The following is a 135,315-nucleotide window of genomic DNA, read 5'->3' as shown; positions in this document are numbered from 1 at the left end:
ACTGGAGAAAGGTTTGAGATCTCCCCACGGAAGGAAGACACGGGAGCAGAGGACCACGAGGATGCCGTGGAATCTGTTGGTAGCTATTCCCCCACCCCCTCTTTCTCTCTCTCTCTTGACTTTGTTTCCGGTGTCTCTCTCTCCCCTCTATTGCATAATTGTGTTGTTAGCATTCAATAAAAGTGCACTGCTGTGAGTAAACTGACTGTAGTCCCCGCTGCGTCTTTTGCACTCCGAGATCAAACGAGCCATCCCGAGCCCGCCGGTACTGACGGATGGTGAGAGATGGCCAGGGGGAGGAGAGGCCCTTGCTAAGATCCCGGCCCTGCCTCTGTCCCCGGCAGCTCGGCACATCCCGGCCCTGCCGCCGGCTCGGAGCAGCCGTGAGGTGGCCGGGGCTGCCCAGCCGCCCAAGCGGCCTGGCTGGAGGGGAGACAGCGGAGCCCTGTTCCAGCAAAGCCCTTCCACACGCCTGCTGGGCAAGGTGGAGGGAGGCAGAAGGCAGAAGCCAGTCCTCACCCAGCTTCCTGCTGCGGCTCCAGTGTCCTGAGATCCTGCCACAGCTCCAAAGTGGCACATGTGCCCACAGCTCCACAGCCCGCTGCATCCTCCCTGGGAGATTTTAACCCTCCCAACGCTCAGATAAGACTTGCAGACCTTCAGTCCTCTCTTGAGTGAGAGGAAAAAGAACAAAGGAAATACACCAAAGCGGTAAAGCAAGAGCCAAGTTCCAGATGGAAGGAGAATAAGGAGATGCCGTAAATTTAGGCTAAAAATCCTTTTGTAAGCTATAGAGATGGACTGTACTACACTAAAAAGTCCTATAAACCGCAGAAAAAAACATGAGGGGTTGGAGTGTTCGACTTAATAGATTTGTTGAGCAAAAGCATGTGTGTTGAAAATCCTTTACCCCGAAGGAGAAAGGGGATCTCTGTCCTGGGGATGAAGTATGAAGAGAAAAAAAGAGAGATGAAGAGGACTTTTGCTTGTGAACACTTCATTCTTACAAGTAAATAGCCCATGAGTTTAACATGGCCCATAAACACAGTTTAGGAGAACCGTTAAGATAGGAGGGATTCGTAGAAAGTGAAGTCACAAGAAAACTGTATTTTCTTCTTGTGAAAAAATCTCTATAGTCAAACAAAGAGAAAATTTCTCTCTAAAGTAAACTGAAAAAATTATTTAAGTTGGTAACTGACTGAAGTGTTTCTGTATGTTGTTGTTAAGAAGCAAAAAAAGTGTGGAGGAAGGGAGGATCATAAAAATTTAAACAAAAGATTACTCTATTTTTGAGAATAGAGGATTGTTTTTTCTTCTTCTTCCCTGGGGAACAGTAGGGGTTTTCTTACTATTTAAACTTAGTGGATTATAGCAATTTTAATATCTGCTTACTTTAACCCTAATGCCTTTGCTTATATTTACAGTTAGAACAGTTATATTCACTCCATAATATTTTAATGTGCTATAGGGAAACAAGGCTTTTTTTTTCTATAGCATAAAAAAAGAGAAATTTCAGTTTCTGACTTTCCTACTTTCATTATTTGGGACTTGTTATTTTTTTAATATGACCTTCGTGTTTTTATACTCTTTTTGTACATATCATTATGTTCGTTTTCTTTTTTTACTTAGGAGAGAGAAAAAAAGAATCTGAAAAGTTTTCTTCTGGGCATTGAAAGAATGAATACTTTGGTTTGGCAGTGAATGGTTCTGTGATCTCTTCCAGGGCGAGGCTGGGAGTTATTATATGAGTCAGTTATTTTTTATTTTATGATTTATGATTTTAAGGCCACGCTGGGCTAGGATTGTAAGAATTCATCCACAGAGCCGTGCTGAGTCCCTTGGCCGCATTCCATCCATGAGGAAAGCTCGGCTCAGCCTCCCCGGCCCCCCTGCCCGGGCCCAGCCAGGCCCGTTCTATTTGGAGAGGCTGGAAAGGAAAGAGAACATTTCCGGGGAATTTTGTTTTCACATGTGTGTTTCCCAAAGATGCATAAAATTCTTCTCGGTATAACAGTGTGTCAGTCTTAAAAATCGGACACTGATTGCTCCTTGTCAGATACAAGGGAGACTGCCCAGGTGTCGACAGGTGAAAATTTCAGGAAATCTTTACAAACCACCACAATTCCGTCTTTCCCATGCTCCGTGCCGGGTCTCCCTCCCCTTAGCCCTCTGTCTGTACCCCAGGTGGGCAGTTCGGGACCCCCTGGGGACCCCTCTGTTCTCCCCGTCTCAGCTCTGGCCTCCCCCGCCTCTGCAATCCTTCCTCAGCCTGTTCCAAACTCCTTTGTTCTCCCGAGTCTCAGAATGCTTTCCCCGGCTCTGTCCCCGCTGCTCGGCCCCGGCCGGTCCCCCCGAACCCTCCGTGTCTGCTTCCCCGAGGAACTGCATTGTCACCTATCCCTGCGTGTCTGCTTCCCCGAGGAGCTGCATTGTCACAGATCCCTCCGTGTCTGCTTCCCCGAGGAACTGCATTGTCACAGATCCCTCCGTGCCTATTGTGATCGGAATCCACAATAGGAGGCCCTCTCTCATCATGACATCAAGGAACTCAGACAAGCTATAAAGAAGAATGGCTTCTCCTTATTTTGAGAACACGACTAAAAGTATTTTTAATTCCTACGATCTCACTCCCACAGATTGTCATAATGTGCCTTCCCTGATTTTAACCAATTCTCAATATCTCTTGTGGGATTTGGAGTGGAGAAAGCATCTGAACAGACGAGGTGAAAGTTGTGCTGGCAGTCCCAGTGCTCAGCTCACAATTGCTCATTTAGCTGGGGATTCACCGTATGACAAGCGCCAGGCTCAGGCTGTGCTGCCCAGAGCTGCCTCAGGAGATGTCAGGAACGCTGTGAGAAAGGCTTTACGTGCTGCAGAGCCAGCTGGGAGCCGTGCTTTTTCTACAGTAATGCAAGGCGAGACTGAAGCTTAGAGTGCTGTCCTGGGGTGACTTTGGGATGTTGAATTGTATCCCCATTTGTCTGTTCACTCTAGAAATAAGTTTTCTACCTTTAATGCTGTTTTGAGAGTGAAGGGGGGCAAAGAAGAAGCAGTGGAATGTCTGCGGGGGTTGTTTTCAAAACATAGAGATCAGTTTCATCCCTTTGTCCTCTTGTGAAAAACACGCTTCACTGTCCCGGTAAAATTTAAAAGGTTTAATAAAAAGACAATAGGAGACAAAAATAAAGGAAAGGGTTAAAACGGCCGGGTGCTCGGCATGCTGCCAAGAGCACACGGCTGCTTCGGAAGTGCCCCTTTAAATACGTTTTACAATACATCAATCCATTGCATCTTTATAGTCTTGCTTGCATAGTCAAACTTTTTCTGGGAGCCGTTTAGCATGGCCACTGCTTGGGTCCGCCTTTTTAGAGCATGCGTCTTTCTTGGCTTGTGGTTTTAATTTTCTTCTTATCACCTTTTAATTTGGGTGGTGGTCTCGGCCTTTTGCAGCCGGTGAGTGTTGATAATTGTTGTGTCAGCTGCAGGGTTGCCATCACACGTTCACGGGCTGTTATTTTAACTAAGCGGGTAGTTTAAGCATACTGTCTCAAAAAACTTATGTCTAACTTTTGCTATTAGAAGAGAAAGAAGAAAAAAACCCCTATATTCGTATAGTAAAGCTATTTCAATATTATACATATAGCATTTATCTCAATATTTGCAAAAAGCCAACAAGATGTCGTGTACTTCTAACACTCTGGACTGTGTCACCGTGGTGCACAGTGCAAGAGAGCTCTCCTTTGCTTTTAGTTAGTTTTTGACTAACTGAAGCAGAGAAGTTCCCTGGAAAGTTTTGCTTTGTTTTGGTTTTTTTTTTCTCCTGCAATTAGTTAAACATGCTCTGGACTGGGAACCCAGGGGGAAGCACCAGGAGCTTGGACCTGTGGCCACCAGGCCTGGGCAGCGACATTTTCCAGCGCTGGAGGAACTGAGAACAGACTGAGCCGAGTTGCCACCACAGGAGAGAGACTTCCTGAATTTGTCATCTCTTCAGAGCGCCGAGAGGTTTTGCTGTTCGGTATTGCTCGTTTGTTTCCTGTTTTTTTTTTTTTTGTTTTTTTTTTTTTTTTTTTTTTTTTTTTGGGCTGGGCACTTCTCTTTGCCGAATTTTCTTTCCAATCCAACTGGGGGAGAGGCCGCTCAAGCTTGCTTCCTGGGGGGGGCTCTTTGGAAGTTTTCTTTCAAAAGTTGTCATAAACCAGGACATTAATATAGAAGTATTAACTCTCTTAAGAAATTGAGATAATGTTTTCTTAGGCATTTATCCATAGATGACATTAAAGCAAAAACAAGTAAAAAGAAAGTACAAAAGAGCTGAACTAATTGCTCCCGTCTTATCTCTACAATAAAATAACTGCATCTTGTAGTTTAAAGGAACGGATTTTAACAGGACCGTGCAAACTTCACATTCCTCATCTCTATATCAAAAGATTTGCATTTTATAATTCTTATAATTCCAGTTTAAGCGACTTTTTGACATAATTACTTTGTGGTTTCCTCCGGACGGAACACGGCCCTTCCCCCACTCCGAGCACCGCAGGCACCCTGTGAAGATGGCAAAATGTTGCGAAGGTTCAAAACACGGTCAGCCCCCAGCTCGGATTGAAATAGCAGCGGCAGCCACAACTGCACATATTCCATTTCAGGGACCGGAGCGGCGGTGTCGAGCGGCGATCCCCGGAGCTGGGAGCGGCTCCAGCACAGGTACGAGCCGCGCTCGGCTGTGCCCCAGCCCGGGGCTCGCTGCGGCCGGAGGGGCCGCGCTGAGGGGAACGGGGCGGTTCTGGCGAGTTCCTTGGGCCGGCTTCCCCCGTGTGCCCCGTGCCCTGAGACGGCGGAGGGAGCGGCTGCCCGCGGTCTCGTCCTTGTCGCCGATCCCTGGGGACGAGCCGGTACCGCAGCAGCGATGGCTCATGCCGGTTCCCTTTCTGAGCCTCGGTGTCCCACAGGGCCGAGACCAGCTGTGACCTGTCATCATGTCCCTTTCAATGGACCATCCCCATGGGTGTACAGCTGTTCCCGAGGCCGATCTCCGAAAGGCTTTTTTACCACTCCCGATATGTCAGAAGGAAGGGGATGATATTTCCGAGGAGAGAGATTCCGGCTGTGAGCTGGAGCAGAGAGAATTCTACTCCGGTCATGGGCCTGTGAAGGAGCTCCTGCATCTCCAGGAGGGACCAGGAGCCGGGCTGACACACTTGCCAGGGGCACAAGAAGCCACTTGTCATAAGCAGGGGGGCGCCACTTGTGAGCGTGCAGTGAGGAAAGATGTGGAGAATGGAATCTGCAGCAGGGATGGCAGTGGGAGGGAGCCCCTGGAGACCAAGGGCACATCAGCACCCGGCCATGTAGACAAACGCATCCTCAGAAGATTGCCGGGTGAGTGCAGGGTGTCCCTGGCTGTCCCCACAGCTGTGTCCCTGCCCGTGTCCAGGCTCTTGGCTCTCTGGCTGCCAGCTGAGGGAGGGAGGGAGGAGCAAACAGGCTGAGAGGTCCCTCCTGTGCTCGCCGGGCATTGGGGAGCAGCTTGGAGGGCGGGCTGTGGTTGTGGCAGCCAGCAGCTCTTTCCTGCTGCAGGCGAGTGGTTCAGCTGCCATCCCGTGCTCACCTCGGCGCTGATTGTGCTCCTGGTGCTGGTGCTGGCGTTGTCGGTGGCCTTGGCTGTGCAGTCAGGTAAGGGAGGGGCAGCAGCCTGGGCCCAGCCCCTCGGGGCAGAGCGGGGTCCCTGCTCCCTGCACAGGGCAATCCTCACACCTTCTCCTCTTCCCCTGCAGCACCACAGCTTCCCGTTCCACCTGCGTGTCCTCCGTTGATTCTGGGCTGTCCCCGTGGCTGGGTTGGATACAATGGAGTGTGCTACTACTTGTCAAGGGATTCCAGAAGCTGGGAGCAGAGTCAAGAGCGGTGCTCCGAGCTCGGGGCGTCTCTGGCCATTCTGAAGGATGAGGAAATGGTGAGTGAGGGTCTGCGGGCGCTGTGGGGTGTCTGAGGGGAGCCTGGCGGTGCTCGTGGTCCGGGCTGGGTGCTGGTGGGGCTGGGGCTGCAGCCCTGTGCCGGGGCCTTGCAGGGAAGGGGCCCCGGGGCCGTGTCCCCCCGAGGGGCCGGGGCAGCTCCCACTGCTCTCTCCTTGGCAGGATTTGTTCTTCCGCCTCCGCGGGAACGGCGATTACTGGCTCGGGCTGCGCAGACGGGGCGAGCAGCTGCAGTGGGAGGACGGCAGCAGCTTCAGCTCCTCGTGAGTGCCGGGGAGCCGGGCAGGGCATGGGGGGACAGGGGCACAACGTGTTCCCCTGGCATCCAGCGCTGTCTCTGCTCCTCCTTGCAGGGTTCCTGTCCTTGGCCATTCCGAGTGTCTGTGTCTGTACCTGGCTGACGATAAATTCAGGAGTGTGATGTGCTCCAATCCGCAGCCGTATCTGTGCAGCAAGGCCCGAGCTCCCCTGTAACAGGGGGTGGGGAAAGGACCTTCTCCCCGCTGGGCAGTCCCAGCTTCCCCTCTTAGCCCGGCACAGGGCTGTCCTTTCTCAGCTGCACCCTGTGCCTTGCACTTGCTCTCAGGGTCACCTCGGTACCTGTTCATCGTCTCTGCCAGCGCTGGGCTGGCTGTTCCAAGGAAAAGTCTCTGCAATCCATCCTGCCAGCCATGCTAGCTGGAGTGAGGGGATTTTCCTCATTGCACAACAAATTTGAATGGGAAATCCAAATCACCCTGGGCTCTTGGAAATGATCACCAAGTGGCCTGAAGGTGAGACTTTGGAGTGTCCTTGGAAATATAGAACAGCTGACACATGCTGAGGAGGAATCCCACTTGTGCAATCTGCCACCTGACTGTGAAGAACGGTCTCTCTGTCTCTGTGTCTGTCTATCTGTACGTTTGTTTGCAAGGATCTGACTGCTCTGCTGTGGGAGGAATCCCAGGCTGGAGCAGGACAAGGATTTGTCTCCTTGAGGGAGAAGCTGTGACACGATGTGTCTGTAACCCCCATCCCTCTGTGTTGGAGTGTGTGAAACAAAGGCCTCTGAATTCTTCAGAGAGAGAGATCAGAATGTAGGGATTGAATGAAAACCTTTTGATGCATTAAAGTATATTAAGCCACTCATATATGAAATAGTGATAATAGCTTAAGTTTCAAGTAAGCAAGTAAGTTTAAGGATGTAAGAATATATTTTAAGTGCCTTAAGAAGTAAAAGCCTTCGAATTTAGTATGGAAAACAATTTTAAGTGAGAGCTCAAAAACACGTTTCAAAAAGAAGTGTCAGTGAGAGCTCAAAAAACATAGTTTTAGACATTATAAATGTATAGTAAGAATAATGCTTAAATTTTCAGATAGAACAGTTAGGTTATATGTGCAGATTATATATAAACTCTTGTATAAATATAGTGGAATTCTAATAGCTCTAGAAGAAGTGCTTCAGATTGCTGTTTTTAGCTCACTGGGCAATATGTTGTCTTTGCAGATTATATATAATCTCTTGTATAAATAAAGTGGAATTTTAATAGTTTTAGAAGAAGTGCTTCAGATTGCTGTTTTTAGCTCACTGGGCAACATGTTGTCTTGGGGTGACAGTATGATGCCTATATCCCCAAATCGTCTGTTCTATTGGTGTTGGATATTAAATTCTGCAACTTTAAGACTGGTTCCAGGAGTGAAGAGGGGGGAAGAAGAAGTGCAGAGTTTGTTATCAGAGACTGCACTGGCCCCCCCGCATTGCTGCTCTCGGACTGTGTTGTCTGTGGTGGACAGGGAGAGAGAGCTCTCCTTTGCTCTTGGTTAGTTTTCTGGCTAGCTGAGATAGAGAAGCCCCCTGGATTGTTTCTCTTTCCCTTTTTCTGTTTTCCTGGAACTGTTTGACCCTGCTCTGGACTGAAAACCCAGAAGAGCACCGGGAGCTGACACCTGTGGCCCACCAGGCCTGGCCTGGGCTGTGACATTCCCCAGCACAGGAGGGACTGAGAGCAGACTGAGTGAGCCGGGCAGCCCAGGGAGAGAACTCTTCTAAATCTGCCATCTCCTCGGAACGGCGACAGGTTTTGCTGTTTGATATTGTTAATTTTTGTGCTGGGAGGTGTGTTGCCTGTTGAATAAACAGTTTTCATTTTTTTTCCACTTCTCTCCAATTTCTTTTCCTTTTTTCCTAGAGGGACCTCATTCAGAGGTTTCCTCCCAAATTTGTCCTAAACCAGGACAATAAGAATCCGTGCACTGGGGAGAGACTCTCTGTCCCTCTTCTTTCTCCTCCCTGCCATCATCATTGCCCAGAAGAAGACAGGAGCTGCGGCTGCAACTTCGGCCCTCCCGGGGCCTTGCACGGCAGAGCTGCTTCTGCTCCTGATCGGGACTGTGCTGCTATTTGGGACTCTGTGCTGAAAGCTTTTAGCACGGACTGGAACACTTGGGCCTCTTTGCCTTTTGGGACTGCTGTGCCTTTACAATAAACAATTTTATAGCAACTAACAACTGCTGAGCTCTTTTGAGGATTCAAACCCACAAAAATCCTGACACCTCGAGCCTTTCCTGATGTGTTCTGTACCTGCTCAGGGTGAGGAGGAGAGGGACAGAGCGGTTTTGCTGGCACCAGGCACCTGGTGTATTTCTGTTTTAATTTTTCCTAGTAAAGAACTCTTATTCCTATTCGCATATCTTTGCCTGAGAGCCTTTTGTCACGATGCGCTATTAATGCAGAGCGGGGGTCGTGATGGTTCTTTTGATTTTAAAGGTGCAAACAGGCAAAATGCAGGGGACAAAATCAGTTTATTCAACATAGCAATGCATTTCATCAGATGCCAACAATTCAGTTACGATAGAGGGGAGAGGTATAGGAAACAAAGTATAGGGAGAGAGGAAGGAAAAAAGGGGATGGGAGAATAGCTACCAACAGACGAGATGGGTGTCCTCACGGGCCAGCCAATGGACGAGTCTCCATCCGTGGGGAGATCTCAGGGGTCTTCTCCAGGGGGTAGATGGGTCTTCATCAGTGGAGAGATCTCAAAGGGTCTTTTCCAGAGGGTCGCTCTTTTATAGTCCTTCTCTAAAGCAAGTGGCCTCTGGCCAAGAGGTGATAAGTTTTATGGACCATTGTGTGGTGCTGCAGGGGACAGGTACGGTACAACACAATCTCTGGTTGGTGCCATGACAGCACAGTCCAGTGAACACAATACACCAGCACACAGTCACAAGCATCCACCTTGTCCAGGCCAGGAAACCATTGCTGGCAGTCAGCCTGGGTGGGGGTCCTCAAGGTCTCCTTGTGACGGTTGGGAGGCAAAATCGAGGGGAACTTCGGACTGACCCTTACACCCCTTAATTTCAAAATTATGATAATTTGGAGGGAGGGGGTTTACATTTTCCTGCCTTTCTTAGAAGACACCTGTCTTTCAAACCAAGACAACTCCTTTGAAGTAACACACGAGGCATATCTGCTTTTAATTTTGGGAGTATTTGTAGTGAAGGAAGGCTGATGGAATTATTAGGGAAGCCAGCTGTGGTGTGCTTCCCTTTCAAGAGATTTCTATTGAAGTATATTCTGAAGTTAACTGGTTAATTTTCCCTTATTGTCGGTGTTCAAACTGGGGCAATTCCCATTCAATACCTTGCAATATTAAGGTTATGAAATGAAAGAAACCTGCCTTGGCCATTTTTCCAGGGATATCAATTGATTGGGAATTCCCATTTTCTTGTTTAAATAGAACAGGGAACACCCTGTATGATGCGATTTATCAGTTTGAAATGAGAGGAAAACCTCCATGTTCATCATCTTTCAGTTTAAATTGACAGAGTATCTCTGTTGTGCCTTCTTTTTTAGGGTTTAAATTGATAGAAACCCCCACGAATTCCATCATGTGAGGGATTTACATTGAGGGGCATAAAAATGGCTGGGATAAAAAAAGGTAGCTAAAAAGGGTGGGTGAAAAAAGCATGGAAAATGACAGCAAAAAAACCAGGAATAAATGGAAAAAAAAAAAAGATGGGAAAAAAAAGGCTGGAAAAAAATGGAGCAAAAAAATGGAGGGAAAAAAGGCAGTGGGAAAAGGTAGGGAAGAGTGAAAAAATGGAGATGGCATAATGGTGAAAAGGTGGTGTTGAAGAAGCAGGAAAGCACGAGAAAGGTGAGGAGAAAAGGGTGAGAGACATGAGCAGAAAAGGATAGGAAAGATGAGGAAAAAAACGGGAATCCCAGAGAAAACCTCACACACCTCAGGCCTCCCACCCAAATCCCACAGACCCCCCCCCCACACCCCCAAGAGAGCCCCTCCAAATCCCACACACACCTGGGTGTGGATTCTTACAGGAACACACGGGAACAGCTTCTTGAAAGGGGATGGAAACAACGGGCAGGGGTAGGAATGTGTGCCCGCTGTGCTTCCAGCCTAGGAATCAGTATCCTGGGGTACAATGCAAAAATGTGTATTCTATCACCATCTGTTAAAATGTGGGAGGGGTGGTGATCCTTATCTCTGTGGGAGATATCCTCTGCTGATGTGCCATCTGATAAGATCGGGGGATGATCATCGTTATCTTTTCACAACCCATCCCTCCTCCAGAAGATATATTCTGTTAATGGGCCATTAAGTCCTATTGTGTGACTGATAAGATTACATCATCCCATTGGGAGATGCCCCAACCAGGGGCAGGAGCCAAGCCTTTCCTACCTAGATAAAAAACTGGGGTTTGGGACCCGAGGGCAGACCTTTCTACTGGATCCCAGAGGAAAGTCGGACCTTTTCCACATCATCGCTGGATCTTCGGAGGAAAACTGCACCTTCTACAGGAGCACTGCTTCAACAGAACCACATCCGTCATCCAGGAGGACTGCAGCCACCATTTATAGGGACTGCTACCAACACCCTGACTGACAGGGTGTCAGGTTGTATTTCTGACTGTGTTGGTGGTTGTTTCTTTTATATTATTGCATGTATTTTATTTTTTCTCTTTTCTCCTATTAAATTGTATTACTGACTTGGAGTCTCGCACTGGTTTTACTTTCAAACCAACACATGGGGTTACGGGGGGATCTCAGGAATTGACTTTGCTGGAGGCTGAGGTGAGCCTGACTGGGAAAGAGTGGCAGAAACATCCAATTGTGACTGGCCCAGAGGCACCATGTATCCTAGGTATAGACTTCCTCAGGAACGACTATTACAAAGACCCAAAGGGACTCAGGTGGGCTTTTGGAACAGCTACTGTAGAGGCAGAGGGCATTAAGCAGTTGAACACGCTGCCTGGGCTATCAGAAAACCCATCTGCAGTGGGACTCCTCAGAGAGAAAGAGCAACAGGTGCCAATTGCTACCTCAACAGTGCACCGCCGGCAGTACCGGACGAATCGAGATGCTGTGATCCCCATCCACAAGATGATCCGTGAGCTGGAGAGCCAAGGGGTGGTCAGCAAAACCCACTCACCCTTCAACAGCCCCATCTGGCCTGTGTGTAAATCTGAAGGAGAATGGAGATTGACTGTGGACTATCATGCATTGAATGAGGTGACTCCACCACTGAGCGCTGCCGTGCCGGACAAGCTGGAACTCCAGTATGAGCTGGAGTCCAAGGCAGCAAAGTGGTACGACACCATTGACATTGCCAGTGCATTTTTCTCCATTCCTCTGGCAGCAGAGTGCAGGCCTCAGTTCGCTTTCACCTGGAGGGGTGTGCAATACATGTGGAACCGACTGCCCCAGGGGTGGAAACACAGCCCCACCATCTGTCATGGATTGATCCAGGCTACACTGGAGAAGGGTGGAGCTCCAGAACATCTGCAGTACATTGATGACATCATTGTGTGGGGGGATACGGCAATGGAAGTATTTCAGAAAGGAGAAAAGATCATTGAGATTCTGCTGGGAGCCGGTTTCGCCATTAAAAAGAGCAAAGTCAAAGGGCCTGCCCAAGAGATCCAGTTCCTGGGAGTAAGGTGCCAAGATGGACGGTGCCAGATCCCCAGTGAGGTCATCAATAAGATCACTGCGATGTCTCCACCAACCAGCAAGAAGGAAACACAAGCCTTCCTAGGTGCCATAGGCTTTTGGAGAATGCACATTCCTGAGTACAGCCAGATTGTGAGCCCTCTTTACCTGGTCACCCGCAAGAAGAACGATTTCCACTGGGGCCCTGAGCAGCCCCAAGCCTTTGCCCAGATCAAGCAGGAGATTGCTCATGCAGTAGCCCTTGGCCCAGTCAGGACGGGACCAGATGTGAAGAACGTGCTCTACTCTGCAGCCGGGAACCATGGTCTGCCCTGGAGCCTGTGGCAGAAGGTGCCTGGTGAGACGCGAGGCCGACCACTGGGGTTCTGGAGTCGAAGCTACAGAGGGTCCGAGGCCAACTACACTCCGACGGAGAGGGAGATCTTGGCTGCCTTTGAAGGGGTCCAAGCTGCCTCAGAGGTGGTTGGCACGGAAACACAACTCCTCCTGGCACCCCGACTGCCAGTGCTGGGGTGGATGTTTAAAGGAAAGGTTCCCTCAACCCACCATGCCACTGACGCCACATGGAGTAAATGGATTGCCCTCATCACACAACGCGCCCGTATTGGAAACCCGAATTGCCCTGGGATTTTGGAGATAATTACCAACTGGCCAGAAGGGGAAGACTTTGGTCTTGCCGACGAAGAGGAACAGGAACAGGTGACCCGGGCCGAAGAAGCCCCACCATATAACCAACTGCCAGCAGATGAAACATGCTATGCTCTTTTCACTGATGGTTCCTGCCGCATCGTGGGGATGAACCGGAAGTGGAAAGCAGCCATATGGAGCCCCACACGACAGGTTGCACAAGCTACCAAAGGAGAAGGTGGATCGAGTCAAGTTGCTGAACTCAAAGCTGTTCAGCTGGCCCTGGACATTGCTGAAAGAGAGAAGTGGCCAAAACTCTACCTTTACACTGATTCATGGATGGTAGCCAATGCTCTGTGGGGATGGCTGGAATGGTGGAAAAAGGCTGACTGGCAATGTCTGGGAAATCCAATCTGGGCTGCCAATGAATGGAAAGACATTGCCACCCGGATAGAGAAGCTACGTGAAAGTCCGTCACGTAGATGCCCATGTCCCCAAGAGTGGGGCTAATGAGGAACACCGACACAATGAGCAGGTAGATCAGGCTGCACAGATAGAGGCGTCGAAGATAGATTTAGACTGGCAGCACAAGGGAGAGTTGTTCCTGGCTCGATGGGCCCATGATGCCTCAGGTCATCAGGGCAGAGATGCCACCTATAAGTGGGCACGAGACCGAGGGGTGGATCTAACCATGGACAGTATTTCTCAGGTTATCCATGACTGTGAGACATGCGCTGCCATCAAGCAAGCCAAGCGGGTGAAGCCCCTCTGGTATGGGGGGGTGATGGTCCATATATAAGTATGGAGAGGCCTGGCACATTGACTACATCACACTGCCTCAAACCCGCCAGGGCAAGCGCTATGTACTGACCATGGTGGAAGCCACCACTGGATGGTTGGAGACCTACCCTGTGCCTCATGCCACTGCTCGGAACACCATCCTGGGCCTGGAAAAACAAGTTCTTTGGAGGCATGGTACCCCTGAGAGGATTGAGTCAGACAATGGGACTCATTTCAAGAACAGCCTTATAAACACCTGGGCTAGAGAACACGGCATTGAGTGGGTGTACCATATCCCCTACCATGCACCAGCTGCAGGGAAAGTTGAACGGTGCAATGGCCTGCTTAAAACCACCTTGAAGGCACTGGGTGGGGGAACTTTCAAGAATTGGGAGATTAATCTACCAAAGGCCACATGGTTAGTGAACACCTGAGGTTCCACTAACCGAGCAGGCCCTGCCCAATCTGAGCCCTTGGGAATATGAGATGGAGATAAGGTTCCAGTGGTACACATGAGAGATATGCTAGGAAAAACTGTTTGGGTGAATCCTGCCTCCAGCAAAGACAATCCCATCCATGGAGTTGTATTCGCTCAAGGACCAGGTTGCACCTGGTGGGTGATGCAAAAGAATGGAGAGACCCGATGCATACCCCAAGGAGACCTTGTTTTAGGGTGAAATACCTATAGTACTGTGCCTATGTCTCTAACTGCATGTATGTATATATAATGTAACAGTTTAATTTGATATAGCATATTAGTATGGGAGAAATTCAGGGGTGGATAATGTTGGAGGTTGAATTATTCCCTTTTCTTTCAGAGGAATTTTCTCCTATTGTTATGCTAAGTAATTGTGGCTACACCTTAAAACGACAGATAATGTTCTCTCGTAGGGGGGTGGCTGGAGGGGGAGGGGGGGGTAACCGGAAAAGGAAAGGTGGGACGGGGGGTCTGGAGCTGGGCTCTCTCTCTCTCGCTTGGCTCGTGGAGTGGGAGGACAGCCTGGGCTCTGCTCTGGCATCTTCCCCTGCCATCCCAGCACTGAGATCCACGCTCCCTGCCTTTGGACATCGCTCTGCTGCTCTCCCATCTCACCCTACTATCTCCGGACACTCTGCTGAGCACCACGACCGACACCGTGAGGGGGGGAGTCACTTTCCCATCCCCTCTCACCCCTGGGCTGCTGCTGCCATCACTCCAGCCCCTCTTCAACTGCACGGGACCTGCCCTGTCCCCACAGCACCGGTAACAGCACAGGGAGACGGCCTGCGGCCAGAAGGGACTGGAGCGGAGCTAGACTGTTCTGTTGCCAATTTTTATACCTGTTGTTGTTTTATGTTCTCTGCCTTGTTGGATATCAGTAAAGAACTGTTACCCTTATCCCCAAACCTCCTGCCTGAAGGCTTCTGATTTGGACCTAAAATCATTAACAGGGAGGGGGTTGCATTCCGCATCTCAGGAAAGGGGCTCTTGCCTTTCCTTAGACCATACCTGTCTTTCAAACTAAGACAATTGGGAATTCCCATTTTCTTGTTTAAATAGAACAGGGAACATCCTGTATGATGCGATTTTATCAGTTTGAAATGAGAGGAAAACCTCCATGTTCATCATCTTTCAGTTTAAATTGACAGAGTATCTCTGTTGTGCCTTCATTTTAGGGTTTAAATTGATAGAAACCCCCACAAATTCCATCATGTGAGGGATTTACATTGAAGGGTAAAAAATGGCTGGGATAAAAAAAGGTAGCTAAAAAGGGTGGGGGGAAAAAAGCATGGAAAAATGGCAGCCAAAAAAAACAGGAATAAATGGGAAAAAAAAAGATGGGAAAAAAAAAGGCTGGAAAAAATGGAGCAAAAAATGGAGGGGAAAAAAGGCAGTGGGAAAAGGTAGGGAAGAGTGAAAAAATGGAGATGGCATAATGGTGAAAAGGTGGTGTTGAAGAAGCAGGAAAGCACGAGAAAGGTGAGGAGAAAAGGGTGAGAGACATGAGCAGAAAAGGATAGGAAAGATGAGGAAAAAACCGGGAATCCCAGAGAAAACCTCACACACCTCAGGCCTCCCACCCAAATCCCACATACCCCCCCCCCCCCACACCCCCAAGAGAGCCCCTCCAAATCCCACACACACCTGGGTGTGGATTCTTACAGGAACACACGGGAACAGCTTCTTGAAAGGGGATGGAAACAACGGGCAGGGGTAGGAATGTGTGCCCGCTGTGCTTCCAGCCTAGGAATCAGCCTGGCTGGGGCCATGGCATGGCAAAGGGTGTCCTTAACACCTGCCAGGCCTCTGGGCTCGAGCTGGAGCTGAGGCGCAAAGGGATGAGTCCAGGCAGGAGAACATGCCATGCTGTGTTACTCCTGGCAAGTGTGGATCTCTGTTGGCCATGGAGCCTCTCCTTCAGCAGGCCAACGCTCCCAGATGGGAATTCACAAGGCTACGAGGCTGGGAAGTGAAGAGCAAAGCTGCTGTGAAGGTAAAGCTCAGATCCTTCAGAGAAATCACCCAGGTCACTGGAGCACTGGTACAGGTAGGAAGCAGAAAAGGAGAGATTTCCAGGCAAGTCTTTGTAGTTGGGTGGGGAAAAGGAGTGCTGATAGCCAATGGCTGCAGGGATGGTCATCTAAATTAGTTCAGACCAGATTTCCTTTTTTTCAATTGGTGAGGGTTATTAACCTCACCTGCAGTTATAAAACCAAATAGTTACAGTTTTGGAATCTATTCTAGTTTAATCTGGCTGTCCTCCATGCTGCATGCACTCACAGCAGCCATATTGAACTCTCTTGGGATGTGTGAATTTGCTTCTGTCCCTATCCCAAACCTCATCCTTCATGGTTTTTCATCTTCTTTTCAATATGCTAGTAAATCTTCCATGTCCCTCTGCAATATTTCCATGGATAAAAACACAGAAGAACACTTCCTAAAGGTGAGCACGGGCACCAGTGGGAAAGGATGTTTTATATCAGCATTTTCTGTCCCTGTGGTGATACTGCTGTCCCTGCGAGGGAGCTGGGAAATCTGTATTTCTGCTCCTGTGATCTTTCTCATCTTTGCCACAGCTGATTCCAACCCCAGGTTTTTCCCTCTGTAATGATGATTCTGGACATCTCAGAATGTATCCACAGGCCTTGAAAATACGACTCATGGTTATGAAGAAAGGAAAAGGCAAGTCACACCATTTCCAGGTTGGTAACCTGGCTGTCCCTCGGTGCACCTCTTTCAGTGACAGCACTCGGTGGCCATTCCTGGTGCGGTTCTTTGATTATTTTATTTTATACCCTTCTGTCTCGTTTATTCCCTTCACCCTTCCCAGCCTTTCCCGTGCCTCTCATTTTAACCAGCACGGCCACCCCATGGTCTCTCGGTGCAGCTCTTTCAGTCGTGGGGCAGCGACCACTGCTGGTGCAGCACTTGGAGAACATTTCACACCAGTCTCTCTCTATTCTATTCCCGTCACTCCTCCCAGCCTTTCCCGCTGCTCTTTCAGCACCTCCGCAGCCCTGACGCTCCCTTGGTGCAGCTCTTTTTGGTGACACTTGGGCAGCAGCCACTGCTGGTGCAGTATTTTTAGACTATTTTATATCATTCTCTGAATTTTAGTCCCTTACATTTCCCAGCCTTTCCCGTGGCTCTTTTTTACCAGCACGGCCGCTCCGACGGTGGCTCGGCACTGCTCCATTAGTGATAGCGGGCAGAGGAGAGCCGGCAGTGCAGCTTTTTATTCTGATGGTTTTCTTCTCTGGATCCCATTGCAGCAGCAGCCCAGCTGTCCCTCGGGGCAGCTCTTTCAGTGCCCAGGGGCCGTCTGGACAGGCGGCTGCAGCCAGGCCAGGGCAGGGCAAGACACAGCACAGCGCTGGCGGGGGCGGGCGTGCGGCGGGGCTCGGAGTCTGCCGGCCTGGGCACTTCAGGCACAGAAACGAATCCCAATTCTCGGCCATATCCAGCACCTGCAATTCCTCCCCCCTTTTCCTGCATGGATTTGACAGTTTTCCGTTTCCTGCCACAGAGCTGGAAAGCCAAATGCCCGCCTACCCCAGCCTCTCCCCACTGCTTTCCTCTGCTCCAGCCTTGTCCCTCTTTCTCTCCCCTTTACTTTGCACCACTTTCTCCTCTTCCTCTACCTGCCAGCTCGCAGCAAAGACATTTCACCCACTGGCACCAGCTGTCCCCTCTCACTCGCTCCCATTTTGCCCACTTTGAGCTACTGGAGCTGCCTACATGTGGAACCAGACCCGCTGTGGGGCCTGGTAATTGTGGGATAGGAGTGAATCATCACAGGGCTGATTGGAGTGGACTGGGTCTGGCCAAGTACCAGGAAAACTCCTCTGTCCCTCTCCTCCTCACACTGGGTGGGCAACAGAACACATCAGGAAAGGCTCGAGGATCTCAATAAAGGCAGCAAGAGATCTCTCACCCATCATGGGATTGGGACAGGGAAATTTAATTCAATTTATTACCCAGCAAATCAGAGTAAGGGAGTGAGCATGTGTGAGCTGTTCTTCAAAATCGAAGCACAGTCCAGAAGTCTCCTGGTCAAGCCACTTGGTGATGATTTCCAAGAGCCAAGAGAAACCTGGATTTCCCTTTCAAGCTTGTTGTGCACTGAGGGCAATGCCCTCACTCCAGCTAGCATGGCTGACAGGATGGATTGCAGAGACTTCTCCTTGGAACAGCCAGCCCAGCGCTGGTAGAGGGGATGAACAGGCACTGAGGTGACCGTGAGAGCAAGTGCAAGGCACAGGGTGCAGCTGAGAAAGGACAGCCCTGTGCCGGGCTAAGAGGGGAAGCTGGGACTGCCCAGCGGGGAGAAGGTCCTTTCTCCACCCCCTGTTACAGGGGAGCTCGGGCCTTGCTGCACAGATACGGCTGCGGATTGGAGCACATCACACTCCTGAATTTATCGTCAGCCAGGCACACACACTCGGAATTGCCAAGGACAGGAACCCTGCAGGGAGGAGCAGAGACAGCACTGGATGCCAGGGGAACACGTTGTGCCCCTGTCCCCCCATGCCCTGCTCGGAGCACCGCTCTTCACTCTGCTCCCAGCTTCTGGAATCGTTTGACAAGTAGTAGCACACTCCATTGTATCCAACCCAGCCGGAGGGACAGCCCAGAACCAACGACTGTGGTGCTGCAGGGGGAAGAGGAGAAGGTGTGAGGATTGCCCTGTGCAGGGAGCAGGGACCCCGCTCTGCCCCGAGGGGCTGGGCCCAGGCTGCTGCCCCTCCCTTACCTGACTGCACAGCCAAGGCCACCGACAACGCCAGCACCAGCCCCAGGAGCACAATCAGCGCCGAGGTGAGCACGGGATGGCAGCTGAACCACTCGCCTGCAGCAGGAAAGAGCTGCTGGCTGCCACAACCACAGCCGGCCCTCCAAGCTGCTCCCCCAATGCCCGGCGAGCACAGGAGGGACCTCTCAGCCTGTTTGCTCCTCCCTCCCTCCCTCAGCTGGCAGCCAGAGAGCCAAGAGCCTGGACACGGGCAGGGACACAGCTGTGGGGACAGCCAGGGACACCGCGCTGGGGACAGGCTGCAGCAGGAGAGCTGCACACGCTTGGGGGCAGCTGCGGCTGCCGCTTCCAGCCACTGCTGGCGCCGAGCGGAGCACGAGGCCTCTTCCACACATCGGGAAACAGCCACACACCTGCCAGCCCTGGCCTTGACAGATGACACTGTCCCCTCCCTAGAGGCTACAGGAGTGGCCCTGCACTCACCTGGCAATCTTTTGAGGATGTTTCTGTGTACATGGCCGGGTGCTGATGTGCCCTGGGGATCCAGGGGCTCCCTCACACTGCCATCACTGGTGCAGATTCCATTCTGAACTAATCGAGTGCAGACCTTAACTCTGTCTTCACATTCTCTTTATGGGATGTTGTCCACTGGAAACTTTGTAATCTATACCCTTTTGAACGGGATCAGAGCGTGATTAAATTATTGCTGCTTGTCGTATGATCACGAACATTTTTCAACAGCCGACCCCACCCGTGCTTTCCCCTGGAACGCAAAACAAAACCCTAAAACCCTCAGTAACTTTTTTGAAGAGGGGAGAAGACTCCTTCACCTGCGATTTGAAGGATGACAAAGAAAACAGAGCTTTTTCATGATTTTTGGTGTCTCAATAGGCGGGAAATCACGGTTTTCCATTAATTTCATGTCGAAATTTGAGGATAATACATTTATGGTGCTGTTCTATTGATTTGAATTAAGGGAATGTGCTCCATTTTACCGATCTTAAGGGTAAAAGGCGGGCAGACCCCGATCACCGCCGGCCGCCCGCCAGTGTCCCGCTGTGTCTTGCCCGTCCCGCACCACTGGCTGCAGCCGGCACTGCGAAAGGCCGAGAAGCGCCTTCCCCCGGGCATTGGTCATTAATGACTCATTAAACTGCTCGGAATTAACGCAGCTGGAGTCAAAGCAGTGCTAGAAGCGATCGAGGCGGCACCAAGCGACAATTTTCCATCGCCTCGGGAATTGGCGATCCAAGGAAAACCCATCCCCCCTCCCAATCTTCTTTGCGAGCAGCAGCACCGGGCAGCGGCACCGTCCGCGGCCTCGGTCACGGCAAGGCTGGAGCGCTTCTCGCTCCCGGAGCCACCGGGCTGCTCCGGGCAGGCGGCGGCCCCGGAGCTCGGAGCGGCTCCAGCACAGGTACGAGCCGCGCTCGGCTGTGCCCCAGCCCGGGGCTCGCTGCGGCCGGAGGGGCCGCGCTGAGGGGAACGGGGCGGTTCTGGCGAGTTCTTTGGGCCGGCTTCCCCCGTGTGCCCCGTGCCCTGAGACGGCGGAGGGAGCGGCTGCCCGCGGTCTCGTTCTTGTCGCCGATCCCTGGGGACGAGCCGGTGCCGCAGCAGCGATGGCTCATCCCGGTTCCCTTCCTGAGCCTCGGTGTCCCGCAGGATCGGGACCAGCCGTGATCTGTCATCATGTCCCTTTCAATGGGCCATCCCCGTGGGTGTACAGCCGTTCCCGAAGCCGATCTCCGAAAGGCTTTTTCAGCACTCCTGATGTGTCTGGAGGAAGGAGCTGTTTGTGGTTACTGCGCTGCAGAGAGAGAAAAGACAGCAACACACACAGACCTCTTTTGGGGTAAAAAGGCCAACTTTATTTTACGGACAACCCGTATTTAAAGTGTGTTAGGTGCGGCTAGGACAGGAGAGTAGTTCATTGGACAATTGGGAAAAACATCCCCTGGGACAGCATGGCCGGATGTCCCATCGGAAAGACACCAGGTGTTAATCTTTATTATTAATTCCCTTTTGTTTTTCACCAAGTTATCACTCGGAGAGACTACCTTTCTTAACTGAAGCTGTAGTCAGCTTGTCAGCCTGGGAATGAACCTGAGAGACAGGAGAAAATCCAGGTCTGAAAGGAATTGCCAGGCTGCAATTTCCTAGCTCTCTAAATGTGTGTGTCCACACCTGTTTGTTCAGAGCAGAGAGATGGCGGCTGTGAGCTGGAGCAGAGTGAATTCTGCTCCATTCATGGGCCTGTGAAGTAGCTCCTGCATCTCCAGGAGGGACCAGGAGCCGGGCTGACACACTTGCCAGGGGCACAAGAAGCCACTTGTCATAAGCAGGGGGGCGCCACTTGTGAGCGTGCAGTGATGTAGTTTGTGAAGAATGGAATCTGCAGCAGGGATGGCAGTGTGAGGGAGCCCCTGGATCCCCAGGACACATCAGCAATCGGCCATGTACACAGAAACATCCTCAGAAGATTACTGGATGAGTGCAGGGCCAGGCGTGTGATGTGCTCCAATCCGCAGCCGTATCTGTGCAGCAAGGCCCGAGCTCCCCTGTAACAGGGGTGGAGAAAGGACCTTCTCCCCGCTGGGCAGTCCCAGCTTCCCCTCTTAGCCCGGCACAGGGCTGTGCTTTCTCAGCTGCACCCTGTGCCTTGCACTTGCTCTCAGGGTCACCTCGGTGCCTGTTCATCCCCTCTGCCAGCGCTGGGCTGGCTGTTCCAAGGAGAAGTCTCTGCAATCCATCCTGCCAGCCATGCTAGCTGGAGTGAGGGGATTGCCCTCATTGCACAACAAATTTGAATGGGAAATCCAAATCACCCTGGGCTCTTGGAAATCATCACCAAGTGGCCTGAAGGTGAGACTTTGGAGTGACCTTGGAGAGATAGAACAGCTGACACGTGCTGAGGAGGAATCCCACTTGTGCAATCTGCCACCTGACTGTGAAGAACGGTCTGTCTGTCTCTGTGTCTGTCTATCTGTACGTTTGTTGCCAAGGATCTGACTGCTCTGCTGTGGGAGGAATCCCAGGCTGGAGCAGGACAAGGATTTGTCTCCCTGAGGGAGAAGCTGTGACACGATGTGTCTGTAACCCCCATCCCTCTGTGTTGGAGTGTGTGAAACAGAGGCCTCTGAATTCTTCAGAGAGAGAGATCAGAATGTAGGGATTGAATTAAAACCTTTGGATGCATTAAAGTATATTAAGCCACTCATATATGAAATAGTGATAATAGCTTAAGTTTCAAGTAAGCAAGTACGTTTAAGTATGTAAGAATATATTTTAAGTGCCTTAAGAAGTAAAAGCCTTCGAATTTAGTATGAAAAACAATTTTAAGTGAGAGCTAAAAAAACATAGTTTTAGACATTATAAATATATAGTAAGAATAATGCTTAAATTTTCAGATAGAACAGTTATGTTATATGTGCAGATTATATATAATCTCTTGTATAAATAAAGTGGAATTCTAATAGTTCTAGAAGAAGTGCTTCAGATTGCTGTTTTTAGCTCACTGGGCAATATGTTGTCTTGGGGTGACAGTATGATGCCTATATCCCCAAATCGTCTGTTCTATTGGTGTTGGATATTAAATTCTGCAACTTTAAGACTGGTTCGAGGAGTGAAGAGGGGGGAAGAAGAATTGCAGAGTTTGTTATCAGAGACTGCACTGGCCCCCCCGCATTCCTGCTCTCGGACTGTGTGGTCTGTGGTGGACAGGGATGTTACCGTATGGACTAGAAATCCTGAATATTGGAATATAAAGTGTATAAACCATAATAGTAGTAGTAATGCTAAGGCTTGGAGACTGCAGTTCCCAGAGTAGGCCCAGGGAAACTAACTTAGGAATGTGCTGTGCTGAGGAAACAATGTTCAAAAGATTTAGCAGAGCATGCAGAACTGTTAATGATGAGGTTAGAGTATAATCATAAATAAAGTACTGGTGGTGGGCAGTGGCGTAAGAGGGAGATTAAGGGGGAGGACACTATAGTCCTAGGGTAAGCAACCATGTAGGATCTATGATGTAAAATGTTATCTACAAGGTGAATGTATCTATATTATTTAGAAGAATGTGTACTTCTGCAGGTAAACCATTTGTAAAAAAGGGTATAAAAACCCTCTGAAAAAGGGAACCAGTGGGATTCTGACTTTGGACGTGAGTCCGCAGGTCCCCGGGCCCCGAATAATGCACCGCATAAACTGACACTCTGTTAGTTTGTGTTTTAATTTGGGGTATCGCGCAACAGTTTTCTGGCGACTGTGGCAGGACTCCGGAGGCAGCAGGGGCAGTTCGCGAGCTGATCTACTCCCCGCCGGCACCAGGTGTTTTCTGGGGAGACATCAACCCGTGCCCGACCCCGCTCCTGACGGACGACTGTGTGAGGTAAGCCCGAAAAGGTGCTTTATTCTTTGATTAAAAGACGTCTTAGAGGTTGTGGAAAGGGAAGCCTAGGCGCTGGTCGTCAGACGCAACAGTGATTGCGCAGATCCAGCACTTGCCACTCGCAGTGACGAGAAAGGCAAGAACTGTGGTAAAGGGTGTGTGAGTGTGGAAATAATAATAAAGTGTGTGAGTGTGAGTGTTATGATGCCTTTTAAAACCTTTAAAGTTTTGGCTAGTTCGGGGATGGAAATTCCGAATGATTCACCCTTGGGCTGTTTGTTGCAACATTGGAAGGTGGGGAATTTTGGTCAAGAACTGAGTAAAAAGAAATTGATTGATTTTTGTAATCATGTGTGGCCTCAATACGAACCTGAGGGTATGCAATGGCCCCGAAATGGTGATCTAAATCCTGATATTATAACTCCTCTTATGCACTTCTTACAAAATAATGAGAAATGGGAAGAAATTCCGTATCTTGATTTGTTTTATTATTTGAAAAATAAGCCAGAATTGCAGGAGGAGTGTGGCATTATGGTCTTAAAAACAGCAACAGATGGTTGTGCAGGCTGCAAAGGGTGGCAAAAAGAGAAGGAGTATTCTGTTAAATTTTCAGACCCTGAGGAAGATGTTTCTCTGTTGGTAGCACCTAATGCCCCTCCCCTGGAGGAGAGTGAATCGAGTGAGTCGGACGAAGAGGTGAATGGGGAAGAAAAGGGAAGGGATTTAGAGAAAGGAAAAGTCGTTGATAAGCCGCGTACTCCTCTATGTGAAAGGACCCGTAGTGGGCAGGAGAAGAAGGGAAAAAGGGGTGCACAATTGATGGCTCCGTTGTGGGAAGCGGTTGGACCCCACGGGGAGCGAGTAATAGTGAAAGTTCCTTTTTCTCCTAATGACTTGTTAATTTGGAAGCAGTCTGCCGGGGCTTATCGGGAGGATCCTGAACGGGCGGCAAGGGTAGTGAAAATGGTGATTAAAACACAGAATCCAGACTGGAATGATTTACAGGTCTTATTGGATACAATAATGGACTCTACTGAGAAAGAGATGGTGTTTAAAGCCATGATGGAAAAGGCACGAGAAATGATTAGGTTGCAAATAGCGGACGGTACATTAAATGATTTAGTGCCGCGGGAGGATCCAGAGTGGAATGTTAATTCAACAGGGGGTTACCGTAGACTTAAGGCTTATCAAGAATTGTTGGTAGAAGGAATACGGAGCGGGATACCTAAGACGTTAAACTGGTCCAAGTTGTATTCAGTAAGGCAGGAGAAAAATGAGTCCCCGTCAGCTTTCTTAGAAAGGCTTAAGGAAACTGCTCGAAAATATACCAGTTTAGAAATTGAAGGGGAATCAGGGAAATTGCAGCTAGCTTTAATTTTTATGGGACAATCCCAAGAGGATATTCGGGAAAAATTGCAGAAATTAGAAGGGGAAGATACACGGAATTTAGATACATTTTTAGAAGTTGCGTGGAAGGTGTATAATAATAGGGAAAAAGAGACTGCTAAGAAACAACAAGCTAGTATGTTGGCAGTACTACAGCAGATAACGGGGAATGGTATGCGGGGAGGTGGCCGAGGGCACGGACGGGGACGAGGAATGGTTAGGGGAGGAATTTCGATGGGTGGAAGGGGATTCCCAAACCAATTACAAATGGGGCAAGGAAAAATGAGACTGGAATTGGATCAGTGTGCCTTGTGCAAGAACAGAGGACACTGGAAAAACGAATGTCCACTTAATCAAGGTATGGGATTCGGGCTGAATAGCGGGGAAGGATTGATAAATAATTCAAGTGCAGTTCAGGGAGGGCCACAGGGTGCCGCCCAAGCCTTTATGATGGGAAGCTACCAGACTCAAAGCTGACTAGATCGGGATCTGAAGGTAGTTTTAGAAGTAGACGGGGAACCATTGGAATTTAGAGTAGATACGGGGGCTACGTATTCTGCAATTAACACCAAATTAGAACCTCTAAGTGATTCTACCATTCAGGTGGTAGGGGTTACAGGACAGGTTGAAGAAAGGGCATTTTTACGTCCGTTGGATATGAAGTTTGGGGGGAAAGAATTTGATCATCAATTTTTATACATGCCAAATAGCCCGGAATCATTAATGGGGAGGGATTTGTTATCAATGTTAGAGGCAAAAATAATTTTTGAAAAAGGAAGAGTAAAATTAGAAATTCCAGAAGATAATATAGCCAAATTATTTACAGTGAAAGAAGTAGAGGCAACAGAAATCCCCACAGAAATAGAACAGGCTGTGGTACCATGGGTATGGGAAACAGGGATTCCTGGAAAATCAAAAGCAGCACAACCGGTAGTTGTGGAATTGAAGGAAGGAGCACAACCCGTACGGATAAGGCAGTATCCTCTGAAACTAGAGGCTCGGAAAGGAGTAGCACCCTTAATAGATCAGTTTGTTAGTTTAGGGGTATTACAGGAATGTGAATCAGAATTCAATACCCCCATATTTCCGGTAAAGAAGTCCAATGATAAGTAGTACAGGTTAGTTCAAGATCTGAGGGCAATCAATAGTATAACAAAGGATATTCATCCAGTAGTAGCAAATCCATATACATTGCTAACAGCTGTTTCGGAGAAATTTAAATGGTTCACAGTAATTGACTTGAAAGATGCATTCTTCTGTATCCCTTTGGCATTTGAAAGTAGGAAAATTTTTGCTTTCGAATGGGAAAACCCTGCTACAGGACGGAAAAGACAGCTCACCTGGACACGTTTACCACAAGGATTCAAGAATTCTCCAACCATCTTTGGAAACCAACTAGCCCGGGAACTGGAAGAATGGAAACTAACCCAGGTAAAGGAGTCACCTTTCTCATTTACTCTTCTACAGTACGTAGATGATATTTTTCTAGCCTCAACAGAAGAAGACATCTGTCGAAGACTCAGCATTGAACTCCTCAACATGCTCGGACAAGCTGGATACCGAGTGTCAAAAGAAAAGGCCCAGCTGGTAAGAACACAAGTCATTTATTTGGGATGCGAGATATCACAAGGAGTTCAGAAATTAGGGGTGAACCAGATTCAGGCAATATGTGCTATACCGACACCTTGAAATCCACAAGAGTTAAGGTCCTTTTTAGGAATGGCAGGGTGGTGTAGGTTGTGGATTCCAGAATTTGGACTAAAAGCAAAACCTCTGTATGAGGCAGTCAAAAATCCTGAATTTAAATGGAATAAAATACAAGAAAAGGCATTTCAGAACTTGAAGCAAGCTCTAAAAGAGGCACCTGCATTAGGGTTGCCAGATCTCACAAAACCCTTTCAACTATATGTAAATGAGAGGCAAAGACTGGGGATTGGGGTGTTGACACAAAAATTGGAAACATGGAAGCGCCCGGTGGGATACCTCTCGAAACAACTGGATTCAGTAAGCGCTGGATGGCCTGGCTGCCTTAGAGCTGTTGCTGCAACAGTGCTTCTGATACAAGAAGCTAGAAAACTAACTATGGGGCAGAAAATGGAAGTGTTTGTCCCACATATGGTAATAGCAGTTTTGGAACAAAAAGGGGGGCATTGGCTCTCCTCCAGCCGTATGCTGCAATACCAGGCAATCCTTAGGGAACATGATGATGTTGAAATGAAGGTAACTAACCATCTCAATCCAGCCGAATTTCTTAGAGCCACCCAAGAAGGCAACCTGGTACACGACTGTGTGGAGACCATCGAACAGGTATACGCTACCCGCAAGGATCTAAAGGATGAGCCCTTAGACGAACCCGAATGGGAGCTGTATACCGATGGATCTAGTTTCGTGGAAAATGGAACCAGGTACGCCGGGTATGCAGTGGTAACTCTAAGACAGGTTATAGAAGCCAGAGCCCTGGCTCCCGGAACATCAGCACAAAAAGCTGAAATCCAAGCCCTCATCCGAGCCTTGGAATTGAGTCAAGGGAAAAGAGTAAATATTTGGACTGATTCTAAATATGCATTTGGGGTAATACATGTACATGGGGCATTATGGAAGGAGAGAGGACTATGAAATTCACAGGGTTTGTCAATTAAACACCGAGAACAAATTGTGCAACTACTGGAAGCAGTACATAAGCCCCAGGCGGTGGCAGTAATGCATGTAAAAGGACACCAGCAGGGAGAAGAAAGAGCATTCCAGGGAAATCGTCTGGCTGACAGAGCAGCCAGACAGGCTGCTCGCGAGGTATGGACCCAAATGGCGTTGCTACCAGCACGTACCAACCCTGCAGGAGCTTTTATGGACAAAGTACCAGTATACCTACCAGAAGACGAAAAATTAGCATGGCTAGTACAAGCTAAGAAGAATGCGGTCGGATGGTATGTAACTGCCGTAGGACAAGTGATATTGCCAACAAAAATAATGAAAATGATATTAGAAACTGAACATAACAAATGCCATTGGGGAGCAGAAGCTTTAGTGCAATTTCTAAAACGAGAAATAATCTCCAATCAGATGTTAACAATGGCCAAAAAGATCAATGCAATGTGTCCAGTTTGTATTAAGAACAACCCAGTGACATGTAGGCAAGTGCAAAGGGGAAAATTGCAAATAGGCCCACAACCAGGAGATTATTGGCAGATAGATTTTTCAGAATTACCAAAGGCACAGGGGTATAAGTATGTTTTAGTCTATGTATGTACCTTCTCAGGCTGGCCAGAGGCATTCCCATGTAGAAGAAACCAAGCAAAAGAAGTGATTAAAACTTTACTTTGAGAGATCATCCCTAGGTTTGGAATCCCACTAGGGATGTCCTCAGATAGGGGACCTCATTTTGTGGCAGGAATAGTGCAAGAAGTGGCTAAGGTACTTAGGATAACATGGAATCTCCATACACCTTGGAGACCTCAGTCTAGTGGACAAGTAGAAAAGATGAATCAAATACTAAAAGGCCAAATTAAGAAAATCTGCCAAGAAGCAAAGATACAATGGCCTCAAGCATTACCTTTAGCTCTGTTAAGGGTCAGGATCAAACCTAGAGACAAGGTAGGAGTAAGTCCGTATGAAATTTTATACGGCAAACCCTATCATGCTGCAACTTACAAAGGGGACCCTAATGTGGTGGGAGATCAGGTACTGTTAAATTACATTTTGTCTCTTAATAAGACTCTTACAGCACTACGGGGGGCGTTGCAGTGGAATCGACCTTTGCCTCTGCAGAATCCCGTCCACGATATACAGCCTGGAGACCAAGTCTACATAAAGAACTGGAATGTGGAACCGCTAAAAGAAACATGGGATGGTCCCCAACAAGTGATTATGACTACATACACAGCCGTAAAGGTCCAGGGGATCGACAACTGGATACACTACACCCGAATCAAGAAAGTCCCGTCACGATGGGAAGTCCAACCTTTAACCAACACAAAACTGGTGTTCAGGGCAAGGCCTTGATTGCGATGTTAATGTTGAGCATTGCTCGCATCGGAGATGCCTTTGTTAAAGTTACTGTTCCTGAACCAACTGTGATTGTACCACAAGGGGCAAAAGTAAATCTAACCTGTTTGTTTTCTGATGACCAGGGAGCTGGATTCGATGAAGTAAAGGCAAAATGGAAATTGATCACTACAAATAAGGTATTTTCAGAAGGGATTGTGACAATTTGGGATATGAAACAACAGAAAGGTAATACTACCCTAATGATCTCACACCTGCAAAAAGCTCAGGTTGGTCAATTTTCATGCATAGTATGGATCAAGGAAAGCTTCGATTATGGGAACTTAGATGTAAAAATTTTGGCGGAGGGTTTTAAGACAAAAGGGCATTCTTATCCAATACAAGTAACACCCACAAGTATGAGAATTGACATGTGGGATGGTCCTTCATTGAGAATCAATTGCACTCTCAAATTAGGGAATCTTTGCAGGATGAGAGAAACTAGAACGGTCCAACAAGCAAAAGAAACGGAAAATGTGCAACAGGAATTGGGGCAAGAGAATTTGGTAGTGGGATTAGTTAGGGATTTTGGGAAGATGCAAAATGTAACAGCGATAACAGCGTGTTTGCCCTTGCCAAAGGCAGCAGGTGACCCTATACCGTGGGGAATCATCCCATTAGGAGAAATGCCCCCAAAAATGGCAAATGGAACGAGGAAATGCAACAAAGAGCTACGAAATCGCACTAGAATAGTAGAAGAGGTTCATACCTATGGAAGACGGTGGTCAACCCCGGGGCAAAGATCGGAATGTTTAAAATTACCAAATTCTGTATTCACTAAAATAGGTCGATACAAAAATGTTGGGTGGTGCACATTTGAAGTAAATCAGAAAAGGAGAAAACCTGTAGTAGATTATTATTATGAAATAGTGTGTCAAGAAGGAAAAGAAGAGTGGGAACAATGGAAAACAATTTGGGGTCCTAGCCTACTGGAACCCTATAGTTATATCGGATCAATACACTAGTGTATCGAATGGATTAGGTCAAGAAAACAGGAACATCCAGGGGTCCTCGGAGCTGAAACAGTGCACCACAACAAACTAGCCCAAACATCAGGTTGGAACTGTAGTAAAGTCATAACCTGTGATACCCCAGAATCCCAAATTGGATTAGTACCCGTCCGGGTGTTGTTAAAATGGGGATGTGAATGTCAGAGATACAACCATACAATAACAGGAGAATTAAAAGGAGCTCGGAAAGATTGTCAATCAACCACAGTACGAAGCCCCGGAAATTCAGTCTGGGTAATGGGACATGGCCAATGGACTACACATTTACCGATAGGTGGTCCGATTACTCAAATAACATTAGGGATACCAACCTTATGTCCATTTTGGAAACAGTCCAAATTAACCAAGGAAGACCAAGAGAAAAGGACGAAAAGGGGATTAAGCCCTGAGACAGTCGAAGCAGTAAATCTGGAGAATGAATGGCACGAGCCAGGGGGAAGTGTAAAATTCGGTTGGATGCTTGAATCTTTATTTGCACCTGTATCTACATATAGGAACCGGGAAATGTTATATAAATTGCTAGGGCAGACGGAAAGATTGGCGGCAGTGACAAAAAAGGGATTTAGAGATCTTAATCTACAATTACAAGCTACAACCAGGATGACAATCCAGAATAGAATGGCATTAGATCTGCTCTTATTAAAGGAACACGGAGTTTGTGGATATTTACAAGGAAGGGATGATCACTGTTGTGTACATATCCCAAATGTCACGAAGGAAGTAGAAAAGGATATAGGTCAATTGGAACGAATTGAATCAAAAATACGTAAAGTACAAAAGGATGCAGAACATAATTAGGTTGGAGCTTTATTCAGTTCTTTGGGAATCCAGGTCTCTGGTTGGTTATCCTCAATTATTCAATATGGAATAATGATTGTAATAATCATTGTAGTAATCGTGATTATGTATAGATGTCTTTTAGGAATAATTGCTAAAGAAGGAACACACACACGGCAAATCATGAAGGCCCTGACTCGAAAAGAAGTGATTCAACCAACTTCCTGAAACAACCCTCCTCCATCATATCTAGAGACTATCACTTAGAAGAATTGAGCATCCTTGCAGAAGACTCTGAAGAATGCTCAAAAGGGGGGAGTTGTTACCGTATGGACTAGAAATCCTGAATATTAGAATATAAAGTGTATAAACCATAATAGTAGTAGTAATGCTAAGGCTTGGAGACTGAAGTTCCCAGAGTAGGCCCTGGGAAACTAACTTAGGAATGTGCTGTGCTGAAAAAACAATGTTCAAAAGATTTAGCAGAGCATGCAGAACTGTTAGTGATAAGGTTAGAGTATAATCATAAATAAAGTACTGGTGGTGGGCAGTGGCGTAAGAGAGAGATTAAGGGGGAGAGCACTATAGTCCTAGGATAAGCAACCATGTAAGATTTATGGCGTAAAATGCTATCTACAAGGTGAATGTATCTATATTATTTAGAAGAATGTGTACTTCTGCACATAAACCATTTCTAAAAAGGGTATAAAAACCCTCTAGAAAAGGGAACCGGTGGGATCCTGACTTTGGACGCGAGTCCGCAGGTCCCCGGGCCCCAAATAAAGCACCGCATAAACAGATAATCTGTTAGTTTGTGTTTTACTTGGGGTTTCCGGCAGCAGGCGGATCCCTCTCCGGGATCTACGAGCGGCCGGGACGGCTGCGTGGGGGTCGGTGCCTCTCCGGGGGCCCCGCGGAGCCCAGCGGGGAGCAGTGATCTGCCCGCTCGTCCCCCGCCTTCCCCAAACCAAGGAGGGAGCGGCGGCGGCGACCGCTGCTCTCCTCCAGCCGCGCTCCGTGCCCGGGTCCCCTGCGCAGCGCCGGCTCCCCGCTCAGGTCACTGTGACATCTGTGTCCCCCTCGCCCACTGAGGCCGAGTTTTTTCGGGTGACATGTTCGATCAGCTCATGGCCGTGATCACAGAACAAGTTATGCAAGCTGTAAATAAGAAACTAGAAATTTTAACAGCCACTCAACTTGTGGTTACTGCGCTGAAAAGAGAGAGAAAAGACAGCAACACACACGGATCTCTTTGGGGAAAAAAGGCCAATTTTATTGTACGGACAGCCCGTATTTAAAGTGTGTTACGTGCAGCTAGGACAGGACAGCAGTTCATTGGACAATTGGGAAAACGTGGCTGCGAGGGGCGCTCCATGGCCGGAAAGTGGCGCAGAAAGCCTCTCCTCGCAGGCACACGCGTGCCACATCGACATCCCCTTTCAAGAAGCTGTTCCCGTGTGTTCCTGTAAGAATCCAGGCCCAGGTGTGTGTGGGATTTGGAGGGGCTCTCTTGGGGGTGTGTGGCGGTGATGTGTGGGATTTGGGTGGGGGGCCTGAGGTGTGTGTGGGTGTCTCTGGGATTCCCGTTTTTCCCCTCATATTTCCTATCGTTTTTCCACTCATGTTTCACACCCTTTTCTCCTCACCTTTCTAGTGCTTCTCTACTTCTTCAACTCCACCTTTTCACCATTATGCCATCTCCATTTTTTCACGCTTCCCCGCCTTTTTTCCCCCATTTTTCTGTGCTTTTTTCTCCCAGCGCTTTTTTCACTCCTATTTTCTTCTCCCTTTTTTGCTGCCTTTCCCCTCCTTCTTTCTCCAATTTTTTCCACTGCCTTTTTTTTGCCACCCTTTTTTGCTCCCCTTTTTGCCACCCTTTTCTCCCTACCTTTTTTTTATTTTCTGCCCTTTTCCCTTGTTTCTTTCTACTTTTTTGCCACCTGTTTTTTCCCAGTCCTTTTCTTGACCCTCAATGGAAATCCCTCAAATGATGGAATTATTCGGGGTTTCTACCAACTTAAACCCTAAAAAAGAAGGCACAAAAGAGATTCCCAGTCAACCTAAACTTACCGATGATGAAAACTGAGGGTTTACTCTCATTTAAAACTGATAAAATCGTATCATACAGGGTGTTCCCTGTTCTATTTAAAATAGAACATCGAGGTTCTCAATCACTTGATATCGCTGGAAAAATGGCCAAGGCAGGTTTCTTTCAATTGATACCCTTAATATTGCAGGGTATTGAATGGGAATTGCCCCAGTTTGAACACCGACAATAAGGGAAAATTAACCAGTTAACTTCAGAATATACTTCAATAGAAATCTCTTGAAAGGGAGCACACCACACTTGTCTTCCCTAATTAATTCCATCAGCCTTCCTTCTCTACAAATACTCTCAAAATCAAAAGCAGAGATGCCTCGTCTGTTACTTCAAAGGAGTTGTCTTGGTTTGAAAGACAGGTGTCTGCTAAGAAAGCCAGGAGCCTCTCTTGAAACGGAAAATGTAAACTCCCTCCCTCCAAATTATTATAATTTTGAAATTTAGGGGATCTCAGGCAAAGGTATGCGAATAGGAATAAGAGTTCTTTACTAGGAAAAATTAAAACAGAAATACACCAGGTGCCCGGTGCCAGCAAAACCGCTCTGTTCCTCTCCTCCTCACCCTGGGCAGGAACAGAACACATCAGGAAAGGCTCGAGGTGTCAGGATTTTTGTGGGTTTGAATCCTCAAAAGAGCTCAGCAGTTGTTAGTTGCTATAAAGTTGTTTATTGTAAAGGCACAGCAGTCCCAAAAGGCAAAGAGGCCCAAGTGTTCCAGTCCGTGCTAAAAGCTTTCAGCACAGAGTCCCAAATAGCAGCACAGTCCCGATCAGGAGCAGAAGCAGCTCTGCCGTGCAAGGCCCCGGGAGGGCCGAAGTTGCAGCCGCAGCTCCTGTCTTCTTCTGGGCAATGATGATGGCAGGGAGGAGAAAGAAGAGGGACAGAGAGTCTCTCCCCAGTGCACGGATTCTTATTGTCCTGGTTTAGGACAAATTTGGGAGGAAACCTCTGAATGAGGTCCCTCTAGGAAAAAAGGAAAAGAAATTGGAGAGAAGTGGAAAAAAAAGAAAACTGTTTATTCAACAGGCAACACACCTCCCAGCACAAAAATTAACAATATCAAACAGCAAAACCTCTCGCCGTTCCGAGGAGATGGCAGATTTAGAAGAGTTCTCTCCCTGGGCTGCCCGGCTCACTCAGTCTGCTCTCAGTCCCTCCTGTGCTGGGGAATGTCACAGCCCAGGCCAGGCCTGGTGGGCCACAGGTGTCAGCTCCCGGTGCTCTTCTGGGTTTTCAGTCCAGAGCAGGTTCGAACAGTTCCAGGAAAACAGAAAAAGGGAAAGAGAAACAATCCAGGGGGCTTCTCTGCCTCAGCTAGCCAGAAAACTAACCAAGAGCAAAGGAGAGCTCTCTCTCCCTGTCCACCACAGACAACACAGTCCGAGAGCAGGAATGCGGGGGGGCCAGTGCAGTCTCTGATAACAAACTCTGCACTTCTTCTTCCCCCCTCTTCACTCCTCGAACCAGTCTTAAAGTTGCAGAATTTAATATCCAACACCAATAGAACAGACGCTTTGGGGATATAGGCATCATACTGTCACCCCAAGACAACAAATTGCCCAGTGAGCTAAAAACAGCAATCTGAAGCACTTCTTCTAGAACTATTAGAATTCCACTTTATTTATACAAGAGATTATATATAATCTGCACATATAAGCTAACTGTCCTATCTGAAAATTTAAGCATTATTCTTACTATATATTTTTAATGTCTAAAACTATGTTTTTTGAGCTCACACTGAGACTTCCTTTTGAAACGTGTTTTTGAGCTCTCACTTAAAATTGTTTTTCATACTAAATTCGAAGGCTTTTACTTCTTAAGGCACTTAAAATATATTCCTACATACTTAAACTTACTTGCTTACTTGAAACTTAAGCTATTATCACTATTTCATATATGAGTGGCTTAATATACTTTAATGCATCCAAAGGTTTTCATTCAATCCCTACATTCTGATCTCTCTCTCTGAAGAATTCAGAGGCCTTTGTTCCACACACACCAACACAGAGGGATGGGGGTTACAGACACATCGTGTCACAGCTTCTCCCTCAGGGAGTCAAATCCTTCTCCTGCTCCAGCCTGGGATTCCTCCCACAGCAGAGCAGTCAGATCCTTGGCAACAAACGTACAGATAGACAGACAGACAGACAGACAGACCGTTCTTCACAGTCAGGTGGCAGATTGCACAAGTGGGATTCCTCCTCAGCACGTGTCAGCTCTTCTATCTCTCCAAGGACACTCCAAAGTCTCACCTTCAGGCCATTTGGTGATCATTTCCAAGAGCCCATGGCGATTTGGATTTCCCATTCCAGCTTGTTGTGCAATGAGGGTAATCCCCTCACTCCAGCTAGCATGGATGACAGGATGGATTGCAGAGACTTCTCCCTGGAACTGCCAGCCCAGCGCTGGCAGAGGGGATGAACAGGCACTGAGGTGACCCTGAGAGCAAGTGCAAGGCACAGGGTGCAGCTGAGAAAGGACAGCCCTGTGCCGGGCTAAGAGGGGAAGCTGGGACTGCCCAGCGGGGAGAAGGTCCTTTCTCCACCCCCTGTTACAGGGCACCTAGGGCCTTGCTGCACAGATAGGGCTGCGGATTGGAGCACATCACACTCCTGAATTTATCGTCAGCCAGGTACACACACTCGGAATTCCCAAGGAGAGGAACCCTGCAGGGAGGAGCAGAGACAGCGCTGGATGCCAGGGGAACACGTTGTGCCCCTGTCCCCCATGCCATGCTGGGGGCACCGCTCTTAATTCTGCTCCCAGCTTCTGGAATCCCATGAGAAGTAGTAGCACACTCCATTGTATCCAACCCAGCCACGGGGACAGCCAAGAACCAACGACTGTGGTGCTGCAGGGGAAGAGGAGAAGGTGTGAGGATTGCCCTGTGCAGGGAGAAGGGACCCCGCTCTGCCCCGAGGGGCTGGGCCCAGGCTGCTGCCCCTCCCTTACCTGACTGCACAGCCAAGGCCACCGACAACGCCAGCACCAGCACCAGGAGCACAATCAGCGCCGAGGTGAGCACGGGATGGCAGCTGAACCACTCGCCTGCAGCAGGAAAGAGCTGCTGGCTGCCACAACCACAGCCCGCCCTCCAAGCTGCTCCCCCAATGCCCGGCGAGCACAGGAGGGACCTCTCAGCCTGTTTGCTCCTCCCTCCCTCCCTCCCTCAGCTGGCAGCCAGAGAGCCAAGAGCCCGGACACGGGCAGGGACACCCTGCACTCACCCGGCAATCTCCTGAGGATGCGTTTGTGTACATGGCCGATTGCTGATGTGCCCTGGGGATCTAGGGGCTCCCTCACACTGCCATCCCTGCTGCAGATGCCATTCTGAACATCTTCACTCACTGCGCACTCAGAAGTGGCGCCCCCCTGCTTATGACAAGTGGCTTCCTGTGGCCCTGGCAAGTGTGTCAGCCCGGCTCCTGGTCCCTCCTGGAGATGCAGGAGCTCCTTCACAGGCCCATGAATGGAGCAGAATTCACTCTGCTCCAGCTCACAGCCGGAATCTCTCTCCTCGGAAAAAACATCCCCTTCCTTTTGACATATCGGGAGTGGTAAAAAAGCCTTTCGGAGATCCACCTCGGGAACAGCTGTACACCCACGGGATGTTCCATTGAAAGGGCTGGTCCCGGCCCTGCGGGACACCGAGGCTCAGGAAGGGAACCGGGAGGAGCCATCGCTGCTGCGGCACCGGCTCGTCCCCAGGGATCGGCGGCAAGGACGAGACCGCGGGCAGCCGCTCCCTCCGCCGTCTCAGGGCACGGGGCACACGGGGGAAGCCGGCCCAAGGAACTCGCCAGAACCGCCCCGTTCCCCTCAGCGCGGCCCCTCCGGCCGCAGCGAGCCCCAGGCTGGGGCACAGCCGAGCGCGGCTCGTACCTGTGCTGGAGCCGCTCCGAGCTCCGGGGCCGCCCCTCGACATCGCAGTTTCGGTCCGGAAATGGAATAGGCGGAGTTTTCGCTGCCGCTGCCTTTTTCAAGCCGAGCTGGGTGGCGGGGCGCGTTTTGGGCCCTTTCGTAACATTCAGCGTGCTTGGCAGGAGGGGAGGGGGAGCTCGGAGTGTGGGAAGGGCGATGTTCCGGCCGCAGAAAAACACGTGGAAATAATGTGTACATGTCGCTTAAGGTGGAATTATAAGAATTATAAAATGCAAATCTTTTGATATAGAGATGAGGAATGTGAAGTTTGCATGTTGTTAACTCCTGTTAAAATCCGTTCCTTTAAACTATAAGATGCCGGTTTTTTATTGTAGAGATAAGACGGGAGCAATTAGTTCAGCTCTTTTCTACTTTCTTTTTACTTGTTTTTGCTTTAATGTCATCTATGGATAAATGCCTAAGAAAAGATTATCTCAATTTCTTAAGAGAGTTAATACTTCTATATTAATGTCCTGGTTTAGGACAACTTTGAAAGAAAACTTCCAAAGAGCCCCCCCAAGGAAACAAGCTTGAGCGGCCTCTCCCCCTGCTGGATCGGAAAGAAATTTCCTCGGAGAGAAGTGGGAAGAAACCTGATGATTCAACACTGCCCAGCATAAAAAACCCCCAAACAGTACCGAACAGCAAAACCTCTCGGTGCTCGGAAGAGATGACAAATTCAGAAAATCTCTCTCGCGCGGGTGGTAGCTCAGCTCAGTCTGTTCTCAGTCCCTCTGGCGCAGTCCAGAGCACGTTCGAATAACTCCAGGAAAAAAAAGGAAAAAAGTGTCCGTGGAAGTGCTGTGCTTCAGTTAGTCAAAAACTAACTAAAAGCAAAGGAGAGCTCTCTCGCACTGTGCACCACGGTGACACAGTCCAGAGTGTTAGAAGTACACGACATCTTGTTGGCTTTTTGCAAATATTGAGATAAATCCTATATGTATAATATTGAAATAGCTTTACTATACGAATATAGTTTTTTTTTCTTTTCTTCTTTCTCTTCTAATAGCAAAAGTTAGACATAAGTTTTTTGAGACAGTATGCTTAAACTACCCGCTTAGTTAAAATAACAGCCCGTGAACGTGTGATGGGAACCCTGCAGCTGACACAGCAATTATCAACACTCACCGGCTGCAAAAGGCCGAGACCACCACCCAAATTAAAAGGTGATAAGAAGAAAATTAAAACCACAAGCCAAGAAACACGCATGCTCTAAAAAGGCGGACCCAAGCAGTGGCCATGCTAAACGGCTCCCAGAAAAAGTTTGACTATGCAAGCAAGACTATAAAGATGCAATGGATTGATGTATTGTAAAACGTATTTAAAGGGGCATTTCCGAAGCAGCCGTGTGCTCTTGGCAGCATGCCAAGCACCCGGCCGTTTTAACCACTTGCTTTATTTTTGTCACCTATTGTCTTTTTATTAAACCTTTTAAATTTTACCGGGACAGTGAAGCGTGTTTTTCACAAGAGGACAAAGGGATGAAACTCTGATCTCTATGTTTTGAAAACAACTCCCACAGACATTCCACTGCTTCTTCTTCGCCCCCTTCACTCTCAAATCCAGCCATAAAAGTACAAACCGTATTTCAGGGCTAAACAGACAAATGGGGATACAGTTTAACATCCCAAAGTCACCCCAGGACAGCACTCTAAGCTTCAGTCTCGCCTTGCATTACTGTAGAAAAAGCACGGCTCCCAGCTGGCTCTGCAGCACGTAAAGCCTTTCTCACAGCGTTCCTGACATCTCCTGAGGCAGCTCTGGGCAGCACAGCCTGAGCCTGGCGCTTGTCATACGGTGAATCCCCAGCTAAATGAGCAATTGTGAGCTGAGCACTGGGACTGCCAGCACAACTTTCACCTCGTCTGTTCAGGTGCTTTCTCCTCTCCAAATCCCACAAGAGATATTGAGAATTGGTTAAAATCAGGGAAGGCACATTATGACAATCTGTGGGAGTGAGATCATAGGAATTAAAAATACTTTATATCGTATTATCAAAATAAGGAGAAGCCAGGAGATTCTCCTTTATAGCTCGTCTGAATTCCTTGATGTCATGATGAGAGAGGGCCTCCTATTGTGGATTCCGATCACAATAGGCACGCAGGGATCTGTGACAATGCAGTTCCTCGGGGAAGCAGACACGCAGGGATAGGTGACAATGCGGTTCCTCGGGGAAGCAGACACGCAGGGATAGGTGACAATGCAGCTCCTCGGGGAAGCAGACACGGAGGGTTCGGGGGGACCGGCCGGGGCCGAGCAGGGGGGACAGAGCCGGGGAAAGCATTCTGAGACTCGGGAGAACAAAGGAGTTTGGAACAGGCTGAGGAAGGATTGGAGAGGCGGGGGAGGCCAGAGCTGAGACGGGGAGAACAGAGGGGTCCCCAGGGGGTCCCGAACTGCCCACCTGGGGTACAGACAGAGGGCTAAGGGGAGGGAGACCCGGCACGGAGCATGGGGAGACCGAATTGTGGTGGTTTGTAAAGATTTCCTGAAATTTTCACCTGCCGACACCTGGGCAGTCTCCCTTGTATCTGACAAGGAGCAATCAGTGTCCGATTTTTAAGACTGACACACTGTTATACCGAGAAGAATTTTATGCATCTTTGGGAAACACACATGTGAAAACAAAATTCCCCGGAAAAGCTCTCTTTCCTTTCCAGCCTCTCCAAATAGAACGGGCCTGGCTGGGCCGGGGCAGGGGGGCCGGGGAGGCTGAGCCGAGCTTTCCTCATGGATGGAATGCGGCCAAGGAACTCAGCACGGCTCTGTGGATGACTTCTTACAATCCTAGCCCAGCGTGGCCTTAAAATCATAAATCATAAAATAAAAAATAACTGACTCATATAATAACTCCCAGCCTCGCCCTGGAAGAGATCACAGAACCATTCACTGCCAAACCAAAGTATTCATTCTTTCAATGCCCAGAAGAAAACTTTTCAGATTCTTTTTTTCTCTCTCCTAAGTAAAAAAAGAAAACTAACATAATGATATGTACAAAAAGAGTATAAAAACACGAAGGTCAAATTAAAAAAATAACAAGTCCCAAATAATGAAAGTAGGAAAGTCAGAAACTGAAATTTCTCTTTTTTTATGCTATAGAAAAAAAAAAGCCTTGTTTCCCTATAGCACATTAAAATATTATGGAGTGAATATAACTGTTCTAACTGTAAATATAAGCAAAAGCATTCGGGTTAAAGTAAGCAGATATTAAAATTGCTATAATCCACTAAGTTTAAATAGTAAGAAAACCCCTACTGTTCCCCAGGGAAGAAGAAGAAAAAACAATCCTCTATTCTCAAAAACAGAGTAATCTTTTGTTTAAATTGTTATGATCCTCCCTTCTCCCACACTTTTTTTGCTTCTTAACAACAACATACAGAAACGCTTCAGTCAGTTACCAACTTAAATAATTTTTTCAGTTTACTTTAGAGAGAAATTTTCTCTTTGTTTGACTATAGAGTTTTTTTCACAAGAAGAAAATACAGTTTTCTTGTGACTTCACTTTCTACGAATCCCTCCTATCTTAACGGTTCTCCTAAACTGTGTTTATGGGCCATGTTAAACTCATGGGCAATTTACTTGTAAGAATGAACTGTTCACAAGCAAAAGTCCTCTTCATCTCTCTTTTTTTCTCTTCATACTTCATCCCCAGGACAGAGATCCCCTTTCTCCTTCGGGGTAAAGGATTTTCAACACACATGCTTTTGCTCAACAAATCTATTAAGTCGAACACTCCAACCCCTCATGTTTTTTTCTGCGGTTTATAGGACTTTTTAGTGTAGTACAGTCCATCTCTATAGCTTACAAAAGGATTTTTAGCCTAAATTTACGGCATCTCCTTATTCTCCTTCCATCTGGAACTTGGCTCTTGCTTTACCGCTTTGGTGTATTTCCTTTGTTCTTTTTCCTCTCACTCAAGAGAGGACTGAAGGTCTGCAAGTCTTATCTGAGCGTTGGGAGGGTTAAAATCTCCCAGGGAGGATGCAGCGGGCTGTGGAGCTGTGGGCACATGTGCCACTTTGGAGCTGTGGCAGGATCTCAGGACACTGGAGCCGCAGCAGGAAGCTGGGTGAGGACTGGCTTCTGCCTTCTGCCTCCCTCCACCTTGCCCAGCAGGCGTGTGGAAGGGCTTTGCTGGAACAGGGCTCCGCTGTCTCCCCTCCAGCCAGGCCGCTTGGGCGGCTGGGCAGCCCCGGCCACCTCACGGCTGCTCCGAGCCGGCGGCAGGGCCGGGATGTGCCGAGCTGCCGGGGACAGAGGCAGGGCCGGGATCTTAGCAAGGGCCTCTCCTCCCCCTGGCCATCTCTCACCATCCGTCAGTACCGGCGGGCTCGGGATGGCTCGTTTGATCTCGGAGTGCAAAAGACACAGCGGGGACTACAGTCAGTTTACTCACAGCAGTGCACTTTTATTGAATGCTAACAACACAATTATGCAATAGAGGGGAGAGAGAGACACCGGAAACAAAGTCAAGAGAGAGAGAGAAAGAGGGGGTGGGGGAATAGCTACCAACAGATTCCACGGCATCCTCGTGGTCCTCTGCTCCCGTGTCTTCCTTCCGTGGGGAGATCTCAAACCTTTCTCCAGTCACTTTTTTACAGTCCTTTTCCAAAGCGAGTGGCATCTGGCCAAAAGGTGGGGAGATTTATGGACTACTGTGAGGAGAGAGCCCTGTTGCTAAGAGAAGCAGGTACACAGAACTCGTGAGCAGTTTACGATGACACCACAGCAAGCACCTGCATGATTACTTGGCAAGCATCGACCAGAACTCCTGTTCAAAACCAACCGGTCCTGAACTCCTGTCCAAAACTGAACAGTCCAGAATTCCTGTCCAAACTGACCAGGCCAGAAACTCCTGTCCAAACTGACCAGGCCAGAACTCCTGTTCAAAACCAACCTGGCCTGAACTCCTGTTCAAACTGACCAGGCCAGAAACTCCTGTCCAAACTGACCAGGCCAGAAACTCCTGTTCAAACTGACCAGGCCAGAACTCTTGTCAAAACTGACCAGGCCAGAAACTCCTGTCTGAAGCGAGTGAGGGGTCCTTGGGCTCTCAGTCTCTGTCCTTGTGACAGTCGTGAGGCAAATGAGGGAAATCTGGACCGTCTCTTACACCATCGCAGCCCCTGGTTGGAAACAGGGTCCGGTCTGGGCCGCACGGGAAGGGGCCCGGGCTGGTTTTACCGTGTGAGAAAGAAACGAAAAGAGAAACAAATGAGAGCTTTCCCAGTGTTTATTTGCAGTGAGGAGAAAGAAAAGAGAGAGAGAGAGAGAGATTCTCTCACCAGTGCACAGATTCTTATTTACAAATTACCCAGTGAGCTAAAAACAGCAATCTGCAGCATTTCTTCTAAAACTATTAGAATTCCATTTTGTAAATACAAAAGTTTAAGTATAATCTGCATCTATGCCCTACCTGTTCGATGTGAAAAATGTAAGCAATATTCTTACTATATTTTTATTACAATAACAAATAGTCTAAATAATAAAATTATTATAATGTAATTGTAGTTGTGCTTTAGGGATTTAACCCTCTGGAGCGGCGAAAATAAAGACACACAGCTACATGGTCATCCCTCAGGATAGGAAGGAGACAACTTTATTCTGACACACCTTGCTTAACTAGAGTGACTCGCTACTTCAGGGACAGAATACAGCTGAATGGTCCAGAGAAAGTGACACCTCTTTCACAGGCCTCCTCATGTATCCAGCAGGCGTTTATCTTTGTTATTAATTCTTATGTTTACATTAGAGACTAGCTTCGGGAAAGAACCCTGGCTAAGGCTGAGAAAATTGGACTGGAAAAAATATCAGAGGAGGTTCTTCTGGGCCTAAGGCGACATATAATTAATATAATTATTAATCAGATATTGATATAACATTATAATAATAATAATCGAAAATAGCAAAAAAAACCTTATGTTTTTGGAGCCCTCACTGAGACATCTTTTTGCGACTTGTTTTTTAGCGCTCACTAAAACTTGTTTTTCACAATAAATTCTAAGGTTTTATTTCTTAAGGAAATTAAAATATATATGTACTTATTTCAACGTACCTAATGACTTAAAACTTCAGCTTACAGCTCTATTTCATGTATGAGTGGCTTAATATATTCTAATCCATCCAAAGGTTTTAATTCAATCTCTGCACTCTGATCTCTCAGAATACTTGAGAGAGGCCTCTGTTTCACACACTCCAACACAGAGGGATGGGGGTTACAGACACATCGTATCACTGCTTCTCCCTCAGGGAGACAAATCCTTGTCCTGCTCCAACCTGGGATTCCTCCCACAGCAGAGCAGTCAGATCCTTGGCAACATACACACAGATGACAGATAGACAGACAGGCAGAGATAGATTTCTTCGAACTGAAATGCCTGATGCCAAAAGAGGGATTCCTCCTCAGCACATGTCAGCTGTTCTTCTTCTTCTTCTTCCAAGTACACTCCAAGAGTCTCACCTCCAGGCCAGATGGTGATGATTTCCAAGAGCCCAGGGACATTTGGATTTCCCATTCCAGCTTGTTGTGAAATGAGAAAGATCCCCTCACTCCAGCTAGCATGGCTGGCAGGATGGATTGCAGAGACTTTTCCTTGGAACAGCCAGCACAGCGCTGGCAGTGGGGATGAACAGGCACTGAGGTGACCCTGAGAGCAAGTGCAAGGCACAGGGTGCAGCTGAGAAAGGACAGCCCTGAGCCGGGCTAAGAGGGGAAGCTGGGACTGCCCAGCGGGGAGAAGGTCCTTTCTCCACCCCCTGTTACAGGGGAGCTCGGGCCTTGCTGCACAGATACGGCTGCGGATTGGAGCACATCACACTCCTGAATTTATCGTCAGCCAGGCAAAAACACTCCGAATTGCCAAGGAGAGGAACCCTGAAGGGAGGAGCAGAGACAGCGCTGGATGCCAGGGGAACACGTTGTGCCCCTGTCCCCCCATGCCCTGCCCTGCTCCCCGGCACTCACGAGGAGCTGAAGCTGCTGCCGTCCTCCCACTGCAGCTGCTCGCCCCGTCTGCGCAGCCCGAGCCAGTAATCGCCGTTCCCGCGGAGGCGGAAGAACAAATCCTGCCAAGGAGAGAGCAGTGGGAGCTGCCCCGGCCCCTCGGGGGGACACGGCCCCGGGGCTCCTTCCCTGCAAGGCCCCGGCACAGGGCTGCAGCCCCAGCCCCACCAGCACCCAGCCCGGACCACGAGCACCCCCAGGCTCCCCTCAGACACCCCACAGCGCCCGCAGCCCCTCACTCACCATTTCCTCATCCTTCAGAATGGCCAGCGAGGCCCCGAGCTCGGAGCACCGCTCTTGACTCTGCTCCCAGCTTCTGGAATCCCTTGACAAGTAGTAGCACACTCCATTGTATCCAGCCTAGCCTGGGGGACAGCTCAGAACCGATGGCGGAGTCGCAGGTGGAACTGGAAGCTGTGGTGCTGCAGGGCAAGAAGAGAAGGTGTGAGGATTGCCCTGTGCAGGGAGCAGGGACCCCGCTCTGCCCCGACGGGCTGGGCCCAGGCTGCTGCCCCTCCCTTACCTGACTGCACAGCCAAGGCCACCGACAACGCCAGCACCAGCACCAGGAGCACAATCAGCGCCGAGGTGAGCACGGGATGGCAGCTGAACCACTCGCCTGCAGCAGGAAAGAGCTGCTGGCTGCCACAACCACAGCCCGCCCTCCAAGCTGCTCCCCCAATACCCGGCGAGCACAGGAGGGACCTCGCAGCCTGTTTGCTCCTCCCTTCCTCCCTCAGCTGGCAGCCAGAGAGCCAAGAGCCTGGACACGGGCAGGGACACAGCTGTGGGGACAGCCAGGGACATCGCGCTGGGGACAGGCTGCAGCAGGAGAGCTGCACACGCTTGGGGGCAGCTGCGGCTGCCGCTTCCAGCCACTGCTGGCGCCGAGCGGAGCACGAGGCCTCTTCCACACATCGGGAAACAGCCACACACCTGCCAGCCCTGGCCTTGACAGATGACACTCTCCCCTCCCTAGAGACCACAGTCGTGGCCCTGCACTCACCCGGCAATCTTCTGAGGATGTTTCTGTGTACATGGCCGGGTGCTGATGTGCCCTGGGGATCCAGGGGCTCCCTCACACTGCCATCCCTGGTGCAGATTCCATTCTGAACATCTTCACGCACTGCACGCTCACAGGTGGCGCCCCCCTGCTCATAACAAGTGGCTTCTTGTGGCCTTGGCAAATGTGTCAGCCCGGCTGCAGGTCCCTCCTGGAGATGCAGCAGCTCCTTCACAGGCCCATGAATGGAGCAGAATTCACTCTGCTCCAGCTCACAACCGGCATCTCTATCCTCTGGAGAAACAGCTCCTTGCTCCCGACACATCAGGAGTGCTAAAAAAGCCTTTCGGAGATCCGCCTCGGGAACAGCTGTACACCCAGGCGGATGACCCATTGAAAGGGACATGATGACAGGTCACGGCTGGTCCTGGCCCTGCGTCACACCGAGGCTCACGAAGGCGCTGCCAGCTCAGTCCCGCGCTGTCCCCGCTGCCCGGACCTGCGGAGACAAGCGCAGCCTGCTGAGCGCTCCAGGTCCATCCAGCCGCTCCAGCAGGATGCGGCGCTTTCTGCCTCCACTCGGCGCCTGCAGTGCTTTGGGCTCTGAGGCTCGTTCAAGTTCATCCCGTGCCACCCCTGAGCCGGGCAGGGACACCTCCCGCCTGAGCAGCGGCGCCGAGCCCGGGGCGCCACGGCCGGAAACTCTGCCGGGCACGGAGCAGCCACCTCCGAGCTACCGAGAGACACCGGCATGAGCCATCGCTGCTGCGGCACCGGCTCGTCCCCAGGGATCGGCGACAAGGACGAGACCGCGGGCAGCCGCTCCCTCCGCCGTCTCAGGGCACGGGGCACACGGGGGAAGCCGGCCCAAGGAACTCGCCAGAACCGCCCCGTTCCCCTCAGCGCGGCCCCTCCGACCGCAGCGAGCCCCGGGCTGGGGCACAGCCGAGCGCGGCTCGTACCTGTGCTGGAGCCGCTCCGAGCTCCGGGGATCGCCTCCTGCCCGGAGCAGCCCGGAGGCACCGGGAGCGAGAAGCGCTCCGGCCCTGCCGGCGGAATCAGCGCGCACGCTGCACAGCGCCGGCATCAAAAGTGGCGCTGGGTCGGCTTCGGTATTTTTGAGCAATCAGCGAGGCGGATCGCGCGGGAAGTGCGGGGCGATGTCGCTGCAAACAAAACTTTCCCCGTGTGACTCAGACTGCCCACGAGCCGATTTCCATGCCCACATTTCGAGACATTTCGCCGTCCCGGCTGCAGCCAGGCGTGGGAGAAGAGCCAGACGCAGCGCAACGCTGCTGGGAGTTCGGCCGTGCTCGGAGTCTGTCCGGCTTTGTCCCTTAAGTTGACTAAAAAGGAGCGCTTTCCCTCAATTCAAACCCATAGAACAGCACCATAAATGTATTCTCCATCAATTTAAACAGGAAATTTATGGAAAACCGTGATTTCCCGCCTGGCGAGACACCAAAAATCACGACAAAGGTGTGTTTTTCTTCGATAGAGTCCCTTGAAATCGTAGGTGAAGGGGGATTCTCCCCCGTTCAAACATAGTTGCCGAAAAGAAGTTTTTCTCCTTCATTTGAAATCCCTTTTCTTCTCGTAATCCCCATTTTGTGTGGGGGGAAGGGGCTATTGGAGATGGAGGTCCCTGAGCAGTGTCTGCGGGCACTTCTCCCTCCTCACTGCTCACACCTGGGGCTGCTGCACCTTGCCGAGTGCTGCGGAGTTTCCTCCCAGTTCCCCCGCACTATCCCTCTTCCTGGCAAGCACCGGCAGCTATGGGGAGAGCACTGGGAAGGAACTGGGAGCACTGCACCTTCCCAGTGCTCCTAATCCCCCTCCCAGTGCTCCTTCTTCTTCACTCCCGCTGCTTCCAATAGCCCTCCCACTTCCCTCCTAGCATTCCCAGTATCTCTTCCAGCGCTCCCGCCACTGGCAAAACACTGTGGGACGCTGTGGGAAATAGAAAAGGTATAGAACTCTCAGAAAGCTGTGTGAAAGCAAATTTCAAGATGGAGAAATGCAAGAATGCTGAAGATGCAAGGACAAGAAACAATAGGGCTGTGAGCTGTGTAGGGACAGGCCTCGGGAAAATATGTTAAGCAAGAGAGTAGAAATATGTAAGCTTAATAATGAAGGTTTATATATTCTTTTAAGCTATTAAGGTAAGCAGTTTTCAAGGCAAGATGCACGTGCAGATTTAATAATTGGCCTGAGCAATGCTATCCTTAAAATAGATTTTTTACTAATTTATTAGAAAGAGGAGATTTTTTTTTCGTTTTTTATTTTATGGGGATTTTTTTACAAGAACGAATTTTCTTATGGCTTTGATGTCACCGTGGTTAGCTGCTTGGAGAATGGAAATCTGATCACTATGCAAAAACCTTCTTGTCAGATTAACAGTGTTTTCTGTAATTATTATTGAGGACTATATAACTTATGAGGCACACTCTAAGAATTATTAACAGTTTACACAAGAGCTTAGTCTATTTTTGAGAATAGAGGGTTTTTTTTTCTTCTTCTTCTTCTTCTTCTTCTTCTTCTTCTTCTTCTTCTTCTTCTTCTTCTTCTTCTTCTTCTTCTTCTTCTTCTTCCCTGGGGAACAGTAGGGGTTTTCAGTTTATGACTTTCCTCCTTTCCTTATTTGAGACTTGACTTTTGTTCTTTTTTTTTTTTTTTTACCTTGTTGTTTTGTACATATCATTATGTTAGTTTTCATTTTTTACTTAGGAGAGAGAAAAAAAGAATCTGAAAATTTGTATTCTGGGCATTGAAAGAATGAATACTGTGGTTTGGCAGTGGATGGTTCTGTGATCTCTTCCAGGGCGAGGCTGGGAGTTATTTTATCATTCAGGGTCTTTTAAGGCCACACTGAGCTAGGAATGTAAGAATTCAGCCGGAGAGTGGCTCTGAGTTCCTTGGCTGCATTCCATCCATGAGGAAAGCTCGGCTCAGCCTCCCCAGCCGCCCCTGCCCCGGCCCAGCCAGGCCCGTTCTATTTTAACTCAGAGGAGTGGAAATGAAAGAGAGCTTTTCTGGGTTTTTGGTTTTGCGTGTGGGTTTCTCTAAGATGCATAAACTTTCTCATTGGTATAACAAAGTGTCCATCTTAAAAATCGGACACTGATTGCTCCTTGTCAGGTACAAAGGAGACTGCCCAGGTGTCGGCAGGTGAAAATTTCAGGAAATCTTTACAAAGATTTGTCTGTTCAGCCCAGAAATAAGTTTTGTACCTTGAAGGCTGGATTTGATAGTGAAGGTGGGGAAGGAGAAGCAGTGGAATGTCTGAGGGGGTTGTTTTCAAAACACAGAGATCAGAGTTTCCTCCCTTCGTCCTCTGGGCTGTGTTACCGTGGTGGACAGCAGGAGAGAGCTCTCCTTTGCTTTTAGTTAGTTTTTGACTGACTGAAGCAGAGAAGTTCCCTGGAAAGTTTTTCTTTTTTCTTTCTCCTGGAATTGTTAAAAGTGCTCTGGACTGGGAACCCAGGGGGAAGCACCAGGAGCTTGGACCTGTGGCCACCGGGCCTGGGCAGCGACATTTTCCAGCGCTGGAGGAACTGAGAACAGACTGAGCCGAGCTGCCACCACAGGAGAGAGACTTCCTGAATTTGTCATCACTTCAGAGCGCCGAGAGGTTTTGCTGTTCGGTATTGTTCATATTTTTGTGCTGGGCAATGCTTTGCCTGTTGAATAAACAGGTTTTTCCACTTCCCTCTTAGAAAATTTCTTCCCAAAGCAGCAGGGGGAGGGGCCGCTCAAGTTTGATTACTGGGGGGGCCCTTTGGAAATTTTTTCCCAAATTTGGCCTAAACCAGGACAACGTCCCATTTCTCAACAAACAAATCTTGTCCCGTGATTTCTTTAACCCAGAGCTCACCTTGATTCTCCACAGGGCTTCTTCCTCGGCTCCATCCTGGGATGTCCAGCAGCCAGGAGCAGACGAGAATAGTATCCATTTCTAATCCCAAAGGATTCTTCGACAGATGTCCCTTTGAACTCTCTGGGGATTCCAGCAGTTGTTTAATAAAACGAAACAGGGCAGGACAAGGGACAGCATCACTGTTGGGTTTTTCTGGGATATTTTTTCTCTTATATTTACATATATTTATGTACACAAAGAGCAGGACGGGAATGCTGGAGCAGCTGTCTCGAAGCTTTATTCCATCCCAATCATCAGCCTCATTTTACAGAACCAAGCAAGGGAGATGGAATATCTTCAGCTGGTGGCACAGCAGACGAAGTTCTCTTTGTCACAAAGTCTTTTAACAACTTCTTAGCCAATAGGAGAATATTAAATACAGACAAGGGTTGGCTCAGGCCAATTAATAAAGTGACAAGTACGTCTTTCTTTGAACAATACTTGCTTGTAAACAATGGATAGACCTCCATATATGAGCTAACATATTTCTACTCTCTTGCTTCACATATTTTCCTGAGGCCTGTCTCTACACAGCTGACAGCCCTATTATTTATTGTCCTTGCATCTCCAGCAATCCTGCATTTCTCCAACTTGAAATTTGCTTTCACACATCTTGCTAAGAGTTCTACACCTTTTCTATTTCCCACATTGCCCCGCAGTGTTTTCGAAGTGGTGGGAGTGCTGGAAGAGATACTGGGAACACTGGGAGGGAAGTGGGAGGGCTATTGGAAGCAGCGGGAGTGAAGAAGAAGGAGCACTGGGAGGGGGATTAGGAGCACTAGGAAGGTGCTGCACTGGCAGGTCCTTGCCAGTTTTCTCCCCATCACTGCAAGTGCTTGCCAGGAAGGTCCTTTCTCCACCCCCTGTTACAGGGGAGCTCGGGCCTTGCTGCACAGATACGGCTGCGGATTGGAGCAGGTCACACTCCTGAATTTATGATCAGCCAGACACAAACACTCGAAATGGCCAAGGACAGGAAACCTGCAGGGAGGAGCAGAGACAGCGCTGGATGCCAGGGGAACACGTTGTGCCCCTGTCCCCCCATGCCCTGCCCGGCTCCCCGGCACTCACGAGGAGCTGAAGCTGCTGCCGTCCTCCCACTGCAGCTGCTCGCCCCATCTGCGCAGCCCGAGCCAGTAATCGCCGTTCCCGCGGAGGCGGAAGAACAAATCCTGCCAAGGAGAGAGCAGTGGGAGCTGCCCCGGCCCCTCGGGGGGACACGGCCCCGGGGCTCCTTCCCTGCAAGGCCCCGGCACAGGGCTGCAGCCCCAGCCCCACCAGCACCCAGCCCGGACCACGAGCACCCCCAGGCTCCCCTCAGACACCCCACAGCGCCCGCAGCCCCTCACTCACCATTTCCTCATCCTTCAGAATGGCCAGCGACGCCCCGAGCTCGGAGCACCGCTCTTGACTCTGCTCCCAGCTTCTGGAATCCCTTGACAAGTAGTAGCACACTCCATTGTATCCAACCCAGTCTGAGGGACAGCCCAGAACTAAGAGAGGACACGCAGTTGGAACTGGAAGCTGTGGTGCTGCAGGGCAAGAGGAGAAGGTGTGAGGATTGCCCTGTGCAGGGAGCAGGGACCCCGCTCTGCCCCGAGGGGCTGGGCCCAGGCTGCTGCCCCTCCCTTACCTGACTGCACAGCCAAGGCCACCGACAACGCCAGCACCAGCACCAGGAGCACAATCAGCGCCGAGGTGAGCACGGGATGGCAGCTGAACCACTCGCCTGCAGCAGGAAAGAGCTGCTGGCTGCCACAACCACAGCCCGCCCTCCAAGCTGCTCCCCCAGTGCCCGGCGAGCACAGGAGGGACCTCTCAGCCTGTTTGCTCCTCCCTTCCTCCCTCAGCTGGCAGCCAGAGAGCCAAGAGCCTGGACACGGGCAGGGACACAGCTGTGGGGACAGCCAGGGACACCGCGCTGGGGACAGGCTGCAGCAGGAGAGCTGCACACGCTTGGGGGCAGCTGCGGCTGCCGCTTCCAGCCACTGCTGGCGCCGAGCGGAGCACGAGGCCTCTTCCACACATCGGGAAACAGCCACACACCTGCCAGCCCTGGCCTTGACAGATGACACTGTCCCCTCCCTAGAGACCACAGGCGTGGCCCTGCACCCACCTGGCAATCTTCCGAGGATGTTTCTGTGTACATGGCCGGGTGCTGATGTGCCCTGGGGATCCAGGGGCTCCCTCACGCTGCAATCCGTGGTGCCAGTTTCATTCTCCACATCTTCACTCACTGCAGGCTCAGAAGTGGCCTCCCCCTGCTCATGACAAGTGGCTTCTTGTGCCCCTGGCAAGTGTGTCAGCCCGGCTGCTGGGCCCTCCTGGAGATGCAGGAGCTGTTTCACAGGCCCATGGATGGAGCAGAATTCACTCTGCTCCAGCTCACAGCCGCCATCTCTCTTCTCTGAACAAACAGCTCCTTTCTCATGACACACCAGGAGTGCTAAAAAAGCCTTTCGGAGATCCGCCTCGGGAACAGCTGTACACCCACGGAGAGGACCCATTGAAAGGGACATGATGACAGGTCACGGCTGGTCCCGACCCTACGGGACACCGAGGCTCAGGAAGGAACCGGGTTTAGCCTTCGCTGCTGCGGCACCGGCTCGTCCCCAGGGATCGGCGGCAAGGACGAGACCGCGGGCAGCCGCTCCCTCCGCCGTCTCAGGGCACGGGGCACACGGGGGAAGCCGGCCCAAGGAACTCGCCAGAACCGCCCCGTTCCCCTCAGCGCGGCCCCTCCGGCCGCAGCGAGCCCCGGGCTGGGGCACAGCCGAGCGCGGCTTTTGCTGTGCTGGAGCCGCTCCGAGCTCGGGGGATCGCCGCCTGCCCGGAACAGCCCGGGGGCACCGGGACCGAGAAGCGCTGGTTTAACGGCCTTTGTTGCTAAACGATGTAAAGAAGGCGGAGCCAACAGCGTGGCGGCGGAGGGTCGTCTGGAAAACAAGCATGGCGGTACGAGCCAGGGGTCGATATAATGTCTAAATTTTAGGGACCCTATAAATAAAGGCGCCCCACGCCGGAGAGCTGGCAGACGGGCTGCAGCCAGGGCAGGGCCAGGGCGAGGCAGAGCGCACCGGTGGTCGGCATGCTGCTCGGAGTCTGCCGGACTTTGACCCTTAGCAGCAGCAAAAAGGAGCGCTTTCCCTCAATTCAAACCCATAAAAAAGCACCACAAAGATATTCTTTTTCCATTTAACCACGATAATAATGGAAAACCGTTATTTCCCGCCTAGTGAGACATCAAAAATCATGCAAAGGGTGTGTTTTTGTTCAATGGAGACCCTTCGAATCATAGGTGTAGGGAGGTCTTCTCCGGGTCAAACACAATTACCGAAAAGAAGTTTTTCTCCTTCATTTTCAATCGCTTTGCCTCTGGTAACCCCCCATGTCTTTTGTTTGTATTTGTTTGTTTATTTTGTTTATTTGTTTGGTTTTTTTTATTTCTTGGGGGAATTTTGTTTGGTTTTGGGTGGTTTTTCTTGTTTTGTTGTTTTTTGTTTTGTTTTTGTTTTCCTTTTTTTTTTTTTTTTGTGGAGTGTCACTGAGGAGTGTCTGGGGGCACTTCTCCCTCCTCGCTGCTCACACCTGGGGCTGCTGCACCTTGCCGAGTGCTGGGGAGTTTCCTCCCAGTCCCCTCGCACTATCCCTCTTCCTGGCAAGCACCGGCAGGGATGGGGAGAGCACTGGGAAGGAACTGGGAGCACTGCACCTTCCCAGTGCTCCTAATCCCCCTCCCAGTGCTCCTTCTACTTCACTCCCGCTGCTTCCAATAGCCCTCCCACTTCCCTCCCAGTGTTCCCAGTATCTCTTCCTGCGCTCCTGCCACTGCCAACTCTGGTGCCGCAGCAGCGATGGCTCATCCCGGTTCCTTTCCTGAGCCACGGTGTCCCGCAGGATCGGGACCAGCCGTGATCTGTCATCATGTCCCTTTTAATGGACCATCCACATGAGTGTACAGCTGTTCCCGAGGCCGATTTCCGAAAGGCTTTTCCCACACTCCTGATGTGTCAGAAGGAATGGGCTGATTGTTCCAAGCAGAGAGACGGCGGCTGGAGCTGGGGCAGAGTGAATTCTGCTCCATCCATGGGCCTGTGAAGGAGCTGCTGCATCTCCAGGAGGGACCAGCAGCCGGGCTGACACACTTGCCAGGGGCACAAGAAGCCACTTGTCATAAGCAGGGGGTTGCCACTTGTGAGCGTGCAGTGAGTGAAGATGTGGAGAATAAAATTGGCACCAGTGATGGCAGTGTGAGGGAGCCCCTGGATCCCCAAGGCACATCAGCACCCGGCCATGTACACACAGACATCCTCAGGAGATTACTGGGTGAGTGCAGGGCCAGGCGTGTGGTCACTAGGGAGGGGACAGTGTCACTGTCAAGGCCAGGGCTGGCAGGTGTGTGGCTGTTTCCCGATGTGTGGAAGAGGCCTCGTGCTCCGCTCGACGCCAGCAGTGGCTGGAAGCGGCAGCCGCAGCTGCCCCCAAGCGTGTGCAGCTCTCCTGCTGCAGCCTGTCCCCAGCGCGGTGTCCCTGGCTGTCCCCACAGCTGTGTCCCTGCCCGTGTCCAGGCTCTTGGCTCTCTGGCTGCCAGCTGAGGGAGGGAGGGAGGGAGGGAGGAGCAAACAGGCTGCGAGGTCCCTCCTGTGCTCGCCGGGCATTGGGGGAGCAGCTTGGAGGGCGGGCTGTGGTTGTGGCAGCCAGCAGCTCTTTCCTGCTGCAGGCGAGTGGTTCAGCTGCCATCCCGTGCTCACCTCGGCGCTGATTGTGCTCCTGGTGCTGGTGCTGGCGTTGTCGGTGGCCTTGGCTGTGCAGTCAGGTAAGGGAGGGGCAGCAGCCTGGGCCCAGCCCCTCGGGGCAGAGCGGGGTCCCTGCTCCCTGCACAGGGCAATCCTCACACCTTCTCCTCTTCCCCTGCAGCACCACAGCTTCCAGTTCCCTCTGCGTGTCCTCTGTTAGTTCTGGGCTGTCCCTCCGGCTGGGTTGGATACAATGGAGTGTGCTACTACTTCTCAAGGGATTCCAGAAGCTGGGAGCAGAGTTAAGAGCGGTGCTCCGAGCAGGACATGGGGGGTCAGGGGCACAACGTGTTCCCCTGGCATCCAGCGTTGTCTCTGCTCCTCCCTACATGATCCAGGTCCTTGGCAATTCCGAGTGTGTCTACCTGGCTGACGATAAATTCAGGAGTGTGATGTGCTCCAATCCGCAGCCGTATCTGTGCAGCAAGGCCCGAGCTCCCCTGTAACAGGGGTGGAGAAAGGACCTTCTCCCCGCTGGGCAGTCCCAGCTTCCCCTCTTAGCCCGGCACAGGACTGTCCTTTCTCAGCTGCACCCTGTGCCTTGCACTTGCTCTCACGGTCACCTCCGTGCCTGTTCATCCCCTCTGTCCGCGCTGGGCTGGCTGTTCCAAGGAAAAGTCTCTGCAATCCATCCTGTCAGCCATGCTAGCTGGAGTGAGGGCATTGCCCTTAGTGCACAACAAGCTTAAAGGGAAATCCAAATTTCTCTTGGCTCTTGGAAATCATCACCAAGTGGCTTGACCGAGAGACTTTTGGGTGTCCTTGCAGAGGAAGAAGAACAGCTGACACGTGCTGAGGAGGAATCCCACTTTTGGCATCAGGCATCTGAGTGTAAAGAATGGTCTCTCTGTCTGTCTGTCTATCTCGCTGTGTGTCTGTTGCAAAGGATCTGATTGCTCTGCTGTGGGAGGAAAGGCAGGCTGGTTCAGGACAAGGATTTGTCACCCTTAGGGAGAAGCAGTGACGTGATGAGGCTGTAACTCCCGTCCCTCTGTGTTGGAGTGTGTGAAACAGAAGCCTCTGTGTATTCTTCAGAGAGAGAGATCAGAGTGCAGATGATACCTCTATGTTTAATTTTTCTGTTCTGTTCTGCTTGGATGTGCTTTTCCGTTGTTCTTGGGTGATGAAGACAAAACAGTCGGATTCCACCTAGGGAGCCAAGGACAGTATCTTTAAACTTCAAGCCCTAAGCATAAACAACGTGAGAAGAGGAGAGCAGACACACAAGCAAGCAAGGAGGATGAAACCTCCCTATTTGAGACTATTAATTGGATAGCTGACTCCTGCATGCAAATGGACTGAAACCTATAAAGGTGTGAGCACTCGTGAGCAATTCCTCCTTTTCCTTCCATCTTGGAGCCATCCGGGCAGGGGCCACGACTGTGGCACTTGTATTGCTGGGGTGTGGCTTTTGTAGGCCTTTCGTGGGCCTCACAATAAATACCCATTTGTTCCCTTAACTCTGTGTGCGACCTCTGTTCCAGCTCCTCAAGGCATCACAGAGATTGAATTAAAACTTTTGGATGGATTAAAGTATATTAAGCCACTCATACATGAAATAGAGGCGTAAGCTTAAGTTTTAATAAAGTAAGTAAGTAAGACAAAATTTTAAGTGCCTTAAGAATGAAAAAGCTTAGAATTTAGTGTGAAAAACAATTCTAGTTAGAGGTCAAAAAGAAGTCGCAAAAAGAAGTCTCAGTGGGAGCTCAAGAAACCACAATTTTAGTCATAATAAAAATATAGTAAGAATATTCCTTACATTTTTCAGATAGAACATGTTTATATATATATATGTGCAGATTATATGTAAACTTTTGTATTAAAAACCTGGAATTCTAATAGTTTTAGAAGGAATGCTTCAGATTGCTGTTTTTAGCTCATTGGGTAATTTGTAAATAAGAATCCGTGCACTGGGGAGAGACTCTCTGTCCCTCTTCTTTCTCCTCCCTGCCATCATCATTGCCCAGAAGAAGACAGGAGCTGCGGCTGCAACTTCGGCCCTCCCGGGGCCTTGCACGGCAGAGCTGCTTCTGCTCCTGATCGGGACTGTGCTGCTATTTGGGACTCTGTGCTGAAAGCTTTTAGCACGGACTGGAACACTTGGGCCTCTTTGCCTTTTGGGAACTGCCGTGCCTTTACAATAAACAACTTTATAGCAATTTACAACTGCTGAGCTCTTTTGAGGATTCAAACCCACAAAAATCCTGACACCTCGAGCCTTTCCTGATGTGTTCTGTACCTGCCCAGGGTGAGGAGGAGAGGAACAGAGCGGTTTTGCTGGCATCAGGCACCTGGTGTATTTCTGTTTTAATTTTTCCTAGTAAAGAACTCTTATTCCTATTCGCATATCTTTGCTTGAGAGCCCCTTAATTTTAAAACTATAATAATTTGGAGGCAGGTGGTTTACATTTTCCGTTTCAAGAGAGGCTCCTGGCTCTCTTAGCAGACACCTGTCTTTCAAACCAAGACAACTCCTTTGAAGTAACACACGAGGCATCTCTGCTTTTGATTTTGGGAGAATTTGTAGTGAAGGAAGTCTGATGGAATTAATTAGGGAAGACAAGTGTGGTGTGCTCCCTTTCAACAGATTTCTATTGAAGTATATTCTGAAGTTAACTGGTTAATTTTCCCTTATTGTCGGTGTTCAAACTGGGGCAATTCCCATTCAATACCCTGCAATATTAAGGGTATCAATTGAAAGAAACCTGCCTTGGCCATTTTTCCAGCGATATCAATTGATTGGGAATCTCCATGTTCTATTTTAAATAGAACAAGGAGCACCCTGTATGATGCGATTATATGAGTTTCAAATGAGAGTAAACCCTCAGTTTTCATCATCGGTAAGTTTAGGTTGACTGGGAATCTCTTTTGTGCCTTCTTTTTTAGGGTTTAAGTTGGTAGAAACCCCGAATAATTCCATCATTTGAGGGATTTCCATTGAGGGTCAAGAAAAGGACTGGGAAAAAACAGGTGGCAAAAAAGTAGAAAAAAACAAGGGAAATGGGCAGAAAATTAAAAAAAGGTAGGGAGAAAAGGGTGGCCAAAAGGGGAGCAAAAAAGGGTGGCAAAAAAAAGGCAGTGGAAAAAAATGGAGAAAGAAGGAGGGAAAAGGCAGCAAAAAAGGGAGAAGAAAATACGGGTGAAAAAAGCGCTGGGAGAAAAAAGCACAGAAAAATGGGGGAAAAAAGGCGGGGAAGCGTGAAAAAATGGAGATGGCATAATGGTGAAAAGGTGGAGTTGAAGAAGTAGAGAAGCACTAGAAAGGTGAGGAGAAAAGGATGTGAAACATGAGTGGAAAAACGATAGGAAATATGAGGGGGAAAACGGGAATCCCAGAGACACCCACACACACCTCAGGCCCCCCACCCAAATCCCACACATCACCCCCACACACCCCCAAGAGAGCCCCTCCAAATCCCACACACACCTGGGCCTGGATTCTTACAGGAACACACGGGAACAGCTTCTTGAAAGGGGATGTCGATGTGGCACGCGTGTGCCTGCGAGGAGAGGCTTTCTGCGCCACTTTCCGGCCATGGAGCGCCCCTCGCAGCCACGTTTTCCCAACTGTCCAATGAACTACTGTCCTGTCCTAGCTGCACGTAACACACTTTAAATACGGGCTGTCCGTACAATAAAGTTGGCCTTTTTCCCCCAAAGAGATCCGTGTGTGTTGCTGTCTTTTCTCTCTCTTGTCAGCGCAGTAACCACAAGTTGAGTGGCTGTTAAAATTTCTGGTTTCTTATTTACAGCTTGCATAACTTGTTCTGTGATCACGGCCACGAGCTGGTCGAACATGTCACCCGAAAAAACTGCCTCAGTGGGCGAGGGGGACACAGATGTCACAGTGACCTGAGCGGGGAGCCGGCGCTGCGCAGGGGACCCGGGCACGGAGCGCGGCTGGAGGAGAGCAGCGGTCGCCGCCGCCGCTCCCTCCTTGGTTTGGGGAAGGCGGGGGACGAGCGGGCAGATCACTGCTCCCCGCTGGGCTCCGCGGGGCCCCCGGAGAGGCACCGACCCCCACGCAGCCGTCCCGGCCGCTCGTAGATCCCGGAGAGGGATCCGCCTGCATTTCCGCTCGCCCACACTCTGCGATCTTGCTCGCAGCGAGAGCTCGGGCTTGTGCCAGCACAGCCCGCATGGGCAGCCTTGGGCTCCCAGCAGGTAGAGGGGCCCGCGCTTCCCGCGGTGGAAAACCATCTCTCCCCGGGGCGCAGATGGCGAGACTGGGAGAGCTAAAAGTTCCCGTGCAGTCTAAATCAATTAAAATGTCTCTCAGTGTTGAGAGCACGGTGTCCTTCTTTTCAGAAGGTTGCGTTCCCATATTTAAAGAGAAATCCGGTGCCCCCAGCACTGAGCCTGGTGTTTCGGCCGCCTAAAGCGAGCTAAACAGTAGCTCTGGGGCAAAAGTGCTCCCGTTACCTCTATGATGGAGGCACAGCCGATGAATTCCGTGGGATGTCCCGCCCCGCTGCAGTCGGGTAAGGGTCCACGATCTTCCCAGATGGCTCTCTCGGTCCCGGCCGTCGTCACGGGTCCGGTCCTGCCCCCAGGGTGCCGGGTCCTGGTTTTTCTGGGTGTTCCAGCCTGCTCCTGGCACGGCTCTGGCTCAGCTCTGAGCGCAGCCCCGGCTATCGACAGCCTCGCTGGGTCTGCCCCGGTTCGGCAGGCTTCGGGCCACGAATTCTTCGGTGCCCTTGTCGGAAAAGGTCTCCGACATCAAGCACTCGGCGAAGCTCCAAATGCAGCCGTGGAAAGGGATATTAACCCTTGAGATGCGGCGGAAATAAAACACACTCCTACATGGTCATCTTTCATGATAGGAAAGAAACAGACGAGTTTATTCAGAAACACACTCGTTTTTATAGCATGACTCGCAACTCCAAGAGCAGCAAAAGGTGATTGGTTCCGAGAGAAGACACCCCATTCCCAGGGCCTGGTCACGAACCACAACAGGTGTTCTATCTTTATTATTAAATAACTCTCTATTTTGACCAAGTTATCATCCTGGGCGAAATTGTCCCGAGCCTTCATCTGGACCAGCTCATCAGACTGGGAACAGAGCTCAGAAGCTCTGGCCTGGAATATTTTTCAGGCTGTAATTTCCTTGCTGTCTCAACATGTGTACCCGTAGAAATTCACAAGGCTACGAGGCCGGGAAGTGAAGAGCAAAGCTGCTGTGAAGGTAAAGCTCAGATCCTTCAGAGAAATCACCCAGGTCACTGGAACACTGGTACATGTAGGAAGCAGAAAAGGAGAGATTTCCAGTCAAGTCTTTGTAGTTGGGTGGGGAAAAGGAGTGCTGATAGCCAATGGCTGCAGGGATGGTCATCTAAATTAGTTCAGACCAGATTTCCTTTTTTTTTGAATTGCTGAGGGTTATTAACCTCACCTGCAGTTATGAAGCCAAATAGTTACAGTTTTGGAATCTATTCCAGTTTAATCTAACTGTCCTCCATGCTGCATGCACTCAAAACAGCCATATTGAACTCTCTTGGGATGTGTGAATTTGCTTCTGTCCTTTCCCAAACCTCATCTCTCATGGTTTTTCATCTTCTTTTCAATATGCTAGTAAATCTTCCATGTCCCTCTGCAACATTTCCATGGATAAAAACACTGAAGAACACTACCTAAAGGTGAGCACGGGGACCAGTGGGAAAGGATGTTTTATATCAGCATTTTCTGTCCCTGTGGTGATACTGCTGTCCCTGCGAGGGAGCTGGGAAATCTGTATTTCTGCTCCTGTGATCTTTCTCATATTTGCCACAGCTGATTCCAACCCCAGGTTTTCCCACTGTAACGATAATTCTGGACATCTCAGAATGTATCCACAGCCCTTGGAAATACCATTATGAAGAAAGGAAAAGTCAAGTCACACAATTTCCAGGTTGGCATCCTGGCTGTCCCTCGGTGCACCTCTTTCAGTGACAGCAGTCGGTGGCCATTCCTGGTGCGGTTCTTTGATTATTTTATCTTATACCCTTCTCTCTCGTTTATTCCCTTCACCCTTCCCAGCCTTTCCCGTGCCTCTCTTTTTAAGCAGCACCGCCACCCCATGGTCTCTCGGTGCAGCTCTTTCAGTCGTGGGGCAGCGACCACTGCTGGTGCAGCACTTGGAGAACATTTCACAGCAGTCTCTCTCTATTCTATTCCCGTCACTCCTCCCAGCCTTTCCCGCTGCTCTTTCAGCACCTCCGCAGCCCTGACGCTCCCTTGGTTCAGCTCTTTTTGGTGACACTTGGGCAGCAGCTACTGCTGGTGCGGTATTTTTAGACTATTTTATACTATTCTCTGAATTTTATTCCCTTACATTTCCCAGCCTTTCCCGTGGCTCTTTTTAACCAGCACGGCCGCTCCGACGGTGGCTCGGCACTGCTCCATTAGTGATAGCGGGCAGAGGAGAGCCGGCAGTGCAGCTTTTTATTCTGATGGTTTTCTTCTCTGGATCCCATTGCAGCAGCAGCCCAGCTGTCCCTCGGGGCAGCTCTTTCAGTGCCCAGGGGCCGTCTGGACAGGCGGCTGCAGCCAGGGCAGGGCAAGACACAGCGCAGCGCTGGCGGGGGCGGGCGTGCGGCGGGGCTCGGAGTCTGCCGGCCTGGGCACTTCAGGCACAGAAATGAATCCCAATTCTCGGCCATATCCAGCACCTGCTCTTCCTCCCCTCTTTTCCTGCATGGATTTCACAGTTTTCCCTTTCCTGCCACATAGGTGGAAGGCCGAATGCCCACCTGCCCCATGCCCATCCCTGCTGCTTTCCTCCGCTCCAGCCTTGTCTCTCTTTCTCTCCCCTTTACTTTGCACCACTTTCTCCTCCTCCTCTCCCTGCCAGATCGCAGCAAAGACATTTCACCCACTGGCACCAGCTGCCCCCTCTCACTCGCTCCCATTTTGCCCACTTTGAGCTACTGGAGCTGCCTACATGTGGAACCAGACCCGCTGTGGGGCCTGGTAATGGTTGGATAGGAGTGAATCATCACAGGGCTGATTGGAGTGGACTGGGTCTGGCCAGGTACCAGGAAAACTCCTCTGTCCCTCTCCTCCTCACACTGGGTGGGCAACAGAACACATCAGGAAAGGCTCGAGGATCTCAATAAAGGCAGCAAGAGATCTCTCAACCATCATGGGAATGGGACAGGGAAATTTAATTCAATTTATTACCCAGCAAATCAGAGTAAGGGAATGAGCATGTGTGAGCTGTTCTTCAACATCCAAGCACAGTCCAGAAGTCTCCTGGTCAAGCCACTTGGTGATGATTTCCAAGAGCCAAGAGAAATTTGCAATTTTCTTTTGAGCTTGTTTTGCAATGAGAAAGATCCCCTCACTCCAGCAGGCAGGGCTGACAGGATGGATTGCAGAGACTTTTCCTTGGAACAGCCAGCACAGCGCTGGCAGTGGGGATGAACACTGAGGTGACCCTGAGAGCAAGTGCAAGGCACAGGGTGCAGCTGAGAAAGGACAGCCCTGAGCCGGGCTAAGAGGGGAAGCTGGGACTGCCCAGCGGGGAGAAGGTCCTTTCTCCACCCCCTGTTACAGGGGAGCTCGGGCCTTGCTGCACAGATACGGCTGCAGATTGGAGCACATCACACTCCTGAATTTATCATCATCCAGGTACACACACTCGGAATGGCCAAGGACAGGACACCTGCAGGGAGGAGCAGAGACAGCGCTGGATGCCAGGGGAACACGTTGTGCCCCTGTCCCTCCATGCCCTGCCCGGCTCCCCGGCACTCACGAGGAGCTGAAGCTGCTGCCGTCCTCCCACTGCAGCTGCTCGCCCCGTCTGCGCAGCCCGAGCCAGTAATCGCCGTTCCCGCGGAGGCGGAAGAACAAATCCTGCCAAGGAGAGAGCAGTGGGAGCTGCCCCGGCCCCTCGGGGGGACACGGCCCCGGGGCTCCTTCCCTGCAAGGCCCCGGCACAGGGCTGCAGCCCCAGCCCCACCAGCACCCAGCCCGGACCACGAGCACCCCCAGGCTCCCCTCAGACACCCCACAGCGCCCGCAGCCCCTCACTCACCATTTCCTCATCCTTCAAAATGGCCAGAGAGGCCCCGAGCTCGGAGCACCGCTCTTGACTCTGCTCCCAGCTTCTGGAATCCCATGAGAAGTAGTAGCACACTCCATTGTATCCAACCCAGTCTGAGGGACAGCCCAGAACTAACAGAGGACACGCAGTTGGAACTGGAAGCTGTGGTGCTGCAGGGGAAGAGGAGAAGGTGTGAGGATTGCCCTGTGCAGGGAGCAGGGACCCCGCTCTGCCCCGAGGGGCTGGGCCCAGGCTGCTGCCCCTCCCTTACCTGACTGCACAGCCAAGGCCACCGACAACGCCAGCACCAGCACCAGGAGCACAATCAGCGCCGAGGTGAGCACGGGATGGCAGCTGAACCACTCGCCTGCAGCAGGAAAGAGCTGCTGGCTGCCACAACCACAGCCCGCCCTCCAAGCTGCTCCCCCAATGCCCGGCGAGCACAGGAGGGACCTCTCAGCCTGTTTGCTCCTCCCTCCCTCCCTCAGCTGGCAGCCAGAGAGCCAAGAGCCTGGACACGGGCAGGGACACAGCTGTGGGGACAGCCAGGGGCACACTGCACTCACCCGGCAATCTCCTGAGGATGTTTCTGTGTACATGGCCGGGTGCTGATGTGCCCTGGGGATCCAGGGGCTCCCTCACGCTGCCATCCCTGGTGCAGATTCCATTCTCCACATCTTCACTCACTGCACGCTCACAAGTGGCATCCCCCTGCTCATGACAAGTGGCTTCTTGTGCACTTGGCAAATGTGTCAGCCCGGCTGCTGGTCCCTCCTGGAGATGCAGCAGCTCGTTCACAGGCCCATGAATGGAGCAGAATTCACTCTGCTCCAGCTCACAGCCAGCATCTCTATGCTCTGAAGAAACAGCTCCTTGCTCCCGACACATCATGAGTGCTTGAAAAGCCTTTCGGAGATCCGCCTCGGGAACAGCTGTACACCCACGGGGATGACCCATTGAAAGGGACATGATGACAGGTCACAGCACGTCCCGGCCCTGCGGCACACCCAGGCTCAGGAAGGCGCTGCCAGCTCAGTCCCGCGCTGTCCCCGCTGCCCGGACCTGCGGAGACAAGCGCAGCCTGCTCAGCGCTCCAGGTCCATCCAGCCGCTCCAGCAGGATGCGGCGCTTTCTGCCTCCACTCGGCGCCTGCAGTGCTTTGGGCTCTGAGGCTCGTTCAAGTTCATCCCGTGCCACCCCTGAGCCGGGCAGGGACACCTCCCGCCTGAGCAGCGGCGCCGAGCCCGGGGCGCCACGGCCGGAAACTCTGCCGGGCACGGAGCAGCCACCTCCGAGCTACCGAGAGACACCGGCATGAGCCATCGCTGCTGCGGCACCGGCTCGTCGCCAGGGATCGGCGACAAGGACGAGACCGCGGGCAGCCGCTCCCTCCGCCGTCTCAGGGCACGGGGCACACGGGGGAAGCCGGCCCAAGGAACTCGCCAGAACCGCCCCGTTCCCCTCAGCGCGGCCCCTCCGGCCGCAGCGAGCCCCGGGCTGGGGCACAGCCGAGCGCGGCTTTTGCTGGAGCTGGCCCAGGTGCCCGGAGCAGCCGGAAGGCAGCGGGAGAGAGAAGCGCTCCACCCGAGCCATGCAAATCTGACAGATGGTGCCAGGGACAGCGATAAACGAGGTGTGGGGGGCGGACCGGCTTTTGCTTGCGTTGACCAATCCTGACGGAATGGAGTACAGTTCAATTGGTCGTGTGCCAATTCCAAACAGGAGAATGTTGCCCTCACAGGAGTTAGTCAGTCGTACTCCCTGGTTGTTGCTTCTTGGATTTCGCCAGCGGGCTGCAGCCAGGAGAGGGGCAGAGCAAGGCGGTGTGGGGCGTCTGCCCGTCTTGTACCCATAAGATCGGTAAAATGGAGCGATTTCCCTCAATTCAAACTCATAGAACAGCACCATAAACGTATTTTCCTTAATTTTAAACAAGAAATTAATGGACAGCCGTGATTTCCCGCCTGGTGAGACGCCAAAAATCATGAAAAAGCTGTGTTTTCTTTGACACCCTTCCAATCACAGGTGAAGGGGTATCCTCTCCAGTTCAAACACAATTACCGAGGGTTTTGCTTACTCGTTTTGGGGTCCAGGGAAAGCACGGCTGGGGTCGGCTATTGAAAAATATTCATGATCATTCGACAAGCAGCAATCATATTAACCACGCTCTGATCCCCTTCAAAAGTGAATAGATTATAAAGTTTCCAGTGGACAACATCCCAAAAAGAGAATGTGAAGACAGAGTTAAGGTCTGAACTCGAACAGTTCATATTGACCCATGTTCAATTCATCACCTTGAATATTAATATAAGGTTCAGTAATAATAATTGTCTTTAGCCGGTGATAAACGTCCCATTTCTCAACAAACAAATCTTGTCCTGTGATTTCTTTTCCCAAGAGCTCACCTTGATTCTCCACAGGGCTTCTTCCTCGGCTCCATCCTGGGGTGTCCAGCAGCCAGGAGCAGACGAGAATAGTATCCATTTCTAATCCCAAAGGATTCTTTGACAGATGTCCCTTTGAACTCTCTGGGGATTGCAACAGTTCTTTAAGAAAACGAAACAGTGCAGGACAAGGGACAGCATCACTGTTGGGTTTTTCTGGGATATTTTTTCTCTTATATTTACATATATTTATGTACACAAAGAGCAGGACGGGAATGCTGGAGCAGCTGTCTCGAAGCTTTATTCCATCCCAATCATCAGCCTCATTTTACAGAACCAAGCAAGGGAGATGGAACAGCTTCAGCTGCTGGCACAGCAGACGAAGTTCTCTTTGTCACAAAGTTTTTTAACAACTTTCTAGCCAATAGCAAAATATTAAAATCTGACAAGAGATTGCTCAGGCCAATTAATAAAACCACACGTACATCTTCCTTTGAACAATGCTTGCTTGTAATAGCTTAAAACCATGGATAACCTTCATTATGAAGCTTTCATATTTCTACTCTCTGGCTTAACATATTTTCCCGAGGCCTGTCTCGACACAGCTCACAGCCCTATGGTTTCTTATCCTTGCATCTCCAGCATTCTTGCATTTCTCCATCTGGAAATTTGCTTTCACACAGCTTTCTGAGAGTTCTATACCTTTTCAATTTCCCACAGCGTCCCACAGTGTTTTGCCAGTGGCGGGAGCACTGGAAGAGATACTGGGAACACTGGGAGGGAAGTGGGAGCACAGGGAATGCTAGGAGGGAAGTGGGAGGGCTATTGGAAGCAGCGGGAGTGAAGAAGAAGGAGCACTGGGAGGGGGATTAGGAGCACTGGGAAGGTGCAGCGCTCCCAGTTCCTTCCCAGTGCTCTCCCCATCGCTGCCGGTGCTTGCCAGGAAGAGGGATAGTGCGAGGGGACTGGGAGGAAACTCCGCAGCACTCGGCAAGGTGCAGCAGCCCCAGGTGTGAGCAGCGAGGAGGGAGAAGTGCCCGCAGACACTGCTCAGGGACCACCATCTCCAATAGCCCCTTCCCCCCACACAAAATGGGGATTACGAGAAGAAAAGGGATTTCAAATGAAGGAGAAAAACTTCTTTTTGGCAACTATGTTTGAACGGGGGAGAATCCCCCTTCACCTACGATTTCAAGGGACTCTATCGAAGAAAAACACGCCTTTGTCGTGATTTTTGGTGTCTCGCCAGGCGGGAAATCACGGTTTTCCATAAATTTCCTGTTTAAATTGATGGAGAATACATTTATGGTGCTGTTCTATGGGTTTGAATTGAGGGAAAGCGCTCCTTTTTAGTCAACTTAAGGGACAAGCCGGACAGACTCCGAGCACCGCCGAACTCCCAGCAGCGTTGCGCTGCATCTGGCTCTTCTCCCACGCCTGGCTGCAGCCGGGACGGCGAAATGTCTCGAAATGTGGGCATGGAAATCGGCTCGTGGCCAGGCGGAGTCACACGGGGAAAGTTTTGTTTGCAGCGACATCGCCCCGCCCCTCCCGCTCGATCCGCCTCGCTGATTGCTCAAAAATACCGAAGCCGACCCAGCGCCACTTTTGATGCCGGCGCTGTGCAGCGTGCGCGCTGATTCCGCCGGCAGGGCCGGAGCGCTTCTCGCTCCCGGTGCCTCCGGGATGCTCCGGGCAGGCGGCGATCCCCGGAGCTCGGAGCGGCTCCAGCACAGGTACGAGCCGCGCTCGGCTGTGCCCCAGCCCGGGGCTCGCTGCGGCCGGAGGGGCCGCGCTGAGGGGAACGGGGCGGTTCTGGCGAGTTCCTTGGGCCGGCTTCCCCCGTGTGCCCCGTGCCCTGAGACGGCGGAGGGAGCGGCTGCCCGCGGTCTCGTCCTTGTCGCCGATCCCTGGCGACGAGCCGGTGCCGCAGCAGCGATGGCTCATGCCGGTGTCTCTCGGTAGCTCGGAGGTGGCTGCTCCGTGCCCGGCAGAGTTTCCGGCCGTGGCGCCCCGGGCTCGGCGCCGCTGCTCAGGCGGGAGGTGTCCCTGCCCGGCTCAGGGGTGGCACGGGATGAACTTGAACGAGCCTCAGAGCCCAAAGCACTGCAGGCGCCGAGTGGAGGCAGAAAGCGCCGCATCCTGCTGGAGCGGCTGGATGGACCTGGAGCGCTGAGCAGGCTGCGCTTGTCTCCGCAGGTCCGGCCAGCGGGGACAGCGCGGGACTGAGCTGGCAGCGCCTTCGTGAGCCTCGGTGTGACGCAGGGCCAGGACCAGCCGTGACCTGTCATCGTGTCCCTTTCAATGGGTCATCCGCGTGGGTGTACAGCTGTTCCCGAGGCCGAATTCCGAAAGGCTTTTTTAGGACTCCTGATGTGTCGGGAGCAAGGAGCTGTTTCTTCAGAGCATAGAGATGCCGGTTGTGAGCTGGAGCAGAGTGAATTCTGCTCCATTCATGGGCCTGTGAAGGAGCTGCTGCATCTCCAGGAGGGACCAGCAGCCGGGCTGACACATTTGCCAAGGGCACAAGAAGCCACTTGTCATAAGCAGGGGGGCGCCACTTGTGAGCGTGCAGTGCGTCAAGATGTTCAGAATGGAATCTGCACCAGGGATGGCAGTGGGAGGGAGCCCCTGGATCCCCAGGGCACATCAGCACCCGGCCATGTACACAGAAACATCCTCAGAAGATTGCCGGGTGAGTGCAGGGCCACGCCTGTGGTCTCTAGGGAGGGGACAGTGTCATCTGTCAAGGCCAGGGCTGGCAGGTGTGTGGCTGTTTCCCGATGTGTGGAAGAGGCCTCGTGCTCCGCTCGGCGCCAGCAGTGGCTGGAAGCGGCAGCCGCAGCTGCCCCCAAGCGTGTGCAGCTCTCCTGCTGCAGCCTGTCCCCAGCGCGGTGTCCCTGGCTGTCCCCACAGCTGTGTCCCTGCCCGTGTCCAGGCTCTTGGCTCTCTGGCTGCCAGCTGAGGGAGGAAGGGAGGAGCAAACAGGCTGAGAGGTGCCTCCTGTGCTCGCCGGGCATTGGGGGAGCAGCTTGGAGGGCGGGCTGTGGTTGTGGCAGCCAGCATCTCTTTCCTGCTGCAGGCGAGTGGTTCAGCTGCCATCCCGTGCTCACCTCGGCGCTGATTGTGCTCCTGGTGCTGGTGCTGGCGTTGTCGGTGGCCTTGGCTGTGCAGTCAGGTAAGGGAGGGGCAGCAGCCTGGGCCCAGCCCCTCGGGGCAGAGCGGGGTCCCTGCTCCCTGCACAGGGCAATCCTCACACCTTCTCCTCTTCCCCCTGCAGCACCACAGCTTCCAGTTCCACCTGCGACTCCGCCATCGGTTCTGGGCTGTCCCCGTGGCTGGGTTGGATACAATGGAGTGTGCTATTATTTGTCAAGGGATTCCAGAAGCTGGGAGCAGAGTGAAGAGCGGTGCTCCGAGCAGGGCATGGGGGGACAGGGGCACAACGTGTTCCCCTGGCATCCAGCGCTGTCTCTGCTCCTCCCTACATGATCCAGGTCCTTGGCAATTCCGAGTGTGTGTGCCTGGCTGACGATAAATTCAGGAGTGTGATGTGCTCCAATCCGCAGCCGTATCTGTGCAGCAAGGCCCGAGCTCCCCTGTAACAGGGGGTGGAGAAAGGACCTTCTCCCCGCTGGGCAGTCCCAGTTTGCTTTCTTAGCCCGGCACAGGGCTGTCCTTTCTCAGCTGCACCCTGTGCCTTGCACTTGCTCTCAGGGTCACCTCAGTGCCTGTTCATCCCCACTGCCAGCGCTGGGCTGGCTGTTCCAAGGAAAAGTCTCTGCAATCCATCCTGCCAGCCATGCTAGCTGGAGTGAGGGCATTGCCCTCAGTGCACAACAAGCTTGAAAGGGAAATCCATGTTTCTCTTGGCTCTTGGAAATCATCACCAAGTGGCTTGACCAGGAGACTTCTGGACTGTGCTTCGATTTTGAAGAACAGCTCACACATGCTCATTCCCTTACTCTGATTTGCTGGGTAATAAATTGAATTAAATTTCCCTGTCCCAATCCCATGATGGGTGAGAGATCTCTTGCTGCCTTTATTGAGAGCCTCGAGCCTTTCCTAATGTGTTCTGTTGCCCACCCAGTGTGAGGAGGAGAGGGACAGAGGAGTTTTCCTGGCACCTGGCCAGACCCAGTCCACTCCAATCAGCCCTGTGATGATTCACTCCTATCCCACAATTACCAGGCCCCACAGCGGGTCCGGTTCCACATGTAGGCAGCTCCAGTAGCTCAAAGTGGGCAAAATGGGAGCGAGTGAGAGGGGGCAGCTGGTGCCAGTGGGTGAAATGTCTTTGCTGCGGACTGGCAGGGAGAGGAGGAGGAGAAAGTGGTGCAAAGTAAAGGGGAGAGAAAGGGACAAGGCTGCAGCAGAGGAAAGCAGTGGGGAGAGGCTGGGGCAGGCGGGCATTTGGCTTTCCAGCTCTGTGGCAGGAAACGGAAAACTGTGAAATCCATGCAGGAGAAGAGGGGAGGAATAGCAGGTGCTGGCTATGGCCGAGAATTGGGATTCATTTCTGTGCCTGAAGTGCCCAGGCCGGCAGACTCCGAGCCCCGCCGCACGCCCGCCCCCGCCAGCGCTGCGCTGTGTCTTGCCCTGCCCTGGCCTGGCTGCAGCCGCCTGTCCAGACGGCCCCTTGGCACCGAAAGAGCTGCCCCGAGGGACAGCTGGGCTGCTGCTGCAATGGGATCCGGAGAAGAAAACCATCAGAATAAAAAGCTGCACTGCCGGCTCTCCTCTGCCCGCTATCACTAATGGAGCAGTGCCGAGCCACCGTCGGAGCGGCCGTGCTGGTTAAAAAGAGCCACGGGAAAGGCTGGGAAATGTAAGGGAATACAATTCAGAGAGTGGTATAAAATAGTCTAAAAATACCGCACCAGCAGTGGCTGCTGCCCAAGTGTCACCAAAAAGAGCTGCACCAAGGGAGCGTCAGGGCTGCGGAGGTGCTGAAAGAGCAGCGGGAAAGGCTGGGAGGAGTGACGGGAATAGAATAGAGAGAGACTGGTGTGAAATGTTCTCCAAGTGCTGCACCAGCAGTGGTCGCTGCCCCACGACTGAAAGAGCTGCACCGAGAGACCATGGGGTGGCCGTGCTGGTTAAAAAGAGAGGCACGGGAAAGGCTGGGAAGGGTGAAGGGAATAAACTAGAGAGAAGGGTATAAGATAAAATAATCAAAGATCCGCACCAGGAATGGCCACCGACTGCTGTCACTAAAAGAGGTGCACCGAGGGACAGCCGGGTTGCCAACCTGGAAATGGTGTGACTTGCCTTTTCCTTTCTTCATAACCATCAGTGGTATTTTCAAGGCCTGTGGATACATTCTGAGATGTCCAGAATCATCATTACAGTGGGAAAACCTGGGGTTGGAATCAGCTGTGGCAAAGATGAGAAAGATCACAGGAGCAGAAATACAGATTTCCCAGCTCCCTCGCAGGGACAGCAGTATCACCACAGGGACAGAAAATGCTGATATAAAACATCCTTTCCCACTGGTGCCCTTGCTCAGCTTTAGGTAGTGTTCTTCAGTGTTTTTATCCATGGAAATATTGCAGAGGGACACATATCCATGGAAATAACTACAGATATACCAGCATATTAAAAAGAGGCTGAAAAACCATGAAGGATGAGGTTAGGGATTGGGACAGAAGCAAATTCACACATCCCAAGAGAGTTCAATATGGCTGCTGTGAGTGAATGCACCATGGAGTACAGCTAGATTAAACTAGAATAGATTCCAAAACTGTAACTATTTGGCTTCATAACTGCAGGTGAGGTTAATAACCCTCAGCAATTGAAAAAAAGGAAATCTGGTCTGAACTAATTTAGATGACCATCCCTGCAGCCATTGGCTATCAGCACTCCTTTTCCCCACCCAGCTACAAAGACTTGACTGGGAATCTCTCCTTTTCTGCTTCCAACCTGTACCAGTGCTCCAGTGACCTGGGTGATTTCTCTGAAGGATCTGAGCTTTACCTTCACAGCAGCTTTGCTCTTCCCTTCCCAGCCTCGTAGCCTTGTGAATTCCCATCTGGGAGCGTTGGCCTGCTGAAGGAGAGGCTCCATGGCCAACAGAGATCCACACTTGCGAGGAGTAACACAGCATGGCATGTTCTCCTGCCTGGTCTCATCCCTTTGCTCCTCAGCTCCAGCTCGAGCCCAGAAGCCTGGCAGGTGTTAAGGACACCCTTTGCCATGCCATGGCCCCAGCCAGGCTGATTCCTAGGCTGGAAGCACAGCGGGCACACATTCCTACCCCTGCCCGTTGTTTCCATCCCCTTTCAAGAAGCTGTTCCCGTGTGTTCCTGTAAGAATCCAGGCCCAGGTGTGTGTGGGATTTGGAGGGGCTCTCTTGGGGGTGTGTGGGGGTGGTCTGTGGGATTTGGGTGGGAGGCCTGAGGTGTGTGAGGTTGTCTCTGGGATTCCCGTTTTTTTCCTCATCTTTCCTATCCTTTTCTGCTCATGTCTCTCACCCTTTTCTCCTCACCTTTCTCGTGCTTTCCTGCTTCTTCAACACCACCTTTTCACCATTATGCCATCTCCATTTTTTCACTCTTCCCTACCTTTTCCCACTGCCTTTTTTCCCCTCCATTTTTTGCTCCATTTTTTTCCAGCCTTTTTTTTCCCCATCTTTTATTTTTTCCCATTTATTCCTGGTTTTTTTGGCTGCCATTTTTCCATGCTTTTTTCCCCCCACCCTTTTTAGCTACCTTTTTTTATCCCAGCCATTTTTTGCCCTTCAATGTAAATCCCTCACATGATGGAATTTGTGGGGGTTTCTATCAATTTAAACCCTAAAAAAGAAGGCACAACAGAGATACTCTGTCAATTTAAACTGAAAGATGATGAACATGGAGGTTTTACTCTCATTTCAAACTGATAAATCGCATAATACAGGATGTTTCCTGTTCTATTTAAACAAGAAAATGGGAATTCCCAATTGTCTTGGTTTGAAAGACAGGTATCTGCTAAGGAAAGGCAAGAGCCCCTTTCCTGAGATGCGGAATGCAACCCCCTCCCTGTTAATGATTTTAGGTCCAAATCAGAAGCCTTCAGGCAGGAGGTTTGGGGATAAGGGTAACAGTTCTTTACTGATATCCAACAAGGCAGAGAACATAAAACAACAACAGGTATAAAAATTGGCAACAGAACAGAACAGTCTAGCTCTGCTCCAGTCCCTTCTGGCCGCAGGCCGTCTCCCTGTGCTGTTACCGGTGCTGTGGGGACAGGGCAGGTCCCGCGCAGTTGAAGAGGGGCTGGAGTGATGGCAGCAGCAGCCCAGGGGTGAGAGGGATGGGAAAGTGACTCCCCCCCTCACGGTGTCGGTCGTGGTGCTCAGCAGAGTGTCCGGAGATAGTAGGGTGAGATGGGAGAGCAGCAGAGCGATGTCCAAAGGCAGGGAGCGTGGATCTCAGTGCTGGGATGGCAGGGGAAGATGCCAGAGCGGAGCCCAGGCTGTCCTCCCACTCCACGAGCCAAGCGAGAGAGAGAGAGCCCAGCTCCAGACCCCCCCGTCCCACCTTTCCTTTTCCGGTTACCCACCCCCTCCCCCTCCAGCCACCCCCCTACGAGAGAACATTATCTGTCGTTTTAAGGTGTAGCCACAATTACTTAGCATAACAATAGGAGAAAATTCCACTGAAAGAAAAGGGAATAGTTCAACCTCCAACATTATCCACCCCTGAATTTCTCCCATACTAATATGCTATATCAAATTCAACTGTTACATTATATATTCATACATGCAGTTAGAGACATAGGCACAGTACTATAGGTATTTCACCCTAAAACAAGGTCTCCTTGGGGTATGCATCTGGTCTCTCCATTCTTTTGCATCACCCACCAGGTGCAACCTGGTCCTTGAGTGAATACAACTTCATGGATGGGATTGTCTTTGCTGGAGGCAGGATTCACCCAAACAGTTTTTCCTTGCATACCTCTCATGTGTACCACTGGAACCTTATCTCCATCTGATATTCCCAAGGGCTCAGATTGGGCAGGGCCTGCTCGGTTAGTGGAACCTCAGGTGTTCACTAACCATGTGGCCTTTGGTAGATTAAACTCCCAATTCTTGAAAGTTCCCCCACCCAGTGCCTTCAAGGTGGTTTTAAGCAGGCCATTGCACCGTTCAACTTTCCCTGCAGCTGGTGCATGGTAGGGGATATGGTACACCCACTCAATGCCGTGTTCTCTAGCCCAGGTGTTTATAAGGCTGTTCTTGAAATGAGTCCCATTGTCTGACTCAATTCTCTCAGGGGTACCATGCCTCCAAAGAACTTGTTTTTCCAGGCCCAGGATGGTGTTCCGAGCAGTGGCATGAGGCACAGGATAGGTCTCCAACCACCCAGTGGTGGCTTCCACCATGGTCAGTACATAGCACTTGCTCTGGCGGGTTTGAGGCAGTGTGATGTAATCAATCTGCCAGGCCTCTCCATACTTATATTTGGACCATCGCCCCCCATACCAGAGGGGCTTCACCCACTTGGCCTGCTTGATGGCCACGCACGTCTCACAGTCATGGATAACCTGAGAAATACTGTCCATGGTTAGATCCACCCCTCGGTCTCGTGCCCACTTATAGGTGGCATCTCTGCCCTGATGACCTGAGGCATCATGGGCCCATCGAGCCAGGAACAACTCTCCCTTGTGCTGCCAGTCTAAATCTATCTGCGACACCTCTATCTGTGCAGCCTGATCTACCTGCTCATTGTGTCGGTGTTCCTCATTAGCCCCACTCTTGGGGACATGGGCATCTACGTGACGGACTTTCACGTAGCTTCTCTACCCGGGTGGCAATGTCTTTCCATTCATTGGCAGCCCAGATTGGTTTTCCCCTACATTGCCAGTCAGCCTTTTTCCACCATTCCAGCCATCCCCACAGAGCATTGGCTACCATCCATGAATCAGTGTAAAGGTAGAGTTTTGGCCACTTCTCTCTTTCAGCAATGTCCAGGGCCAGCTGAACAGCTTTGAGTTCAGCAAGTTGACTCGATCCACCTTCTCCTTTGGTAGCTTGTGCAACCTGTCGTGTGGGGCTCCATACGGCTGCTTTCCACTTCCGGTTCATCCCCACGATGCGGCAGGAACCATCAGTGAAAAGAGCATAGCGTGTTTCATCTGCTGGCAGTTGGTTATATGGTGGGGCTTCTTCGGCCCGGGTCACCTGTTCCTGTTCCTCTTCGTTGGCAAGACCAAAGTCTTCCCCTTCCGGCCAGTTGGTAATTATCTCCAAAATCCCAGGGCGATTCGGGTTTCCAATACGGGCGCGTTGCGTGATGAGGGCAATCCATTTACTCCATGTGGCGTCAGTGGCATGGTGGGTTGAGGGAAACTTTCCTTTAAACATCCACCCCAGCACTGGCAGTCGGGGTGCCAGGAGGAGTTGTGTTTCTGTGCCAACCACCTCTGAGGCTGCTTGGACCCCTTCATAGGCGGCCAAGATCTCCCTCTCCGTCGGAGTGTAGTTGGCCTCGGACCCTCTGTAGCTTCGGCTCCAGAACCCCAGTGGTCGGCCTCGCGTCTCACCAGGCACCTTCTGCCAAAGGCTCCAGGACAGACCATGGTTCCCGGCTGCAGAGTAGAGCACGTTCTTCACATCTGGTCCCGTCCTGACTGGGCCAAGGGCTACTGCATGAGCAATCTCCTGCTTGATCTGGGCAAAGGCTTGCTGCTGCTCAGGGCCCCAGTGGAAATCGTTCTTCTTGCGGGTGTCCAGGTAAAGAGGGCTCACAATCTGGCTGTACTCAGGAATGTGCATTCTCCAAAAGCCTATGGCACCTAGGAAGGCTTGTGTTTCCTTCTTGCTGGTTGGTGGAGACATTGCAGTGATCTTATTGATGACCTCACTGGGGATCTGGTGCCGTCCATCTTGTCACTTTACTCCCAGGAACTGGATCTCTTGGGCAGGCCCTTTGACTTTGCTCTTTTTAATGGGGAAGCCGGCTCCCAGCAGAATCTCAATGATCTTTTCTCCTTTCTGAAATACTTCCATTGCCGTATCCCCCCACACAATGATGTCATCAATGTACTGCAGATGTTCTGGAGCTCCACCCTTCTCCAGTGTAGCCTGGATCAATCCATGACAGATGGTGGGGCTGTGTTTCCACCCCTGGGGCAGTCGGTTCCACATGTATTGCACACCCCTCCAGGTGAAAGAGAACTGAGGCCTGCACTCTGCTGCCAGAGGAATGGAGAAGAATGCATTGGCGATGTCAATGGTGGCGTACCACTTTGCTGCCTTGGACTCCAGCTCGTACTGCAGTTCCAGCATGTCCGGCACAGCAGCATTCAGCAGTGGAGTCACCTCATTCAATGCATGATAGTCCACTGTCAATCTCCATTCTCCTTCAGATTTACGCACAGGCCAGATGGGGCTGTTGAAAGGTGAGTGGGTTTTGCTGACCACCCCTTGGCTCTCCAGCTCACGGATCATCTTGTGGATGGGGATCACGGCATCTCGATTCGTCCGGTACTGCCGGCGGTGCACTGTTGAGGTAGCAATTGGCACCTGTTGCTCTTTCACTCTGAGGAGTCCCACTGCAGATGGGTTTTCTGATAGCCCAGGCAGGGTGTTCAACTGCTTAATGCCCTCTGCTACCACAGCAGCTATTCCAAAAGCCCACCTGAGTCCCTTTGGGTCTTTGTAATAGCCATTCCTGAGGAAGTCTATACCTAGGATACATGGTGCCTCTGGGCCAGTCACAATTGGATGTTTCTGCCACTCTTTCCCAGTCAGGCTCACCTCAGCCTCCAGCAGAGTCAATTTCTGAGATCCCCCTGTAACCCCAGCAATTGAAACAGGTTCCTTTCCGACATGTCCCGATGGTATTAATGTACATTGTGAACCAGTGTCAACCAATGCTCTGTGTTCCTGTGGCTCTGATGTGCCAGGCCATCGGATCCACACCGTCCAAAAGATCCGTTTTTCCCGTGCCTCTCCCTGGCTAGAGGCAGGGCCCCTCTAGCCCTGGTTATTATTTCTCTCCTGGGCATACATACTGGAGGTTCCTTCAAGGGGATCTGACAGATCATCCTCCCTTCTGTAATACCCTGCACCTCCATGGGAGGCTGAGGCTACCCTCACTTTAGTGGAGTTCCCTCTGTTGGTGTTCCCCTCCCTGAGTTGGCGCACCCGTGCTGCCAGGACAGAAGTGGGTTTCCCATCCCACCTTCTCATGTCTTCCCCATAGAAAAAACCACAGGTCAGCACGTGGGGTGTACCCTCTCTCCCTCGCTGGGGGGCGTTGGGCTCTACTTTTGGGGTCCATGACTCGCACTGGTGCTGCACTGATCTTCCTCACCTCTTCCCTTATCTCCTTCATCTCCTCCTTAAACTCCTCTCTGAGGTCCTTAGCCACAGCAGAGACATGAGCCTGCATTGGGCCAGCCATCATACTCTGATAATTCCTGAGCCTGTTGGCAACAGAACCCACTGTCACTTGGTTGGTATCAGCATCAATCATTGCAATAAAGGGGGTATATTGAGATGGGCCCAGGTTTGCCAGATTCCACAACATCTGCCCTGTGCACCTGACCTTGTCAGGGTCATTGTCATGCTGTCCATCCCTCCCAAAGAGCACCTCCAGTACTGCCACTTCTCTCAGCTTTTGGATCCCTTCCTCAAGGGTATTCCAACGTGTTCCCTGGTGGTACTCCTGCATTCTTTCCCTGTGGACAAATCTCTCTCTCACACTCATTAAAAGTCGCTCCCAGAGGGAAAGGAGACCTGTCTTCCTTACAAATACCTGGTCCACACCTGAGTCCTGGGTCAAGGCTGCCAAATTCCTTGCCTCAGTACCATCCAGTTGCACACCTGTACCCATAAGGTCCCAGACCTGCAGTAACCAGGTTGTAAAAGCCTCACGGCCCCGTCGTACAATGTCTTTTCGCAGGTTACGGAGACTCTCGTATGACAGGGACTCGGTGATGATCTCAACTTCTGGCTCCCCTGCTGGTTGTGAGGGGCCCCCTTCCTGACCCTTATTATGGAGGTGCCTTGTTTTCATCTTAGACTTCCTAGTTTCCACAGGGGCAACTGCTGCTGGCTGTGAGTGCCCTTGCAGTTCAGCTGGAACCTGGACAGATGTAACATCTGTGGGTCCCACTGCTGCACCATCAGAGTCTCCCTCTTTAAGGCAGGGGGAGGGTTTCCCACCAGCTGGGGAGAGGTACTCCTTCAGCATCTGGCCCATCTCACATATCTCCTTTGCTAGCACCCCCACCCATTCTGGGTGGTTCCTTTCTGAGGTGGGCTGTGGGGCAGGGTCAAACTCTGGGGTAATATCCCTAGTCTCTGGGACAGGATCAGGCTCTGGGGTAACCTCCCTAGTCTCTGGGACAGGATCAGGCTCTGGGGTAACATCACTAATCCCTGGGGTAGGTATCAGGGTTGTTATCCAAGTCAATCTCCCCTTATCTCTGAATGTTAGATAGAACAGGTTGAACAGGGATATAAGCAACACTAGCCACAATATATCATCATTAGCATTTAAAGCGGATTGGAACCCCGTGAAGACTGATGGGGTGAACTTCAAAAACCCTGTGATGGGTTGGGAAAAAATTTCACCTGCTGCCACTTCCTCACAGTAAGTACCATTATTGAAGTAGCCCCAGAAACACACACTTAGAGTGCGATAGCTCTGAATCCATGTGGCCATCTTCCAGAGAAAATTAAAAATCCATGAATTCCTCAACTGATCAACCCACACAAAAACCGGATAATAGCCACAGTAACCTTGGTTATGAAACTCATGTTTAAAAAAGGGCTTGAAAATGGGAGAGATATAGCAGTGACCACATGGAGGCCAATCCAGGGTAAGCTGGACAGCATGGTGTCACCTACCACAAGCTTGAGTAATTCAAGAACTGTTATCCCCTTTTCTACCCCTCTCTCAATGCCCTCAGGCAATGCCCCACGTTGGGGGCCACAATCTGTCTTGGTTTGAAAGACAGGTATGGTCTAAGGAAAGGCAAGAGCCCCTTTCCTGAGATGCGGAATGCAACCCCCTCCCTTTTAATGATTTTAGGTCCAAATCAGAAGCCTTCAGGCAGGAGGTTTGGGGATAAGGGTAACAGTTCTTTACTGATATCCAACAAGGCAGAGAACATAAAACAACAACAGGTATTAAGATTGGCAACAGAACAGAACAGTCTAGCTCCGCTCCAGTCCCTTCTGGCCGCAGGCCGTCTCCCTGTGCTGTTACCGGTGCTGTGGGGACAGGGCAGGTCCCGCGCAGTTGAAGAGGGCTGGAGTGATGGCAGCAGCAGCCCAGGGGTGAGAGGGATGGGAAAGTGACTCCCCCCCTCACGGTGTCGGTCGTGGTGCTCAGCAGAGTGTCCGGAGATAGTAGGGTGAGATGGGAGAGCAGCAGAGCGATGTCCAAAGGCAGGGAGCGTGGATCTCAGTGCTGGGATGGCAGGGGGAGATGCCAGAGCGGAGCCCAGGCTGTCCTCCCACTCCAACGAGCCAAGCGAGAGAGAGAGAGCCCAGCTCCAGACCCCCCGTCCAACCTTTCCTTTTCCGGTTCACCCCCCTCCCCCTCCAGCCACCCCCCTACGAGAGAACATTATCTGTCGTTTTAAGGTGTAGCCACAATTACTTAGCATAACAATGGGAGAAAATTCCACTGAAAGAAAAGGGAATAATTCAAACTCCAACACCAATGAATTGATAACCCTGGAAAAATGGCCAAGGCAGGTTTGTTTAATTTCATAACCTTAATATTGCAGGGTATTGAATGGGAATTGCCCCAGTTTGAACACCGACAATAAGGGAAAATTAACCAGTTAACTTCAGAATATACTTCAATAGAAATCTCTTGAATGGGAGCACACCACACTTGTCTTCCCTATTTAATTCCATCAGCCTTCCTTCACTACAAATTCTCCCAAAATTAAAAGCAGAGATGCCTCGTCTGTTACTTCAAAGGAGTTGTCTTGGTTTGAAAGACAGGTGTCTGCTAAGAAAGCCAGGAGCCTCTCTTGAAACGGAAAATGTAAACTCCCTCCCTCCAAATTGTTATAATTTTGAAATTTAGGGGATCTCAGGCAAAGGTATGCAAATAGGAATAAGAGTTCTTTACTAGGAAAAATTAAAACAGAAATACACCAGGTGCCTGGTGCCAGCAAAACCGCTCTGTCCCTCTCCTCCTCACCCTGAGCAGGTACAGAACACATCAGAAAAGGCTCGAGGTGTCAGGATTTTTGTGGGTTTGAATCCTCAAAAGAGCTCAGCAGTTGTTAGTTGCTATAAAGTTGTTTATTGTAAAGGCACGGCAGTTCCCAAAAGGCAAAGAGGCCCAAGTGTTCCAGTCCGTGCTAAAAGCTTTCAGCACAGAGTCCCAAATAGCAGCACAGTCCCGATCAGGAGCAGAAGCAGCTCTGCCGTGCAAGGCCCCGGGAGGGCCGAAGTTGCAGGCGCAGCTCCTGTCTTCTTCTGGGCAATGATGATGGCAGGGAGGAGAAAGAAGAGGGACAGAGAGTCTCTCCCCAGTGCACGGATTCTTATTGTCCTGGTTAGGACAAATTTGGGAGGAAACCTCTGAATGAGGTCCCTCTAGGAAAAAAGGAAAAGAAATTGGAGAGAAGTGGAAAAAAAAGAAAACTGTTTATTCAACAGGCAACACACCTCCCAGCACAAAAATTAACAATATCAAACAGCAAAACCTCTCGCCTTTCCGAGGAGATGGCAGATTTAAAAGAGTTCTCTCCCTGGGCTGCCCGGCTCACTCAGTCTGCTCTCAGTCCCTCCTGTGCTGGGGAATGTCACAGCCCAGGCCAGGCCTGGTGGGCCACAGGTGTCAGCTCCCGGTGCTCTTCTGGGTTTTCAGTCCAGAGCAGGTTCAAACAGTTTCAGGAAAACAGAAAAAGGGAAAGAGAAACAATCCAGGGGGCTTCTCTGCCTCAGCTAGCCAGAAAACTAACCAAGAGCAAAGGAGAGCTCTCTCTCCCTGTCCACCACAGACAACACAGTCCGAGAGCAGCAATGCGGGGGGGCCAGTGCAGTCTCTGATAACAAACTCTGCACTTCTTCTTCCCCCCTCTTCACTCCTGGAACCAGTCTTAAAGTTGCAGAATTTAATATCCAACACCAATAGAACAGACAATTTGGGGATATAGGCATCATACTGTCACCCCAAGACAACATATTGCCCAGTGAGCTAAAAAGAGCAATCTGAAGCACTTCTTCTAGAACTATTAGAATTCCACTTTATTTATACAAGAGATTATATATAATCTGCACATATAACATAACTGTTCTATCTGAAAATTTAAGCATTATTCTTACTATATATTTATAATGTCTAAAACTATGTTTTTTGAGCTCTCACTGAGACTTTTTGAAACGTGTTCTTGAGCTCTCACTTAAAATTGTTTTTCATACTAAATTCGAAGGCTTTTACTTCTTAAGGCACTTAAAATATATTCTTACATACTTAAACTTACTTGCTTAGTTGAAACTTAAGCTATTATCACTATTTCATATATGAGTGGCTTAATATACTTTAATGCATCCAAAGGTATTAATTCAATCCATGCATTCTGATCTCTCTCTCTCTGAAGAATTCAGAGGCCTTTGTTTCACACACTCCAACACAGAGGGATGGGGGTTACAGACACATCATGTCACAGCTTCTCCCTCAGGGAGTCAAATCCTTGTCCTGCTCCAGCCTGGGATTCCACCCACAGCAGAGCAGTCAGATCCTTGGCAACAAACGTACAGATAGACAGACACAGAGACAGACAGACCGTTCTTCACAGTCAGGTGGCAGATTGAACAAGTGGGATTCCTCCTCAGCACGTGTCAGCTGTTCTATCTCTCCAAGGACACTCCAAAGTCTCACCTTCAGGCCATTTGGTGATGATTTCCAAGAGCCCAGGGTGATTTGGATTTCCCATTCAAATTTGTTGTGCAATGAGGGCAATCCCCTCACTCCACCTAGCATGGCTGGCAGGATGGATTGCAGAGACTTCTCCTTGGAACAGCCAGCCCAGCGCTGGCAGAGGCGATGAACAGGCACTGAGGTGACCCTGAGAGCAAGTGCAAGGCATAGGGTGCAGCTGAGAAAGCACAGCCCTGTGCCGGGCTAAGAGGGGAAGCTGGGACTGCCCAGCGGGGAGAAGGTCCTTTCCCCACCCCCTGTTACAGGGGAGCTCGGGCCTTGCTGCACAGATACGGCTGCGGATTGGAGCACATCACACTCCTGAATTTATGATCAGCCAGGCTAAAACACTCCGAATTGCCAAGGAGAGGAACCCTGCAGGGAGGAGCAGAGACAGCGCTGGATGCCAGGGGAACACGTTGTGCCCCTGTCCCCCCATGCCCTGCCCGGCTCCCCGGCACTCACGAGGAGCTGAAGCTGCTGCCGTCCTCCCACTGCAGCTGCTCGCCCCGTCTGCGCAGCCCGAGCCAGTAATCGCCGTTCCCGCGGAGGCGGAAGAACAAATCCTGCCAAGGAGAGAGCAGTGGGAGCTGCCCCGGCCCCTCGGGGGGACACGGCCCCGGGGCTCCTTCCCTGCAAGGCCCCGGCACAGGGCTGCAGCCCCAGCCCCACCAGCACCAAGCCCGGACCACGAGCACCCCCAGGCTCCCCTCAGACACCCCACAGCGCCCGCAGCCCCTCACTCACCATTTCCTCCTCCTTCAGAATGGCCAGCGAGGCCCCGTGCTCGGAGCACCGCTCTTGACTCTGATCCCAGCTTCTGGAATCACTTGAGAAGTAGTAGCACACTCCATTGTATCCAACCCAGCCACGGGGACAGCCCAGAACCAACGGCGGAGTCGCAGGTGGAACTGGAAGCTGTGGTGCTGCAGGGGAAGAGGAGAAGGTGTGAGGATTGCCCTGTGCAGGGAGCAGGGACCCCGCTCTGCCCCGAGGGGCTGGGCCCAGGCTGCTGCCCCTCCCTTACCTGACTGCACAGCCAAGGCCACCGACCACGCCAGCACCAGGAGCACAATCAGCGCCGAGGTGAGCACGGGATGGCAGCTGAACCACTCGCCTGCAGCAGGAAAGAGCTGCTGGCTGCCACAACCACAGCCCGCCCTCCAAGCTGCTCCCCCAGTGCCCGGCGAGCACAGGAGGGACCTCTCAGCCTGTTTGCTCCTCCCTCCCTCCCTCAGCTGGCAGCCAGAGAGCCAAGAGCCTGGACACGGGCAGGGACACAGCTGTGGGGACAGCCAGGGACACCCTGCACTCACCTGGTAATCTCCTGAGGATGCGTTTGTGTACATGGCCGATTGCTGATGTGCCCTGGGGATCCAGGGGCTCCCTCACACTGCCATCCCTGCTGCAGATTCCATTCTCCACACCTTCACCCACTGCACACTCAAAAGTGGTATCCCCCTGCTTATGACAAGTGCCTTCTTGCGCCCCTGGCAAGTGTGTCAGCCCTGCTGCTGGTCCCTCCTGGAGATGCAGCAGCTCGTTCACAGGCCCAGGGATGGAGCAGAATTCACTCTGCTCCAGCTCACAGCCAGCATCTCTATGCTCTGGAGAAACAGCTCCTTGCTCCCGACACATCATGAGTGCTGAAAAAGCCTTTTGGAGATCGGCCTCGGGAACAGCTGTACACCCAGGCGGATGACCCATTGAAAGGGACATGATGACAGGTCACGGCTGGTCCTGGCCCTGCGTCACACCGAGGCTCACGAAGGCGCTGCCAGCTCAGTCCCGCGCTGTCCCCGCTGCCCGGACCTGCGGAGACAAGCGCAGCCTGCTGAGCGCTCCAGGTCCATCCAGCCGCTCCAGCAGGATGCGGCGCTTTCTGCCTCCACTCGGCGCCTGCAGTGCTTTGGGCTCTGAGGCTCGTTCAAGTTCATCCCGTGCCACCCCTGAGCCGGGCAGGGACACCTCCCGCCTGAGCAGCGGCGCCGAGCCCGGGGCGCCACGGCCGGAAACTCTGCCGGGCACGGAGCAGCCACCTCCGAGCTACCGAGAGACACCGGCATGAGCCATCGCTGCTGCGGCACCGCCTCGTCCCCAGGGATCGGCGACAAGGACGAGACCGCGGGCAGCCGCTCCCTCCGCCGTCTCAGGGCACGGGGCACACGGGGGAAGCCGGCCCAAGGAACTCGCCAGAACCGCCCCGTTCCCCTCAGCGCGGCCCCTCCGGCCGCAGCGAGCCCCGGGCTGGGGCACAGCCGAGCGCGGCTCGTACCTGTGCTGGAGCCGCTCCGAGCTCCGGGGATCGCCGCTCGACATCGCAGTTTCGGTCCGGAAATGGAATAGGCGGTGTTTTCGATGCCGCTCTTATTTCAAGGCGAGCTGGGGGCGGGGTCGTTTTGGGGCCCTTCGGAAAATTCAGCTTGCGGGGAAGGAGGGCTGGGGGAGCTCGGAGTGGGGGAAGGGCGATGTTCCGTCCGCAGGAAAACACTTAGAAATCATGTGAACAAGTCGCTTAAGCTGGAATTATAAGAATTGTAAAATGCAAATCTTTTGATATAGAGATGAGGAATGTGAAGTTTGCATGGTGCTAACTCCTGTTAAAATCCGTTCCTTTAAACTACAAGATGCCGTTATTTTATTGTAGAGAAAGACGGGAGCAATTAGTTCAGTTCTTTTCTACTTTCTTTTTACTTGTTTTTGCTTTAATGTCATCCATGGATAAATGCCTAAGAAAATATTATCTCAATTTCTTAAGAGAGTTAATACTTCTATATTAATGTCTTGGTTTAGGACAACTTTGAAAGAAATCTTCCAAAGAGCCCCCTCAGGAAGCAAGCTTGAGCGGCCTCTCCCCCAGTTGGATCGGAAAGAAAATTCGGCGAAGAGAAGTGCCCAGCACAAAAAAAAAAAAAACAACCAAAAAACAAACAAGAAACAAACGAACAATACCGAACAGCAAAACCTCTCGGCGCTCTGAAGAGATGACAAATCCAGGAACTCTCTCCCCTGGGTGGTAGCTCGGCTCAGTCTGTTCTCAGTTCCTCCAGCGCTGGAAAATGTCGCAGCCCAGGCCTGGTGGCCACAGGTCCAAGCTCCTGGTGCTTCCCCCTGGGTTCCCAGTCCAGAGCATGTTTAACTAATTGCAGGAGAAAAAAAAAACCAAAACAAAGCAAAACTTTCCAGGGAACTTCTCTGCTTCAGTTAGTCAAAAACTAACTAAAAGCAAAGGAGAGCTCTCTCGCACTGTGCACCACGGTGACACAGTCCAGAGTGTTAGAAGTACACGACATCTTGTTGGCTTTTTGCAAATATTGAGATAAATGCTATATGTATAATATTGAAATAGCTTTACTATACGAATATAGGTTCTTTTTTCTTTTCTTCTTTCTCTTCTAATAGCAAAAGTTAGACATAAGTTTTTTGAGACAGTAGACTTAAACTATCCGATTATTTATAATAACAGCCCGTGAACGTGTGATGGGAACCCTGCAGCTGACACAACAATTATCAACACTCACCGGCTGCAAAAGGCCGAGACCACCACCCAAATTAAAAGGTGATAAGAAGAAAATGAAAACCACAAGCCAAGAAAGACGCATGCTCTAAAAAGGCGGACCCAAGCAGTGGCCATGCTAAACGGCTCCCAGAAAAAGTTTGACTATGCAAGCAAGACTATAAAGATGCAATGGATTGATGTATTGTAAAACGTATTTAAAGGGGCACTTCCGAAGCAGCCGTGTGCTCTTGGCAGCATGCCAAGCACCCGGCCGTTTTAACCCTTTCCTTTATTTTTGTCTCCTATTGTCTTTTTATTAAACCTTTTAAATTTTACCGGGACAGTGAAGCGTGTTTTTCACAAGAGGACAAAGGGATGAAACTCTGATCTCTATGTTTTGAAAACAACCCCCGCAGACATTCCACTGCTTCTCCTTCCCCCCTTCACTCAAAACAGCCATAAAGATACAAACCTTATTTCTGGGCTAAACAGACAAATGGGGATACAATTCAACATCCCAAAGTCACCCCAGGACAGCACTCTAAGCTTCAGTCTCGCCTTGCATTACTGTAGAAAAAGCACGGCTCCCAGCTGGCTCTGCAGCACGTAAAGCCTTTCTCACAGCGTTCCTGACATCTCCTGAGGCAGCTCTGGGCAGCACAGCCTGAGCCTGGCGCTTGTCATACGGTGAATCTCCAGCTAAGTGAGCAATTGTGAGCTGAGCACTGGGACTGCCAGCACAACTTTCACCTCGTCTGTTCAGGTGCTTTCTCCTCTCCAAATCCCACAAGAGATATTGAGAATTGGTTAAAATCAGGGAAGGCACATTACGGCAATCTGTGGGAGTGAGATCATAGGAATTAAAAATACTTTATATCGTATTCTCAAAATAAGGAGAAACCATTCCTCTTTATATCTTGTCTGAATTCCTTGATGTCATGACGAGAGAGGGCCTCCTATTGTGGATTCCGATCACAATAGGCACGGAGGGATCTGTGACAATGCAGTTCCTCGGGGAAGCAGACACGCAGGGATAGGTGACAATGCAGTTCCTCGGGGAAGCAGACACGCAGGGATAGGTGACAATGCAGCTCCTCGGGGAAGCAGACACGCAGGGATAGGTGACAATGCAGTTCCTCGGGGAAGCAGACACGCAGGGATCTGTGACAATGCAGTTCCTCGGGGAAGCAGACACGCAGGGATAGGTGACAATGCAGTTCCTCGGGGAAGCAGACACGCAGGGATAGGTGACAATGCAGTTCCTCGGGGAAGCAGACACGGAGGGTTCGAGGGGACCGGCCGGGGCCGAGCAGCGGGGACAGAGCCGGGGAAAGCATTCTGAGACTCGGGAGAACAAAGGAGTTTGGAACAGGCTGAGGAAGGATTGGAGAGGCGGGGGAGGCCAGAGCTGAGACGGGGAGAACAGAGGGGTCCCCAGGGGGCCCGAACTGCCCACCTGGGGTACAGACAGAGGGCTAAGGGGAGGGAGACCCGGAACGGAGCATGGGGAGATGGAATTGTGGTGGTTTGTAAAGATTTCCTGGAAATTTTACCTGCCGAGACCTGGGCAGTCTCCCTTGTATCTGACAAGGAGCAATCAGTGTCCGATTTTTAAGACTGACACGCTGTTATACCAAGAAGAATTTTATGCATCTTTGGGAAACACACATGTGAAAACAAAATTCCCCGGAAAAAGTCTCTTTCCTTTTGTTATAAATGAGAGACAAAAGTCTCGATATTCAGCAAAATTTAGATTGCTTTATTTGATATAGAAAGAGCAAGCAGCGCGCTGGGGAACGCGACGGGTCACCGCCCACTCCACGCTCCACCGAACCTTGGTTTGCAGCCTCTTCTTATACTGTGGTTCCTCCTTGTAATCAATAATTTTTGGGTTTTTTTTCTGTCATAATTTTGCCAGGTAAGCAGTGGTGGTCGAATAAACATCCTTACACAAAGTCACAAAGCCTCCGGGCGATAATCAGTCACAGATAGCCATCTGGTCCTTGTAGATAACCACCAGAGAAGGTTTGGGAGTCTGGTTTTTGGGATAGGCAGTATTGATTAGACAAAGGTAGGAAGGGCTTTTTGGGAAGTCCGATTTCGTAAGCTGGTAGCCGATAAAACTTATTTGAAAAACATAACATAACATATTATAATGTAACATAATACAACATAATATAAATCACAAGGTGATTTTAAAGAGAATTATTTAATCATATAATTTCCTTTATCTAGTGTCCATGCTTCACTTCAGAGCTTAGCATTCTGGTTTATGCAAACCCCAATGCTTTTGTGATTAACACGAATCTTTTATCAATTGTCACAATTTCCCCACTTCTCTTTTTTTATCCCATTGATTCGTGTTCCGGTTTCAAATTTTGTCAGTACTTCATGTACTGCCATTAATTTTGTTGCCTTTTCAGGGTCTATTGGTATTGTAGCAACTTGCATTCCTTGAACCACGGACTGGATTAGTCGAATGAAGCATGGAACAAGACGAGGGATGAACAGTAGTCCTAATAATGCACATGTTAACATAAATCCTAATTTCTTCCACCAAGTTTCCCCCAACAGGTTATTCCACCAATTATCATTAAGCATAGAGTTCCAGGTTTGTACAGGTACATGGGCTATTCGTTCTATTTCTTCTTCAATTTTAGTAATTACTTCACCATTATCATCAATTTCTAAGCAGCATTCAGAATTATTAAACTTTCCACACACTCCCCCTTCTTCAGCTAACAGATAGTCTAGAGCCAGTCGGTTTTGATCTACTGCTGCTCTAGTTTGGGTAAGTTGTTTAGCTATCAATTCCATTGCTCGGGCTGTCGGGTTGGAAGTGATTTCTACCACGGCTTGTAGCCTGATAATTCTATTTAGCATATAAATTGGAGTGCGATAGCCCCAGCTCTCATCTTGAGCCCAGGTAGCTGGTCCATAATATTCAATAATTCGTTCTGGGGGTCATTCATCATCCTTCCATATTTGTGTTCCCCCTATGTCTGTGCTCCTTTTATTTCGATACAAAGTTTCATACAAGGGAACTCCTAACACTTTATTACCCTTTTCCTTTGGTAATGTAAAAAACGCAGGCTGGATAATCCTTAGAGTGCATGTCCGTCTCCACCTTTTTGGTAGGGTATTATAAGTTTTTTTCCCACAGATCCATAATATTCCATTTGGGGCTTTCCAGCTTAGTTTAACTGATTCAGGTTGTTGCCAATAGGTTCTTACACTTTTTACTTCTTCATATGGGTTGGCTCTATTTATATTATACCAGCATAGTCCTGTAAAATTGTTCTCTATACAATTACCTTTACTTAACTTTCCCCAATATCCTTCTGGAGCTTTGGGCCACCAAGACTGATTGCTTGCATTTGTAATCAGGATAGTCTTACAGGGGGTGTGCCCCACATCTTGGGTAAAGTTAGTTCCCTGACGTGTTATACATACCTCTCCTATTACCTCATGACTTAGAACCCACCCTTCAGGTCTATTGACTCCCCTCGATATTTCCGTTTGATTCCACTGTAACAACTGCTCTGGGCCCAATCCCTCCCCCCTCCATGGCCATTGTTCAGTCATTTGCATTCCTCCACAGATCCAACAGTGAGTTAAGTTCAGTTCAGTAGTAATTTCTTTCATTAATTCTACAAATAAATTCTTTCCCAAGGTGAGTAAGTCCCGTTCTCTGAGTTGTTGTTTTATTTTCTCATACAAGTTAAAATTTCTCCCATGGTTTGTCTTTGTTCCTTTGAACACCTTAGTTATATTTTTTATCAATTCCTCCTTGTAGTGATCTTGCACTCCTCCCTGATCTGAATATCCCCACATACCTTCTTTTGTGAAGCAGAGGTGTGTCTCTCCTACTGGATAATTTTGGTATGCCGATGGAGCCCACCCTCCTTTTCCCAAATTGGTGGCTACCCAGTAACTTCTTCCCATAATAGTGCAAGTTTCTAAGTTGTGTTTATTATAGCAGGCCGAATTGATGTGTGTGTGGAAGGCAAGGGTGGATACCGTGCATCCCCGTACCCAATTGTCTGATAACACTTGGAACAAGCATCAGCATTATTTCCTTTTATCATCATTAGTAATAGGATGAATCCCATGACCATTTTCATCCCTCTGCCTCCCTCAAGGCCTACGGGGTTGCTGCCAGTAGCCGAGGTTTGTTTGATCTTCTCGGCAGCAGGAAATATGTCCTGGGGTCTCCCACTTTATCTTTCTCTTTTGGTAATGTTTCTTAATTTTGTTCCAGCTTTTAACTTTAATATTCCAGTACGAGGTACAGTAGTAACAGCACAGTATACACAACCCTTCTGACACTTTCTTGCCAATACCTCTGCTCTGGATCTCTTTTTTCCCTTATTCCTCCCACCAGTTATGGTCATCAATTTTGATTTATCCTTGTGCTGATAGGGTATTAATACTTTAATAGTTTCCTTACATTCATTTCTTCTACACTGGACACATAATGCGAATGGGGGATACCCACCATAGGAATAACACCACAACAATTCAGTACAATATGGACACCTTTTCTTGATGAACAGGCTACACCCGGGTTTGGGGCACGTGACTTTCAGTCCTGCTTAGGAGACCTTTCTTGTTACAGTAAAAGCAGATGTTCACTGGTGAATTATTTCCTGCTTGATTTCTTTGTTTTGGTGGGGGTTTTTGTGGTTTCCCTCCCCCTTTCTGCTGGGTTTCTTTGAGTTTCTGTGTTTCACGAACTGCAGCCATAAAGATTTTTGCTTTTGCTTTCTGCTTCTCTTAGCAATTCTTGTAACCCCCGATCGTGACAATCATTTAGCTTTTCTAATTTCTTTCTAATATTTCCCCATGATCGAGCAACAAATTGGGTTTTGAGGAGTGCCTGACCCACTTGTGTATCAGGGTCTATCCCGGAGTACATTTGGAGATCTTTCCTCAGCTGCTCCAACCAGTCAATCGGGGATTAGTCCTTTTTTTGTTGTTCACTGAAGGTTTTATTAATATTTTGTCCTTTAGGAACTGATTCTCGGATACCTTTAACGAGTATCCATCTTAAGTCTGTCATATTTTGGCGATGGACATCATTCTGATTATCCCAGTTAGGATTATTTAATGGCCATTTCTGGTCTCCCCCAGGTCCAATCTGATGCTCCCGGTCCCGTACCCTCATTCCAGCCTGTCTGATCATTTCCCGTTTTTCTGTGGTGAATAGGATACTTAATATAGATTGGAATTCCATCCAAGCATACATACTTGGTCCGAGGAATTGATCTGGTCTCTCCGATACCCCTATAGGATCTTCTAATAGTTTTCCCATTTCTTTTTTAAAGTTTCTCACTTCCCCTGTGTTCAAGGGAACATTTACAAATCCAATTAATCCAGCCTGTTGTTCTGCTAATGGCACTTCCCTCAGGGTTTAAAGGCGAGCCTTGGTGTCGTTATCTCCCTCCTCTCCGGTGATACCATCTCTCCTGGTATTCCTTTGACTGGAGCGAGTTCTTAGAGCTATGGGAGTACCAGGAGGAGAAGTGGGTGCGTGGGGGGGTCTCCTGTATTTTCTGTATTATACGGAGGTGGGAGATTATCGAGGGGTTCCCAGGTAACCTTTTTTTAATCTTCATCCTCTTTTTCTTTTAAAGTATATCTCAAGGATGGCTTGGACTGTTTTGCCCACAGGGCAGCATACTCACATTCCTCTTTGTTAAATGGTTCTTTATGAGCCACATATGTGTTTAATGCCCGACAAATCCAACCCTCAAATGATCCGAACATGGGCCAGTATAGGTTATCTTTACGGATCATTTCTCTGGTCCATTCCACCATGCAATATTGAATCAATTTTTCTTCACTTTTTCCTCTGTATACCGCTCCTGTGTCTCAACATTTAAATATTACTCCCAAAAAGGCTGCCTGGTGGTATTTCTGGCAACCTAGTTGTCTTGTCTTTATTTTCCCAGTCTCCTTGTGGACCAAATGAGCTTGAACCTCTTGGTAGGTCCCTGGGACTCAGAATCTTACTCCCTCTTTTTCCTATTTTTACCTCAAGGGACTGTCTTGAGGTGTTTGTACTCCCCGATGTGTTCTGCCCGAGCCCCTGCCTCTCCTTGGGTCAGGATGGACTGGAACCCGCCTCTACCTGGGCTGGGAAAAGCAGCTTTTCCCTTCTACCTCCGTGACTGGTGTGTTGCAATCTGCTTTTCCTTTCCTCTCCCTCCCCCCCAACCCTTCCCGGGTCCTGCCTCTACCTGGGCTAGGATGGGAAGGACCTGGCCTCTACCTGGGCTAGGATAAGAAGGACCTGGCCTCTGCCTGGACTAGGATGGGAAGGACCTGGCCTCTGCCTGGGCTAGGATAGGAAGGACCTGGCCTCTGCCTGGGCTAGGACAAGAAAAGCAGTCTCTCCCTTTGTGCTCACTCGCTTCGTCCGGTCACCGGCCAGGTCCCTCGCGGGATGCTGCAAACGCGGATAGAAGGACTCCGCTCTCGCTTCGCAGCAAAGGCCACGCCTCATTCAGACAAACACACAGTCATCCCCACCAAACCAGACAGATACTCACAGTCCGATGCTCCTGTCTGGGTCTTCGTGCACGAGAATTCCAGGTGATTTTGCCGAGGTCTTCTGGGGAGCTTTTCCTTGCTCAGTCTATGTGGTGTGGTACATCGATGGGTCCCGAGAATCACTGACGAACCGGGGCCACAGCAGTGGGGCGCCTCCCCGAAATCGCAGTGCCTCTCAGGACTCCAAGGGCGTCCCGGGTTTCGGCACCAAATTATTATAAATGAGAGACAAAAGTCTCGATATTCAGCAAAATTTAGATTGCTTTATTTGATATAGAAAGAGCAAGCAGCGCGCTGGGGAACGTGAGGGGTCACCGCCCACTCCACGCTCCACCGAACCTCGGTTTGCAGCCTCTTCTTATACTGTGGGTTCTCGGTGTTCACAAATTCACAAAGCCTTTGGGTGATAATCAGTCACCGATAGCCATCCGGTCCTTGTAGATGACCACCAGGGAAGTTCTGGGAGTCTGGTCTTTGTGGATAACCACCAGAGAAGTTTTGGGAGCCTGGTTTTTGGGATAGGCAGTATTGATTAGACAAAGGCAGGAAGGGCTTTTTGGGAAGTCCGATTTCGCAAGCTGGTAGCCGATACAACTTATTTGAAAAACATAACATAATATAACATAATGTAATGTAACATAATACAACATAATATAACATAACAAGGTGATTTTAAAGAGAATTATTTAATCATATCATTTCCTTTATCTAGTGTCCATGCTTCACTTCAGAGCTTAGTATTCTGGTTTATGCAAATCTCAATGCTTTTGTGGTTAACACGAATCTTTTATCAATTGTGACAATATTAAAGCAAAAACAAGTAAAAAGAAAGAACAAAAGAGCTGAACTAATTGCTCCCGTCTTATCTCTACAATAAAATAACGGCATCTTGTAGTTTAAAGGAACGGATTTTAACAGGAGTTAGCACCATGCAAACTTCACATTCCTCATCTCTATATCAAAAGATTTGCATTTTTTAATTCTTGTAATTGCACTTCAAGGGACTTGTTGACACGATTTCATAGTGGTTTCCTCCGGACGGAACACCGCCCTTCCCCCACTCCGAGCACCGCATCCTGTCAAGCGCGCTGAATGTTCCAAAGGGGCAAAACCCGCCCCGACCCCAGCTCGGCTTAAAGTAGCAGCGGCAGCGAAAACTCCGCCTATTCAATTTCCGGACCGAAACTGCGATGTCGAGCAGCGATTCCCGGAGCAAAAGTAACAAACAACGAAACCGCAAACCACAACTCTGCTGCCTCGACGGAGAACAATTTTTCCCTGACAGAGCTGGGGCACTTCTTTCTCTCGGTGCCTCCGGGATGCTCCGGGCAGGAGGCGATCCCCGGAGCTCGGAGCGGCTCCAGCACAGGTACGAGCCGCGCTCGGCTGTGCCCCAGCCTGGGGCTCGCTGCGGCCGGAGGGGCCGCGCTGAGGGGAACGGGGCGGTTCTGGCGAGTTCCTTGGGCCGGCTTCCCCCGTGTGCCCCGTGCCCTGAGACGGCGGAGGGAGCGGCTGCCCGCGGTCTCGTCCTTGTCGCCGATCCCTGGGGACGAGGCGGTGCCGCAGCAGCGATGGCTCATGCCGGTGTCTCTCGGTAGCTCGGAGGTGGCTGCTCCGTGCCCGGCAGAGTTTCCGGCCGTGGCGCCCCGGGCTCGGCGCCGCTGCTCAGGCGGGAGGTGTCCCTGCCCGGCTCAGGGGTGGCACGGGATGAACTTGAACGCGCCTCAGAGCCCAAAGCACTGCAGGCGCCGAGTGGAGGCAGAAAGCGCCGCATCCTGCTGGAGCGGCTGGATGGACCTGGAGCGCTCAGCAGGCTGCGCTTGTCTCCGCAGGTCCGGGCAGCGGGGACAGCTCGGGACTGAGCTGGCAGCGCCTTCCTGAGCCTCGGTGTGCCGCAGGGCCAGGACCAGCCGTGACCTGTCATCACGTCGCATTCAATGGGCCATCCCCGTGGGTGTACAGCTGTTCCCGAGGCCGATCTCCAAAAGGCTTTTTCAGCACTCCTGATGTGTCGGGAGCAAGGAGCTGTTTGTTCCGAGCATAGAGATGCTGGCTGTGAGCTGGAGCAGAGTGAATTCTGCTCCATTCATGGGCCTGTGAACGAGCTGCTGCATCTCCAGGAGGGACCAGCAGCAGGGCTGACACACTTGCCAGGGGCGCAAGAAGGCACTTGTCATAAGCAGGGGGGGTGCCACTTTTGAGTGTGCTGTGGGTGAAGGTGTGGAGAATGGAATCTGCACCAGGGATGGCAGTGTGAGCGTATCCCTGGATCCCCAGGACACATCAGCAATCGGCCATGTACACAGAAACATCCTCAGGAGATTGCCGGGTGAGTGCAGGGTGTCCCTGGCTGTCCCCACAGCTGTGTCCCTGCCCTTGTCCAGGCTCTTGGCTCTCTGACTGCCAGCTGAGGGAGGGAGGGAGGGAGGGAGGGAGGAGCAAACAGGCTGAGAGGTCCCTCCTGTGCTCGCCGGGCAATGGGGGAGCAGCTTGGAGGGCGGGCTGTGGTTGTGGCAGCCAGCAGCTCTTTCCTGCTGCAGGCGAGTGGTTCAGCTGCCATCCCGTGCTCACCTCGGCGCTGATTGTGCTCCTGGTGCTGGTGCTGGCGTTGTCGGTGGCCTTGGCTGTGCAGTCAGGTAAGGGAGGGGCAGCAGCCTGGGCCCAGCCCCTCGGGGCAGAGCGGGGTCCCTGCTCCCTGCACAGGGCAATCCTCACACCTTCTCCTCTTGCCCTGCAGCACCACAGCTTCCAGTTCCACCTGCGTGTCCTCTGTTAGTTCTGGGCTGTCCCTCCGACTGGGTTGGATACAATGGAGTGTGCTACTACTTGTCAAGGGATTCCAGAAGCTGGGAGCAGAGTCAAGAGCGGTGCTCCGAGCTCGGGGCCTCTCTGGCCATTCTGAAGGAGGAGGAAATGGTGAGTGAGGGGCTGCGGGCGCTGTGGGGTGTCTGAGGGGAGCCTGGGGGTGCTCGTGGTCCGGGCTGGGTGCTGGTGGGGCTGGGGCTGCAGCCCTGTGCCGGGGCCTTGCAGGGAAGGAGCCCCGGGGCCGTGTCCCCCCGAGGGGCCGGGGCAGCTCCCACTGCTCTCTCCTTGGCAGGATTTGTTCTTCCGCCTCCGCGGGAACGGCGATTACTGGCTCGGGCTGCGCAGACGGGGCGAGCAGCTGCAGTAGGAGGACGGCAGCAGCTTCAGCTCCTCGTGAGTGCTGGGGAGCCGGGCAGGGCATGGGGGGACAGGGGCACAACGTGTTCCCCTGGCATCCAGCGCTGTCTCTGCTCCTCCCTGCAGGTTTCCTGTCCTTGGCCATTTCGAGTGTTTGTGTCTGGCTGATCATAAATTCAGGAGTGTGATGTGCTCCAATCCGCAGCCGTATCTGTGCAGCAAGGCCCGAGCTCCCCTGTAACAGGGGGTGGAGAAAGGACCTTCCTGGCAAGCACTTGCAGTGATGGGGAGAAAACTGGCAAGGACCTGGCAGTGCAGCACCTTCCCAGTGCTCCTAATCCCCCTCCCAGTGCTCCTTCTTCTTCACTCCCGCTGCTTCCAATAGCCCTCCCACTTCCCTCCCAGTGTGCCCAGTATCTCTTCCAGCACTCCCACCACTTCGAAAACACTGAGGGACACTGTGGGAAACAGAAAAGGTGTAGAACTCTTAGCAAGATGTGTGAAAGCAAATTTCAAGATGGAGAAATGCAGGATTGCTGGAGATGCAAGGACAATAAATAATAGGGCTTTGAGCTGTGTAGAGACAGGCATCAGGAAAATATGTTAAGCAAGAGAGTAGAAATATGAAAGCTCATATATGGAGGTCTATCCATTGTTTACAAGCAAGTATTGTTCAAAGAAAGACGTACTTGTCACTTTATTAATTGGCCTGAGCAAACCCTTGTCTGTATTTAATATTCTCCTATTGGCTAAGAAGTTGTTAAAAGACTTTGTGACAAAGAGAACTTCGTCTGCTGTGCCAGCAGCTGAAGCTGTTCCATCTCCCTTGTTTGGCTCTGTAAAATGAGGCTGATGATTGGGATGGAATAGAGCTTTGAGACAGCTGCTCCAGCATTCCTGTCCTGCTCTTTGTGTACATAAATATATGTAAATATAAGAGAAAAAATATCCCAGAAAAACCCAACAGTGATGGTGTCTCTTGTCCTGCCCTGTTTCGTTTTATTAAACAACTGTTGCAATCCCCAGAGAGTTCAAAGGGACATCTGTCGAAGAATCCTTTGGGATTAGAAATGGATACTATTCTCGTCTGCTCCTGGCTGCTGGACATCCCAGGATGGAGCCGAGGAAGAAGCCCTGTGGAGAATCAAGGTGAGCTCTGGGGAAAAGAAATCACAGGACAAGATTTGTTTGTTGAGAAATGGGACGTTTTCCTGGTTTAGGCCAAATTTGGGAAAAAATTTCCAAAGGGCCCCCCCCAGTAATCAAACTTGAGTGGCCCCTCCCCCGGCTGCTTTGGGAAGAAATTTTCTAAGAGGGAAGTGGAAAAACCTGTTTATTCAACAGGCAAAGCATTGCCCAGCACAAAAAAATGAACAATACCGAACAGCAAAACCTCTCGGCGCTCTGAAGAGATGACAAATTCAGGAAGTCTCTCTCCTGTGGTGGCAGCTCGGCTCAGTCTGTTCTCAGTTCCTCCAGCGCTGGAAAATGTCGCTGCCCAGGCCCGGTGGCCACAGGTCCAAGCTCCCGGTGCTTCCCCCTGGGTTCCCAGTCCAGAGCACTTTTAACAATTCCAGGAGAAAGAAAAAAGAAAAACTTTCCAGGGAACTTCTCTGCTTCAGTTAGTCAAAAACTAACTAAAAGCAAAGGAGAGCTGTCTCCTGCTGTCCACCACGGTAACACAGCCCAGAGGACGAAGGGAGGAAACTCTGATCTCTGTGTTTTGAAAACAACCCCCTCAGACATTCCACTGCTTCTCCTTCCCCACCTTCACTATCAAATCCAGCCTTCAAGGTACAAAACTTATTTCTGGGCTGAACAGACAAATCTTTGTAAAGATTTCCTGAAATTTTCACCTGCCGACACCTGGGCAGTCTCCTTTGTACCTGACAAGGAGCAATCAGTGTCCGATTTTTAAGATGGACGCTTTGTTATACCAATGAGAAAATTTATGCATCTTAGAGAAACCCACACGCAAAACCAAAAAACCCAGAAAAGCTCTCTTTCATTTCCACTCCTCTGAGTTAAAATAGAACGGGCCTGGCTGGGCCAGGGAGGCTGAGCCGAGCTTTCCTCATGGATGGAATGCAGCCAAGGAACTCAGCACCTCTTCCTGGCTGAATTCTTACATTCCTAGCCCAGCGTGGCCTTAAAAGATCCTGAATCATAAAATTACTCACAGCCTCGGCCTGGAAGAGATCACAGAACCATCCACTGCCAAAACACAGTATTCATTCTTTCAATGCCCAGAATACAAATTTTCAGATTCTTTTTTTCTCTCTCCTAAGTAAAAAATGAAAACTAACATAATGATATGTACAAAACAACAAGGTAAAAAAAAAAAGAACAAAAGTCAAGTCTCAAATAAGGAAAGGAGGAAAGTCATAAACTGAAAACCCTCACTGTTCCCCAGGGAAGAAGAAGAAAAAAAAAAACCCTCTATTCTCAAAAACAGACTAAGTTCTTGTGTAAACTGTTAATAATCCTTAGAGTGTGCCTCGTAAGTTATATAGTCCTCAATAATAATTATAGAAAATACTATTAATCTGACAAGAAGGTTTTTGCATAGTGATCAGATTTCCATTCTCCAAGCAGCTAACCACTGTGACATCAAAGCCATAAGAAAGTTCGTTTTTGTAAAAAAATCCCCATAAACTAAAAAACGAAAAAAAAAAATCTCCTCTTTCTAATAAATTAGTAAAAAATCTATTTTAAGGATAGCGTTGCTCAGGCCAATTATTAAAGTTGCACGTGCATTTTGCTTTGAAAACTGCTTGCCTTAATAGCTTAAAAGAACAGATAAACCTTCATTATTAAGCTTACATATTTCTACTCTCTTGCTTAACATATTTTCCCGAGGCCTGTCCCTACACAGCTCACAGCCCTATGGTTTCTTGTCCTTGCATCTCCAGCATTCTTGCATTTCTCCATCTGGAAATTTGCTTTCACACAGCTTTCTGAGAGTTTTATACCTTTTCAATTTCCCACAGCGTCCCGCAGTGTTTTGCCAGTGGCGGGAGCACTGGAAGAGATACTGGGAACACTGGGAGGGAAGTGGGAGCACAGGGAATGCTAGGAGGGAAGTGGGAGGGCTATTGGAAGCAGCGGGAGTGAAGAAGAAGGAGCACAGGGAGGGGGATTAGGAGCACTGGGAAGGTGCAGTGCTCCCAGTTCCTTCCCAGTGCTCTCCCCATCGCTGCCGGTGCTTGTCAGGAAGAGGGATAGTGCGGGGGAACTGGGTGGAAACTCCCCAGCACTGAGCAAGGTGCAGCAGCCCCAGGTGTGAGCAGCGAGGAGGGAGAAGTGCCCGCAGACACTGCTCAGGGACCACCATCTCCAATAGCCCCTTCCCCCCACACAAAATGGGGATTACGAGAAGAAAAGGGATTTCAAATGAAGGAGAAAAACTTCTTTTCAGCAACTATGTTTGAACGGGGGAGAATCCCCCTTCACCTACGATTTCAAGGGACTCTATCGAAGAAAAACACACCTTTGTCGTGATTTTTGGTGTCTCGCCAGGCGGGAAATCACGGTTTTCCATAAATTTCCTGTTTAAATTGATGGAGAATACATTTATGGTGCTGTTCTATGGGTTTGAATTGAGGGAAAGCGCTCCTTTTTAGTCAACTTAAGGGACAAGCCGGACAGACTCCGAGCACCGCCGAACTCCCAGCAGCGTTGCGCTGCGTCTGGCTCTTCTCCCACGCCTGGCTGCAGCCGGGACGGCGAAATGTCTCGAAATGTGGGCATGGAAATCGGCTCGTGGCCAGGCTGAGTCACACGGGGAAAGTTTTGTTTGCAGCGACATCGCCCCGCACCTCCCGCGCGATCCGCCTCGCTGATTGCTCAAAAATACCGCAGCCGACCCAGCGCCACTTTTGATGCCGGCGCTGTGCAGCGTGCGCGCTGATTCCGCCGGCAGGGCCGGAGCGCTTCTCGCTCCCGGTGCCCCCTGGCTGCTCCGGGCAGGCGGCGATCCCCGGAGCTCGGAGCGGCTCCAGCACAGGTACGAGCCGCGCTCGGCTGTGCCCCAGCCCGGGGCTCGCTGCGGCCGGAGGGGCCGCGCTGAGGGGAACGGGGCGGTTCTGGCGAGTTCCTTGGGCCGGCTTCCCCCGTGTGCCCCGTGCCCTGAGACGGCGGAGGGAGCGGCTGCCCGCGGTCTCGTCCTTGTCGCCGATCCCTGGGGACGAGCCGGTGCCGCAGCAGCGATGGCTCATGCCGGTGTCTCTCGGTAGCTCGGAGGTGGCTGCTCCGTGCCCGGCAGAGTTTCCGGCCGTGGCGCCCCGGGCTCGGCGCCGCTGCTCAGGCGGGAGGTGTCCCTGCCCGGCTCAGGGGTGGCACGGGATGAACTTGAACGAGCCTCAGAGCCCAAAGCACTGCAGGCGCCGAGTGGAGGCAGAAAGCGCCGCATCCTGCTGGAGCGGCTGGATGGACCTGGAGCGCTGAGCAGGCTGCGCTTGTCTCCGCAGGTCCGGCCAGCGGGGACAGCGCGGGACTGAGCTGGCAGCGCCTTCGTGAGCCTCGGTGTGACGCAGGGCCAGGACCAGCCGTGACCTGTCATCGTGTCCCTTTCAATGGGTCATCCGCGTGGGTGTACAGCTGTTCCCGAGGCCGATCTCCAAAAGGATTTTTCAGCACTCATGATGTGTCGGGAGCAAGGAGCTGTTTCTTCAGAGCATAGAGATGCCGGCTGTGATCTGGAGCAGAGTGAATTCTGCTCCATTCATGGGCCTGTGAAGGAGCTGCTGCATCTCCAGGAGGGACCAGCAGCCGGGCTGACACACTTGCCAGGGGCACAAGAAGCCACTTGTCATAAGCAGGGGGATGCCACTTGTGAGCCTGCAGTGAGGAAAGATGTGGAGAATGGAATCTGCACCAGGGATGGCAGTGGGAGGGAGCCCCTGGATCCCCAGGGCACATCAGCACCCGGCCATGTACACAGAAACATCCTCAAAAGATTCTCGGGTGAGTGCAGGGCCACGCCTGTGGTCTCTAGGGAGGGGACAGTGTCATCTGTCAAGGCCAGGGCTGGCAGGTGTGTGGCTGTTTCCCGATGTGTGGAAGAGGCCTCGTGCTCCGCTCGGCGCCAGCAGTGGCTGGAAGCGGCAGCCGCAGCTGTCCCCAAGCGTGTGCAGCTCTCCTGCTGCAGCCGGTCCCCAGCGCGGTGTCCCTGGCTGTCCCCACAGCTGTGTCCCTGCCCGTGTCCAGGCTCTTGGCTCTCTGGCTGCCAGCTGAGGGAGGAAGGGAGGAGCAAACAGGCTGCGAGGTCCCTCCTGTGCTCGCCGGGCATTGGGGGAGCAGCTTGGAGGGCCGGCTGTGGTTGTGGCAGCCAGCAGCTCTTTCCTGCTGCAGGCGAGTGGTTCAGCTGCCATCCCGTGCTCACCTCGGCGCTGATTGTGCTCCTGGTGCTCCTGGTGCTGGCGTTGTCGGTGGCCTTGGCTGTGCAGTCAGGTAAGGGAGGGGCAGCAGCCTGGGCCCAGCCCCTCGGGGCAGAGCGGGGTCCCTGCTCCCTGCACAGGGCAATCCTCACACCTTCTCCTCTTGCCCTGCAGCACCACAGCTTCCAGTTCCATCTGCGTGTCGTCTCTTAGTTCTGGGCTGTCCCTCAGACTGGGTTGGATACAATGGAGTGTGCTACTACTTCTCAAGGGATTCCAGAAGCTGGGAGCAGAGTCAAGAGCGGTGCTCCGAGCTCGGGGGCTCGCTGGCCATTCTGAAGGAGGAGGAAATGGTGAGTGAGGGGCTGCGGGCGCTGTGGGGTGTCTGAGGGGAGCCTGGGGGTGCTCGTGGTCCGGGCTGGGTGCTGGTGGGGCTGGGGCTGCAGCCCTGTGCCGGGGCCTTGCAGGGAAGGAGCCCCGGGGCCGTGTCCCCCCGAGGGGCCGGGGCAGCTCCCACTGCTCTCTCCTTGGCAGGATTTGTTCTTCCGCCTCCGCGGGAACGGCGATTACTGGCTCGGGCTGCGCAGACGGGGCGAGCAGCTGCAGTGGGAGGACGGCAGCAGCTTCAGCTCCTCGTGAGTGCCGGGGAGCCGGGCAGGGCATGGGGGGACAGGGGCACAACGTGTTCCCCTGGCATCCAGCGCTGTCTCTGCTCCTCCCTGCAGGGTTCCTCTTCTTGGCAATTCCGAGTGTGTGTGCCTGGCTGACGATAAATTCAGGAGTGTGATGTGCTCCAATCCGCAGCCGTATCTGTGCAGCAAGGCCCGAGCTCCCCTGTAACAGGGGCTGGAGAAAGGACCTTCTCCCCGCTGGGCAGTCCCAGCTTCCCCTCTTAGCCCGGCACAGGGCTGTCCTTTCTCAGCTGCACCCTGTGCCTTGCACTTGCTCTCAGGGTCACCTCAGTGCCTGTTCATCGCCTCTGCCACCGCTGGGCTGGCTGTTCCAAGGAGAAGTCTCTGCAATCCATCCTGCCAGCCATGCTAGGTGGAGTGAAGGGATTGCCCTCATTGCACAACAAATTTGAATGGGAAATCCAAATCACCCTGGGCTCTTGGAAATGATCACCAAATGGCCTGAAGGTGAGACTTTGGAGTGTCCTTGGAGAGATAGAACAGCTGACACGTGCTGAGGAGGAATCCCACTTGTGCAATCTGCCACCTGACTGTGAAGAACGGTCTGTCTGTCTCTGTGTCTGTCTATCTGTACGTTTGTTGCCAAGGATCTGACTGCTCTGCTGTGGGTGGAATCCCAGGCTGGAGCAGGACAAGGATTTGACTCCCTGAGGGAGAAGCTGTGACACGATGTGTCTGTAAGCCCCATCCCTCTGTGTTGGAGTGTGTGAAACAAAGGCCTCTGAATTCTTCAGAGAGAGAGAGATCAGAATGCATGGATTGAATTAATACCTTTGGATGCATTAAAGTATATTAAGCCACTCATATATGAAATAGTGATAATAGCTTAAGTTTCAAGTAAGCAAGTAAGTTTAAGGATGTAAGAATATATTTTAAGTGCCTTAAGAATTAAAAGCCTTCGAATTTAGTATGAAAAACAATTTTAAGTGAGAGCTCAAAAACACGTTTCAAAAGGAAGTCTCAGTGAGAGCTCAAAAAACATAGTTTTAGACATCATAAATATATAGTAAGAATAATGCTTAAATTTTCAGATAGGACAGTTAGGTTATATGTGCAGATTGTATATAATCTCTTGTATAAATAAAGTGGAATTCTAATAGTTCTAAAAGAAGTGCTTCAGATTACTGTTTTTAGCTCACTGGGCAATATGTTGTCTTGGGGTGACAGTATGATGCCTATATCCCCAAATCGTCTGTTCTATTGGTGTTGGATATTAAATTCTGCAACTTTAAGACTGGTTCGAAGAGTGAAGAGGGGGGAAGAAGAAGTGCAGAGTTTGTTATCAGAGACTGCACTGCCCCCCCCGCATTCCTGCTCTCGGACTGTGTGGTCTGTGGTGGACAGGGAGAGAGAGCTCTCCTTTGCTCTTGGTTAGTTTTCTGGCTAGCTGAGGCAGAGAAGCCCCCTGGATTGTTTCTCTTTCCCTTTTTCTGTTTTCCTGGAACTGTTTGAACCTGCTCTGGACTGAAAACCCAGAAGAGCACCGGGAGCTGACACCTGTGGCCCACCAGGCCTGGCCTGGGCTGTGACATTCCCCAGCACAGGAGGGACTGAGAGCAGACTGAGTGAGCCGGGCAGCCCAGGGAGAGAACTCTTCTAAATCTGCCATCTCCTCGGAACGGCGACAGGTTTTGCTGTTTGATATTGTTAATTTTTGTGCTGGGAGGTATGTTGCCTGTTGAATAAACAGTTTTCTTTTTTTTCCACTTCTCTCCAATTTCTTTTCCTTTTTTCCTAGAGGGACCTCATTCAGAGGTTTCCTCCCAAATTTGTCCTAAACCAGGACAATAAGAATCCGTGCACTTGGGAGAGACTCTGTCCCTCTTCTTTCTCCTCCCTGCCATCATCATTGCCCAGAAGAAGACAGGAGCTGCGGCTGCAACTTCGGCCCTCCCGGGGCCTTGCACGGCAGAGCTGCTTCTGCTCCTGATCGGGACTGTGCTGCTATTTGGGACTCTGTGCTGAAAGCTTTTAGCACGGACTGGAACTCTTGGGCCTCTTTGCCTTTTGGGACTGCCGTGCCTTTACAATAAACAACTTTATAGCAATTTACAACTGCTGAGCTCTTTTGAGGATTCAAACCCACAAAAATCCTGACACCTCGAGCCTTTCCTGATGTGTTCTGTTCCTGCCCAGGGTGAGGAGGAGAGGGACAGAGCGGTTTTGCTGGCACCAGGCACCTGGTGTATTTCTGTTTTAATTTTTCCTAGTAAAGAACTCTTATTCCTATTCGCATACCTTTGCCTGAGATCCCCTAAATTTCAAAATTATAACAATTTGGAGGGAGGGAGTTTACATTTTCCGTTTCAAGAGAGGCTCCTGGCTTTCTTAGCAGACACCTGTCTTTCAAACCAAGACAACTCCTTTGAAGTAACACACGAGGCATCTCTGCTTTTAATTTTGGGAGAATTTGTAGTGAAGGAAGTCTGATGGAATTAATTAGGGAAGACAAGTGTGGTGTGCTCCCATTCAAGAGATTTCTATTGAAGTATATTCTGAAGTTAACTGGTTAATTTTCCCTTATTGTCGGTGTTCAAACTGGGGCAATTCCCATTCAATACCCTGCAATATTAAGGTTATGAAATTAAACAAACCTGCCTTGGCCATTTTTCCAGGGATATCAATTCATTGGTGTTGGAGTTTGAATTATTCCCTTTACTTTCTGTGGAATTTTCTCCCATTGTTATGCAAAGTAATTGTGGCTACACCTTAAAACGACAGATAATGTTCTCTCGTAGGGGGGTGGCTGGAGGGGGAGGGGGGGGAACCGGAAAAGGAAAGGTGGGATGGGGGGTCTGGAGCTGGGCTCTCTCTCTCTCGCTTGGCTCGTGGAGTGGGAGGACAGCCTGGGCTCTGCTCTGGCATCTCCCCCTGCCATCCCAGCACTGAGATCCACGCTCCCTGCCTTTGGACATCGCTCTGCTGCTCTCCCATCTCACCCTACTATCTCCGGACACTCTGCTGAGCACCACGACCGACACCGTGAGGGGGGGAGTCACTTTCCCATCCCTCTCACCCCTGGGCTGCTGCTGCCATCACTCCAGCCCTCTTCAACTGCGCGGGACCTGCCCTGCCCCCACAGCACCGGTAACAGCACAGGGAGACGGCCTGCGGCCAGAAGGGACTGGAGCGGAGCTAGACTGTTCTGTTGCCAATTTTTATACCTGTTGTTGTTTTATGTTCTCTGCCTTGTTGGATATCAGTAAAGAACTGTTACCCTTATCCCCAAACCTCCTGCCTGAAGGCTTCTGATTTGGACCTAAAATAATTAACAGGGAGGGGGTTGCATTCTGCATCTCAGGAAAGGGGCTCTTGCCTTTCCTTAGACCATACCTGTCTTTCAAACCAAGACAGCTTTTGGCGCCTGAACAGGGGCATTGCCTGAGGGCATTGAGAGAGGGGTAGAAAAGGGGATAACAGTTCTTAAATTACCCAAGCTTGTGGTAGGTGACACCATGCTGTCCAGCTTACCCTGGATTGGCCTCCATGTGGTCACTGCTATATCTCTCCCATTTGCAAGCCCTTTTTTAAACATGAGTTTCATAACCAAGGTTACTGTGGCTATTATCCAGTTTATTATGTGGGTTGATCAGTTGAGGAATTCATGGATTTTTAATTTTCTCTGGAAGATGGCCACATGGATTCAGAGCTATCACACTCTAAGTGTGTGTTTCTGGGGCTACTTCAATAATGGTACTTACTGTGAGGAAGTGGCAGCAGGTGAAATTTTTTCCCAACCCATCACAGGGTTTTTGAAGTTCACCCCATCAGTCTTCACGGGGTTCCAATCCGCTTTAAATGCTAATGATGATATATTGTGGCTAGTGTTGCTTATATCCCTGTTCAACCTGTTCTATCTAACATTCAGAGATAAGGGGAGATTGACTTGGATAACAACCCTGATACCTACCCCAGGGATTAGTGATGTTACCCCAGAGCCTGATCCTGTCCCAGAGACTAGGGAGGTTACCCCAGAGCCTGATCCTGTCCCAGAGACTAGGGAGGTTACCCCAGAGCCTGATCCTGTCCCAGAGACTAGGGATATTACCCCAGAGTTTGACCCTGCCCCACAGCCCACCTCAGAAAGGAACCACCCAGAATGGGTGGGGGTGCTAGCAAAGGAGATATGTGAGATGGGCCAGATGCTGAAGGAGTACCTCTCCCCAGCTGGTGGGAAACCCTCCCCCTGCCTTAAAGAGGGAGACTCTGATGGTGCAGCAGTGGGACCCACAGATGTTACATCTGTCCAGGTTCCAGCTGAACTGCAAGGGCACTCACAGCCAGCAGCAGTTGCCCCTGTGGAAACTAGGAAGTCTAAGATGAAAACAAGGCACCTAGATAATAAGGGTCAGGAAGGGGGCCCCTCACAACCAGCACGGGAGCCAGAAGTTGAGATCATCACTGAGTCCCTGTCATACGAGAGTCTCCGTAACCTGCGAAAAGACATTGTACGACGGGGCCATGAGGCTTTTACAACCTGGTTACTGCGGGTCTGGGACCTTATGGGTACAGGTGTGCAACTGGATGGTACTGAGGCAAGGAATTTGGGAGCCTTGACCCAGGACTCAGGTGTGGACCAGGTATTTGTAAGGGAGACAGGTCTCCTTTCCCTCTGGGAGCGACTTTTAATGAGTGTAAGAGAGAGATTTGTCCACAGGGAAAGAATGCAGGAGCACCACCAGGGAACACGTTGGAATACCCTTGAGGAAGGGATCCAAAAGCTGAGAGAAGTGGCAGTACTGGAGGTGCTCTTTGGGAGGGATGGACAGCATGACAATGACCCTGACAAGGTCAGGTGCACAGGGCAGATGTTGTGGAATCTGGCAAACCTGGGCCCATCTCAATATACCCCCTTTATTGCAATGATTGATGCTGATACCAACCAAGTGACAGTGGGCTCTGTTGCCAACAGGCTCAGGAATTATCAAAGTATGATGGCTGGCCCAGTGCAGGCTCATGTCTCTGCTGTGGCTAAGGACCTCAGAGAGGAGTTTAAGGAGGAGATGAAGGAGATAAGGGAAGAGGTGAGGAAGATCAGTGCAGCACCAGTGAGAGTCATGGACCCCAAAAGTAGAGCCCAACGCCCCCCAGCGAGGGAGAGAGGGTACACCCCACGTGCTGACCTGTGTTTTTTTCTATGGGGAAGACATGAGAAGGTGGGATGGGAAACCCACTTCTGTCCTGGCAGCACGGGTGCGCCAACTCAGGGAGGGGAACACCAACAGAGGGAACTCCACTAAAGTGAGGGTAGCCTCAGCCTCCCATGGAGGTGCAGGGTATTACAGAAGGGAGGATGATCTGTCAGATCCCCTTGAAGGAACCTCCAGTATGTATGCCCAGGAGAGAAATAATAACCAGGGCTAGAGGGGCCCTGCCTCTAGCCAGGGAGAGGCACGGGAAAACCGGATCTTTTGGACGGTGTGGATCCGATGGCCTGGCACATCAGAGCTACAGGAACACAGAGCATTGGTTGACACTGGTTCACAATGTACATTAATACCATCAGGACATGTCGGAAAGGAACCTGTTTCAATTGCTGGGGTTACAGGGGGATCTCAGGAATTGACTTTGCTGGAGGCTGAGGTGAGCCTGACTGGGAAAGAGTGGCAGAAACATCCAATTGTGACTGGCCCAGAGGCACCATGTATCCTAGGCATAGACTTCCTCAGGAATGGCTATTACAAAGACCCAAAGGGACTCAGGTGGGCTTTTGGAATAGCTGCTGTGGCAGCAGAGGGCATTAAGCAGTTGAACACCCTGCCTGGGCTATCAGAAAACCCATCTGCAGTGGGACTCCTCAGGGTGAAAGAGCAACAGGTGCCAATTGCTACCTCAACAGTGCACCGCCGGCAATACCGGATGAATCGAGATGCCGTGATCCCCATCCACAAGATGATCCGTGAGCTGGAGAGCCAAGGGGTGGTCAGCAAAACCCACTCACCCTTCAACAGCCCCATCTGGCCTGTGCGTAAATCTGAAGGAGAGTGGAGATTGACAGTGGACTATCGTGCACTGAATGAGGTGACTCCACCGCTGAGCGCTGCCGTGCCGGACATGCTGGAACTGCAGTACGAGCTGGAGTCCAAGGCAGCAAAGTGGTACGCCACCACTGACATTGCCAGTGCATTCTTCTCCATTCCTCTGGCAGCAGAGTGCAGGCCTCAGTTCGCTTTCACCTGGAGGGGTGTGCAATACATGTGGAACCGACTGCCCCAGGGGTGGAAACACAGCCCCACCATCTGTCATGGGCTGATCCAGGCTACACTGGAGAAGGGTGGAGCTCCAGAACATCTGCAGTACATTGATGACATCATTGTGTGGGGGGATACGGCAATGGAAGTATTTCAGAAAGGAGAAAAGATCATTGAGATTCTGCTGGGAGCCGGCTTCGCCATTAAAAAGAGCAAAGTCAAAGGGCCTGCCCAAGAGATCCAGTTCCTGGGAGTAAAGTGGCAAGATGGACGGCGCCAGATCCCCAGTGAGGTCATCAATAAGATCACTGCAATGTCTCCACCAACCAGCAAGAAGGAAACACAAGCCTTCCTAGGTGCCATAGGCTTTTGGAGAATGCACATTCCTGAGTACAGCCAGATTGTGAGCCCTCTTTACCTGGTCACCCGCAAGAAGAACGATTTCCACTGGGGCCCTGAGCAGCAGCAAGCCTTTGCCCAGATCAAGCAGGAGATTGCTCATGCAGTAGCCCTTGGCCCAGTCAGGACGGGACCAGATGTGAAGAACGTGCTCTACTCTGCAGCCGGGAACCATGGTCTGTCCTGGAGCCTTTGGCAGAAGGTGCCTGGTGAGACGCGAGGCCGACCACTGGGGTTCTGGAGCCGAAGCTACAGAGGGTCCGAGGCCAACTACACTCCGACGGAGAGGGAGATCTTGGCCGCCTATGAAGGGGTCCAAGCAGCCTCAGAGGTGGTTGGCACAGAAACACAACTCCTCCTGGCACCCCGACTGCCAGTGCTGGGGTGGATGTTTAAAGGAAAGGTTCCCTCAACCCACCATGCCACTGACGCCACATGGAGTAAATGGATTGCCCTCATCACACAACGTGCCCGTATTGGAAACCCGAATCGCCCTGGGATTTTGGAGATTATTACCAACTGGCCGGAAGGGGAAGACTGGTCTTGCCGACGAAGAGGAATAGGAACAGGTGACCCGGGCCGAAGAAGCCCCACCATATAACCAACTGCCAGCAGATGAAACACGCTATGCTCTTTTCACTGATGGTTCCTGCCGCATCGTGGGGATGAATCGGAAGTGGAAAGCAGCCATATGGAGCCCCACACGACAGGGTGCACAAGCTACCGAAGGAGAAGGTGGATCGAGTCAACTTGCTGAACTCAAAGCTGTTCAGCTGGCCCTGGACATTGCTGAAAGAGAGAAGTGGCCAAAACTCTACCTTTACACTGATTCATGGATGGTAGCCAATGCTCTGTGGGGATGGCTGGAAAGGTGGAAAAAGGCTAACTGGCAACGTAGGGGAAAACCAATCTGGGCTGCCAATGAATGGAAAGACATTGCCACCCGGGTAGAGAAGCTGCCTGTGAAAGTCCGTCACGTAGATGCCCATGTCCCCAAGAGTGGGGCTAATGAGGAACACCGACACAATGAGCAGGTAGATCAGGCTGCACAGATAGAGGTGTCGAAGATAGATTTAGACTGGCAGCACAAGGGAGAGTTGTTCCTGGCTCGATGGGCCCATGATGCCTCAGGTCATCAGGGCAGAGATGCCACCTATAAGTGGGCACGAGACCGAGGGGTGGATCTAACCATGGACAGTATTTCTCAGGTTATCCATGACTGTGAGACGTGCGTGGCCAACAAGCAGGCCAAGCAGGTGAAGCTCCTCTGGTATGGGGGGGTGATGGTCCAAATATAAGTATGGAGAGGCCTGGCAGATTGACTACATCACACTGCCTCAAACCCGCCAGAGCAAGTGCTATGTACTGACCATGGTGGAAGCCACCACTGGATGGTTGGAGACCTACCCTGTGCCTCATGCCACTGCTCGGAACACCATCCTGGGCCTGGAAAAACAAGTTCTTTGGAGGCATGGTACCCCTGAGAGAATTGAGTCAGACAATGGGACTCATTTCAAGAACAGCCTTATAAACACCTGGGCTAGAGAACACGGCATTGAGTGGGTGTACCATTCAAGAATTGGGAGATTAATCTACCAAAGTCCACATGGTTAGTGAACACCTGAGGTTCCACTTACCGAGCAGGCCCTGCCCAATCTGAGCCCTTGGGAATATGAGATGGAGATAAGGTTCCAGTGGTACACATGAGAGGTATGCAAGGAAAAACTGTTTGGGTGAATCCTGCCTCCAGCAAAAACAATCCCATCCATGGAGTTGTATTCGCTCAAGGACCAGGTTGCACCTGGTGGGTGATGCAAAAGAATGGAGAGACCAGATGCATACCCCAAGGAGACCTTGTTTTAGGGTGAAATACCTATAGTACTGTGCCTATGTCTCTAACTGCATGTATGTATATATAATGTAACAGTTGAATTTGATATAGCATATTAGTATGGGAGAAATTCAGGGGTGGATAATGTTGGAGGTTGAATTATTCCCTTTTCTTTCAGTGGAATTTTCTCCTATTGTTATGCAAAGTAATTGTGGCTACACCTTAAAACGACAGATAATGTTCTCTCGTAGGGGGGTGGCTGGAGGGGGAGGGGGGGGAACCGGAAAAGGAAAGGTGGGACGGGGGGTCTGGAGCGGGGCTCTCTCTCGCTTGGCTCGTGGAGTGGGAGGACAGCCTGGGCTCCGCTCTGGCATCTTCCCCTGCCATCCCAGCACTGAGATCCACGCTCCCTGCCTTTGGACATCGCTCTGCTGCTCTCCCATCTCACCCTACTATCTCCGGACACTCTGCTGAGCACCACGACCAACACCGTGAGGGGGGGAGTCACTTTCCCATCCCTCTCACCCCTGGGCTGCTGCTGCCATCACTCCAGCCCTCTTCAACTGCGCGGGACCTGCCCTGTCCCCACAGCACCGGTAACAGCACAGGGAGACGGCCTGCGGCCAGAAGGGACTGGAGCGGAGCTAGACTGTTCTGTTGCCAATTTTTATACCTGTTGTTGTTTTATGTTCTCTGCCTTGTTGGATATCAGTAAAGAACTGTTACCCTTATCCCCAAACCTCCTGCCTGAAGGCTTCTGATTTGGACCTAAAATCATTAACAGGGAGGGGGTTGCATTCCGCATCTCAGGAAAGGGGCTCTTGCCTTTCCTTAGACCATACCTGTCTTTCAAGCCAAGACAATTGGGAATTCCCATTTTCTTGTTTAAACAGAACAGGGAACACCCTGTATGATGCGATTTTATCAGTTTGAAATGAGAGGAAAACCTCCATGTTCATCATCTTTCAGTTTAAATTGACAGAGTATCTCTGTTGTGCCTTCTTTTTTAGGGTTTAAATTGATAGAAACCCCCACGAATTCCATCATGTGAGGGATTTCCATTGAGGGGCAAAAAAAGGGCTGGGATAAAAAAAGCTAACTAAAGAAGGTGGGGCAGCCAAAAACAAGCAGGAATTAATGGCAAAAAAAAGATGGGAAAAAAAAAGACTGGAAAAAAATGGAGCAAAAAAATGGAGCAAAAAAATGGAGGGAAAAAAGGCAGTGGGAAAAGATAGGGAAGAGTGAAAAAATGGAGATGGCATAATGGTGAAAAGGTGGCATTGAAGAAGCAGGAAAGCACGAGAAAGGTGAGGAGAAAAGGGTGAGAGACATGAGCAGAAAAGGATAGGAAAGATGAGGAAAAAAACGGGAAGCCCAGAGACACCCGCACACAACTCAGTTCCCCTACCCAAATCCCACAGACCACCCCCACACACCCCCAAGAGAGCCCCTCCAAATCCCACACACACCTGGGCCTGGATTCTTACAGGAACACACGGGAACAGCTTCTTGAAAGGGGATGGAAACAACGGGCAGGGGTAGGAATGTGTGCCCGCTGTGCTTCCAGCCTAGGAATCAGCCTGGCTGGGGCCATGGCATGGCAAAGGGTGTCCTTAACACCTGCCAGGCTTCTGGGCTCGAGCTGGAGCTGAGGAGCAAAGGGATGAGTCCAGGCAGGAGAACATGCCATGCTGTGTTACTCCTGGCAAGTGTGGATCTCTGTTGGCCATGGAGCCTCTCCTGCAGCAGGCCAACGCTCCCGGATGGGAATTCACAAGGCTACGAGGCTGGGAAGTGAAGAGCAAAGCTGCTGTGAAGGTAAAGCTCAGATCCTTCAGAGAAATCACCCAGGTCACTGGAGCACTGGTACAGGTAGGAAGCAGAAAAGGAGAGATTTCCAGTCAAGTCTTTGTAGCTGGGTGGGGAAAAGGAGTGCTGATAGCCAATGGCTGCAGGGATGGTCATCTAAATTAGTTCAGACCAGATTTCCTTTTTTTGAATTGATGAGGGTTATTAACCTCACCTGCAGTTATGAAGCCAAATAGTTACAGTTTTGGAATCTATTCCAGTTTAATCTAGCTGTCCTCCGTGGTGCATTCACTCACAGCAGCCATATTGAACTCTCTTGGGATGTGTGAATTTGCTTCAGTCCCTATCCCAAACCTCATCCTTCATGGCTTTTCATCTTCTTTTCAATATGCTGGTAAATCTTCCGTGTCCCTCTGCAATATTTCCATGGATAAAAACAGTGAAGAACACTACCTAAAGAGGAGCAGGGGCACCAGTGGGAAAGGATGTTTTATATCAGCATTTTCTGTCCCTGTGGTGATACTGCTGTCCCTGCGAGGGAGCTGGGAAATCTGTATTTCTGCTCCCGTGATCTTTCTCATCTTTGTCGCAGCTGATTCCAACCTTAGTTTTTCCCACTGTAATGATGATTCTGGATATCTCAGAATGTATCCACTGGCCTTGAAAATACCACTGATGGTTATGAAGAAAGGAAAAGGCAAGTCACACCATTTCCAGGTTGGCATCCTGGCTGTCCCTCGGTGCACCTCTTTTAGTGACAGCACTCGGTGGCCATTCCTGGTGCGGTTCTTTGATTATTTTATCTTATACCCTTCTGTCTAGTTTATTCCATTCACCCTTCCCAGCCTTTCCCGTGCCTCTCTTTTTAACCAGCACCGCCACCCCATGGTCTCTCGGTGCAGCTCTTTCAGTCGTGGGGCAGCGACCACTGCTGGTGCAGCACTTGGAGAACATTTCACACCAGTCTCTCTCTATTCTATTCCCGTCACTCCTCCCAGCCTTTCCCGCTGCTCTTTCAGCACCTCCGCAGCCCTGACGCTCCCTTGGGGCAGCTCTTTTTGGTGACACTTGGGCAGCAGCCACTGCTGGTGCAGTACTTTTAGACTATTTTATATCATTCACTGAATTTTATTCCCTTACATTTCCCAGCCTTTCCCGTGGCTCTTTTTAACCAGCACGGCCGCTCCGACGGTGGCTCGGCACTGCTCCATTAGTGATAGTGGGCAGAGGAGAGCCGGCGGTGCAGCTTTTTATTCTGATGGGTTTCTTCTCTGGATCCCATTGCAGCAGCAGCCCAGCTGTCCCTCGGGGCAGCTCTTTCAGTGCCAAGGGGCCGTCTGGACAGGCGGCTGCAGCCAGGCCAGGGCAGGGCAAGACACAGCGCAGCGCTGGCGGGGGCGGGCGTGCGGCGGGGCTCGGAGTCTGCCGGCCTGGGCACTTCAGGCACAGAAATGAATCCCAATTCTCGGCCATAGCCAGCACCTGCTATTCCTCCCCTCTTCTCCTGCATGGATTTCACAGTTTTCCGTTTCCTGCCACAGAGCTGGAAAGCCAAATGCCCGCCTGCCCCATGCCCATCCCCGCTGCTTTCCTCTGCTCCAGCCTTGTCCCTCTTTCTCTCCCCTTTACTTTGCACCACTTTCTCCTCCTCCTCTCCCTGCCAGCTCGCAGCAAAGACATTTCACCCACTGGCACCAGCTGCCCCCTCTCACTCGCTCCCATTTTGCCCACTTTGAGCTACTGGAGCTGCCTACATGTGGAACCAGACCCGCTGTGGGGCCTGGTAATTGTGGGATAGGAGTGAATCATCACAGGGCTGATTGGAGTGGACTGGGTCTGGCCAGGTGCCAGGAAAACTCCTCTGTCCCTCTCCTCCTCACACTGGGTGGGCAACAGAACACATCAGGAAAGGCTCGAGGATCTCAATAAAGGCAGCAAGAGATCTCTCAACCATCATGGGAATGGGACAGGGAAATTTAATTCAATTTACTACTAAGTAAATCAGAGTAAGGAAATAAGCATGTGTGAGCTGTTCTTCAACATCCAAGCACAGTCCAGAAGTCTCCTGGTCAAGCCACTTGGTGATGATTTCCAAGAGCCAAGAGAAATTTGCAATTTTCTTTTGAGCTTGTTTTGCAATGAGAAAGATCCCCTCACTCCAGCAGGCAGGGCTGACAGGATGGATTGCAGAGACTTTTCCTTGGAACAGCCAGCCCAGCGCTGGCAGTGGGGATGAACAGACACTGAGGTGACCCTGAGAGCAAGTGCAAGGCACAGGGTGAAGCTGAGAAAGGACAGCCCTGTGCCGGGCTAAGAGGGGAAGCTGGGACTGCCCAGCGGGGAGAAGGTCCTTTCTCCACCCCCTGTTACAGGGGAGCTCGGGCCTTGCTGCACAGATACAGCTGCGGATTGGAGCACATCACACTCCTGAATTTATCATCGGCCAGGAACACATACAATCGGAATGGCCAAGGACAGGAACCCTGCAGGGAGGAGCAGAGACAGCGCTGGATGCCAGGGGAACACGCTGTGCCCCTGTCCCCCCATGCCCTGCTCGGAGCACCGCTCTTGACTCTGCTCCCAGCTTCTGGAATCCCTTGAGAAGTAGTAGCACACTCCATTGTATCCAACCCAGCCACGGGGACAGCCCAGAACTAACAGAGGACACGCAGGTGGAACTGGAAGCTGTGGTGCTGCAGGGGAAGAGGAGAAGGTGTGAGGATTGCCCTGTGCAGGGAGCAGGGACCCCGCTCTGCCCCGAGGGGCTGGGCCCAGGCTGCTGCCCCTCCCTTACCTGACTGCACAGCCAAGGCCACCGACAACGCCAGCACCAGCACCAGGAGCACAATCAGCGCCGAGGTGAGCACGGGATGGCAGCTGAACCACTCGCCTGCAGCAGGAAAGAGCTGCTGGCTGCCACAACCACAGCCCGCCCTCCAAGCTGCTCCCCCAATGCCCGGCGAGCACAGGAGGCACCTCTCAGCCTGTTTGCTCCTCTCTCCCTCCCTCAGCTGGCAGCCAGAGAGCCAAGAGCCTGGACACGGGCAGGGACACAGCTGTGGGGACAGCCAGGGACACCGCGCTGGGGACAGGCTGCAGCAGGAGAGCTGCACACGCTTGGGGGCAGCTGCGGCTGCCGCTTCCAGCCACTGCTGGCGCCGAGCGGAGCACGAGGCCTCTTCCACACATCGGGAAACAGCCACACACCTGCCAGCCCTGGCCTTAACAGATGACACTGTCCCCTCCCTAGAGACCACAGGAGTGGCCCTGCACTCACCTGGCAATCTTCTGAGGATGTCTGTGTGTACATGGCCGGGTGCTGATGTGCCTTGGGGATCCAGTGGCTCCCTCCCACTGCCATCCCTGGTGCCTATTTTATTCTCCACATCTTCACTCACTGCACGCTCACAAGTGGCGCCCCCCTGCTTATGACAAGTGGCTTCTTGTGCCCCTGGCAAGTGTGTCAGCCCGGCTGCTGGTCCCTCCTGGAGATGCAGCAGCTCGTTCACAGGCCCATGAATGGAGCAGAATTCACTCTGCTCCAGCTCCAGCCGCCGTCTCTCTGCTTGGAACAATCAGCCCATTCCTTCTGACACATCAGGAGTGCGGAAAAATCCTTTCGGAGATCCGCCTCGGGAACAGCTGTACACTCATGGGGATGGTCCATTAAAAGGGACATGATGACAGATCACGGCTGGTCCCGATCCTGCGGGACACCGAGGCTCAGGAAAGGAACCGGGATGAGCCATCGCTGCTGCGGCACCGGCTCGTCCCCAGGGATCGGCGACAAGGACGAGACCGCGGGCAGCCGCTCCCTCCGCCGTCTCAGGGCACGGGGCACACGGGGAAAGCCGGCCCAAGGAACTCGCCAGAACCGCCCCGTTCCCCTCAGCGCGGCCCCTCCGGCCGCAGCGAGCCCCGGGCTGGGGCACAGCCGAGCGCGGCTCGTACCTGTGCTGGAGCCGCTCCGAGCTCCGGGGCCGCCGCCTGCCCGGAGCAGCCCGGGGGCACAGGGAGAGAGAAGCGCTCCGGCCCTGCCGGCGAAAAGAGCCCGGACGGTGCACGGTGCCACTGCCAGCTTTGTCGGTGGATCTTGTTTTGGTATTTTTGAGCAATCAGCGCGGCGGATCGAGCGGGAGTGGAGGGGCGGTGCTGTTCTGCTTCCCAGAAACGGCACCACTGTTTGCTTCTACTTTCATGTTCCGGTTGAGGGCAAGAGCGACAAGACCCAGCAGGACGCTGGCGGGTTCCGGCGGTGCTCGGGGTTTTCCTGCCTTTTATACATAAGATCAGTAAAATGGAGGGCTTTCCCTGAATTCAAACTCATAGAACAGCCCCATAAAGGTATTTTCCTTAAATTTAAACATGAAATTAATGGAAAGCCGTGATTTCTCGCCTAGTGAGACTCGAAAAATCATGACGAAGGGTGTGTTTTCCTTCAATGGAGATCCTTCGAATCCTCGGTGCAGGGAGGTCCTCCCCAGTTCAAACACAATTACCACAAAGAAATTTTTCTCTTTCATTTTAAATCCCTTTTCGTCTCGTAACCCCCCTTTCTTTTTCTTTTTTTTTTTTTTTTTTTTTTTTTTCAGGAGAGGGGGCGCACTGTGGAGTGACTGGGGGCACTTCTCCCTCCTCACAGATCACACCTGGGGCTGCTGCACCTTGCCGAGTACTGGGGAGTTTCCTCCCAGTCCTCTCGCAGTATCTCTCTTCGTGGCAAACACCGGCAGCGATGGGGAGAGCACTAAGTGCTCCCAGTTCCTTCCCAGTGCTCCGAGTTCCTTCCCAAGGGAGAGCACTAAGCGCTCCCAGTTGCTTCCCAGTGCTCCCAGTTCCTTCCCAAGCGAGAGCACTAAGTGCTCCCAGTTCCTTCCCAGTGCTCCCAGTTCCTTCTTAAGGGAGAGCACTAACTGCTCCCAGTTCCTTCCCAAGGGAAAGCACTAAGCGCTCCCAGTTGCTTCCCAGTGCTCCCAATTCCTTCCCAAGGGAGAGCAGTAAGCGCTCTCAGTTCCTTCCCAGTGCTCCCAGTTCATTCCCAGTGCTCCCCGTTCCTTCCCAAGGGAGAGCACTAAGTGCTCCCAGTTCCTTCTCAGTGCTCCCAGTTCCTTCCCAAGGGAGAGCACTAAGCGCTCCCAGTTGCTTCCCAGTGCTCCCAGTTCCTTCCCAAGCGAGAGCACTAAGTGCTCCCAGTTGCTTCCCAGTGCTCCCAATTCCTTCCCAAGGGAGAGCAGTAAGCGCTCTCAGTTCCTTCCCAGTGCTCCCAGTTCATTCCCAGTGCTCCCAGTTCCTTCCCATGGGAGAGCACTAAGTGCTCCCAGTTCCTTCTCAGTGCTCCCAGTTCCTTCCCATGGGAGAGCACTAAGTGCTCCCAGTTCCTTCCCAGTGCTCTCCCCATCCCTGCCGGTGCTTGCCAGGAAGAGGGATAGTGCGGGGAAACTGGGAGGAAACTCCCCAGCACTCGGCAAGGTGCAGCAGCCCCAGGTGTGATCTGTGAGGAGGGAGAAGTGCCCCCAGTCACCCCACAGTGACACCCCCTCTCCCGCCAAAAAAAAAAGAAAAAAAGAAAAAAAGAAAAAAAGAAAAAAAGAAAGGGGGGGGGGGGGTGTTACTAGAAGAAAAGGGATTTAAAATGAAGGAGAAAAACTTCGGTTACTGTTTTTGACCTGGGGAGGGCTCCCCTTCACCTACGATTCGAAGGGTCTCAGTTGAAGGAAAAGACACCTTTGTCATGATCTTTGGTGTCCCACTAGGGGGGAAATCGCGGTTTCCCATTAATTTCATGTTGAAATGGAAGGAGAATTTTATGTTTCTGTTCTGTGGGTTTGAATTAAGGGAAAGCGATCCATGTCACTGCTCTTAAGGGTTAAATTCGGGCGGCCTCGGAGCAGCGCTGGACGCCCGCCAGCGTTTGGTTGTGACTTGCCCTTCCCGGCACCGCTGACTGCAGCCGGCACAGGGAAACAGAAACGAGGATCTTGGCTCGGCTGTGGGACGTGGAGGCGGGGATTGTTCAGAGCCGGAGGGCATCGCCCAGCCGCTCCCGCTCGATCCGCCTCGCTGACTGGACAAAACTAACAAACAACGAAACCGCAACGACCTTGTTTCTTTCTCGACGGGGAAATATTTTTCCCTGACAGAGCTGGGGCACTTCTTTCTCTCCGTGCCCCCGGGCTGTTCCGCGCAGGCGGCGATCCCCGGAGCTCGGAGCGGCTCCAGCACAGGTACGAGCCGCGCTCGGCTGTGCCCCAGCCCGGGGCTCGCTGCGGCCGGAGGGGCCGCGCTGAGGGGAACGGGGCGGTTCTGGCGAGTTCCTTGGGCCGGCTTCCCCCGTGTGCCCCGTGCCCTGAGACGGCGGAGGGAGCGGCTGCCCGCGGTCTCGTCCTTGTCGCCGATCCCTGGGGACGAGCAGCGATGGCTCATCCGGGTTCCTTTCCTCAGCTTCGGTGTCCCACAGGGCCGAGACCAGCTGTGACCTGTCATCATGTCCCTTTCAATGGACCATCGCCGTGGGTGTACAGCTGTTCCCGAGGCCGATCTCCGAAAGGCTTTTTTACCACTCCCAATATGTCAGAAGGAACGGGATGTTATTTCCGAGGATAGAGATTCCGGCTGTGAGCTGGAGCAGAGTGAATTCTGCTCCATCCATGGCCCTGTGAAGGAGGTCCTGCATCTCCAGGAGGGACCAGGAGCCGGGCTGACACACTTGCCAAGGGCACAAGAAGCCACTTGTCATAAGCAGGGGGGCGCCACTTGTGAGCGTGCAGTGAGTGATGATGTGGAGAATAAAATAGGCACCAGGGATGGCAGTGTGAGGGAGCCACTGGATCCCCAGGGCACATCAGCACCCGGCCATGTACACACAGACATCCTCAGAAGATTGCGAGGTGAGTGCAGGGCCACTCCTGTGGTCTCTAGGGAGGGGACAGTGTCATGTGTCAAGGCCAGGGCTGGCAGGTGTGTGGCTGTTTCCCGATGTGTGGAAGAGGCCTCGTGCTCCGCTCGGCGCCAGCAGTGGCTGGAAGCGGCAGCCGCAGCTGCCCCCAAGCGTGTGCAGCTCTCCTGCTGCAGCCTGTCCCCAGCGCGGTGTCCCTGGCTGTCCCCACAGCTGTGTCCCTGCCCGTGTCCAGGCTCTTGGCTCTCTGGCTGCCAGCTGAGGGAGGAAGGGAGGAGCAAACAGGCTGAGAGGTCCCTCCTGTGCTCGCCGGGCATTGGGGGAGCAGCTTGGAGGGCCGGCTGTGGTTGTGGCAGCCAGCAGCTCTTTCCTGCTGCAGGCGAGTGGTTCAGCTGCCATCCCGTGCTCACCTCGGCGCTGATTGTGCTCCTGGTGCTGGTGCTGGCGTTGTCGGTGGCCTTGGCTGTGCAGTCAGGTAAGGGAGGGGCAGCAGCCTGGGCCCAGCCCCTCGGGGCAGAGCGGGGTCCCTGCTCCCTGCACAGGGCAATCCTCACACCTTCTCCTCTTCCCCTGCAGCACCACAGCTTCCAGTTCCAACTGCGACTCCGCCGTTGGTTCTGGGCTGTCCCCGTGGCTGGGTTGGATACAGCGAGTGAGCTGGGAGCAGAGTCAAGAGCGGTGCTCCGAGCTCGGGGCCTCTCTGGCCATTCTGAAGGAGGAGGAAATGGTGAGTGAGGGGCTGCGGGCGCTGTGGGGTGTCTGAGGGGAGCCTGGGGGTGCTCGTGGTCCGGGCTGGGTGGTGGTGGGGCTGGGGCTGCAGCCCTGTGCCGGGGCCTTGCAGGGAAGGAGCCCCGGGGCCGTGTCCCCCCGAGGGGCCGGGGCAGCTCCCACTGCTCTCTCCTTGGCAGGATTTGTTCTTCCGCCTCCGCGGGAACGGCGATTACTGGCTCGGGCTGCGCAGACGGGGCGAGGAGCTGCAGTGGGAGGACGGCAGCAGCTTCAGCTCCTCGTGAGTGCCGGGGAGCCGGGCAGGGCATGGGGGGTCAGGGGCACAACGTGTTCCCCTGGCATCCAGCGCTGTCTCTGCTCCTCCCTGCAGGTTTCCTGTCCTTGGCCATTCCGAGTGTTTGTGCCTGGCTGATGATAAATTCAGGAGTGTGATGTGCTCCAATCCGCAGCCGTATCTGTGCAGCAAGGCCCGAGCTCCCCTGTAACAGGGGGTGGAGAAAGGACCTTCCTGGCAAGCACTTGCAGTGATGGGGAGAAAACTGGGAAGGACCTGCCAGTGCAGCACCATCCCAGTGCTCCTAATCCCCCTCCCAGTGCTCCTTCTTCTTCACTCCCGCTGCTTCCACTAGCCCTCCCACTTCCCTCATGGAATTCCCTTTGCTCCCACTTCCCTCCCAGTGTTCCCAGTATCTCTTCCAGCACTCCCACCACTTCGAAAACACTGCGGGGCAATGTGGGAAATAGAAAAGGTGTAGAACTCTTAGCAAGATGTGTGAAAGCAAATTTCAAGATGGAGAAATGCAGGATTGCTGGAGATGCAAGGACAATAAATAATAGGGCTGTGAGCTGTGTAGAGACAGGCATCAGGAAAATATGTTAAGCAAGAGAGTAGAAATATGTTAGCTCATATATGGAGGTCTATCCATTGTTTACAAGCAAGTATTGTTCAAAGAAAGACGTACTTGTCGCTTTATTAATTGGCCTGAGGAAACCCTTGTCTGTATTTAATATTCTCCTATTGGCTAAGAAGTTGTTAAAAGACTTTGTGACAAAGAGAACTTCATCTGCTGTGCCAGCAGCTGAAGCTGTTCCATCTCCCTTGCTTGGTTCTGTAAAATGAGGCTGATGATTGGGATGGAATAAAGCTTCGAGACAGCTGCTCCAGCATTCCCGTCCTGCTCTTTGTGTACATAAATATATGTAAATATAAGAGAAAAAATATCCCAGAAAAACCCAACAGTGATGGTGTCCCTTGTCCTGCCCTGTTTCGTTTTATTAAACAACTGTTGGAATCCCCAGAGAGTTCAAAGGGACATCTGTCGAATAATCCTTTGGGATTAGAAATGGATACTATTCTCGTCTGCTCCTGGCTGATGGACATCCCAGGATGGAGCCGAGGAAGAAGCCCTGGGGAGAATCAAGGTGAGCTCTGGGGAAAAGAAATCACGGGACAAGATTTGTTTGTTGAGAAATGGGACGTTGTCCTGGTTCAGGCCAAATTTGGGAAAAAATTTCCAAAGGGCCCCACCCAGTAATCAAACTTGAGCGGCCCCTCCCCCGGCTGCTTTGGGAAGAAATTTTCTAAGAGGGAAGTGGAAAAACCTGTTTATTCAACAGGCAAAGCATTGCCTAGCACAAAAAAATGAACAATACCGAACAGCAAAACCTCTCGGCGCTCTGAAGAGATGACAAATTCAGGAAGTCTCTCTCCTGTGGTGGCAGCTCGGCTCAGTCTGTTCTCAGTTCCTCCATCGCTGGAAAATGTCGCTGCCCAGGCCCGGTGGCCACAGGTCCAAGCTCCTGGTGCTTCCCCCTGGGTTCCCAGTCCAGAGCACTTTTAACAATTCCAGGAGAAAAAAAAAAAAACTTTCCAGGGAACTTCTCTGCTTCAGTCAGTCAAAAACTAACTAAAAGCAAAGGAGAGCTCTCTCCTGCTGTCCACCACGGTAACACAGCCCAGAGGACGAAGGGAGGAAACTCTGATCTCTGTGTTTTGAAAACAACCCCCTCAGACATTCCACTGCTTCTCCTTCCCCACCTTCACTATCAAATCCGGCCTTCAAGGTACAAAACTTATTTCTGGGCTGAACAGACAAATCTTTGTAAAGATTTCCTGAAATTTTCACCTGCCGACACCTGGGCAGTCTCCTTTGTACCTGACAAGGAGCAATCAGTGTCCGATTTTTAAGATGGACGCTTTGTTATACCAATGAGAAAGTTTATGCATCTTAGAGAAACCCACACGCAAAACCAAAAACCCAGAAAAGCTCTCTTTCATTTCCACTCCTCTGAGTTAAAATAGAACGGGCCTGGCTGGGCCGGGGAGGCTGAGCCGAGCTTTCCTCATGGATGGAATGCAGCCAAGGAACTCAGCACCTCTTCCTGGCTGAATTCTTACATTCCTAGCACAGCGTGGGCTTAAAAGATCCTGAATCATAACTTCCAGCCTCGGCCTGTAAGAGATCACAGAACCATCCATTACTAAAACAAAGTATTCATTCTTTCAATGCCCAGAATACAAATTTTCAGATTCTTTTTTTCTCTCTCCAAAGTTAGAAATGAAAACTAACATAATGATATGTACAAAACAACAAGGTAAAAAAAAAAAAAAAAAGAACAAAAGTCAAGTGTCAAATAAGGAAAGGAGGAAAGTCATAAACTGAAAACCCCTACTGTTCCCCAGGGAAGAAGAAGAAGAAGAAGACGAAGACGAAGACGAAGAAGAAGAAGAAGAAGAAGAAGAAGAAGAAGAAAAAGAAGAAGAAGAAGAAGAAGAAGAAGAAGAAGAAGAAGAAGAAGAAGAAGAAGAAGAAGAAGAAGAAGAAGAAGAAGAAAAAGAAGAAGAAGAAGAAGAAGAAGAAGAAGAAGAAGAAGAAGAAGAAGAAGAAGAAGAAGAAGAAAACCCTCTATTCTCAAAAATAGACTAAGCTCTTGTGAAAACTCTTAATAATCCTTAGAGTGTGCCTCATAAGTTATATAGTCCTCAATAATAATTACAGAAAACACTGTTAATCTGACAAGAAGGTTTTTGCATAGTGGTCAGATTTCCATTCTCCAAGCAGCTAACCACGGTGACATCAAAGCCATAAGAAAATTCGTTCTTGTAAAAAAATCCCCATAAACTAAAAAACGAAAAAAAAAATCTCCTCTTTCTAATGAATTAGTAAAAAATCTATTTTAAGGATACCGTTGCTCAGGCCAATTAATAAAGCTGCACGTGCATCTTGCTTTGAAAACAGCTTGCCTTAATAGCTTAAAAGAACAGATAAACCTTCATTATTAAGCTTACATATTTCTACTCTCTTGCTTAACATATTTTCCCGAGGCCTGTCTCGACACAGCTCACAGCCCTGTTGTTTCTTGTCCTTGCATCTCTAGCATTCTTGCATTTCTCCATCTGGAAATTTGTTTTCACACAGCTTTCTGAGAGTTCTATACCTTTTCAATTTCCCACAGCGCCCCGCAGTGTTTTGCCAGTGGCGGGAGCGCTGGAAGAGATACTGGGAACACTGGGAGGGAAGTGGGAGCACAGGGAATGCTAGGAGGGAAGTGGGAGGGCTAGTGGAAGCAGCGGGAGTGAAGAAGAAGGAGCACTGGGAGGGGGATTAGGAGCACTGGGAAGGTGCAGTGCTCTCAGTTCCTTCCCAGTGCTCTCCCCATCGCTGCCGGTGCTTGCCAGGAAGAGGGATAGTGCGAGGGGACTGGGAGGAAACTCCCCAGCACTCGGCAAGGTGCAGCAGCCCCAGGTGTGAGCAGTGAGGAGGGAGAAGTGCCCGCAGACACTGCTCAGGGACCACCATCTCCAATAGCTCCTCCCCCCCCAAAACGGGGATTACGAGAAGAAAAGGGATTTCAAATGAAGGAGAAAAACTTCTTTTTGGCAACTATGTTCGAACGGGGGAGAATCCCCCTTCACCTACGATTTCAAGGGACTCTATCGAAGGAAAACACACCTTTGTCGTGATTTTTGGTGTCTCGCCAGGCGGGAAATCACGGATTTCCATTAATTTCCTGTTTAGATGGAAGGAGAATACATTTATGGTGCTGTTCTGTGGGTTTGAATTGAGGGAAAGCGCTCCTTTTTACTGATCTTAAGGGACAAGCCGGACAGACTCCGAGCACGGCCGAACTCCCAGCAGCGTTGCGCTGCGTCTGGCTCTTCTCCCACGCCTGGCTGCAGCCGGGACGGCGAAATGACTCGAAATGTGGACATGGAAATGGGAACATGGAAATCGGCTCGAGAAAAGGCAGCGTTATTCGGCTCGTGGGCAGTCTGAGTCACACGGGGAAAGTTTTGTTTGTAGCGACATCGCCCCGCCCCTCCCGCTCGATCCGCCTCGCTGATTGCTCAAAAATACCGAAGCCGACCCAGCGCCACTTTTGATGCCGGCGCTGTGCAGCGTGCGCGCTGATTCCGCCGGCAGGGCCGGAGCGCTTCTCGCTCCCGGTGCCTCCGGGCTGCTCCGGGCAGGCGGCGATCCCCGGAGCTCGGAGCGGCTCCAGCACAGGTACGAGCCGCGCTCGGCTGTGCCCCAGCCCGGGGCTCGCTGCGGCCGGAGGGGCCGCGCTGAGGGGAACGGGGCGGTTCTGGCGAGTTCCTTGGGCCGGCTTCCCCCGTGTGCCCCGTGCCCTGAGACGGCGGAGGGAGCGGCTGCCCGCGGTCTCGTCCTTGCCGCCGATCCCTGGGGACGAGCCGGTGCCGCAGCAGCGATGGCTCATGCCGGTGTCTCTCGGTAGCTCGGAGGTGGCTGCTCCGTGCCCGGCAGAGTTTCCGGCCGTGGCGCCCCGGGCTCGGCGCCGCTGCTCAGGCGGGAGGTGTCCCTGCCCGGCTCAGGGGTGGCACGGGATGAACTTGAACGAGCCTCAGAGCCCAAAGCACTGCAGGCGCCGAGTGGAGGCAGAAAGCGCCGCATCCTGCTGGAGCGGCTGGATGTACCTGGAGCGCTGAGCAGGCTGCGCTTGTCTCCGCAGATCCCGGCAGCGGGGACAGCGCGGGACTGAGCTGGCAGCGCCTTCGTGAGCCTCGGTGTGCCGCAGGGCCGAGACCAGCTGTGACCTGTCATCATGTCCCTTTCAATGGGTCATCCCCTTGGGTGTACAGCTGTTCCCGAGGCCGATCTCCAAAAGGCTTTTTCAGCACTCCTGATGTGTCGAGAGCAAGGAGCTGTTTGTTCCGAGCAGAGAGATTCCGGCTGTGAGCTGGAGCAGAGTGAATTCTGCTCCATCCATGGGCCTGTGAAGGAGATCCTGCATCTCCAGGTGGGACCAGGAGCCGGGCTGACACACTTGCCAAGGGAACAAGAAGCCACTTGTCATAAGCAGGGGGGCGCCACTTGTGAGCGTGCAGAAGGTGAAGATGTGGAGAATGGAATCTGCACCAGGGATGGCAGTGTGAGGGAGCCCCTGGATCCCCAGGGCACATCGGCACCCGGCCATGTTCACAGAAACATCCTCAGAAGATTGCTGGGTGAGTGCAGGGCCAGGCCTGTGGCCTCTAGGGAGGGGACAGTGTCACTGTCAAGGCCAGGGCTGGCAGGTGTGTGGCTGTTTCCCGATGTGTGGAAGAGGCCTCGTGCTCCGCTCGGCGCCAGCAGTGGCTGGAAGCGGCAGCCGCAGCTGCCCCCAAGCGTGTGCAGCTCTCCTGCTGCAGCCTGTCCCCAGCGCGGTGTCCCTGGCTGTCCCCACAGCTGTGTCCCTGCCCGTGTCCAGGCTCTTGACTCTCTGGCTGCCAGCTGAGGGAGGGAGGGAGGGAGGGAGGAGCAAACAGGCTGAGAGGTCCCTCCTGTGCTCGCCGGGCATTGGGGGAGCAGCTTGGAGGGCGGGCTGTGGTTGTGGCAGCCAGCATCTCTTTCCTGCTGCAGGCGAGTGGTTCAGCTGCCATCCCGTGCTCACCTCGGCGCTGATTGTGCTCCTGGTGCTGGTGCTGGCGTTGTCGGTGGCCTTGGCTGTGCAGTCAGGTAAGGGAGGGGCAGCAGCCTGGGCCCAGCCCCTCGGGGCAGAGCGGGGTCCCTGCTCCCTGCACAGGGCAATCCTCACACCTTCTCCTCTTCCCCTGCAGCACCACAGCTTCCAGTTCCATCTGCGACTCCGCAGGTTCTGTATCTGGGCTGTCCCCGTGGCTGGGTTGGATACAATGGAGTGTGCTACTACTTCTCAAGGGATTCCAGAAGCTGGGAGCAGAGTCAAGAGCGGTGCTCCGAGCTCGGGGCCTCGCTGGCCATTCTGAAGGATGAGGAAATGGTGAGTGAGGGGCTGCGGGCGCTGTGGGGTGTCTGAGGGGAGCCTGGGGGTGCTCGTGGTCCGGGCTGGGTGGTGGTGGGGCTGGGGCTGCAGCCCTGTGCCGGGGCCTTGCAGGGAAGGAGCCCCGGGGCCGTGTCCCCCCGAGGGGCCGGGGCAGCTCCCACTGCTCTCTCCTTGGCAGGATTTGTTCTTCCGCCTCCGCGGGAACGGCGATTACTGGCTCGGGCTGCGCAGACGGGGCGAGCAGCTGCAGTGGGAGGACGGCAGCAGCTTCAGCTCCTCGTGAGTGCCGGGGAGCCGGGCAGGGCATGGGGGGACAGGGGCACAACGTGTTCCCCTGGCATCCAGCGCTGTCTCTGCTCCTCCCTGCAGGGTTCCTGTCCTTGGCAATTCCGAGTGTGTGTTCCTGGCTGAGGATAAATTCAGGAGTGTGATGTGCTCCAATCCGCAGCCGTATCTGTGCAGCAAGGCCCGAGCTCCCCTGTAACAGGGGGTGGGGAAAGGACCTTCCCCCCTCTGGGCAGTCCCAGCTTCCCCTCTTAGCCCGGCACAGGACTGTCCTTTCTCAGCTGCACCCTGTGCCTTGCACTTGCTCTCAGGGTCACCTCAGTGCCTGTTCATCCCCTCTGCCAGCGCTGGGCTGGCTGTTCCAAGGAAAAGTCTCTGCAATCCATCCTGGCAGCCGTGCATGCTGGAGTGAGGGCATTGCCCTTAGTGCACAACCAGCTTGAAAGGGAAATCCAAATTTCTCTTGGCTCTTGGAAATCATCACCAAGTGGCTTGACCGAGAGACTTTTGGGTGTCCTTGCAGAGGAAGAAGAACAGCTGACACGTGCTGAGGAGGAATCCCACTTTTGGCATCAGGCATCTGAGTGTAAAGAATGGTCTCTCTGTCTGTCTGTCTATCTCGCTGTGTGTCTGTTGCAAAGGATCTGATTGCTCTGCTGTGGGAGGAAAGGCAGGCTGGTTCAGGACAAGGATTTGTCACCCTTAGGGAGAAGCAGTGACGTGATGAGGCTGTAACTCCCGTCCCTCTGTGTTGGAGTGTGTGAAACAGAAGCCTCTGTGTATTCTTCAGAGAGAGAGATCAGAGTGCAGATGATACCTCTATGTTTAATTTTTCTGTTGTGTTGTTCTTGGATGTGCTTTTCCGTTGTTCTTGGGTGATGAAGACAAAACAGTCGGATTCCACCTAGGGAGCCAAGGACAGTATCTTTAAACTTCAAGCCCTAAGCATAAACAACGTGAGAAGAGGAGAGCAGACACACAAGCAAGCAAGGAGGATGAAACCTCCCTATTTGAGACTATTAATTGGATAGCTGACTCCTGCATGCAAATGGACTGAAACCTATAAAGGTGTGAGCACTCGTGAGCAATTCCTCCTTTTCCTTCCATCTTGGAGTCATCTGGGCAGGGGCCACGACTGTGGCACTTGTATTGCTGGGGTGTGGCTTTTGTAGGACTTTCGTGGGCCTCACAATAAATACCCATTTGTTCCCCTTAACTCTGTGTGCGACCTCTGTTCCAGCTCCTCAAGGCATCACAGAGATTGAATTAAAACTTTTGGATGGATTAAAGTATATTAAGCCACTCATACATGAAATAGAGGCGTAAGCTTAAGTTTTAATAAAGTAAGTAAGTAAGACAAAATTTTAAGTGCCTTAAGAATGAAAAAGCTTAGAATTTAGTGTTTAAAACAATTCTAGTTAGAGGTCAAAAAGAAGTCGCAAAAAGAAGTCTCAGTGGGAGCTCAAGAAACCACAATTTTAGTCATAATAAAAATATAGTAAGAATATTCCTTAAATTTTTCAGATAGAACATGTTTATATATATATATGTGCAGATTATATGTAAACTTTTGTATTAAAAACCTGGAATTCTAATAGTTTTAGAAGGAATGCTTCAGATTGCTGTTTTTAGCTCATTGGGTAATTTGTAAATAAGAATCCGTGCACTGGGGAGAGACTCTGTCCCTCTTCTTTCTCCTCCCTGCCATCATCATTGCCCAGAAGAAGACAGGAGCTGCGGCTGCAACTTCGGCCCTCCCGGGGCCTTGCACGGCAGAGCTGCTTCTGCTCCTGATCGGGACTGTGCTGCTATTTGGGACTCTGTGCTGAAAGCTTTTAGCACGGACTGGAACACTTGGGCCTCTTTGCCTTTTGGGACTGCTGTGCCTTTACAATAAACAACTTTATAGCAACTAACAACTGCTGAGCTCTTTTGAGGATTCAAACCCACAAAAATCCTGACACCTCGAGCCTTTCCTGATGTGTTCTGTACCTGCCCAGGGTGAGGAGGAGAGGGACAGAGCGGTTTTGCTGGCACCAGGCACCTGGTGTATTTATGTTTTAATTTTTCCTAGTAAAGAACTCTTATTCCTATTCGCATATCTTTGCGAGAAAGCCCCTTAATTTCAAAACTATAATAATTTGGAGGCAGGTGGTTTACATTTTCCGTTTCAAGAGAGGCTCCTGGCTTTCTTAGCAGACACCTGTCTTTCAAAACAAGATAACTCCTTTGAAGTAACACACGAGGCATCTCTGCTTTTGATTTTGGGAGAATTTGTAGTGAAGGAAGTCTGATGGAATTAATTAGGGAAGACAAGTGTGGTGTGCTCCCTTTCAAGAGATTTCTATTGGAGTATATTCTGAAGTTAACTGGTTAATTTTCCCTTATTGTCGGTGTTCAAGCTGGGGCATTTCCCATTCAATACCCTGCAATATTAAGGGTATCAATTGAAAGAAACCTGCCTTGCCCATTTTTCCAGCGATATCAATTGATTGGGAATCTCCATGTTCTATTTTAAATAGAACAAGGAGCACCCTGTATGATGCGATTATATGAGTTTCAAATGAGAGTAAACCCTCAGTTTTCATCATCGGTAAGTTTAGGTTGACTGGGAATCTCTTTTGTGCCTTCTTTTTTAGGGTTTAAGTTGGTAGAAACCCCGAATAATTCCATCATTTGAGGGATTTCCATTGAGGGTCAAGAAAAGGACTGGGAAAAAACAGGTGGCAAAAAAGTAGAAAAAAACAAGGGAAAAGGGCAGAAAATTAAAAATAGGTAGGAAGAAAGGGTGGCCAAAAGGGGAGCAAAAAAGGGTGGCAAAAAAAAGGCAGTGGAAAAAAATGGAGAAAGAAGGAGGGGAAAGGCAGCAAAAAAGGGAGAAGAAAATAGGGGTGAAAAAAGCGCTGGGAGAAAAAAGCACAGAAAAATGGGGGAAAAAAGGCGGGGAAGCGTGAAAAAATGGAGATGGCATAATGGTGAAAAGGTGGCGTTGAAGAAGTAGAGAAGCACTAGAAAGGTGAGGAGAAAAGGGTGTGAAACATGAGTGGAAAAACGATAGGAAATATGAGGGGAAAAACGGGAATCCCAGAGACACCCACACACACCTCAGGCCCCCCACCCAAATCCCACACATCACCGCCACACACCCCCAAGAGAGCCCCTCCAAATCCCACACACACCTGGGCCTGGATTCTTACAGGAACACACGGGAACAGCTTCTTGAAAGGGGATGTCCATGTGGCACGCGTGTGCCTGCGAGGAGAGGCTTTCTGCGCCACTTTCCGGCCATGGAGCGCCCCTCGCAGCCACGTTTTCCCAATTGTCCAATGAACTGCTGTCCTGTCCTAGCTGCACGTAACACACTTTAAATACGGGCTGTCCGTACAATAAAGTTGGCCTTTTTCCCCCAAAGAGATCCGTGTGTGTTGCTGTCTTTTCTCTCTCTTGTCAGCGCAGTAACCACAAGTTGAGTGGCTGTTAAAATTTCTAGTTTCTTATTTACAGCTTGCATAACTTGTTCTGTGATCACGGCCACGAGCTGATCGAACATGTCACCCGAAAAAACTCTGCCTCAGTGGGCGAGGGGGACACAGATGTCACAGTGACCTGAGCGGGGAGCCGGCGCTGCGCAGGGGACCCGGGCACGGAGCGCGGCTGGAGGAGAGCAGCGGTCGCCGCCGCCGCTCCCTCCTTGGTTTGGGGAAGGCGGGGGACGAGCGGGCAGATCACTGCTCCCCGCTGGGCTCCCGGGGCCCCCGGAGAGGCACCGACCCCCACGCAGCCGTCCCGGCCGCTCGTAGATCCCGGAGAGGGATCCGCCTGCATTTCCGCTCGCCCACACTCTGCGATCTTGCTCGCAGCGAGAGCTCGGGCTTGTGCCAGCACAGCCCGCATGGGCAGCCTTGGGCTCCCAGCAGCTAGAGGGGCCCGCGCTTCCCGCGGTGGAAAACCATCTCTCCCCGGGGCGCAGATGGCGAGACTGGGAGAGCTAAAAGTTCCCGTGCAGTCTAAATCAATTAAAATGTCTCTCAGAGTTGATAGCACGGTGTCCTTCTTTTTAGAAGGTTGAGTTCCCATATTTAAAGAGAAATCCGGTGCCCCCAGCACTGAGCCTGGGGTTTCGGCCGCCTAAAGCGAGCTAAACAGTAGCTCTGGGGCAAAAGTGCTCCCGTTACCTCTATGATGGAGGCACAGCCGATGAATTCCGTGGGATGTCCCGTCCCGCTGCAGTCGGGTAAGGGTCCACGATCTTCCCAGATGGCTCTCTCGGTCCCGGCCGTCGTCACGGGTCCGGTCCTGCCCCCAGGGTGCCGGGTCCTGGTTTTCTGGGTGTTCCAGCCTGCTCCTGGCACGGCTCTGGCTCAGCTCTGAGCGCAGCCCCGGCTATCGACAGCCTCGCTGGGTCTGCCCCGGTTCGGCAGGCTTCGGGCCACGAATTCTTCGGTGCCCTTGTCGGAAAAGGTCTCCGACATCAAGCACTCGGCGAAGCTCCAAATGCAGCCGTGGAAAGGGATATTAACCCTTGAGATGCGGCGGAAATAAAACACACTCCTACATGGTCATCTTTCATGATAGGAAAGAAACAGACGAGTTTATTCAGAAACACACTCGTTTTTATAGCATGACTCGCAACTCCAAGAGCAGCAAAAGGTGATTGGTTCAGAGAGAAGACACCCCATTCCCAGGGCCTGGTCACGCACCACAACAGGTGTTCTATCTTTATTATTAAATTCCTCTCTATTTTGACCAAGTTATCAACCTGGGCGAAATTGTCCCGAGCCTACAACTGGACCAGCTTATCAGACTGGGAACAGAGCTCAGAAGCTCTGGCCTGGAATATTTTTCAGGCTGTAATTTCCTTGCTTTCTCAACATGTGTACCCATAGAAATTCACAAGGCTACGAGGCCGGGAAGTGAAGAGCAAAGCTGCTGTGAAGGTAAAGCTCAGATCCTTCAGAGAAATCACCCAGGTCACTGGAGCACTGGTACAGGTAGGAAGCAGAAAAGGAGAGATTTCCAGTCAAGTCTTTGTAGTTGGGTGGGGAAAAGGAGTGCTGATAGCCAATGGCTGCAGGGATGGTCATCTAAATTAGTTCAGACCAGATTTCCTTTCTTTTAATTGCTGAGGGTTATTAACCTCACCTGCAGTTATAAAACCAAATAGTTACAGTTTTGGAATTTATTCTAGTTTAATCTAGCTGTCCTCCATGGTGCATGCACTCACAGCAGCCATATTGAACTCTCTTGGGATGTGTGAATTTGCTTCTGTCCCTATCCCTAACCTCATTCTTCATGGTTTTTCAGCCTCTTTTTAATATGCTGGTATATCTGTAGTTATTTCCATGTATATGTGTCCCTCTGCAGCATTTCCATGGATAAAAACAGTGAAGAACACTACCTAAAGAGGAGCAGGGGCACCAGTGGGAAAGGACGTTTTATATCAGCATTTTCTGTCCCTGTGGTGATACTGCTGTCCCTGCGAGGGAGCTGGGAAATCTGTATTTCTGCTCCTGTGATCTTTCTCATCTTTGCCACAGCTGATTCCAACCCCAGGTTTTCCCACTGTAATGATGATTCTGGACATCTCAGAATGTATCCACAGCCCTTGGAAATACCATTATGAAGAAAGGAAAAGGCAAGTCACACCATTTCCAGGTTGGCATCCTGGCTGTCCCTCGGTGCACCTCTTTTAGTGACAGCACTCGGTGGCCATTCCTGGTGCGGTTCTTTGATTATTTTATCTTATACCCTTCTGTCTAGTTTATTCCATTCACACTTCCCAGCCTTTCCCGTGCCTCTCTTTTTAACCAGCACGGCCACCCCATGGTCTCTCGGTGCAGCTCTTTCAGTCGTGGGGCAGCGACCACTGCTGGTGCAGCACTTGGAGAACATTTCACACCAGTCTCTCTCTATTCTATTCCCGTCACTCCTCCCAGCCTTTCCCGCTGCTCTTTCAGCACCTCCGCAGCCCTGACGCTCCCTTGGTGCAGCTCTTTTTGGTGACACTTGGGCAGCAGCCACTGCTGGTGCAGTATTTTTAGACTATTTTATACTATTCTCTGAATTTTAGTCCCTTACATTTCCCAGCCTTTCCCGTGGCTCTTTTTAACCAGCACGGCCGCTCCGACGGTGGCTCGGCACTGCTCCATTAGTGATAGCGGGCAGAGGAGAGCCGGCAGTGCAGCTTTTTATTCTGATGGTTTTCTTCTCTGGATCCCATTGCAGCAGCAGCCCAGCTGTCCCTCGGGGCAGCTCTTTCAGTGCCAAGGGGCCGTCTGGACAGGCGGCTGCAGCCAGGCCAGGGCAGGGCAAGACACAGCGCAGCGCTGGCGGGGGCGGGCGTGCGGCGGGGCTCGGAGTCTGCCGGCCTGGGCACTTCAGGCACAGAAATGAATCCCAATTCTCGGCCATATCCAGCACCTGCTCTTCCTCCCCTCTTCTCCTGCATGGATTTCACAGTTTTCCGTTTCCTGCCACAGAGCTGGAAAGCCAAATGCCCTCCTGCCCCATGCCCATCCCCGCTGCTTTCCACCGCTCCAGCCTTGTCGCTGGTTCTTTCCCCTATGGTTAGCAGGACTTTCTTCTCCTTCTCTCCCTGCCGCACGTAAGGAGGGGTTTTTCTATCGCAGTAGCTCCTTGTTCTTTCCCCCGTGGAGAGCAGCCCCATATGCCGGTTTTCCTTCTTCTGGAGACAAACTCCGCCTGTCCCCAGCCCCTCGGTCCCTTCCGCGGGGTATCAGGGCAGGTCCCCCCAGCAGCCGTCGGGCTGTGGCGGGGACAGGAAGCTCTGCTCCTGCAGCCAGCTCGCACCACACCGGGCCAGCACCAGTGGGCAGAGATGCTTTGGCTTCCTGTCCCCTCCCCCGTGTCCCCAGCCCAGTGTCACCACCCCCGTGTTCCCAGCCTGTGCATCCCCGGCTCTGCCGTCGCATGGAGGACGAGGACGGCTACCTGGTCTTAGACCCATGGGGCAAGTGGAAGTGCCCGCCCCGGCAGGGTGCAGGTACCGGAGAGTCGTGTCCGCTGGACCCCCCCGTTCCTTGGGGGAGAGGAACTGGAGGGGGGCGGCTGCGGTCTGAAGCCACCCAGGAGTCGCCAAGAGCTGCCCAGGGTAGGGAAACTCGGCACAGCTGGAGGGAGGGGGGTCTGGGGGCCTTTTCTTGATGCTGTGGTTGTCTGCTGTCCCACCCCCCCGAACCGTGACCCCAAAAGATGGAGCAGAGGGGGTTTTTGGGGTCACCCAACTCCTCGTGCTCCTGTGCGGGAGGATCTTACTGATTTGCTTTGCCCCCCCAGGACTCCCTGCCTGGGGCTCTGGGGGTTCAGGGAGGCGACAGGTGCTCCTGAGCCCGCTCTTTTTATGCCATATCCCTTCCCCAGCGGCAGGATCTGGCTTTCAAGGATCCCAGAGGGTCCCCGCAGCATCCCCGCGCTGTCCCCGCCGCCTCCTCGAGGCCCTGACGGCCACCCTGGCGCTGTCCCTCGTGCTCTGCCGTGAGTTTGGGGGTGGCAGAGGGCTCCGGGCACCCCTTCCCACCCCACCCCCGGTTTCCCTGACCGGCCTCGGCATCCCCCTCTCCCAGTCTCCTGGTGGGCGGCACAGCGGTGGCAGTCCAAGGGAACGGCAGGTTATGGGAACGCCTCGCTGGGAACTGCCTTTTCGGGCTGGGATGACATCGTCAGGGAGCTGCGGAGGATCCTGTGCCCGCCCCGAGGTAACACAGCCCCCAGGGGGATCCTTAAAGCCTCCCCCCAATAAGGGGAGGCCGGAGATTCCCTCCGGTCCCGCAGCGGTGCCTCAGCGCGCCGGGGTCCGCCCGTGTGCCCGCAGAGAGAGACGGATGCCGGCTCTGCGCCGTGGGCTGGAGGCTGATCGGGACCAAGTGCTACTGGATTTCCGACGGGATGAACCCTTGGAGCAAGAGCCGGGAGGACTGCGGGAATCGGGGCTCCACGCTGCTGGTGCCGTGGGACCAGGATGAGATGGTGAAGGAAATGATGGCGCTGGGGGTGTGGGATGGACCTGGGGCTGCACCCGGGGGGCTGGTGGTGTCAGAGGGGCTGGAGGCACCCATGGAAGGGTGAGAGGGTTCCCAAAATGTTGGGTTCAGCCCCCACCGCTGTGTCCAAGCCCCCCGGGGTGCCTGTGGCAGAGTGCGAGGGACACGGGTGGGGCTCAATTCCGGGATGAGGACGGAGCCTGTTTTGGGGTGACCAAGCCAGCTTCATCCCTTCTCCTTTCCCGGGCCAGGAATTCCTAAATGAAAGTCTGCAGAAACCCACACGGCACTTCTGGATCGGCCTCTCAGTGCCTGTGGCCGGGACGGGCTGGATGTGGGAGAACAGCTCCAACCTCGACGAGGAGCGGTGAGCTCCCTGGGGAGCGCTGGGGGTGGGGAGGGCCCCCCATTGTCCCCGAGGCATCCAGGGGGTGACACGGGCTCCTTCCTGCCGCCCGCAGGCTCCAGCTGGACCTCAGGAAGCGAGGACCTGGAGCCTGTGGAACGCTCAAGGGGAACGGGATCGTCTCTCAGAGCTGCGACACGAGGCTGCAGTGGATCTGCAAGAGAGAATCTGCCGAGATCTGAGCCTCCATTGCACCCCAAAACCAGCGTTATTAATGCAGGAAAAATCCCAATTCCCTCGGATCCGACAGCTCCCGGCGGATAGGCAGAGCTGCAGCCGGTGAGAGTCTCCCCGAGGCGGGCGATGTAGGGGAGAAATCGACCTAAAAAGCCGAATAAAACCTAAAAGCAACTCGGGGAATCGCATTTTGGGGGCGGACATTGGGAAGAGAGAGGGAGAAATGTGGCACTTTAAGGGGTGCTTTGGTGCCGGGATGATCCGAGATTCAGCTGGAGGGGAGAAACTTAAGACTGATGGTCCACAGTGTCCCTGCCCATGTTCCCTGTGCTCCCCGTTGTGTCCACCCACGTCTCCCCGTGTCCCTCTCGAGTCTCCCGGTCTAGAGACGGCTCCCGGGAGTCCAAGGCCAGCCACAGCCGCCGGTCCTGGCAGCTTTTGTCTGGGAGCAATCCTGGGATATTCGTAGTTTTAGGAGGCGGAATTCCCCCACCTTCGGCACCCGCAGCCTCTGAGCCCGTGCTGGCCTGTGGCGGACGACCAAGGCACCTCAAGGACAATGAAACAATTAATTAGCTTAATAAACGGCTCCTAATTAGCCGGTAGGAGAAGTGAGGCCCCAGGGCTTCCCTCCACCACAGGGCCGTGAGCTCTGCAAAACGATGTGTCCATTTTCAGACACATCTGGCATTTCATGGATCGATTCCCGACTTTTTTTACGCCTCTTTCAGTGGCAATTTATTGACTCGCATTTCTCAGAGATCAGGACGAACTTTTTTACCTTTTATTTTTACCGTTTTATGGGGTTGAGGTGGAAGGGTTTCTCTCGCAGGAGCTCCTCGCCCTTTCCCCCGTGGGGAGCAGGTTTTCCTTTGTCTGGAAGGGCAAAGGAAAACCCACTGTCCCCAGCCCCTCGGTCCCCTCCCCGGGTGTCAGGGAGGGTTTCCCCAGCAACTGTCGGGCTGTGGCGCGGGCAGGAAACTCTGCTCCCCCCACCAGCTCGCACCACACCGGGCCAGCACTAGCGGGCAGAGATGCTTTGGCTTCCTGTCCCTTCCCCCGTGTCCCCAGCCCAGTGTCACCACCCCCATGCCCCCAGCCTGTGCACACGGAGGACAAGCACGGTCTTAGACCGACGTGGCGAGCGGGGCGTGCGGGGAGCTCGCCACCTCGGCAGGGTGCAGGTACCAGGGGTACCTGGAGGTGTCCAGCAGCTGGGGCGGAATCCCTCTCATCAGATGGACTGGCTTCATTAAACCCTAATAATAACAGTAATATTAACACCCCCTCTCCAGCTCAAAGTCACTTCCCTCCATCCCAAAGTCACCTCCTCCCTGGGCACTCCCAGATGGTCCCAGGGAGGTCTCTGGAAGGGTTCCATAGGCGGTTCTGGGGCTTGGTCCTGGAAGGTCCCCATGGGACCCTCTCTGGGAACTCCCCAGGAAATTCCAGGACCACCCAGGACCCCACTTGGACCTCTCAAGGTTTCTGATACACCCCTGGGACCTTCATGGTATGCCCCCCCCAGACCCCTCTGGGACATCCTGGGATGCTTTAGGACCTCCCAGGATCCTCCCAGGGAGCCCAGGAACATTGGAGGATTGCTCCCAGATAAAAAGAGTGACAGCTCTGGCTGGCCTTGGCCTCCCAGGGGCTGTTCCCAAGGCATTTTGAGTGACACCCTTCCCACCCTCTGGAAAAGAGCCATCCTTCACAGACAGGGACCCCTGGCTGAAAGTGGGATTTGCCCAAAGCAAGGCCAAGGAAGAAACGGGGGTTTGTTCCATTCAGAAAGTAGTTATAGTTCCCCCTTCCTTCTTCTCTGTGCAAAGAGGAAAAAGCCCTCCTTTTTTTTCAAACTTGACTGCTTTCAGACTCGATTTTTGCATCAGAACATGAACCCATTGGTCCTGCTGGATTGGTCTCCGTGACAATTTTTCATTCATAAATATGTAACCTGTAATACCAATGCACAGGGTAATGCCAATCCCTCACAGGATCTTAGAGCACTGCAAAACCATGAATATTTTGGATTTTTCTTTCTCCAGCCACCTTCCAATCTGTCCTTTAAAGGGGGTGTGAGAGCTCTGTTTTAGAACGGGCAATGTTGGCCAGGTGATGCTTGGTCTTTCCAGGGAAAGGCAACTCCCTTCTCTGGGAGAGCAGTCACTTTGGCACAGCCTCTACATTAATCCTGCCACCTGTGGGGAGAAGCCAAGCAACCCTGATATTTTAAACATTTATCTGAATAGTGGGAAAACCATTTTTTACCCAGGTTCAGGGCCAACCTGCACCCGTTTGCTCTTGTGCCACCACTGTCCCCTCACTCAAATGGGTCCTCTCCCTTGGCTTTTCCAAATGGCTTTTTTTCAAATGCCTCCCTGGTGTGGCTTTTCCTCCCCACCCCGATATTCATAGCAAGATATTCCCTTCTACCTGTGCTTTTAGCTGTGTTAAACAAATGGAGCTCTTTGTTTCCCAGCGTTATGTGGAGGTGTGTGTGAAGATTAATGAAGCTCGCAGTGATGCATCCAAAGAGACTCTTTACAGGGCTGAAGGAACAAACAAGATTTCCTCTCACCCATTCGAGAGCAAGATGTTACTTAGAACACATAAATGTGGGTTTTAAGGCTATTTCACAAAGAGTAACTTTTTTCTTGAAGGCTGTGGTCACTGTTGTTTGTAGAAGTTTTTCTAGTGAGAAAACAGAGCTCCTTCGGGGTTCTCTTGAGTAGATGCTTTCTGTCTTGGCAAGCATGTGGGAAGAAGACCTACTTTGTGAGACTGGTACTGGGTTACTAACAGACCTGTCTGTTCCTTTTTTCTGCTAAAAAGAGCATCTGATGTCTAGGCACGGTTCTAAAAGCCATCCCACGAGGGCAGTTTGCTCGAGATCAAAGCACTGTCTGCTGGCTTACGCCAGGTGTCATCTTCTGTGAGGAGACAGCTCGGGTGGCACGGTGACAGCAGACAAACAGTCACCGCCTGGAACGCAGCAAGCTACAAATGCCAGGAGCTGATGCTGGTAATCTCTGCCTCAAGGGAGTGTAGAGAACAAAAGTGAGGGAGGTTAAGAGCAAAAGTTTAAAATGCCGCACCAGGATCTGTCTAAAAGTCTGCACAGATTTATAAATTCTGAAGCCAGGGATGAGTTCTGTAGAGATTAAGCAGAAATGGCTTGAGCAAATTTAATTAATTTAATTAAGCAAACGGACATTTTCTCCTGCTGCCGGCTCCCAGGAGAGGGGCAGTTTCTCCAGGCAGTGCATCCTGCAGGTGGCAGAGGCAGTGCTCCATGGCACAGTGCACTGCAGCTGCTCCAGGGGTTAATTTTTGGGGAATGACCAAATGCTGCTGTGGTATCTGTCACTGCACCGGGAACTACTGATGTGAAAAATTTCCCTTTCCTTTTTCTGCTGCCCATCTCTGCCTTTTCCCCCCTGCAAGTGTTCTGCAACGTAATTTCTTCAAAATGTTCCTTTGCATAATCTTGGGGTGCTTGTCAGGTTTGCCCAGGATGTCTAAAAACCACTGTGCATGTACAAGGCTGGTCCCAAACAATATTCTGCTTACTGTATTTATTTCATAAGGTCAGAATTAACGCCAGGGGACACAGAGACCTTTAACCTCTTAAAACTCTCCTGAACACCTGGGCACTTTGGCTGCTGCCACTCTTCCCATGGTTAAGTTTTATGGAATAGCCCTCAAATCCTTCTCCTGCCAATAAACTGGTTTGGGGATCCTCGTGGTGTAAGTGGTTGTCAGTCACAGGTTTGGGCAGTGAGGGGGATGCAGGGTCCTACCTGATCCACCCAGAATAGAGTAGATTTTAATCCACAGATTAGCAGAACTAACAGAGTGGATAATGCTATAATG

The 135,315-nt window shown here is 51.5% G+C and overlaps 11 protein-coding genes and 2 long non-coding RNA genes across 20 annotated transcripts in view; 7 read left to right on the top strand and 6 right to left on the bottom strand.

Annotated features, from left to right (window-relative positions):
• Nucleotides 1–6,256, top strand: part of LOC148222914 (C-type lectin domain family 2 member D11-like) — a 10,469-nt gene extending 4,213 nt beyond the window's left edge. The window contains exons 1-5 of one of the 4 annotated variants that reach the window (XM_088168541.1): nucleotides 4,591–4,704; nucleotides 4,950–5,379; nucleotides 5,578–5,673; nucleotides 5,775–5,953; nucleotides 6,135–6,256. In XM_088168541.1, coding sequence (XP_088024667.1) covers nucleotides 4,977–5,379; nucleotides 5,578–5,673; nucleotides 5,775–5,953; nucleotides 6,135–6,239 — 783 coding nt within the window. In that variant the 5' untranslated portion in view covers nucleotides 4,591–4,704; nucleotides 4,950–4,976 and the 3' untranslated portion in view covers nucleotides 6,240–6,256. Of the gene's footprint in view, nucleotides 1–4,590; nucleotides 4,705–4,933; nucleotides 5,380–5,577; nucleotides 5,674–5,774; nucleotides 5,954–6,134 lie in introns of those variants that run through there. The other 3 variants (XM_088168539.1, XM_088168542.1, XM_088168540.1) reach the window with 3 other exon arrangements.
• Nucleotides 6,257–33,256: 27,000 nt separating this feature from the next.
• On the bottom strand, nucleotides 33,257–40,806 carry LOC148222913 (uncharacterized). The gene is made up of 6 exons (XM_088168632.1): nucleotides 40,696–40,806; nucleotides 40,292–40,532; nucleotides 36,144–36,384; nucleotides 35,489–35,898; nucleotides 35,214–35,309; nucleotides 33,257–35,112 (listed from the first exon to the last, which is right to left on the bottom strand). Exons 1-6 carry the CDS (start codon nucleotides 40,804–40,806, stop codon nucleotides 35,012–35,014), a joined length of 1,200 nt encoding a protein of 399 aa, XP_088024758.1. The 3' UTR covers nucleotides 33,257–35,011.
• A 183-nt stretch (nucleotides 40,807–40,989) lies between these two features.
• On the bottom strand, nucleotides 40,990–41,291 carry LOC148222912 (uncharacterized). The gene is made up of 2 exons (XR_015804963.1): nucleotides 41,174–41,291; nucleotides 40,990–41,117 (listed from the first exon to the last, which is right to left on the bottom strand). It is a non-coding gene; the product is annotated as an uncharacterized LOC148222912 (long non-coding RNA).
• Nucleotides 41,292–41,745: 454 nt separating this feature from the next.
• Nucleotides 41,746–44,739, bottom strand: LOC148222911 (uncharacterized). The gene is made up of 5 exons (XM_088168544.1): nucleotides 44,192–44,739; nucleotides 43,709–43,804; nucleotides 43,429–43,607; nucleotides 43,147–43,247; nucleotides 41,746–43,056 (listed from the first exon to the last, which is right to left on the bottom strand). The coding sequence occupies exons 1-3, from the start codon at nucleotides 44,592–44,594 to the stop codon at nucleotides 43,546–43,548; spliced, it is 561 nt and encodes a 186-aa protein (XP_088024670.1). The 5' UTR covers nucleotides 44,595–44,739; the 3' UTR covers nucleotides 41,746–43,056; nucleotides 43,147–43,247; nucleotides 43,429–43,545.
• Nucleotides 44,740–48,317: 3,578 nt separating this feature from the next.
• On the bottom strand, nucleotides 48,318–112,725 carry LOC148222905 (early activation antigen CD69-like). 3 transcript variants are annotated; one of them, XM_088168534.1, is made up of 6 exons: nucleotides 112,656–112,725; nucleotides 50,221–50,650; nucleotides 49,738–49,833; nucleotides 49,458–49,636; nucleotides 49,176–49,276; nucleotides 48,318–49,085 (listed from the first exon to the last, which is right to left on the bottom strand). In XM_088168534.1, the coding sequence occupies exons 2-6, from the start codon at nucleotides 50,621–50,623 to the stop codon at nucleotides 48,971–48,973; spliced, it is 894 nt and encodes a 297-aa protein (XP_088024660.1). In that variant the 5' UTR covers nucleotides 50,624–50,650; nucleotides 112,656–112,725; the 3' UTR covers nucleotides 48,318–48,970. The 3 variants fall into 3 exon arrangements, with proteins under 3 accessions (XP_088024660.1, XP_088024661.1, XP_088024662.1); XM_088168535.1 differs by lacking the exons at nucleotides 49,738–49,833; nucleotides 112,656–112,725 and having other exon boundaries at nucleotides 50,221–50,995; XM_088168536.1 differs by lacking the exons at nucleotides 49,738–49,833; nucleotides 112,656–112,725 and having other exon boundaries at nucleotides 49,458–49,597; nucleotides 50,221–50,995.
• On the bottom strand, nucleotides 60,019–62,004 carry LOC148222910 (C-type lectin domain family 2 member H-like). The gene is made up of 5 exons (XM_088168538.1): nucleotides 61,490–62,004; nucleotides 61,195–61,290; nucleotides 60,915–61,093; nucleotides 60,633–60,733; nucleotides 60,019–60,542 (listed from the first exon to the last, which is right to left on the bottom strand). Exons 1-5 carry the CDS (start codon nucleotides 61,890–61,892, stop codon nucleotides 60,428–60,430), a joined length of 894 nt encoding a protein of 297 aa, XP_088024664.1. The 5' UTR covers nucleotides 61,893–62,004; the 3' UTR covers nucleotides 60,019–60,427.
• LOC148222909 (uncharacterized) lies at nucleotides 65,509–67,322 on the top strand. Its single transcript, XM_088168543.1, has 3 exons — nucleotides 65,509–66,002; nucleotides 66,390–66,485; nucleotides 66,588–67,322. The coding sequence occupies exons 1-3, from the start codon at nucleotides 65,612–65,614 to the stop codon at nucleotides 66,797–66,799; spliced, it is 699 nt and encodes a 232-aa protein (XP_088024669.1). The 5' UTR covers nucleotides 65,509–65,611; the 3' UTR covers nucleotides 66,800–67,322.
• Nucleotides 78,492–81,536, bottom strand: LOC148222908 (C-type lectin domain family 2 member H-like). The gene is made up of 6 exons (XM_088168537.1): nucleotides 81,464–81,536; nucleotides 80,505–81,000; nucleotides 80,216–80,305; nucleotides 79,936–80,114; nucleotides 79,654–79,754; nucleotides 78,492–79,563 (listed from the first exon to the last, which is right to left on the bottom strand). The coding sequence occupies exons 2-6, from the start codon at nucleotides 80,905–80,907 to the stop codon at nucleotides 79,449–79,451; spliced, it is 888 nt and encodes a 295-aa protein (XP_088024663.1). The 5' UTR covers nucleotides 80,908–81,000; nucleotides 81,464–81,536; the 3' UTR covers nucleotides 78,492–79,448.
• Nucleotides 91,539–93,429, top strand: LOC148222907 (C-type lectin domain family 2 member E-like). Its single transcript, XM_088168631.1, has 5 exons — nucleotides 91,539–91,571; nucleotides 91,659–91,878; nucleotides 91,980–92,158; nucleotides 92,340–92,440; nucleotides 92,531–93,429. Exons 1-4 carry the CDS (start codon nucleotides 91,539–91,541, stop codon nucleotides 92,412–92,414), a joined length of 507 nt encoding a protein of 168 aa, XP_088024757.1. The 3' UTR covers nucleotides 92,415–92,440; nucleotides 92,531–93,429.
• On the top strand, nucleotides 97,957–100,180 carry LOC148222906 (uncharacterized). Its single transcript, XR_015804962.1, has 3 exons — nucleotides 97,957–98,135; nucleotides 98,317–98,417; nucleotides 98,508–100,180. It is a non-coding gene; the product is annotated as an uncharacterized LOC148222906 (long non-coding RNA).
• Nucleotides 112,726–114,743: 2,018 nt separating the features above from the next.
• Nucleotides 114,744–117,626, top strand: LOC148222904 (uncharacterized). 3 transcript variants are annotated; one of them, XM_088168532.1, is made up of 4 exons: nucleotides 114,744–114,928; nucleotides 115,162–116,074; nucleotides 116,176–116,608; nucleotides 116,699–117,626. In XM_088168532.1, the coding sequence occupies exons 2-3, from the start codon at nucleotides 115,189–115,191 to the stop codon at nucleotides 116,253–116,255; spliced, it is 966 nt and encodes a 321-aa protein (XP_088024658.1). In that variant the 5' UTR covers nucleotides 114,744–114,928; nucleotides 115,162–115,188; the 3' UTR covers nucleotides 116,256–116,608; nucleotides 116,699–117,626. The 3 variants fall into 3 exon arrangements, with proteins under 3 accessions (XP_088024658.1, XP_088024657.1, XP_088024659.1); XM_088168531.1 differs by having other exon boundaries at nucleotides 114,787–114,928; nucleotides 115,146–116,074; XM_088168533.1 differs by lacking the exon at nucleotides 114,744–114,928 and having other exon boundaries at nucleotides 115,095–116,074.
• A 4,136-nt stretch (nucleotides 117,627–121,762) lies between these two features.
• LOC148222903 (C-type lectin domain family 2 member B-like) lies at nucleotides 121,763–124,462 on the top strand. Its single transcript, XM_088168629.1, has 5 exons — nucleotides 121,763–121,795; nucleotides 122,171–122,285; nucleotides 122,387–122,568; nucleotides 122,750–122,850; nucleotides 122,941–124,462. Exons 1-5 carry the CDS (start codon nucleotides 121,763–121,765, stop codon nucleotides 123,053–123,055), a joined length of 546 nt encoding a protein of 181 aa, XP_088024755.1. The 3' UTR covers nucleotides 123,056–124,462.
• Nucleotides 124,463–129,786: 5,324 nt separating this feature from the next.
• On the top strand, nucleotides 129,787–131,585 carry LOC106857295 (killer cell lectin-like receptor subfamily B member 1B allele B). Its single transcript, XM_088168598.1, has 6 exons — nucleotides 129,787–129,859; nucleotides 130,243–130,350; nucleotides 130,440–130,571; nucleotides 130,688–130,842; nucleotides 131,108–131,223; nucleotides 131,318–131,585. The coding sequence occupies exons 1-6, from the start codon at nucleotides 129,787–129,789 to the stop codon at nucleotides 131,442–131,444; spliced, it is 711 nt and encodes a 236-aa protein (XP_088024724.1). The 3' UTR covers nucleotides 131,445–131,585.
• The last annotated feature ends 3,730 nt before the right edge of the window (nucleotides 131,586–135,315 follow it).

This window comes from Sturnus vulgaris, chromosome 8 (genome assembly GCF_052056855.1).
Source record: "Sturnus vulgaris isolate bStuVul1 chromosome 8, bStuVul1.hap1, whole genome shotgun sequence".
NCBI lineage: Eukaryota > Metazoa > Chordata > Aves > Passeriformes > Sturnidae > Sturnus > Sturnus vulgaris.
The sequence above is the reverse complement of the archived record's forward strand: the minus strand, read 5'-3'. Positions and strand labels throughout refer to the sequence as shown.

Bases quoted from the DNA above. Each gene is read 5' to 3' on its own strand.
- LOC148222913 (XM_088168632.1), bottom strand. From the start codon at position 40,806: ATGCCACTCGCTTTGGAAAAGGACTGTAAAAAAGTGACTGGAGAAAGG. The intron at 36,385-40,291 runs GCAAGGTGGAGG...TTCCACCTTAAG, and splicing joins CCCTTCCACACGCCTGCTGG to CGACATGTACACATTATTTC. The intron at 35,310-35,488 runs GTGAGTGCAGGG...TTCCTGCTGCAG, and splicing joins CATCCTCAGGAGATTGCCGG to GCGAGTGGTTCAGCTGCCAT.
- LOC148222911 (XM_088168544.1), bottom strand. From the start codon at position 44,594: ATGTCCCTTTCAATGGGTCATCCGCCTGGGTGTACAGCTGTTCCCGAG. The intron at 43,805-44,191 runs GTGAGTGCAGGG...TTCCTGCTGCAG, and splicing joins CATCCTCAGAAGATTGCCGG to GCGAGTGGTTCAGCTGCCAT. The intron at 43,608-43,708 runs GTAAGGGAGGGG...CTTGCCCTGCAG, and splicing joins GGCCTTGGCTGTGCAGTCAG to CACCACAGCTTCCAGTTCCA.
- LOC148222905 (XM_088168534.1), bottom strand. From the start codon at position 50,623: ATGTCCCTTTCAATGGGTCCTCTCCGTGGGTGTACAGCTGTTCCCGAG. The intron at 49,637-49,737 runs GTAAGGGAGGGG...CTTGCCCTGCAG, and splicing joins GGCCTTGGCTGTGCAGTCAG to CACCACAGCTTCCAGTTCCA. The intron at 49,086-49,175 runs GTGAGTGCCGGG...TCCTCCCTGCAG, and splicing joins GGCAGCAGCTTCAGCTCCTC to GTTTCCTGTCCTTGGCCATT.
- LOC148222910 (XM_088168538.1), bottom strand. From the start codon at position 61,892: ATGTCCCTTTCAATGGGTCATCCCCGTGGGTGTACAGCTGTTCCCGAG. The intron at 61,094-61,194 runs GTAAGGGAGGGG...CTTCCCCTGCAG, and splicing joins GGCCTTGGCTGTGCAGTCAG to CACCACAGCTTCCAGTTCCA. The intron at 60,543-60,632 runs GTGAGTGCCGGG...TCCTCCCTGCAG, and splicing joins GGCAGCAGCTTCAGCTCCTC to GTGTCCTGTCCTTGGCCATT.
- LOC148222909 (XM_088168543.1), top strand. From the start codon at position 65,612: ATGGGTCATCCGCGTGGGTGTACAGCTGTTCCCGAGGCCGAATTCCGA. The intron at 66,003-66,389 runs GTGAGTGCAGGG...TTCCTGCTGCAG, and splicing joins CATCCTCAGAAGATTGCCGG to GCGAGTGGTTCAGCTGCCAT. The intron at 66,486-66,587 runs GTAAGGGAGGGG...TTCCCCCTGCAG, and splicing joins GGCCTTGGCTGTGCAGTCAG to CACCACAGCTTCCAGTTCCA.
- LOC148222908 (XM_088168537.1), bottom strand. From the start codon at position 80,907: ATGTCCCTTTCAATGGGTCATCCGCCTGGGTGTACAGCTGTTCCCGAG. The intron at 80,115-80,215 runs GTAAGGGAGGGG...CTTCCCCTGCAG, and splicing joins GGCCTTGGCTGTGCAGTCAG to CACCACAGCTTCCAGTTCCA. The intron at 79,564-79,653 runs GTGAGTGCCGGG...TCCTCCCTGCAG, and splicing joins GGCAGCAGCTTCAGCTCCTC to GGTTCCTCTCCTTGGCAATT.
- LOC148222907 (XM_088168631.1), top strand. From the start codon at position 91,539: ATGTACACAGAAACATCCTCAGGAGATTGCCGG. The intron at 91,572-91,658 runs GTGAGTGCAGGG...CAGCTGAGGGAG, and splicing joins CATCCTCAGGAGATTGCCGG to GGAGGGAGGGAGGGAGGGAG. The intron at 92,159-92,339 runs GTGAGTGAGGGG...TCTCCTTGGCAG, and splicing joins TTCTGAAGGAGGAGGAAATG to GATTTGTTCTTCCGCCTCCG.
- LOC148222904 (XM_088168532.1), top strand. From the start codon at position 115,189: ATGTCCCTTTCAATGGACCATCGCCGTGGGTGTACAGCTGTTCCCGAG. The intron at 116,075-116,175 runs GTAAGGGAGGGG...CTTCCCCTGCAG, and splicing joins GGCCTTGGCTGTGCAGTCAG to CACCACAGCTTCCAGTTCCA.
- LOC148222903 (XM_088168629.1), top strand. From the start codon at position 121,763: ATGTTCACAGAAACATCCTCAGAAGATTGCTGG. The intron at 121,796-122,170 runs GTGAGTGCAGGG...TGTGGCAGCCAG, and splicing joins CATCCTCAGAAGATTGCTGG to CATCTCTTTCCTGCTGCAGG. The intron at 122,851-122,940 runs GTGAGTGCCGGG...TCCTCCCTGCAG, and splicing joins GGCAGCAGCTTCAGCTCCTC to GGTTCCTGTCCTTGGCAATT.
- LOC106857295 (XM_088168598.1), top strand. From the start codon at position 129,787: ATGGAGGACGAGGACGGCTACCTGGTCTTAGACCCATGGGGCAAGTGG. The intron at 129,860-130,242 runs GTACCGGAGAGT...CCCCAGCGGCAG, and splicing joins CCCGCCCCGGCAGGGTGCAG to GATCTGGCTTTCAAGGATCC. The intron at 130,351-130,439 runs GTGAGTTTGGGG...CCCCTCTCCCAG, and splicing joins GCTGTCCCTCGTGCTCTGCC to TCTCCTGGTGGGCGGCACAG.